The sequence below is a fragment of the Tachyglossus aculeatus genome, chromosome 4 (assembly GCF_015852505.1).
Source record: "Tachyglossus aculeatus isolate mTacAcu1 chromosome 4, mTacAcu1.pri, whole genome shotgun sequence".
NCBI classification, from domain to species: Eukaryota; Metazoa; Chordata; class Mammalia; order Monotremata; family Tachyglossidae; genus Tachyglossus; species Tachyglossus aculeatus.
This window is the reverse complement of record NC_052069.1, coordinates 30,925,208-31,069,386: the sequence shown is the minus strand read 5'-3', so window position 1 is coordinate 31,069,386 and position 144,179 is coordinate 30,925,208. Positions and strand designations below refer to the sequence as shown.

The 144,179-nt window shown below is 42.3% G+C and overlaps 1 protein-coding gene and 2 non-coding genes across 3 annotated transcripts; 2 read left to right on the top strand and 1 right to left on the bottom strand.

Moving 5' to 3' along the window:
- Positions 1 to 28,852: 28,852 nt before the first annotated feature.
- Positions 28,853 to 86,739, bottom strand: PTGFR (prostaglandin F receptor). Its single transcript, XM_038745970.1, has 2 exons — positions 85,904 to 86,739; positions 28,853 to 29,155 (listed from the first exon to the last, which is right to left on the bottom strand). Exons 1-2 carry the CDS (start codon positions 86,699 to 86,701, stop codon positions 28,853 to 28,855), a joined length of 1,101 nt encoding a protein of 366 aa, XP_038601898.1. The 5' UTR covers positions 86,702 to 86,739.
- LOC119927844 lies at positions 69,425 to 69,560 on the top strand. The gene has a single exon (XR_005450812.1). It is a non-coding gene; the product is annotated as a small nucleolar RNA SNORA7 (small nucleolar RNA).
- Positions 86,740 to 134,884: 48,145 nt separating the features above from the next.
- Positions 134,885 to 135,022, top strand: LOC119927438. Its single transcript, XR_005450440.1, has one exon. It is a non-coding gene; the product is annotated as a small nucleolar RNA SNORA7 (small nucleolar RNA).
- Positions 135,023 to 144,179: the final 9,157 nt, after the last annotated feature.

The window sequence follows — 144,179 nt, the reverse complement described above, 5'->3', positions numbered from 1 at the left end:
ATTTCAGATAAGAAAAACTCACCGAATGGATAACTCCAAGGGATATATTTTTATCAGTAGCAGAACTTTGATCTATTTGGCTAAAGAATTCAGCGATCAAATGAGCACCAGAGAATTCATTTTATTTTGGGTTGTTCTAATTTATCAGTTGGTTTTATTTCTTAAGCTTTCAGCCTAAATGTGTGTAGGCACACCTGCTTTGAAGTGTTCCAGATTGATCCGGTCAGATACTGATGGAGAAGATGAGTAAGGTATTGCTCTCCCAGGCTATTCCAGTGACTTTATAAAGAGTGACCTGGGAAGCAGCTTGCTATCTTCGCACCTTCCCAGCCACGACCAAGGGGCAGGGGAATGGCAGTCATTTGGAAACCTTAATGATGGTGATCTCTACTTTAGTCATCCATATGTCCTGAGGCAGGAAAATAAATGCTGCCCCCTCCATAGGTTATAAATTCTGTGGAAAGAGCACAGGCCTTGGAGTCAGGGGACCTGGGTTCTAAACCCAGCAGCACCACTTGACTGCTGTGTGACCTTGGGCAAGTCTTTTAACCTCTCTGTGCCTCAACTGCTTCATCTGTAAAATGAGATTAAAATACTTGTCTCTCCTCCTACTTAGACTGTGAGCCCCGTGTGGGACAAGAACTTTGTCCAAACTGTGTCTGTGAAGTGCTAAACAAATACAATTATTATTATATTCACTGAACTCTTACTGAGTGCAGGGTATTGGCCTAATAGCCTGGGTAAGAGAAGGAAACTATTAGATGATGTCTTAAGTTATATCATAAATCTTTTTATAAATATTTTATAAAGCCATCTCAAAATGTGGTCCAAGAACCTGATTAGCTATGCAAGTCAATCATATTTACTGAGTGCTTACTGTGTGCAGAGCACTGTACTAAACACTTGATGAAGTGATTAGGAAGAGATGAAATAAATGAAAAAAACATAGGTTCTCTACTCGCTAGGTTTCAAACATTCAGGATTCCTCAATCTTCAGGTTAATCAGTCTTTTTTTAATGGTATTTGCTAAGCACTTATCACATGACAGCCACTAGGTAAATACTAGCTTAACAAGATGGATACAGTCCCTGTCCCACGTGAAGTTCACAGTCTTAATCCCCATTCTTACAGATGAGGAAACTGAGGTACATAAAAGTGAAGTGATTTGCCCAAAGTCACACCGCAGAGAGGTTGCAGAGTTAGGAGCAGAACATATGTCCTTCTCACTCCCAAGCCCATGCTCTTTCCACTGGGCAACGCTGCTTCTCATGCCTCTCTAAGCAGTAGTTATTGTATTTCTTAAGTGCCATGCTAAACACTTTGCTAAACTCTGGGATAAATACTAGATAATCAGACCAGATAGAGTCCTAATCCCCCAAACACTAAGAGGGATGAAGACCTTATTCCATGTACAGAAGAGGAAACTGAAATCCAAAGACACTGGGAGTCTTGCCCAGAGTCCTATGCCCACTGTTGGGTAGGGACTGTCTCTATATGTTGCTGACATGTACTTCCCAAGTGCTTAGTACAGTGCTCTGCCCACAGTAAGTGCTCAATAAATACAATTGAATGAATGAATGAATGAAGAAGTAGGGCTAGACCCAGGTCTCCTGACTCCCATCACACTGCCCTTTCCACTAACACTGTGAAGAGAACAATCAGTCATACCAACTCTTCTGAAGGGAGATTAGACCCCACAACCAAAAAGAAAACAACGGAAAAGCCAGAGATTTCAGGCCACTTGTCAAGTGGAAAAATCTGGAAACACTACTGAGATCTCAAAGCATTGCCATCTATATCCCAAGAGCTCCACACTCACCTTAGCCAACAGAGACTGTCCTCCAACACACATTTATGGAGGCTCTTATCAAAAGTAATAAGAAGAAAGAGATTGCAGCTCCAGCAGCTAATAATTAAAGATACAGACCTAAAAGTCCTGGAAGCATTTGCTAAAAGCAACCACAAGTGCTCCTTCCTCTGGTTCGAACCTCTGCTTCAACAGCCTGGAAGAAAAAAGTCAGTTCAGTCCCCAGCCAGGGAACATAATTGCTGCAAATTAGCACCTGCTGTGCCTCAACTGTATTAAAGAGGCCATTTCCCATGTAGGCAATGAAAAAAGTGATTGTGAGCCCCAAGAGGCTTGCCCTTCCATAAAATGACTTCAAAATTCATATTAAATGTAACCCAGAGGCAATATTTTTTTTAAAGAAATGAAATTTGTTCTTATAAGATTTATCAGAACTCAAGCCATTGTAGAAGCTAGATTCTAGGAACAGCCTTTAAAAACTCCTTTTGTCCTGGAGATTCCACTGGGAAAAAGTTAGGTCAGAATAAGAAAACTTGGCTTCCCTGCCTGTTTCCACTGAATTGTTGGAAGAAAATTGATTACTGGGAGACCATCTAAAGGAAGATTCTGGAGAATCCACTGCTGTTTAGTATTAGTTGAGCACAATTTTAGCAAGTTAAGCCAAGCCAGGGTTGAGAAGCAGTGTGGCTCAGTGGAAAGAGACCGGGTTTGGGAGTCAGAAGTCACGGGTTCTAATCCCAGCTTCTCCTCTTGTTTACTGTGTGACTTTGGGCAAGTCACTTAACTTCTCTCAGCCTCAGTTCCCTCATCTGTCAAATGGGGATTAAGACTGTGAGCCCCACATGGGACAACCTGATTACCATGTACTTACCCCAGCGCTTAGAACAGTGCTTGGCACATAGTAAGTGCTTAACAAATGCCATCATTATTATTAAACCAGTTCTTTAAAATTTAAAGTCAAAACAAAGCAATAAAAGTACAGGAAATAAATGACAGCGAAATTCCTGTCACAGTCAATGAAAATAATGATCCATTTTATTGGTAACATAAGTAGACAGTCCTTCAATTGGCCTTAGTAAAGAGAGCCATGTGGGATTTATGTTATGCAACAACTGAACAAATCTTGCCAAATTCTAGCGGAACTAGCAGGACGTGGGAGTCAGAGGACCTGGGTTTTAATCCCCATCTCTGCCATTTGCCTGCTGTGTGAACTTGGGAAAAGCACTTAACTTCAGTTCCCTTATCTACAAAGCAGGTATTCAATACCTGTGCTCTCCACTACATAGAATGTGAACCCCATATGGGACCTGATAATCTTGTGTCTACCCCAGAGCTTGGTACTTTGTAAGCCCTTAACAAATACCACAATTATTATTAAACTGGAGAATTTCCGATGCTATGAATCTAATATTTCCAGCTACCAACATACACGTTCACAATCATCTTATGAATCCTAGGAAATCCTTGGATTGGGGAGGGGCCCACAGCTTGAATTTTTTTCCAAATCAAACAACTACAGCAAGATTAGGGGAAATGGTTAGGGGGAGGCATAAGGCTATATTGATGATTTCACAAGAGACTGATTCATTTTCTGGTCACAGATGATTTGGAAGAGCTCATTAACTCTTACAGATTATTGGCTTGGCCATGCAAAATGAAACTCAATGTTTTCTATTAAAATGTATAGCCACTGTGAAGCATTTTCAAATTCCTCACAATCTAAAGGAAAATTTCTTCTGTTTGACATAGGAAGGAATTCATTATTTTTCTCCACATGTAATAAAGAAGTAACATGAAAAAGGAAACCAAATTCAGAAGTAAAGATTCCCTGCAGCTTGTTAGTTAACAGTCCATCACCAGTCCTGCTAAGCATCCGCAGGGGACAACTCTAATAGCAGTTTGAAATCAATTTTATAGAATCAAGTAGTAGTAGAAATAGCATTTAATAATTACCTCCTGGGGACAAAGCACTATTCTGAGCACTGGGAAAGAACACCTGGTCTCCAAAAACTCACAATCTAAGCATAAGCGGCCAGAGAAGTCTGGAAGTAGCCACTTAGAGAAACAAGAAATAATAAAAATGCAAGAACCCCATGAAAGGATATACAGAATAAATTCAGTCAAGAAAATCGGAAGGGTCCTGAGGCTAGAGTAGTTTGGGGCTCCCTGTGGCTCAAAGTTCAGATGTTGAGACCACAGCCTTCCCAATAATAACTGTGATATTTGTGGTATTTGTTCATCGCTTACTATGTGCCAGACACTGTACTAACTGCTGGGGTGGATACAAGCAAATCAGGTTGGACACAGTCCCTGACCCATGTGGAGCTCACAATCTCAATCCTTATTTTACAGTTGAGGTAACTGAGATACAGAGTAGTGAAGTGACTTGTCCAAGGTCACACAGCAGACCAGTGTTGGGGCTGGGATTAGAATCCACGTCTTCCCGACTCCCGGGCCCATATTCTATCCACTGTGCAACACTGCTTTTCTAGTAATGTCTTCAGTCATGTGAAGACATTAACATGACTTAACTTCTCTGTGCTTCAGTTACCTCATCTGTAAAATGGGGATTAAGACTGTGAGCACCACGTGGGACAACCTCATAATCTTGTATCTACCCAGTGCTTAGAACAGTGCTTGGCACCTAGTAAGTGCTTAACAAATACCATTATTATCGTCTAGACTGTGAGCCCATTGTTGGCTAGGGATTGTCTCTATTTGTTGCCGAATTGTACTTACCAAGTGCTTAGTACAGTGCTCTGCACACAGTAAGTGCTCAATAAATACTATTGAATGAATGAATGAGCACTGCTGCTGCTTCGGTTCCATACTGAACAGCATGGCTCAGTAGAAAGAGCATGGGCTTTGGAGTCAGAGGTCAGGGGTTCAAATCCTGACTCCGCCAATTGCCAGCTGTGTGACTTTGGGCAAGTCACTTAACTTCTCTGGGCCTCAATTACCTCATCTGTAAAATGGGGATTAAGACTGTGAGCCCCCAGTGGGACAACCTGATAACCTTGTAACCTCCCCAGTGCTTAGAACAGTGCTTTGCACATAGTAAGTGCTTAATAAATGCTATCATTATGAGAAGCAGCATGGCTCAGTGGAAAGAGCCCAGGCTTTGGAGTCAGGGGTCATGGGTTCAAATCTCTGCTCCGCCAATTGTCAGCTGTGTGACTTTGGGCAAGTCACTTAACTTGTCTGTGCCTCAGTCACCTCATCTGTAAAATGGGGATTAAGACTGTGAGCCCCCCGTGGGACAACCTGATCACCTTGTAACCTCCCCAGCGCTTAGAACAGTGCTTTGCACATAGTAAGCACTTAATAAATGCCATTATTATTATTATTTTATTATTATCATCACTGATGCAAGGCGAATCAGGGGTCAGGACCCAGGATGACTAGGTTAGGACAGATGGGAAACCCTGTCTAGTCTGTAAGCTCATTGTGGGCAGGGAATGTGTCTGTTTATGCCTATATTGCAATGCTTAGTACAGTGCACTGTAAACAGTAAGTGCTCAGTAAATGTGATTGACTGTCTGACTTACTGATGGAGGACCGGGAGCTACCAGGGATGTCTCAGTGGTTCAATGAAGTGGAAGATTGAAGGATCACTTTTGCCTCTGCTTCTGTCCTTCCCATTCACTGTCCCCATTTCTCTCCTCCAGCTGTCTTCAGAACCCCTTGCAATCAGACTTCCTCCCGCTCCCTTCCTTGGAAATGGCTCTTTTTAAGATCACCAGTGACCTCTCTCTTGACAAATGGCCACTACTCCATCCTAAGTCTCCTAGCCCTCTCTCCTGCCTTTGTGGAATCACCCCATTTTATGGAAACTTTGTCTAATCTTGGCTTCAACGATACTGTCCAATTCTGGTTCTCTTCCTATCTTTCTGACTGCTCCTTCTCAGTCTCTTGCAGGCTCCTCCTCCACTTCTCACCCCCTAACAGAGGAAGTGTCTCAAGGTACAGTTCTGGAGCACTTTCTATTCTCCACCTACACTGACTGCCTTGGGGAACTCATTCGCTCCCGTAGCTTCAAACACCATCTCTACCCTGATGATTCCTCAATCTATCTTTCCAGCCCTGCCATCTCTCCTTCTCTGCAGCCAATCAATCAAGAACACAAGCATATCTATTGAATGTTTACTATTTGCAAAGCACTCTACCAAACTCTTTTATATGTGGTATTTGTTATGCACTTACTATGCAGTCAGTCAATCATAATTATTGAGCACTTATTGTATGCAGAGCACTGTACTAGGTGCTTGGAAAGGTATGATGATGATGATGATGGTATTTGTTAAGTGCTTACTATGTGCTGAGTACTGTTCTAAGTGCTGGGGTAAATACAAGGTTAACAGGTTGTCCAACGTGGCGCTCACAGTCTTCATCCCCATTTTACAGATGAGGTAACTGAGGCCCAGAGAAGTTAAGTGACTTGCCCAAAGTCACACAGCTGACAAATGGTGGAGCTGGGATTTGAACCTATGACCTCTGACTCCCAAGCCCTTGCTCCTTCGACTATAATCATTTTTGACAGTTAAGACTGTGAGCTCCATGTGGGACAGGGACTGTGTCCAACCTGATTAATCAATCAATCAATCAGTCATATTTATTGAGCACTTACTGTGTGCAGAGCACTGTACTAAGCACTTGGGAAGTACAAGTTGGCAACATATAGAGACGGTCCCTACCCAACAGTGGGCTCACAGTCTAGAAGATTAATGTGTATGTACCCAGTACTTAGCACAGTGCTCAGCACATAGTAAACACTAAGCAAGATATTATTAATATTACCATTATTCCTCATTCCCTTTCTTATCCCTCATCTCCAAACCATAGTCTAGGTTGAGTTCTGTGTTGCAGAGGAGCTGCAAGATGCTTTGTCATCCCAGTGGTCCAGGTTGAGCCCCATAGCGCAAAGAGGGGGCTCCTAGCTGCTTCCATCCCACCTTCACTCCCTTGCTCCCCTCATCCACAGCAGCCCCCCACCCCTTCCCATGGCCTAAGCCACTGCTGCTACAGAGCACCTCCTTGGTACACAGGTGCATCTGTGCAGCACCCTCAAACCCCTACTATTCCCAGGGCCTTGTTCCAAACATATCCCAACTCTGAGATGTCATGGGACATCCCCCAGCCCCATCCATGGAGTGCATTCCACAATATCTCCTAGAACCACTGCTGCCACAGGACACCTCCAATCCATTCCCCACTGCAGCTTTTGATTGACCGTAGAACCCCAAGTTTCCCCAGCACCTTGGAATTTGGGGAGTACCCTACCCCTCTTATCTCTGGACCAGGTGAAGAGAGAGAAGAGAAGAGAAGAGAAGAGAAGAGAAGAGAAGAGAAGAGAAGAGAAGAGAAGAGAAGAGAAGAGAAGCAGCATGGCTCAGTGGAAAGAACACGGGCTTTGGAGTCAGGGGTCAGGGGTTTGAATCCCAGCTCTGCCAATTGTCAGCTGTGTGACTTTGGGCAAGTCACTTAACTTCTCTGTGCCTTAGTTCCCTCATCTGAAAAATGGGGATTAAGACTGTGAGCCCCTCCCTTGGGACAACCTGATTGCCTTGTAACCTCCCCAGGGCTTAGAACAGTGCTTTGCACATAGTAAGTGCTTAATAAATGCCATCATTATCATTATTATTATTAAGTGGCTCTGAGATGGTGGATCAGGCCACCAGCTGAAAATCAATGGGAATGTTGGAGGAGGGACCAAAAGTGATGAATGGCTATAATTGGACACCCAGAGGTGCCAACTTCCTGCTCAACTGCCTGTGAGAAGCCACAGAATCTGATTGACAGCACGGGGTCTAACGATTGTTCACCCTGGTGGGATCATCTTTGGAAGGGCCAAGGGGAACTGACTGTGTCAGCAAATGGATGGATGTGGTAAAACCCTACCGGTATTAGTAGCCCACTCTCAGAGCCTGGACCAATGGTCATATGGTGAAACCACCTGGTAAGGAGTAGGAATGAAGGTGGCAGACTTGGAGCAAACTATTGTATCTGTCTTTATGCTATGCCTCTCTGAGTGTGGCAACAAAATGAGATTTTTAGAAAAATAATTCAAGCAGTAGAGTGGAAGTAAGAAGGACTGGAGTGGCGATCCAATCACCCATCATTTCCCACTTTGACTACTGCATTAGCAACCTTGGTGACTTCCCTGAATCCTACCTCTCCCCTCTCCATTCTGTATGTCACTCCACTGCCCAGATTGTTTATTTGGAAAAATCATTAAATTCATGTCTTCCAACTCCTCAAAAACCTCAATAATAACTCAACCACCTCCACATCAAACAGAAGTTCCCTACTATCAGATTTAAAGCAGTTCTCACTCTGTTACCAAACTTCTCTGATCTCTTCTTTCATTTATTCAGTCATATTTATTGAGAGATTACTGTGTGCAAAGCACTGTACTAAGCACTTTGGAGAGTAAAATATAACAAATAGACACATTCCCTGTTCAATGTACTATCATATTTTATACCAATATTAAACTTTTTTTCACAAGAGCAGGAAAAGAAAAATATAGGTTTAAATCTGAATTGTCTTCCCCTGTAGACTGTCAGCTCCTTTGGGGCAGTTTTCACATCTACCAACTTTTTGTAGTGTACTCTCCCAATCTCTTAGTACAGTGCAATAAGAGCTCAATAAATATCATTAATTGATTGATTGATTCCCATGCACTGGTGCAAACAGAGTGAACAGAAAGCGACACAGGATTTTCAGGACTCGACATCCAAAGAGGTGGTCTTTTGAAACCCTGAGAGTGTATGAGATTCCCTAAAGGAATGGGTGTAGAAGGAGAATAAAAGGTCCCAGAACTAAGCCTTGAAGCATCCCCGTAGTTTAAGGAGATAGAGGAAGAGGAGTAAGTGAAAGAGTTCAAGAAGTAGTGGACAGTTATGGTCAGTTAATCAATCAATCAATGATATTTATTGAACACATACTGTGTACAGCACTTTACTAAACACTTGCGGTGCAAGAGGAGAGCCAGGAAATGACAACATCAGTGAACCCAAGGTTTGATATTGTTTTCAGGTAAAGGGGGTCCACAGTTTCAAAGGCAGCTGAGGTCAAAAAGAAAATCGAATAGAGTCCATTGAATAAGGCAAGGAGGAGGCTATTGGTGAATTTGAAAAGAGCTGTTTCAGTGGAATGAAAGGGATGGAAGCCAGATTTCAGGGGGTCTGTATGGTACTCACCCCTCTCAGGATCACACTTGGAGAGTTCCCGGTACTCTACCAGCCTCGACCAAAGGAGGGAGAGTCAGACAGAAGCATATCCATTCCATTTCTAACATGGTCAGTGGCTAAAGAGTGTAAGACAATCTTCCACAAGTCAAAACTCACCTGTGCTGGGCAGCAGCAGCATGGGAGAGAATCAAGGGCTAAGACTCAAGTTTACTGCATGGAAGGAGGACATGGTAAAGCACTTCTGTATTTTTACCAAGAAAACGTTATGAATACACTACCAGAACAATTACAGATAGAAGTGGGCCATTCTGAGAGAGATGTGTCCATGGCATCGCTATGGGTTGAAGATGACTCGACAGCATAAAATAAGACAATATGGGAGTTAGTAGACATGATCCCTGTCTTTAAGAAACTTCTAATCTAGCTGGTGACACGGGCATTAAAATACATTATAGATAGGGAAAGCAATCAAGTTTAAAGATATTGTACATGTGTTGTATCTCAGATTCCTCATCTAATAATAATTGTAATAATTAAGGTATTTGCTGAGTGCTTACTATGTTCTAAACACTGTACTAAGCACTGGGGTGGATACAAACAAGCAAATCAGGTTGGACACAGTCCCTGTCCCACGTGGGACTCACAGTCTCAATCCCCATTTTACAGATGACATAATAGAGGCACAGAGAATGAGGTGGCTTGCCCAAGGTCACACAGCAGACATGTGGGATAGCTGGGATTAGAACCCATGACCTCTGACTCTCAGGCCTGTGCTCTATCCACTCTGCCATACTCACCTGTATAATGAGAATGAAACATTTGTTGTTCTTCCCTCAGTCCAGGAGCAATCAAGCAAAAACTCCTCACTCTCGGCTTCAAGGATTTCCATCACCTTGCCCCACTCTTACCTCACCTCCCTTCTCTCCTTCTCCAGCCCAGCCTGCACCCTCTGCTCCTCTGCCACTAACCTCCTCATTGTACCTCGTTCTCGCCTGTCCTGCCGTCGACCCCTGGCCTGGAATGCCCTCCCTCCACACATCCGCCAAGCTCTCTTCCTCCCTTCAAAGCCCTACTGAGAGCTCACCTCCTCCAGGAGGCCTTCCCAGACTGAGACCCCTTTTTCCTCTGCTCCTCCCCATCCCCCCCCACCTCCTTCCCATCCTCACAGCACCTGTATATATATTTGTACTGATTTATTACTCTATTTTACTTGCACATACTTACTATTTATTTTGTTAATTATGTGCATATAGCTTTAATTCTATTTATTCTGACAATTTTGACACCAGTCTACGTGTTTTGTTTTGTTGTCTGTCTCCCTCTTCTAGATTGGTATCCCATTATCGGGTAGGGACCGTCTCTATATGTTGCCGACTTGTACTTCCCAAGTACTTAGTACAGTACTCTGCACACAGTAAGCGCTCAATAAATACGATTGAATGAATGAATGAATGAATGAATGGATGAATGAATGAATGAATGAATGAGCACAATGCGAGATCGGGACTGTGTTCAACATGATTATCCTGTAACCACACCGGTGCTTAGTGCAGTGCTTGGTAAACGCTTAACAAATGCCACACGTTATTAGTGTTACAAAGTACCTAGTTTATACAAAATAGTGCAGAAGCAGCATGGTGTAGTGAATAGAGCTTGGGCCTGGGAGTTAGGAGGTCCTGGGTTTTAATCCCATCTCTGCTACTTGTCTGCTGTGTGACCTTGGAGAAGTCACTTCACTTCTCTGTGCCTCAGTTACCTCATCTGTAAAATGAGGATTGAGAGTGTGAGTCCCATGTGGGACAGTCACTGTGTCCAACCTGATTAATTTGTATTTACTCCAATGCCTAGAACAGTGCTTGGCACAGAGTAAGCATTTAACAAGTACCATAGTTATTATTATCATCATCATTATTATTCCTTGATTAATCTATTTCCTCATCACATGACACCCAGATCTACATCTCTGCCCCCGCTCTCTCCCCGTCTCTCCAGGCTCGCATCTCCTCCTGCCTTCAGGACATCTCCATCTGGATGTCTGCCCGCCACCTAAAGCTCAACATGTCGAAGACTGAGCTCCTTGTCTTCCCTCCCAAACCTTGTCCTCTCCCTGACTTTCCCATCTCTGTTGACGGCACTACCATCCTTCCCGTCTCACAAGCCCGCAACCTTGGTGTCATCCTCGACTCCGCTCTCTCATTCACCCCTCACATCCAAGCCGTCACCAAAACCTGCCGGTCTCAACTCCGCAACATTGCCAAGATCCGCCCTTTCCTCTCCATCCAAACTGCTACCCTGCTCATTCAAGCTCTCATCCTATCCCGTCTGGACTACTGCACCAGCCTTCTCTCTGATCTCCCATCCTCGTGTCTCTCTCCACTTCAATCCATACTTCATGCTGCTGCCCGGATTATCTTTGTCCAGAAACGCTCTGGGCATATTACTCCCCTCCTCAAAAACCTCCAATGGCTACCAATCAATCTGTGCATCAGGCAGAAACTCCTCACCCTGGGCTTCAAGGCTGTCCATCACCTTGCCCCCTCCTACCTCACCTCCCTTCTCTCCTTCTACTGCCCAGCCCGCACCCTCCGCTCCTCCACTGCTAATCTCCTCACTGTACCTCGTTCTCGCCTGTCCCGCCATCGACCCCCGGCCCACGTCATCCCCCGGGCCTGGAATGCCCTCCCTCTGCCCCTCCGCCAAGCTAGCTCTATTCCTCCCTTCAAGGCCCTGCTGAGAGCTCACCTCCTCCAGGAGGCCTTCCCAGACTGAGCCCCTTCCTTCCTCTCCCCCTCGTCCCCCTCTCCATCCCCCCATCTTACCTCCTTCCCTTCCCCACAGCACCTGTATATATGTATATATGGTTGTACATATTTATTACTCTATTTATTTATTTATTTATTTTATTTGTACATATCTATCCTATTTATTTTATTTTGTTGGTATGTTTGGTTTTGTTCTCTGTCTACCCCTTTTAGACTGTGAGCCCACTGTTGGGTAGGGACTGTCTCTATGTGTTGCCAATTTGTACTTCCCAAGTGCTTAGTACAGTGCTCTGCACATACTAAGCGCTCAATAAATACGATTGATGATGATGATGATGATTTCCCCCACTACTACTACTTAAACACTTCCACAGCCACCTATGTCTTTGAGTCCTTATTCCTTTAAGCACTTGGATTCTCATCCTGCCCCCTCACTCTTTTATTTAACTGAAAATATGCCATCCCCATTTTCTAGATGAGAAAGTTGAGCCACACCACTTATGTACAGTATATCTAAACTCTGTCACTTCCCCTACCTGTATGGAATTTATTTTAATATTTGTCTCACCTGCAATAGTATAAGCTTCTTAATTACAGGGATCACATCTACTAACTCTATTGTAAGCTCCCAATGGCTTATTACGGTGTTCTGCACAGAATAAACATTCAGTAAATACAGTTGATCGATCTATTGATTCAATTCTGGGTTGTTGTTTTAAATCAGCATCTTACATAAATTAATAAGCTTTTCATTTCATTAGATGCCTGTCTCTTCCTCTAGTCTGTTTACTTCTTGTGGGCATGAAACATGTTTACCAACTCTGTTGTATCCCGTTGTTGGGTAGGGATTGTCTCTATCTGTTGACGAATTGTACTTCCCAAGTGCTTAGTACAGTGCTGTGCACACAGTAAGTGCTCAATAACTATGATTGAATGAATGAATGAATGAATATTGTCCTCAACCAAGCCCTTAGGACAGTGCTCTGCACACAGTAAGTGCTCAATAAATACCACTGATGGTAAGCTTATCCCTAGATTGTAAATTCCTTGCAGGCAGGAATTGTGTCTACCAGTCTACTGTACTGTACTTTCCCAAGTGCTTAGTACAATGTTCTGCAAAGGAAAACACTTAATAAATACCACTGATTGATGAATTGAAAATTCTCAAGGGCATTTGTGTTAGGTAGAGACTCATGATTCCTCATTTCTGCTCCTAAACATATGAAGAGGATCAAGAAATTAAAGTGGATGAAGAGGAGAAGGAAGAGGAGAAACCCAAGGTGGACTTGTTGAAGATGAACCTTTTTTTACAGGGTATTTGTTGAGCACTTACCATGTGCCCGTCATTCATTTATTCAATTGTATTTATTGAGCACTTACTGTGTGCAGAGCACTGTACTAAGCGCTTGAAAAGTACAATTCAGCAATAAAGAGAGACAATCCCTGCCCACACTGGACTTACAGGCACTACTGAGCACTGAGGTGGATACAAGCAAATGAGTTGGACACAGTCCCTGTCCCACATGGGGCTCACAGTCTTACTACCTATTTTACAGATGAGATAACAAAGGTACAAAGAAATTAAGTGACTTGCCCAAAATTACAGAGCAAGCAAATTGGCAGAGCAAAGAAGTTAAGTGACTTGCCCAAAGTTACACAGCAAGCAAATTGGCAGAGCAGGGATTAGAACTCAGGTCTTCTTACTCATAGGCCTGTGCTCTTTCTACTAGGCTACAGCATTTTAAAATTTCTCCTTATTTTTTAAATTTCACTTTTTAATGTAATTTAACATTGTGAAACCCTCTCAAATATATGCTGAGATCACTATTTAATGCAAGGAATTTCACTTGCCTACAAGCGCAAGTTGTAAAAGGATTTCAGCAGTTTCGTAAGTATTCAAATGCACATAATGTCCTTCTATTGCTCACTTTGACTATTTGATGACTTAAAGCATATACATCATTTGATACCCTTCAGTTTTCAGACTTTGAAATCCCAATGCTTTGAGTCAACATGCATATCTTTTTACCCATATCACTTCATATATTGAAATATTTAAAATATCAAAAGGTGAACCAAAGCCTTTTTATTTTCAAAGTATTGGAACCACTGAAAGTTGCAAAACTGTTGGGCACCTCTTTCACGATTCATCGTTTTAAAACTTAAGAATATGTAGTTCAATTGGACAGTCTTACTCGTAACGCTCTGTAGTTAACACTAATTTTTTCTTTACTGTTTCTATAGACTTTTCTTGGTTCTGAGAATTTGATTAGTATGTTGTCTGACTTGAATTGCATTTATGAGGCAGAGTAAACCACAATATTCTTTAAATTATATTTGCTTTTGGCAGAAGCTCAAAAATCAAAAAAGAAAAAAATCTTATCACACCAATTATTGTCTAAGCTTAACTGAATGCCCAATACTTTTCAACAATACAAAAGCCCATGTTGACAGTCAATATGAACCCTATGTTTCTTCCTGAAATTTTTCATGTATGTTTCACTGAAATAATGTTTTCAATAATAACACAGGTGACAAAGCTTTTCCTTTTAAATATGTCATTCTAGGATTGTGCCTAAAGATGATCATTTTCAACTAAATGCATTATTTAGGCCAAAACATGCTGCCCATCATATTTTGCTTTTCTACATCATAGATAATGAAGCAATTGTCTTATCTTGTGTCATCGAGTCATTTCCAACATGTAGCAGCATCACGGGCACATCTCTCTCACATCCTGCTCTTCACCTGCAATCATTCTGGTAGTGTAGCCATGGAGTTTTCTTGGTAAAAATATGGAAGAGGTTTACCATTGCCTCCTTCCGTGCAGTAAACTCAAGTTTCTGCCCTCGACTCTCTTCCATGCTGCTGCTGCTCAGCATGGGTGAGTTTTAACTTGTAGCAGATTGACTTCCACTCTCTAGCCACTGGCCAAGCTTAAGAATGGAATAGGTAGTCCTCTGCTTGACTCTCCCTCCCACAGCTGAGACTGATAGAGTCTGAAAACTCTGGAGAGAGGGAATGAAACAATTAGAGTTAAATCATTTAGTAATGATAATGGTATTTGTTAAGCATTTACTATGTGTTGAGCACTGTTCTAAATGCTGGGGTAGATATAAGTTAATGAGGTTGGACACAGTCCCTGTCCCACAGAGGACTCACAGTATAAGTAGGATGGAGAAAAAGTCTCTAAACTGTAAGCTCAGTTCTAAACTGTAAACTCTTCTCTAGACAGTAAGCACATTATAGGTAGGGAAGGTGGCTGCTAATTGTGTTATATAGTACCCCCCCCCCAAGCTCTTAGTACAGTGCTCTGCACACAGTAAGTACTCAATAAATACCATTGATTGATTGAATGATGATGATGATTGAACAGGTATTTCATTTACAGGTGAGGAAACTAAGGCACAGATAAATTAAATGACTTACTCAAGGTGACACAGCAAGAAAGTGCTAGGGTACACTGCTCCCCTAGTACCATTTTGGAATATACAAAAGAAATCATGTTCACTCAGTAAAAATTGTTTGCGTTCTTGCCACATTCGGTGAGAAAAGAAAAACAGAATAGGAGTGTCCTTCAGTTCAAGGATGACACTACTAAAGGTAAAACTGAATCCATTACTGTGAGAGCCCCTGAGAATGTGCTGTACACATTGTCAGTCAGTCAGTTGCATTTATTGAGCACTTACTGTGTGCAAAGCATTGTACTAAGTGCTTGGGAGAGCCCAATATAACAGATATATTCCCTACTATCTGCTAAGCACTATTCTAAACACTGGGGTAGATACAAGGTAATTAGGTTGAACACGCTCCCTGCCCCACGTGGGGCTCACAGTCTTTGTCCCCATTTTACAGATGAAGTAACTGAGGCACAGGGAAGATAAGTGACTTATCTAAAGTCACAGTGAAGACATGTGGAAGAGCGGGATTAGAACCCACGTCCTCTGACTCCCATGTCTGTGCTCTTTCCACTAGGCCATGCTGCTTCCTTCTGTGTTGCCCTTGCACTTAGACCTGTACCTTTTAAGTCCTTGATATGCACCCCTCCCTCAGCACCAGAGCACAGACCTACAGATCTGTTATTCATTTTAATGTCTGTCTTTCCATCTAGACTTTAAGCAACTGGTGGGCATTCATTTGTTCATTCAATTGTATTTATTGAGCACTTACTATGTGCAGAGCACTGTACTAAGTGCTTGGGAAGTACAAGTTGGCAACATATAGAGACAGTCCCTACCCAACAGTGGGCTCAGGGAACTCTGCTATATTCCACTCTCCAAGAGAGCAGGAGAGATAGACATAAAAACATTTACAAATCTAGGATATCAAAATAAATAGTAAACTTTACAATTAAATCATGCTTGTGTACTTGTTCTCCCTCCTCATTAGACTGTGGGGCTAGGTTTGGACCCTTCTAGTCCCTTCTAGACTGTGAGCCAGTTGTTGGGTGGGGACCATCTCTACATGTTGCTGATTTGTACTTCCCAAGTGCTTAGTACAGTGCTCTGCACACCATAAGAGCTCAATAAATTTGATTGAATGAATATGAGGCAGAAATTGTGTCCTATCTGCTTATATTATGCCTACCTCAATGCTTCCCATAGTGCTCGGCACATAGTATGTGGTAGGCCCTTAACGAATACCATGGAATTGATAAATGCTGCTGTAGAAGAATTTAAGTTAACATCTTCCTACCAATGACTATCCCTTCTCAGGGTCACACCTGTACTCTACCAGTCTCGATTACAGGAGGTAGAGTCAGTTAGAGACATATCCATTCCATTCCTAGCATCAGCAGTGGCAAATGAGTGGAAGACTATCTGCTTCAAGTCAAAACTCACCTGTGCTGGGCAGCAGCGGCACCGGGAGAGAATGAAGGGCTAAGACTCAAGTTAACTGCACAGAAGGAGGCAGTGGTAAAATTCTGTATTTTTACCAAGAAAACCCTATGGATACACTATTAGAACAATTGCAGATGGAGGTGGGGCTTTCTGGGAGAGATGTGTCCATGGCGTTGCCATGGGTAGAAGACACCTTGATGGTATAAGACAAGACAAGACCAATGACTGTGGAAGACCACCTGGTTTAGTGGAAAGAGAATGACTGAAGTACAGAGGGATAGGTGAGAGGGGAGTCTGGGGTCAGACCGAGATAAATTTCCCTGCCACTGCCACTGGATAAGCCCTTTTTTAATGTGTAATTCATGCTTTGCCATTAACAGAGCCATTTTCTCTGAAGAAGCAAAAAAGTCACAATCCACAGAGTTTCTGAGTTTCATTCCTAGCTCTAACTAGTCCACTGATAAATATCTCTTAGATAACAGAGGTTCTGAGTTTTATTCTTGGCTCTAACTAGTCCACTGATGGAGAAAAATCTCCCCTATCCCTCCCCATCCCCCCCCACCTTACCTCCGTCCCCTCCCCACAGCACCTGTATATATGTTTGTACAGATTTATTACTCTATTTATTTTACTTGTACATATATACTATTCTATTTATTTTATTTTGTTAATATGTTTTGTTTTGTTGTCTGTCTCCCCCTTCTAGACTGTGAGCCTGCTGTTGGGTAGGGACCATCTCTATATGTTGCCAACTTGTACTTCCCAAGCGCTTAGTACAGTGCTCTGCACACAGTAAGCACTCAATAAATACGATTGAATGAATGAATGAATGAATAAATAATATCCAAGTATTTGGGGCCCAAAAAACATTTTCAGTTGAGAACTCCAGATAATATTCCCATTAAATAGGGAAGCAGCATGGCCTAGGGACATAGCATGGCCTCGTGTAAAGAGCATAGGCTTGGGAGTCAGAGGTCCTGGGTTCAAATCCTGACTTTGCTATTGTCTGGTTTGTGACCTTGGCCAAGTCACTTAAATTTTCTGTGCCTTAGTTGCGTCATCTGTAAAATGGGGACTAAATCCTCCTGCCCCCCAATTTAGACCAAGCCCAATGTTTGACAGGGACTGTGCCCAACCTGATAACCTTGTAACTACCGCAGAGCTTAGAACAGTGCTTATGACGTAGTGAGTCCTTAACAAGAACCATGAGAAGAAAAAAAAGCCAAGCAGAGCCTTAAGCCAGCACTCAAGACCAAAGAGTATTTAGCACCTAAACCTGTATGATTCTTGACTAGAAAAGACCTTTCAATCCCTGCTCATCTCCTCTGTTTTGATTACCCCCTGAGTACAAAATACTGAACTAAGTGTTTGGTAGGAAGTATAGCAGAAACAAAGTACATTGTATCTACAAGGAGTTTACAGTCTTACAATCTAATAATCACCTAATAAGTATCTAATAGTAAACCTAAAGATCGTCGCTCTCTGCACTTCTATGATGATTATGGGGTTTGGCCCCCAGAACAAGGCCTCTCCCTTCTAAAGCTTTTTCTCTTCCTCTCCCACCTGTTGGGGCAAGTGTGTGGCCTAGACCTCGACAACCAGAAACAGTGTGGCTGAGTGGAAAATGCACAGAACCGGGAGTAGGAAGACCTGGGTTCTTATCCCAGCATCACCATTTGCCTGCTGTGTGTCTTTGGGCAAGGAGATTTACATCTCTGTATCTCAATTTCCTCATCTTTAAAACTGGGGTTAAATAACCAATCTCCCTCTCCCTCAGACTGTGAGTGACATATGGGCAGGTACTGAGTTCAATCAGATGACACTGAATCTCATTGTGGGCAGGGAATGTCACTATTGTTGCACTGTACTGTCCCAAGAGCTTAATACAGTGCTCTGCACATAGTAAGCACTTAATAAATACAATTGAATGAATGAATGAAAGAATCTATATCAAATACCACATTTATTACTATTGCCACACCCTTGGGCCAGACCCACCACTGATTAAGTCCCAAAAGGATAGTAAAGCACTTGGAGAATGGATTGTCCTTGTGTCCATGCAACTGAGTAGTCAAATCACAGCTCCTGAAAACCCATCAATCAACCTATGGTGTGAGAAGTCATCACATCTCAGACCCACTGAAAAATAAGGAAATGTGAATACAAGGTGAACCACAGATGTCCTGGGACAAAAGTTGCCCTTAAATACAGGATAAATAGTCCCTCGGACTTTCAAAATCCCCAACCAAGAATAACCTTCTTAAACTGGAAGACAAATAGCCAACTACAATTCCACCATTACCCACTGGTAGGAAGCTCTGTGCAAGGAAACAAACATTTTCTGTCCCCTCCTCACCTTCCAGGGCCCCATTTACAGCTGGACCAGAGACTTTTCTTCAACATTTCTCTGTGGAGAAATGTGTCATCCTGTTGGATTCTATTGCACCACAAGTTTGCTCCCAGATGGAATTCATTTTTTCAAGAATGGGTAATGACATTCTTACCTCCCAAACTAGTAAAATGCTCTGGGAGTCTGAAACTAATTGCTCGATTTTTTTTGAGTGGTTAAAATCCATGAGAGGATTACTGGTAGTGTCTGGGAGGGTTGTCCCCTTTCCAGAAGCTGTGTTGTAACAGAGAGTCAACTACGTTTCCTGAAATCCCTAAAGAACCTTCACTGGAGGAAGGACTGCTTCCAGAGCCAGGAATGAGGAGGGGGAGAGTGTCGTGAGTGGATGACTGAACTCAGGCAGTGGTTGAGTGACTCAACTTGTACTAGAGAAAGACAAGGGGGCTGTTGCCAGCCATTCTGAATAGGCAGCACCTCTAAACTGAGCCATTTGAAAATAAACATGCAGCCTCAGCCAAAAATGTGTTTATGTTTTAGAGGACTGGAACCTCGAATATGCCTATTTCAACAGTAACTTCCAGTATGGGAGGGCTGAATACACAATACAGAAGGTTGTTTTCAGGTTCAGAGATGCTGCTGATGGTGAAAGTGTATTCATGGAGGTTATTTGTCACTGAGAGAGAATTTCTTGCACTCGGTGCCCAGGAAAATATTTTCATGCAACTTTTTCTGGGCCCTTGCTAAATTGGCAATCAATCAGTAGCAATCGTTGAGCACTTATAGAGTGCTAAGCACTATACCAAGTTTTTGGGAGACCAAAGTCCAACGGAAGCAAGTCGCACAAGCCTGGCCTCTGAGGAATGTACAATATAATGGGGGAAACAGACAAAAATTATTTACAGAGAGTGAAAGAAGGAGGTAGGATATAGCAAGAAGCAGTGCAAATTAAAAAGGAGGAAACAGTGGAATAGATATTTGAATGCATAAAGAAACATTCACTCATTCATTCAATTGTATTTACTGAGTGCTTACTGTGTGCCGAGTACAGTATTAAGCGCTTGGGAAGTACAAGTCGGCAACATATAGAGAAGGTCCCTACCCAACAACGGGCTCTTCTGTACATGAATGCTGAGGGTAGGAATAAAGGTAATTACTGCTAAAAGTGGATGTTAGGTTGTGCTGATACAACTGGAATGTTGTGAATTAATCAGGGAAGGCAGCCTGAAATAGGTGGTGTTTAAGAAGCACTTGTAAATGCAGAGAATTGTGGTGTAATGGATTTTGGGCACTAGGAAGTATTTCCTGACTTGGGAACAGTAAATGCGGAGTCAGGCGGAGGGTAGAGAACAAGCTATAGTTGAAAGGGGAGCTTTGGAGGAGCTAGGGAGTAGTAGATGAAGAGATCCAACATGAATGATGGAAAAAGATAATGGTTTGGAGTTTCTGCTCAATGCAGTGGGAGATGGGTTGGGCACTGGTGGCTTGGGAGGGGCGGAAAGCTAGGGGTCAAACAATGCCTCAAGAAGATGATTAGTGCATTCGTGTTCAGTAGGAACTGAGGTGGGGAGAGGCTAGAAACAGGGAAACCAGTGAAAAGGCTGATACAGGAAGTAGCCTAACTAGGAGATGAAAAAAGCTTGGAGCAGGGTGGTAACTGTTAACAAAAGGTTAAGAAGGATATGATATGTCCTACCCATTCTTCATGATCTAACCCTCCAGCAACAGGTGACTGGGATGCAGAGATAAAGCTAGAGAGAGAGCTAAGTCATCCCTCTAGACTAAAAGCTCCTTGTGGCAGGGAATATGTCTAACAGCTCTATTGTGCTCTCACAAGAACTGAGTACAGTATTCTGCACACAGGAAGCACTCAATAATGCCATTGATCGATATAAAGGTGTTCCAAGGCTGGAATTCCCCAGTGCCTGCTAGCAGTTCAGCTCTTGCTGGCAGGAACTCTGGGATGGAGGAGCCAGGTTTCATCTGCTGACATCCCTTCTCTGGGCCAAGAAACTGTGTCCTCCCCCAAAAAACTCAGGGGAACAACCTAGGGGCATTTATTCCAGCCCTCAAAACACTTGAAGTAGTGCTAGAACACAGGCCTAGGAGCCAGAGGACCTGAGTTCTAATCTCAGCTCTTCCACTTGTATAGGGTGTGAACTTGGGCAATTCACTAAACTTTTCTGGGCCTCAGTTGCCTCATCTGCTAATTGGGGATTAAACACCTAGCTTCCCTCTTACTTGGAATGTGAGTGTCATATGGGACAGGGACTGTGTCTTACCCGATTATCTCCTCTATTTCAGGGCTTGATACATAGCAAGCTCTTAAAGAATAACTACACTTACTATTGGTATTGTTGGGGAGTATGGAGGATACATGCTGTGCTGTATCTCTTTCTCTCGTTCTCTGTCTCACTCTTTTAAGTATGAATGAATGCATCTACATGCTCTGTTTAAGTGTGCATGTGTGTTTGTGTTGTGAATGTGTAGTGTAGCAGCACTCTTTGGGTGGTTCCACATACTCTAGAATTTTTTGGTGTGCTTAGTTAATGATGCTACAAAATAGCTTATTAATAATCTGCCACTTCATTACACATATGGATGCACATATAAATGAAAAAGTGATCCATTCCCAAGAGTGAGTTTGACACCAATTCTATGATGTATATTGTGCTGCTCATTTCTACCAATCGGTTTCTTTCTGTTTTTAAAATTTTTGCTGAGCTGGATCTATAAAGAAACAAAGTAACCATCATTTTAGTAAGTCACCGTTAGTAATTATAGTATTAATCAATTACTTACTAGGTGCTAAAATCTGAGGAAGATAAGAGATTATGAGATCAGACAGTCCCCGTCCCACACACGGTTCACAATCTTTCTTTTCCCTGTTTGACAAATGAGGAAACTGAGCCCCAGAGAGGTTAAGTGTCTTGCCGAACAGCATAGAATAGGATAGTAGTGGATCTGGGACTCAAGCCTGATGCTTGGCACATAGTAAGCGCTTAACAAATACCATCATTATTATTATCATTATTATTCTGACACTCAGTCCCATGCTCTTTCCCAATTAAAGAATCTTCAATAATTATTTAAATTTTGCATTTGACATTTCAAATAAATATCACAGCTACTAAGGTAGGTAGACAGAAAAAGTGGCCTAGTTCATATATCTGCTTTTGAAGCTCTCATATTCTTACTACACGAAGCTTCATTTTCTTATTTAGTCCCAGAGGAACAAATTTTCAGAGCTTTTGAAATGGGCAATATTGAGTTCACATCTTTCTCTTTTATTTCTGTCCATTTTGACTCAACTATTTCCTTAATTGCATTGAAGCCTGCCTATTTCAATGATTGATTCATCTCAGATGAAAACCACTAGTACTATATTTTAATTTGGGACCACAAAAGTAAAATAAAAGGCCTCTATAGTACTGAAAAGCCAACAACTGACTAATGAGTTACTTTACTAAAGCGGGAAATCATTTTAGAAACCCAACTGGATTCAACCAAGAGGAAAGTACTAAGATCAGAGAAGGAAATAAAAATTGGAATTGCTGGGGGAAAACCTAAAATTCATCCAAATCCCTTGGAACTGTTCTGAAATAAATTCCTTTTGGTGGAAATATAAATGTCAACGCTATTATGTAGGATTGAGTTACTCCAAGAGAACTTAAAGTGAATTTTGCCTGTCCACATGCCAGTAAAAATAATTTGAAAGAGATTTATTATGTAAAAGACTGAACTGACAATATCTATATTCGTTTCAAAATATCTGAGCCAAGGCCCAGCTGCTGGATTGAATAGGAAACCACAAATATTTGACTCCACGAAGAAGCGGGTGGGATCCGCTCAAATACTTTGATTTTCTTGGTTTGTTTGTTTTCCCCCCTTTCTCCCTGCTGTTTGCCTTGCTTAGACACTGAAATACCCTTTATTTGTAGCGTGATCAACAAAAGTACCAATGATTCATTCCCAATAAATCCCAACCCCCGTGCCCTACTTCTACTTTCCACAATTTCCTTTCATCATCTTCCTCTTTCTCCACAATTCACTTAGCAGCCATTGGAGGCATCAAATCGCTATTTGGCTCTCTCTCACTGGGGAGAGTAAAAGATGGCTCTTTGGCGTGGTCCCCTGATGAGAGTCTGTTTTGCATTACCTCTTCTCTTTTCCTTTTTTACGAAAAAGAATGGGCTCTAAGTTGAAAAAAAAAAAAAAGAACAAATTCACTAGGGGATTTTCTTAAGCCAAACAAGTTGTTTCTTGAAGCAACTAACCCCATACTTTACTGGAGAGGTCATGGCCCCAGGCGATCATCTCTGGACTGTTGAATTCACAGAAAATATGCAGTCCAAATGAAATAGATACTCATGTATTTACTCTTAAGCAAGGAAATACAATCATATTCCTCCTAAGCACAATTCATTCTGTTTCTATATAACCTTGAAAAAATACAGAAATAAATTAATTTCATGTTCCTTTAGCAATTCCAAATGTGAAATAAAAATATGAGTCAATATGGGATCATGGTGTAAGATTGTTTCAACAAAAATAGGAATTAAAGTTATGATCACAAAATGCTACTTTAACAATTTTGTGGAGCTTTTCAGATAACAATAGATAGAAAGACTTCCAGGACGTTTCTGAAGTAAATTTTTTCAGGACTTGTATATACTGACCTGAGACTTCAGTTGGCCATTGCTTAGGAAACGTGTTTCCGTTACATAGCTCTCCTTAAGTTCCAAATGAAGAACTGTTTCTCATAAAATATAGCAGCTGAGAAATGCAGGTTGGTCTTATGAAAGTGCCACTGTGCCTCGAGTCGACATTCTGTTATTTTGACAGTTTCATCAAATTTAACAAAACGATGGACCGAATATAAGATCCATCAGTGTAAACTCCAAAACTTGGTTTACATTCCATTTTAAGGAAACTAAAAGAGAAACAAGGAGAAAGAAATACTTTAAGTCAAATCTGTTTATTACTTAGAAGACAGTCCACTTTAGGCTGGAGTACAGTTTGTGTTTTTAGTTCATGTATCTTTAAACTCCAATACACTGACTTTTTAACATCTTGACTTTCTCCATTTCATTTGAGAGTATTCTTTACAATTTGGCATCTCTACAATAACATTCATGCTCTCTACAGATTCAAGAGATGCTTTTTCAATAACTTCATGTTTAACATTTTATTCTGTATTTGAATTTGTCACAAGGTAGCTAAGCTCTAATTAATTAATTTACCAAAGCACTAAAATTACACTTGTTAGGTACTGGTACATAGGATACAAGTGACAAAATATACATAATAACATTTAATCCTTTATACAATTCAGCGAGTATCACAGAACACAAGATACATTTATTCACATAAATGAAATACTCATCAGTGATGAAGTTTTTCAACAATTTTAATTCCAATGTTTCTTCGAGGTGTGATAAAAGATGATTTTCTCACCAAAATGACCAATGAAGACACAATATAAAACAATATTTACATTCTGCAATATGTAGCAGTTATTTGAATGATGCAGATAATATTGGCTAGATTTCTAGAGTTCATAAAAATTAGTTTAACACAGATCAGACACAAAACAAAAACCTATTTTTCCTTTGACCTTTCAATTTTGAAACTAAGCAAGTATTACCAATTACTGCATTACACAATTCAGCTACAATTTTAAGTGTTTTCCCTTTTCTCTTGGTTATTTCTACAGGTTCTGAGAAATTCAAATTATCTGTGTGCTAAAAAGGTTCCATTTATATTTCCCTAATGTCTTGCTAAAATGTGACCAAAATCTACACACAAACACACACACACACACACACAAAGAAACAAACACAGTTTACTGAAGAATATATTTCTAAAATTGCAATCAAATTTTGACCTTACATACCCTGAAGTCTGTAATTACAAATGAAGAAATCTGTGGGATTACATTGTTTTCTTCTATATTTACATGTACCTGTTCTGCAAACCAAAACAAAGCACTGTTTACAAAATTACTCAGCTAATGGAAAGCAAAATCTTATGTTTCATATCAAGGTACAAGTAATCCAAGCAAAAGTTGATTTGGTGGGTTATTTTGGAATTACCCAAATAATACATTGCAAAACCTGGCTTTGTGTATAGACTTCACCTAGCAGAAGGAACTACTTCAAAATACAGATCTACTTTGGCAACTTGAAGTGGAGACCTGAGGCAATCATTCCAGATCATTCAACCCCTCAAAAGAAACATTATTTATTTTTTAGGTGAAAGTGTCAAATCACATAATCAAAACAGTTAAAGGCATGTGGTCTAAAGCTGAAATCCTTGACAGCAGGAGAAGTTGAATCAGCCTAACTGGAAGTCAGTAGATGCCAACAATCCATGGATAAAGACCTGTTTTACCTTTTCAAAAGTCTTTTGGGGAACATTGGATGAATTTGATTTTTCAGATGATTCAATTTTAGTTGCTTCATATTCCACCATTTGTTTTGGAATCATTACTCTGACCTAAGTTACCTGAATAATTTAATCAATTGTCCTCTTCCTGTTGCCAGTATAGGGAAGGGCTTAGTCACTTAAGGAAACATGCCAAGCTTATTTTTAGACTTTTCAATCGACAAATATTTAAGTAGTGAGGGCAGAGCCCCCCATAGAGGTTATGAAAATAGATGAAAGCATCTTTCTCTATGTACTCCCATACACCATTAAATGCAAACTACTCCTTAAGAATTAGTCAAAGTGCAAATGATGTATCCTATAGGCATTCCTATATCATGCGCTTCTCCCTTAGATATGGGAGAGATACGCATAAGGGAAAACAATGTTTTAATTACCCTCTCTTTCAAATTAAGCAACCCTGATTTGGTGATCTTGTGAAAGAAAGCTTTAGTCTTTCTCCCTCCAAAGCAGAGGCTATATGCAAGTTGCTCCACACTATTTTTGGCTGCATTACAGATATATGTAGCAAAATTCTGAAGCAAAGCCCTAGCTTCTCATTTAGATTTGTTCCCCTAAGGCAGACCAAAACCCTGAGATGATAGTCTGCAACAGTCTTGGCGCTCCTTTTCCTAAATAAACACATTCATCTTCTTACATTCACACAAGAAATTTAAGTTCCACAAGACAGCTGACCATTCTGGTTGTAAAATGTGGTCATTCAGTCCATATAACTCTGTTTTAATACACTGGCTTTGATCCTGAACATTAATTTCCAAACCAGCTGCAGGAATCACTCTTCCTGTGAAACATCTGAAACATCCATCATGATTTTAAGAGCTATATAATTTTATTACTACTGAACTGTGTAATTACATAGTAACTACATACGTCTCCAAACATTATTACACAAAATGCACTAATATTCCCAAGAGCCATGATAATCATACTGTGACTAATGCTCTAGAAGAAATGATATCTTAGAAGAAATGCAAAATAATATATCATTTTGCTATTTTATGGAATTCACTAATGAAAATATCCTGCAATACAAACTGCTTGCCATTCACTTAAATGCTTTTTCAGACCTCTTATTTCTTACTGCTTTCAGAGCCATAATGTTGAATCAGAAATTCTGGTCCAAATCATTGTTCCACTTGACTGTTCTATCCTCAAAGGAACTCTTTCCTTCATAGGAGTCCTTCCCTTCTCTTACCTTCTCAAACCTGCCAAACTCCTTCTTGCCCCACCTTTAAAGCTCTCCAAAAAAAACCAAAACAATTTACTGACTGATCTCCCGCTTTACTCATCATACTACTGGACCATCAGCTATTTTAGCACCAACATATTAATCTGTTTATTTACATATTCATTTGATTTGGTTATTTCATCACTTCACCTAAGCACCTACTCTTTTCCTCTTGGCAAACTGTGTCCACTTGTCTATTCCAAGCTCTTTGAGAACAGGACCATATCTTCTACTTGTATCCTATGTTCCCAAGCATCTAGTACAATGCTCGGTACACAATAGGTGTTCAATAAATACTGATGATGATAATGATGATTATGATGGTGGTGGTGGTAGTGATGGTGGTAATTCTCCTCATTAGGCCATAAACTCCTTGAGGGCAGCGTTCATATCTGCCAACTGTATTGTACTTAGTTCAGTGCTCTGCACAAAGTAAGGACTCAATAAATACCACCGATTGATGATCTGGCATGAGGGAGGACTGGGAATTTAAAGAAGCTGGGATGGGGAGAGGTGGGAATCAGGCAGGAGTCAGGGTGTTGGCAAGTTTACTTCCAGGAAGAGTCTGACAGCAAGTTTACTTCCAGGAAGTGTCTGACACCACTCATAGGGTTGTCTGCCTGTGGCCTGCTCCAACCTCCATCTGCCCCACCCCAGGGCAAAGGTGAGACTCTAATCCAAACCCCACAACAGGAAACTATCCTGGGCCCTAGCGTCTCCAATTTGGGGTTTGATAAATCCATGATTTGCAAGCCCAGGGAAACAGCTGCTAATTTCTAACTGTGTTCACTGGAGGTTCCGTCACATGATTAAACTTTGCCACCCTAAACGACCATTCAGCCCAGAAATGATGCCTTAAACAGCAATTGAGTCACTTGTGCAGAAACATCTAACAGTATTTGAAAGCATAGTTTGGTCACATTTGGTTAAATGGTTAATATATAAATAAGGACTATAAAGTGCTTATACCTAAAAATGATTCACTTCCAAAATGGCTATCTGCTGGCTTTTACTATTTTGTTTTGTTCTGGATATATACACAAATTATTCATGGGAATAAGAATACATTTCTATAAAAATACCCCTATCTGTACAATTTACAAGCCAGGTTAAGTACGTTTTGAACAGAATATGCACTAGGTGTGCATTGTCTAATGATCATTTAAGTTCAGTTCCACAAAAGAGTGAAGAAATAGTTGAGTCAATCCAAAAAATGAAAAATAATAGGTTCTGTTGTATAATTGGGCTCAGTCTACATCTCTATTCTGTGGAATATCTTCTATATTATAGAAGCTTGGTAAAAAATTTTAAGCTATGCTACCTTGACCAAGAAGAGTGGAGGCTTTAGCGACTTCCAATGTAATTCAGACCCACAAAGAATTTTGGTCTACGTTAACTGGATTCACCTTCCTAGAAATCTTCATACTGGGAATTTGTAATTAAGCTTTAGCCATGAAGCTGTTGTTTAGAAAATAGAGTAATTCTTTTTAAATATTTACAAACCAGAAATTATAGCCTCTTTCTCATGTTAAATTATTAAGATTATAAATTCTCTATGTGAAAAGGCATACATTATGGATTTGGAAAATACTAACAGGAAATTGTTGGGATTTAATGCTCTTTAAATGGCTATCTTCACTAGTCAGCTTTATGTCTTCCAACTGCAGCTTAAAAACTGTAAAAGCCTGCTAACATCAGAAGTTGGTATTGGGCTCTTTTAAGCCAACTCATACTAGCAGAAAACACTAATTTTAGTATTTTCTTTAAATGTTCTTTTTTCATTTTCTCTTTTGAAGCAGAAAAAAATGGCTCTTCCCAATGTAATTTACACTTGTCATCAGTACCAGTGCTCTGAGTTGCAAATGTGGTCAATTATAGAAACTATATTTAAAGTTTTCAAATTAAGCCCAGTAATGTAAAGATGAACAGCGGTGTTAATATGAATCGCCAGGCTGGTCTGCTGAAATTTAATCAGTTGCACACCCTCTCCTCAAAGGCTGTTTCATATCAGTACTGCATCATTACATTGGGTTATGAGAGAGGGATTTTGGTGGCTATAGTAAAATTACATCATGTGCATATTTGTAAAGAAATTCCAAAGTGATGAACTAGAACTGAAAAACATCAAGCCTGTCATCTATCTTCTCTTAATAAAACACAAACCAAAATTGGTTATGGTGCTCTCAATATATGGTTTTCATGCCTCTCCTCTCATGATATATTTATTTCATTGACCTGTTAAGCTAGGGGGCTGTTGATTTATTTTGTCGATATGTGGTGATTCAGAAATGGCAGCAACCTTTAAGGAGTTTTTAATGGAGCTGAGCTCCCAAATATGTAAGTTTATGACATGGACCCCGCAGCATCGTCTTGCAATCTTGTAAAGGTTCTTCAACACAGCTTTCCTCAGGAGGATATACACCCAGGGGTCTAAGATCTGATTCCACGTTGCCATTCGGAGAGCAAATAGGATTGTTTCACAGGTTTCCAGCGAACGATTTCCATTGATTCCAATATTGGCCATTGTCACCTGGAAAAGGGAAACAAAATCAGTGGGCTTTGTATTGTAACAGGAATTGGGTCAAAGCATTTTGCAAGACAGAATTTCATATTAAACAAAGTCAATTTGGAGTTCAAAGAAAGCCCTTTTAATATTTCTAACAAAACAACTAAGCATTATTAGGCCTTTCTAAGTTGACCTAAAATGCAGAGGTGGCAGCAACAGTCATTTCAGATTTTTTTGGGGGGGGGAAATTTATCAAATGGAATGGATGGAATAAGTCGTTACTGTTGGACTCTGAGCTATAAGAAGGGAAACATGATACAGGTGAGCTTTGGCTAAACTATATTTGATTGATTACAGGTATGTATGAGCACATTCCACCCAGTTGAAGAGGTTCATTTATGACACACTCCTGAGCCACATTTTCTGATTGGTTTCTGCAGACAGGGTCTAATGCTTGGTATGGTATTTAGTTTCCACCTTTGTATTATTTCCCAGTGCTTAGTACAGTACTCACATTAAGTAAGCACTTAAGAAATACTATTACTACTACTATTACCCAGTGCTTAAAACAGTGCTCCAGTGCTTAGAACAGTGCCCTAGCACTTAGAACAGTGCTTTGCACATAGTAAGTGCTTAATAAATGCCATTATTATTATTATTATTATTTCTATTATTATCCTAATTGATCATTGATCATATGGACCCCGGTTGACTGTTGAAGAGAATCAGCCTGGATAGAGAACAATTTAAGGTGAAATAACCAAAATTGGGGAGGAAGAGAAGGGTAAGGGAAAGATCAAAACTTTCCATCACGGTTTTATGACCAATATTTCTAAGTGGGCTCCCTTGCCCCACACCTGCTTCAATTTCCATCCCAATGGAAATTGACTCCCAATTCTACCTCTCCAGGACTGATCTCTCCCTCTCTCCTTCAATCTCTCCCTCTCTTCCTTAAATCTCTCAATCCCTCCTAACTTCAAGACATCTTTACATGGATGTATGGATCTGTCATATCAGGTACTGATACTATGTTCTCATTTCTTTCATTCACATTCTGGACAAGGGCAAGAACTGATGCACTTTCACCATTTGCTAATCTTTATAATAGTTCCATCTTCATTTCTCACAGTGTTTGCGGTTTTTTATTAAATTTCCTTTTGATGGCGTTAATGCAACATTTTTGAAATCATAATTTTGCTTTCAATATGCTTAATTATGTATATTTTGTGCCTACCCAACATGGGTATATCTAAACTTCACTTTTAAACAATGACACTACTGATGGTGATATTCATTCAGCTTTGGAGTCAGAGGTCATGGGTTCAAATCCCGGCTTTGCCAATTGTCAGCTGTGTAACTTTGGGCAAGTCACATAACTTCTCTGTGCCTCAGTTACCTCATCTGTAAAATATGGATTAAGACTGTGAACCCCACGTGGGACAACCTGATCACCTTGTAACCTCCCCAGCGCTTAGAACAGTGCTTTGCACATAGTAAGTGCTTAATAAATGCTATCATTATTATTATTATATTTATTGAGTGCTGTGTACAATCTTATCATGCACATAAAAGTGGCTTTAGATACTGGTAGTTGGCTAATATATTCATCTGCATTGCACTGCTGGCATTTTAGGGTAGGTCCTCACTGCAATGATGGACTTCAGAATGATTACTTTCTGAGTATTCCTTGGTTTCATATTTGTTCTTGCACCACAACATAAAAAGTTGACCAGGCACAGTTCTTAAATGAGCAAGTTTTGCATTTGATGAGGTACCTTTTTGAGCATTTTGTACAGCAAAATCAAATCTTCTGGAAAAGGCACACAAACACAATTAACACATCCCACATTTACTAGTGAGTTCATCTTTTGCTGTTTATTCCTCTCACGTTGCAGCTGAATTGCACCATGCTGCAGCATAAACAACTGTGCATGCATCATGAATGCAGTGATAAAATAGCAATTCATGTGGTTGCTTTTTAGCCTTTCCCTTGATCAATCATATTTATGGAGTGTTTACTCTGTGCAGAACACAGTACTAAGGACTTGGAAGAGTGCAATATAACAGAGTTGGTAGACATGTTCCCTTCCCACAATCGGCCATTTGTATTAAAGTTATTCTCATTATTCAAAAACTTTTAGTGCCAAGAAGTAAACTGTTGAGGTGCAGAACTGGCCCTGTAGAGATTGGTTTGTCAGAGGAAGTACAGTGGAGTGCCAGAAACAGTCTGTACTTACCAAATATTTACTGTTGTAGCTGCTACCAGTGATTAAGTAAACACACAAAGTGAAAATCTACACCCATTTTGTAGATGAACATGGATTTATCTCTCCATTTATTTATATTTTTGAATGGATAATACTGTTATTACCATATTCCAAACATGGCACTCTTTTTCATGAATAATAATGCAATAAGAGAAGCAGCATGGCTCAGTGGAAAGAGCACGGGCTTGAGATCCAGAGGTCATGAGTCTAATCCTGGCTCCACCACTTGTCAGCTGTGTGACTTTGGGCAAGTCACTTAACTTCTCTGGGCCTCAGTTCCCTCATCTGTAAAATGGGGATTAAGACTGTGAGCCCCATGTGGAACAACCTGATCATCCTGTATCCCCCCCACAGCGCTTAGAACAGTGTGTCGCACAAAGTAAGCACTTAACAAAAGCCATCATATTATTATTATTCAATTGTAAGAAACTAATACAAATAAAGGATTAATTGAGCACCGACATACGATCAGAGCATTATAACAGGTCCCTTCATCCCCTAGAGGCTGGAGAGGCTGATAGGTGAATTTGCCATCTCTGGTACATTCTTTGAACATGAGTCAAAACTCATGAGTCAAAACGTGTGTGTGTGTGTGTGTGCCTGCGCACACATATTAAGCACTCTGGAGAGTGACAAAGTAGTAGAAGACTTGGCACCTGTTCTTATCAATCAATCAATGGTATTTATTGAGTGCTTACTATGTTCAGAAGACTGTACTAAGTACTTAGCACACACGAAGCTTATTCTCCTAGTACCATGTGCCATAAATCCCTGCTGGCTGGCTCAACAATTAACTTATAAGTAATACTACATTGTATACTGTATTATCATGAATTCTAGTTTTTGGTATAATCTTGGGCCCCAATTTAACACTGAGATGAACAATTTTCAGCTAAGAAAGAGGACTAAAAAGGAATGTGAATCATTGAATGTCCATCAGCACGAAACTGAGACATTAAACTGGAAAGGCCAGCAACACTCTGAAAAAATGAAGAGTTGGTGAGATTGGCAGGACAAATGTGGGAGCTGGTTTAAGAGGAATTTCTAGCTGTTCAGCCAGGAAAAGCAGTTGGAAATCCTTTTCCCTGGAGTTACATTGACAATAATTCTACAAACCTTGGTACATTCCTCTCAGGCGTCGCCCGCCCGAACTTGGATGGCACCTTAGAGTTGTATACAGATTCTTGTCACAAAATGTCATTGCGACTTGTTTTATGAAAGCAATGGCACAAACAACTGTGAAGAAAATTACCGGCAGAAGTTGGAACTCTCATGACCTGGGCCACAACCCCTGAGGCTTTTGCTACCTCTGTGGGACAGTAATGAGTAATGAGCACAAGCTATGCAATTTAGGCACTTTAGTACTCTGGTGAAAAACTAAATCCATTTATTTGCCACTGTTAACATCTGCCTTTTGTTGTTCGTGGAGTGAATAAACTCAAGGTGACATACATTCCGGTCTTGATGGGGCAGTCAGGCTTTCAAACTATTTACCCAGTTGCCACCACTTTGGATGAAGGCGCTGCTTGCTGTTCCTACCTAGTAACCAGGGAGTAGTAAATAGGAGCGGGAGAAGGGTGAGGAGCCAAACCTCTGTGCCGCAATGCTTTGATTGGCAGTGCATGCACACATGTGCATGTGTGCAAACATACACACACACCTACCAGATAGAAGGCATCCCAAGAAGAAACACTGACAGCTGCTAATGAATTAACATTCACCTATTCACCCTGGGCATGCAGACTGGCCCAAATGCCAGTCTCATGTACTCTCAGTTCCCTCCATCTGGTCACCCCATGCCTGCCCCTCTCACTAGCAGCTGTCCTTGCCCCTGCACCAATCCCTGTCAGCTCGTTCCCATCCTCTCCTCACGTTATCCCCTCCTTGCATCCCAACCTACAGCCTCAGCCAAGTGCTCCCTCCTGGGAAATCCTGACCTGTTTCTGACCCACTCACTGTTCTTTCTTGCCATCACTGCAACCTGGCTCTCACCAGATGCTGCTGTCTCCCTGCCACTCTTTCTCTAAAGGGGTAGCATATTCTCCCATACCCCAAGACTCACTGGGAGAGAAGGAGGAATTGGCCTTCTTCTTGCACCCCAGTTCCACTTTTGTACAATCCCAACCCCACCATCCCTCTCTTTCCTTTCTGAGAAGCAGCATGGTCTAGTGGATTGAGCAGTGGGAGTCAGAAAGACCTGGGTTCTAATCCCGGCTCATCTCCCCATCACCCTGACTCCCTCCCTCTGCACTACCCCCTTCCCTGCCCCACAGTACTTGTGTATATATGTACATATTTGTTATTCTATTTATTTTATTAATGATGCGTATATATCTACAATTCTATTTATATTGATGCTATTGATGCCTGTCTACTTCTATGTTGTGTTGTCTGTCTCCCCGCCTTCTGGACTGTGAGCCCATTGTTGGGTAGAGATTTTCTCTATTTGTTGCCAAATTGTACTTTCCAAGTGCTTAATACAGTGCTCTGCACACAGTAAATGCTCGATAAATACGACTGAATGAAAGATTGAATGACTTGGCTGCTGTGTAACCTGGGGCAATTCACTTCGTTTCTCTGTGCCTCAGTTACCTCATCTGCCAAATGGAGATTAAGACCGTGAGCCTCATGTGAGACAGGGACTGCGTACAATTCGATTTGCTTTTATTGATCCCAGGGCTTAGTACAGTACCTGGAAAATAGTAAGCATTTAACAAATACCACCATTATTATCACTATTAGTCTAGAATTCGCCCTTCCTCTCCATCCAAAACTGCTACCACCATAATTCGAGCATTCATCATTTCCCACCTTGAATATTGCATCAGCCTCCTTGCTTACCTCCCTGCGTCTTGTCTCTCCCCACTCCTGTCTATACTTCACTCTGCTGCCAGGATAATTTTTCTGCAAAAACGTTCAGTCCATTATTCCCCACGCCTCAAAAACCTCCTTACCAGCTTTAATCAGCTCTCTCAACTCACAGAAACTCCTTACCAGAAGCTTAAGGTACTTAATCTGCACTCTCAGCTCTCTGCCTCCTACTTGACATTGCTGATCTCCTACTACAACCCAACCAGCACACTCTGCTCCTCTAAACTTGTTACCTCAAACTCATATATCTTTCCAATGACACCTTACCCACATCCTCCCTCGGGCCTGGAACCTCCCTCCCACTTCATATCGGACAATTCACCCTCTCCCAATCTTTGAAATCCACCTAAAATCATATCTCTTCCAAGAGACCTTCCCCTTTATTTCCCCTGCCCACCTCCACTCTGCATCAACTATGAACTTCAGCACTTTGAAACTCATTCCAGTTCCACACTACTTATGTAAAAATTCTTAGATTCTACTATGTCCCCTATCTGTAATTTTTTTAATGTCTTTTTCCCCCGTAGACTGGTATTTTTTGAGTTTGTTGAGCGCTTACTATGTTTAAGCCACTGTTCTAAAATGCTGTGATAGGTACAGATTAATCAGACTGAATACAGTGTCTGTCTGATCACAGTCTGAGTAGGAGGGAGAACAGGTTTTGAGTTGAGGAAACTGAAGCACACAGAAGTTGTGACTTGTCCAAGGTTACACAGCAGGCAAGTGACAGAGTAGGGATTCAAACTCTGGCTGCTAGACCCATGCTCTTTCCACAAGGTCATGCTGCTTCCCATTAGACTCTGTACCGTGGCTCGGTGGAAAGAGCCCGGGCTTTGGAGTCAGAGGTCATGGGTTCAAACCCTGGCTCCACCAATTGTCAGCAGTGTGACTTGGGGCAAGTCACTTACCTTCTCTGTGCCTCAGTTACCTCCTCTGTAAAATGGGGATTAAGACTGTGAGCCTCCCGTGGGACAACCTGATCACCTTGTACCCTCTCCAGCGCTTAGAACAGTGCTTCGCACATAGTAAGTACTTAATAAATACCATCATTATTATTAAGCACTTAGTACAGTGCTCTGCACACAGTAAGTGCCCAATAAATATGATTGAATGAATGAATGAATGAAATTAGACCATGATACTGTCTTGTGGGCAGGAATAATGTCTCCTAACTCAACTCTGTTGGACAGTACTTTCCCAAAAACTTAGCATTGCTCTCTGTACACAGTAAGTGCTCAATAAATATCACCGACTGAATGACCAAGAAAAAACAAAACAACACAAGCCAGTGGTAAGACTGGGAAGATCTTGGCAGGAGAGGCCCCTGAGGTTCTGGCCTGTTTCTGGAACTTTCAGTGTATGCCTCAGTCCCAGCGCCAAACCCACTCTGCTATTCCTCCTCCCTCAAACACATCCTCTCTGAGGATAATAATACCTGCCTTTCCCTACTTCAGGGAGATGCTGGGAGAACCAAAGTGGGATAACGGTTTGGGAAGAAATGCAATCAGGTAGAATGGGAGATGGGATAAGATCTTGTCCCACTGACCTGGCAGGAGCGATGGTGGGTGGCAGGGCTGATTTCAGCTGATAAGCAAGAGAAGTAGTCAGCTTGAAGTCCCCTCAGGAGAACCAGCCCCAGGACAGGATGAACTTCTGATTAATGGCAGGAAGTTTTTGTTTGTTTTTATGGCATCTGTTAAGTGCTTACTATGTTCCAGGCACTGCACCAAGTGCTGGTGTAAATACAAGTTAATCAGGTTGGACACAGTCCCTGTCCCACACAGGGCTCACAATCTTATTCCCTATTTTACGGATAAGGTAACTGAGGCACAGAGGTTACTTAGGTGACTTGCAGAATAATAATAATTATGGTACTTGTTAAGTGCTTACCAGGTACCAAGAACTGTTCTAAGTGCTAGTCATGATACAAGTTAATCAGGTTGGACACAATCCCAGTCCCACATGGGGCTCACACTCTTATCCCCATTTTACAGATGCAGAATTAAGGCACAGAGAAGGGAAGTGACTTGCTCAAGGTCACGCAGCAGACATGTGGCAGAGCCGGGATTAGAACCCAGGTCCTTCTGACTCACAGGCCTATGCTCTAGCCACTAGGCCAACCGCTTCCTAAGGAAGTTACCCTGTGTGTCTGGAGTAATGCACAACACATCACCTGATCCTAGAGAGATGGTGCGATTTTCATCTACCTCACAGTGACCGGATATCTGAAGCATGACCTGCAGGTGGGAATGGGACAGCGAATTTACATCCAGAGCCCTAACTGCTTCTTTTTCTTGGAAGGACTAGGGAGGACAGTGTGGAGATGGGACAGCATCACTCAGCAAGCATATGAAGCCTTTTTAAAAATTGGATGGCCTCCACAAGCTGGCCTCTTTCCACCCACTCAGAGTGTTTTCTACTCCCACTATTTTCTATTACTACTACTACTAATAATAATAATAATCATAATATTTATTAAGCATTTACTAAGTGCCAGGAGCTGAACTAAACACTGGGGTAAAGAGAAAAATCAAGGAAAACACAGTCCCTGTCCCATAAGCATCCCGGCTCCACCATTTGTCAGCTGTGTGACTTAGGGCAAGTCCCTTAACTTCTCTGTGCCTCAGTTCCCTCATCTGTAAAATGGGGATTAAGACTGTGAGCCCCACATGGAACAACCTGATCTCCTTGTATCCCCCCAGTGCTTAGAACAGTGCTTTGCACACAGTAAGCACTTAACAAATACCATAATCATCATCTATTATTATTATTATATGCAGCTCACTCAATAGGAGGGAGAACAAGTTTTCTTCCAAGTGTCCCACAAGCAGCTCATTAAATAGGAGGGAGTCTAACTAAGAAGGAGAATAAGTATTGAATTCTTATTTTAAAGATGAGGAAATCAAGGCACAGAGAAGTTAGTGACTTGTCCAAGGTCACACAGCAGGTAAGTAAGGAAGCTGGGATTGCCCAATTTCCTCCAATTCCCAGGTCTGGGCTCTTTCCTCTAAGTCCCAGGGATTCTCTGGATTTGGAAGTTCACTAAATTATCTTTTAGACTAAGCTCGTGCTGAAATAATTAGATGGATAAGTATTCCCTCTCTTTTCTTCCCTACATACATACCACACACACCACATGGTGTAGTGGATAGAACATGGGCCTGGGAATCGGAAGGTCATGGGTTCTAATCCCAGCTCCACCACTTATCTGCTGTGTGACCTTGGGCAAGTCACTTCACTTCTCTGGGCCTTGGTTTCCTCATCTGCAAAATAGGGATTGAACTGTGACAGGGACTGTGTTCAGCCCAATCTGTTAGAGTCTATCTTAGTACAGGGCCTGGCACACAGTAAGCACTTAACAAATGCCATATACCACACACACCACACCAAAACTTTACATCCCATCAGGGCAGAGGGGTTCCAGAGACACAGGGACAACTCAAACATGGTGGGGACGGACTTGGAGGAATAAAGGTCCAATTTTTTCAGGGAGCAGGATTTGGAGCTGAGCCTGAAGAACTTCTCCCTAGTCCTTCCTAGATTTCTGCAGATCTGAGAGCCCTGGAAACCCTCAGATAGTGTGGGAAAAGGGACTAGGGACAAGACAGAGGAAGACTCCCTTTTTCACTTCACAACACTTCTGATCTTTCTCAAACAAACCCTCATCTTTCTCCTGGAAATTGTTCCTCAAACTCTCATCAGTTCAGGCAAATGGAAAGAAAAACCTAGTTTTCTTTCCTCTCCTACATGCAGAAATTTCTGGCATGGTGCAAGAATTACATAAAAAAAGTGAACGTGTCTACCAACTCTATTGTATTGTACTTTCTCAAGTACTTTGTGCAGTGCTCTGCACACAGTAAGCACTCAATAAATACCATTAATTGATTGATTGATTGATTGAAACAAGCTAAAATATCCCGGGGGATAGAAACTCCAGCTTTAATCTTTTTGGGGTACTCTACTGTCCTCTCCCAAGAGCTTAATCAATGGTATCAATCAATCAGCGATATTTGCTGAGCACTTACTATGTGCCAATCACTGTACTAAGCACTTGGGAGAGTATAATATAATTGAGTTGGCAGATATGTTCCCTGCTAATAACAAGTTTACAATCCATTGCTCTGCACACGCTAAGTGCTCAATAAATATCCTTGATTGACTGCTGGTATTTCTGTTCATGTCTTATGCTCACAATAAACACTTCAAGTGTGTGTGTGTGTCTCCATGCTCAGGAGTGTATTGTAAGACTAATTGCCTGCCTGAGGCAAGTGAAGGAAAGAGAAGATTTTTAATTTCAGAGAGCTTGTGACAGGTCCTCTTGGGACTCTTTCTTACTCCTTATGTTCCTTCACTGAAAGGACCCCTCTAAAATGATAATAATTATTATTTTTATTAAAATATTTATTATTGTAATATTGTACAATATTACAATATTGCAATGTATTGTACAATACAATAATAATGGTAATTATTACAATATTTATTATTAACAGTAATAATAACAGTGGGTGTTTATGGTATTTAAGTACTTAGTATGTGCCAGAAACTATACGAAGTCTGGGGTAGACACAAGCTAATAATAATAATAATAATAATGATGATATTTGTTAAGCACATGCTATGTGCCAAGCACTGTTCTAAGCACAGGTGTAGATACAAGGTAATTAGTTGGTCCCAGGTGGGGCTCATAGTCTTAATCCACATTTTACAGATGAGGTTACTGAGGCAGAGAAGATAAATTGCTTGCCCAAGGTCACAGCAGATGAGTGGCAGAGTTAGGATTAGAACCCACGTCCTCTGTCTCCCAAGTCTGTGCTCTTGCCACTAAAACATGCTGTTTCTCAGTTTGGACACAGTCCCTGTCCCACATAGGGCTCACACTCTTAATCCCCACTTTACAGATGAGGTAACTGAGGCACAGAGAAGTTAAATGACTTGTCCAAGGTCATACAACAGACAAGTGGTGGAGCCAGGTCTGGAACCTAGTTCCTTCTGATTCCCAGGCCAGTTCTCTATCCACTAGGACACACTGCTTCTTGCTGCTTCTTTGTTTTGTGCTTACTCTGTGCCAAGCACAATACTAAGTCCAGGGGTAGATATGAAATAATCAAGTTGGATACATTCCCTGCCCCTCATGGGGTACACTGTCTTAGAGGGAGGGAGAACAAGTGGCAAATTCTCACTTTAAAGATGAGGAAACTGAGGTGCAGAGAGTGTAAGTGACTTGGCCAGGGTCACGCAACAGGCAGGTGGAAGAGTGGGGATACGAATTCAGGTCCTCTAACTTCCAGGCCCATGCTCTTTCCACTAGGCTAAGTATGGCATCCCTCATCTGCCTCTTAAAAATGTCTTTTCAAGACTCTGCCAAGCACTTGGGTAAATACAAGATTGGTCCCTGTCCCTAATGGGGTGCACAGTTTAGGAGGTAGGGAGAGCAGTAATCTTACCCATGATTTATAGGTGAGGAAACAGAAACCCAGAGAAGGTAAGCGACTTTCCTAATATACAAGGTAGGATAGAACTGGGATTAGAGTCCATGTCTCCTGACTTCCAGCTCAGGCTCTTTCCATTAGACCACAGTGCCTTTGGTGTGGTTGTGTTGGTTTAGCGGCTTTGTAAATGTCAGAAGAAATCCAGGAACTGAACTCAAGAGGAATTTTGTACCAATCCCAGATCCCAAGAAATCCCAAGGCATGGCCCTTTCCTCTGATCTGGTATATTAATCGAGAAATATTATTAACTATATTCCTAGCTTTGTGGGTGACCATTATTGTGTATGTGTGTTTTTCTGTTCCTCTCTGCCTTCTACTCCTGCCCTTTCCTTTCATCTCTTCTCCACACATGCCTGAGCATTGGCCTGGCTTCCTGGAAAATCTCCTGGTGGGAAAACACAACCATTACCATGTAAGTTTCCTGTGGACATGGAACATGTCACTTATTCCATTCTTCCCAAGCATCCAGTACAGTATGCCACACCAAGTCGACATATAATAAATGCTGCTGCTACGATTGCTACTACAACTACTACTGATCACCACCACTATCACCATTACATTACTATTACTCCTACTACAACTATGTCCTATCACCTCTGGAGTGGGTGAAATGAAAATCAATCAATCAATCAATCAATCGTATTTATTGAGTGCTTACTGTGTGCAGAGCACTTTACTAAGCACTTGGGAAGTACAAGTTGGCAACATATAGAGACAGTCCCTACCCAACAGGGGGCTCACAATCTAGAAGGGGGAGACAGAGAACAAAACCAAACATATTAACAAAATAAAATAAATAGAATAGATATGTACAAGTAAAATAAATAAGCAAACAAACAAATAAATAAATAAATAAATAAATAAATAAATAAATAAACAAATAAATAGAGTAATAAATATGTATGAAAACAATAGGAGAAGTGGAAGGGGGCACTCCGTTTCTGTTAGAAACATTGAAGGGATTTAGAGGAAAAGACTATCCATTCCATTTCAAACAAAAACTTCTTGTCACTGACTTTAAGGCACTCAGTTAGCTCTCCCCCTCCTACCTACCCTCACTGATCTCCCACTATAACCCAGCCCACACACTTTTCTCCTCTAACGGCAATCTACCCCCTGTACCTCAATCTCTACAGTCTCATTGTCAACACTCAGCTCATATCGGGCCTGAAGTGCTCTGCACACAGTAAGCACTCAATAAATATGATTGAATGAATGAGTGAATGAATGAACTCCCTCCCATTAAATCAATCAATGGTACTTATTGAGCACTCTCTCTGTACCGAGTAACGAACTTGGAAAAAGACAATACAACCAAGTGGGTAAACACTGTCCCTGCCCTCAAGAAGCTCCCTTTCTAGATGAGGAGACAGACATTAAAATAAATTTCTGATAGGGGAATGGGAGAGTATAAACTCTCTCCTCACTGTGCCTCATTCTCGCCTGTCGCGCCATTGACCCGTGGCTCACGTTCTACCTCTGGCCTGGAATACTCTCCCTTAATATATCCGCCACACTAGCTCTCTTCTTCCCTTCAAAGCCCTACTGAGAGTTCACCTCCCCCAGACGGAGCCCCCTCTTATCCTCTGCTCCTCCTCCCCTCCCCATCACCCCCACTCCCTCCCTCTGCCCCCGTCCCCCGACTCAAAGCACTTATGCATACTTGCACATATTTACTTTATTTTATTAATGATGTGCATATATCTATAATTCTATTTATTTTTATGGTATTGACACCTGTCTACTTGTTTTGTTTTGCTGCCTGTCTCCCCCTTCTAGCCTGGGAGCCCATTGTTGGGTAGGGACTGTCTCTATATGTTGCCAAATTGTACTTTCCAATCAGTACAGTGCTCTGCACAGAGTAAGCATTCAGTAAATGCAACTGAATTGAATGAATATAAATATATGTAAATAAGGGGTGAGGATGAAGTGAGTGTCAAGTGTTTAAGGGGTACAAACCCGGGGGACAGGCAACATTGAAAGAAGAGCAAGTAGGAGAAATGAGAGCTTAATCAGGGAATATCATATCTGAGAGAACACACACCATTCTCCCCATCTTCAAAACCCTACTAAAAGTATATGTCCTTCAATGATAATAATAATGATGGCTTTTATTAAGCACTTACTATGTGCAAAGCACTGTTCTAAGCACTGGGGAGGTTACAAGGTGATCAGGTTGTCCCACAGGGGGCTCACAGTCTTAATCCCCATTTTACAGATGAGGTAACTGAGGCCCAGAGAAGTTAAGTGACTTGCCCAAAGTCACACAGCTGACAATTGGCAGAGCCAGAATTTGAACCCATGACCTCTGACTCCAAAGCCCGTGCTCTTTCCACTGAGCCACACTGCTTCTCCAAGAAGCCTTCCCTGACTAATCTCTATTTCCCACCTAATTGCCCATTCTTCTATGTTGCCTATGTACTTGGGCTGTACACTTTCAGCACTGTGATAACCCACCCCCATCTCACTGCACTTATGTATTAGAGTATTAGAGGCTTTCCCAGACTAAGCCCCCTTTACCTCAGCTCCCCCTACCTTCTGTATCATCTCCACTCACTCCCCCCAACCCCGCACCCGTGCTTAGGGAAGCACTTTCTCACTGCTCACTTTCTCACTTTCTCACTGCTTAGAGAAGCAGTGTGGCTCAGTGGAAAAGAAAGCGGGCTTTGGAGTCAAAGGTCATGGGTTTAAATCCCGGCTCCACCAATTGTCAGCTGTGTGACTTTGGGCAAGTCACTTCACTTCTCTGGGCCTCAGTTACCTCATCTGTAAAATGGGGATTAAGACTGTGAGCCCCACATGGGGCAACCTGATCACCTTATAACCTCCCCAGCGCTTAGAACAGTGCTTTGCACATAGTAAGCACTTAATAAATGCCATTATTATTATTATTACCCCACAGCACTTCTGTATATATGGATATATCTATAATTCAACTTATTTATATAAATGCCTGTTTACATCCCTTGGTGACCTCATTTGCTCCCACGGCTTCCACTATCATCTCTACACTGATGACACCCAGATCTACATCTCTGCCCCTGCTCTCTCCCCCTCCCTCCAGGCTCGCATCTCCTCCTGCCTTCAGGACATCTCCATCTGGATGTCTGCCCGCCACCTAAAGCTCAACATGTCGAAGACTGAACTCCTTGTCTTCCCTCCCAAACCTTGCCCTCTCCCTGACTTTCCCATCTCTGTTGATGGCACTACCATCCTTCCCATCTCACAAGCTCGCAACCTTGGTGTCATCCTCGACTCCACTCTCTCATTCACCCCTCACATCCAAGCCGTCACCAAAACCTGCCGGTCTCAGCTCCGCAACATTGCCAAGATCCGCCCTTTCCTCTCCATCCATACCGCTCCCCTGCTCGTTCAAGCTCTCATCCTATCCCGTCTGGACTACTGCATCAGCCTTCTCTCTGATCTCCCACCCTCGTGTCTCTCTCCACTTCAATCCACACTTCATGCTGCTGCCCGGATTATCTTTGTCCAGAAATGCTCTGGGCATATCACTCCCCTCCTCAAAAATCTCCAGTGGCTACCAATCAATCTGCGCACCAGGCAGAAACTCCTCACCCTGGGCTTCAAGGCTGTCCATCCCCTCGCCCCCTCCTACCTCACCTCCCTTCTCTCCTTCTCCAGCCCAGCCCGCACCCTCTGCTCCTCCACCGCTAATCTCCTCACCGTACCTCGTTCTCGCCTGTCCCACCATCGACCCCCGGCCCACGTCATCCCCCGGGCCTGGAATGCCCTCCCTCTGCCCATCCGCCAAGCTAGCTCTCTTCCTCCCTTCAAGGCCCTGCTGAGAGCTCACCTCCTCCAGGAGGCCTTCCCAGACTGAGCCCCTTCCTTCCTCTCCCCCTCGTCCCCCTCTCCATCCCCCCATCTTGCCTCCTCCCCTTCCCCACAGCACCTGTATATATGTATATATGCTTGTACATATTTATTACTCTATTTATTTATTTATTTATTTTACTTGTACATATCTATTCTATTTATTTTATTTTGTTAGTATGTTTGGTTTTGTCCTCTCTCTCCCCCTTTTAGACTGTGAGCCCAATGTTGGGTAGGGACTGTCTCTATATGTTGCCACTTTGTACTTCCCAAGCGCTTAGTACAGTGCTCTGCACATAGTAAGTGCTCAATAAATATGATTGATTGATTGATTGATTTTGATGCCTTTCTTCCCCTCTCTAGACTGTAAACCAGTGTGGACAGGGATTGTCTCTCTTTTTTGCTGTATTGTGCTTTCCAAGCACTTAGTACAGTGCTCTGCACATGGTAAGCACTCAAAAAGTACAACTGAATGAATGAATGAAATGAATGAATGTACATATCCTTGTACTCTGATGTTTCTCCTATCAAAAATTGATTTTATTCATTCATTCAATCGTATTTATTGAGCACTTACTGTGTGCAGAGCATTGTACTAAGCACTTGGGAAGCACAGGTCAGCAACATATAGAGACGGTCCCTACCCAACAATGGGCTCACAGTCTAGAAGGGGGAGACAGATAACAAAACAAAACATGTAGACAGGTGTCAATGCCATCAGAATAAATAGAATTATAGCTATATGAACATCATTAATAAAATAGAGCAGTAAATATGCACAAGTAAAATAAATAGAGTAATAAATGGATACAAATATATACAAGTACTGTAAGGGGGGGAAGGAGGTAGGGCCGGGGAGCGATGGGGAAAGGAGGAGGAGAGGAAAAAGGGGGCTCAGTTTGGGAAGGCCTCCTGGAGGAGGTGAGCTCTCAGTGGGGCTTTGAAGGGAGGAAGAGAGTTAGTTTGGCGGATGTGTGGAGGGAGGGCATTCCAGGCCAGGGGGAGGACGTGGGCCAGGAGTTGACAGCGGGACAGGTGAGAATGAGGCACAGTGAGGAGGCTAGCAGCAGAGGAGCGGAGTGTGTGGCTGGGCTGGAGAAGGAGAGAAGGGAGGTGAGGTAGAAGGGGGCGAGGTGATGGACAGCCTTGAAGCCGAGAGTGAGGAGTTTTTGCTTGATTCGTAGGTAGACAGGCAACCACTGGAGATTCTTGAGGAGGGGAGTGACATTCCCAGAGCTTTTCTGTACAAAGATAATCCAGGCGCAGAGTGAAGTATAGATTGAAGCAGGGAGAGACAGGAGGATAACAAATACCATAATTATTATAACAGGGTCTGAATTAAAACTCACCATCTCCCCAACAAGCTCCTCAACTTTCCACTCAAACCTTTTTCTCCTCTTGACTTCCCTATCACTGTAGGCAGTACCACCATCCTCCCTGGCTCACAAGCCCGCAACTTACTACTTATCCTTTATGTTGCCAACTTATACTTCCCAAGTGCTTAGTACAGTGCTCTGCACACAGTAAGCGCTCAATAAATATGCTTGAATGAATGAATGAATGAGGATGTCTGTCTACCCCACTAGACTGTAAGCTGCTTGAGGACAGGAATCACATCTATCAATTCTATTATATTGTACTCTCCCAAGAAATTAGGATAGGACTCTGCACACAGTAACACTTAATGAATGATTAGCACCTGTGAATGATTGATTGATGAAAGAACACTGTGATTCATCCATATATAGCCTTGGGCTGCTGAGCAGCTGTTTAGATGCCAGCTCTTACATCAGCTCCTGGACTGTCAACTCCCTCTAGAATTACCTAAAGGATGATGCCAAGGTTACAGGCTTGTGAGTCAGGAAGGATAGTGGTGCCGTCTACAGTGATGGGAAAGTCTGGGAGAGGAAAGGGTTTGGGTAGGAAGATAAGAAGCTCTGTTTTGGACATGTTAAATTTGAGGTGATGGGAGGACATCCAAGTAGAGATGTCTTGAAGGCCAGAGGAGATGAGAGACTGGAGAGAGGGCGAGAGATCAGGACTGGACATGTAGATTTGGGTGTCATCTGCATAGAAGTGGCAGTTGAAGCCATGGGAGCACATGCATCCACCAAAGGAGTGGGTGTAGATGGAGAACAGAAGGGGATCCAGAACTGAACCTTGAGGACCTCCCACAGTTAGTGGGTGGGTGGCAGAGGAGGAGCCCTTGAAGGAGACTGAGAATGAACAGCCAGAGATATAAGAGGAGAACTGGGAGAGGACAGAGTCAGTGAAGCCAAGGTTGGATAACGTTTCCAGGGGAAGGGGGTGGTCCACAGTGTTGAGAGGTCAAGGAGGATTAGGATGGAGTAGAGGCCGTTGGATTTGGCAAGAAGGAGATCATTGGTGACCTTTGTTAGGGTGGTTTCTGTGGAGTAAAGGGGACAGAAGCCAGATTGGAGTGGGTCAAGGAGAGAACTGGAGGAGATGAATTTGAGGCACTGGGTGTAGACAACTCGCTAGGAGTTTGGAGAGGAATGGTAGGAGGGAGATGGGGCGATACTGGAGGGAGCACAATATTCAACAGATAAAACCTGTCACTTGGATGTTCCAAAAATGCTAAAATATCAACAACTAACACTAATGTAGTTTCATATTCATTCAATTCATTCATTAAATCTTATTTATTAAGTGGTTACTATGTGCAGATAACTGTACTAAGCACTTATAAAGAGTGACAATCCCTGCCCACAATGAGCTCACAGTCTAGAGGGGGCAAGATAGACATCAATACAAAAAAACAGACATCAATACAAACAAATAAAATGATAGATATGGAAATAAATGCCGTGGGGCTGGGAGAGGGGGGAAGAACAACGAGAGCAAGCCAGGGTGGTGTGGAAGGGAGTGGGATATGAGGAAGAGTGGGGATTATTCTGGGAAGGCCTCTTGGAGGAGATGTGCCTTCAATAAGGCTTTGAATAGGGAGAGAGTAATTGTCCCTTGAGGGCAGGAATTGAGGATTTGAGGAGAGAGGGTCTTACAGGCCAGAGGTAGGACATGCATGGGCCAGGGTTCAGCGGTGAGACAGGTGAGATCAAGGCACAGTGAGAAGGTTAGCACCTGAGGAGCCAAGTTTGCAGACTGCCTTATAGAACGGGAGAAGTGAGGTGAGTTAGGAGGGGGCAAGACTTTAAAGCCAATGGTGAGGAGCTTTTGTTTGACACGGAAGTGGATAGCCAACCACTGGAGATTTTTGAGGAGGGGGGTGACATGTCCTGAACATTTCTGTAGAAAGATGATCCGGGCAGCGGAGTGAAGTATGGACTGGAGTGGCGAGGGCCAGCTCTTTCAGGATTATAATCCTTTCAACACTCAGATGGAATTTCTGATACCATTAGGAAATGTGCCTACCAACTCTACTGTATTATACTCTCCCGAGTGCTTAGCACAGTGCTCTGCACATCGTAAGCACTGAGTAAATACCAATGATTGACAGGCTGATTGATTAGTATTTACTAGGATAACGCATGAGAGTACCAAACTCTAAAAACTGAAAATACTTATTTTCTAGGTACACCAATACTTATCCCAGAGCAGGGAAACTGCAAAAGATTGTCATTCATTCATTCAATTCATTCAGTCATATTCATTGAGAGCTTACTGTGTGCAGAGCACTGTACCAAGTGTTTGGAAAGTACAGTTCGGCAACAGAGTCAATCCCTACCGAACAACGGGCTCACAGTCTAGAAGGGAGAGACAGGCAGCAAAACAAAACAAGTAGACAGCTGTCAATACCATCAAAATAGGTAAATAGAATTATAGATATATACACATCATTAATAAAACAGACTAATAAATCTTTACAAATATACACAAGTGCTATGGGGAGGGGAAGGGCGGTAGGGCAGTGGGAGGGAGTGGGGGCAATGGAGAGGGGAGGAGGAGCAGAGGAAAAGGTGGGGGCTCAATCTGGGAAGGCTTCCTAGAGGAGGTGAGCTCTCAGTAGGGCTTTGAATGGGGGAAGAGAGCTAGTTTGGCAGATGTATGTAGGGAGGGCAATCCAGGCCAGAGGTAAGACGTCCACACCTACACCTACATGAACACATCCTACAAAATATATTCCTTTTCCAGTTTGTTTCGGTGACATAAAATTGACCAGTGACTCAGTTAATCAGCACATTCTAGGCATTGCTTGTAAACCTGCAAGCTAGCAGTCAAAGCACAAGTAAGGAAAGGGCCTGGCCATATTAATACTTTTAATTATTTTAAGGAAAACAGCTCAAAAGTCTATTTCATCGATCGTGTTTTTACTCTTCCTAGATTTACCAAAGAAAGATGTGTCAAGGGAACAGGACTCTAGGAAGGAAGACAACTGCACTGTGACATTTAGTATACTAAAAAGAAAATAATGTTTGTAATCATTTGAGGATTAAGAAAAGCAGTTCCAATAACTCCTGGGAATAGTACCTTCCCAACAATCTTTGAAGATAACATGACTATTTGATAACATTTTTCACAGGAAAACTCAAGATCATTTATTGCAGAGAGCACAAAAACCAGAACATGTAAATTTAACATAATGAATGTCACATTCTAGCAAGGTAGAGATTAGAAATTAGAAACAAATGAAATTGAAATACAGAATATACTTTCAAAAGTTCGAACAGGGGTTTTAAATGCTCATGACAAGAATAGTAAAAATTGTGATATTCGTTAAGTGCTTACTATGTGGCAACCACTGTATAAAGCACTGGGGTAGATACAAGATAATCAGGTCCCACATGTTGCTCACAGTCTAAAGCGGGAGGGACAACAGGTATGAATCCCCATTTTACAGATGAGGAAACTGAGACTCAGAGAAGTTAGGTGACTTGACCAAGGTCACACAGCAGGCAAATAGTGAAGCCAAAAATGAAACTCAGGTCTTCTGTCTCCCAGGCACATGCTCTTTCCACTGGGCCACATTATGTCATCTATTAAGGGATACATCAAAATCCAGGAAACAAAACTGGAAGCTCAATCCCAGAACTTGAAAAGTGTCTTTATGACTTACTATAAGGGATCATTGAAAACTGATTTGGGGACAGGGACTGTGTCCATTCTGATTATCTTTTAGTGCTTAGCACATATTTCCATCATCTTTATCATCATCAGCAAAATCAATATTCTATGTCAAGTTGAGGGGTTTTTAAATTCATTTACATCTCAACTTCAGCCTTAACTTCATAACTGTAAAATGTATCCAGCCCTCAGAAAGGCACTGGGTCCTCTTCTATCAGGGATGGCAAGGAACCCCTATCACATTTCCACTCTATCTGGGAGCAGGTTGTGGAGGGGAAATGAAAAAGAAGGAGAATGGAGCTGAGAAAAAAGTTGGGGTCATGGATGGCAGCAGGGCATAGCAATGATGGAGAGCAGGAGGAAGAAAGAGACCAGAGGCTCCTTAATGCAGCAGAAGAGAGAGGGAGGGAGAGAGGTTCAGGACCAACAAAAGGAGGCTGGGATAGACTGGGAATTTCCTCCCCACCCAGGGTGAGTGGGGATCAGGAATAGTAATCCAAATAATAAGGATGTGGTATTTGCTAAGGGCTTTCTGTGTGTTAAGCACTGTACTAACTGGTGGGGTAGAAACAATCAGATCAGGGTCAACTAAGGATTGGTGATTTTTGAGCTGGGATGGTAATCAGGTGAAATCCTTGCTGATGATCTGATAAAGAGCAGTTAAAGGCAGATCCTGAATGATTTTCTTCATGGTTTAAATGAAGTTTCCCAATCTTACAACCAGAGGATGGTGCCGGAGAAGAGGGAGGCAGGACTTTCTGCTGGGGTTGACTACCACCAGCAGGGTTAGGGGGACAGAGTCTGTCTGGAAATGTGTGGAGTGCAGGAGCAGGGAGCAGACCAGGGCATGTGCACAAACTGAAGTGGTTCCATCCCAGTCCCTTGGGGCAGCCGGGACCATTCCTCTCCATACGTCCTGGCCCCTCGGAGCAGTCGGAAGCATCCCTTTCTGTACATCCTGGCCTCTCGGAACAGTCGAGGACATTCCTCTCCATACGTCTCGGCCCCGGGGTTACCACCTCTCCAGAACTCAGAGGAAGCAGAGAGGAATGCCCCTGGAAGACCTGTGTAGATGAAGAGGGGCATGTGTGGCTTCCTCTGCCAGAAACGGGGGACATGAGCAAACCAAATTGGAAGGGAAGATGCCCACCCAGGGCATTTCTTCATCTACGACCTCACTTCACTTCTCTCCTTCTACAAGCTATCTCGCAAACTTCGCTTCTCTGTTGCTAACGTTTTCCCTGTGCCTCGATCTTGCCTGTCTTATCACCAACCCCTGGACTACATCCTGCCTCTGGCCTGGAACGCCCTCGTGAACATCCATGGGGGAAGGTTTGGGAGTCAGTGAAAGAGAGGCAAGGTGGGGCAGACTAAGCCCCTCTTTTCCTCAGTGCTTCTTCCCTTCCATGTCACCATGTCTTGCTCTCTTTGCCCTTCCCCCGTCACCCCACCCCAAAGCACTTATGTATATATGCATATATCTATGATTCTATGTATTTATATTGATGCCGGTTTACTTGTGTTGATGTCTGTCTTCCCCTATCTAGACTGTGAGCCCATTGTGGGCAGGGATTGTCTCTCTGTTGCTGGACTGTGTTTTCCAAGTACTTACTACAGTGCTCTGTACACAGTAAGCACTCAATAAATATGATTGATTGAGTGAATGAATGAATAAGGAAGCTCCAAGGCAATCAATCAAGAATATTTATTGAGAACTTACAGTGTGCAAAGCACTGAACTAAACAGAGCAGACAGGGGAGCCTTTTAGACTGTGAGCCCACTGTTGGGTAGGGACTGTCTCTATATGTTGCCAACTTGTACTTCCCAAGCACTTAGTACAGTGCTCTGCACACAGTAAGCACTCAATAAATACGATTGATTGATTGATTGATTGATTTGGCTGCCGTGTGACCTTGAGCAAATCACTTAATCTCTCGGTGCCTCAGTTATCTCATCTGTAAAATGGGGATTATGATTGTGAGCCCCATGTGGGACAGAGATTGGGTCCAACCTGATTAGCCTGTCGCTACCCCAGAGTTCAGAACAGTGCTGGATACATAGTAAGTGCTTATCAAATACCATCGTTATCATTATTAGGAGGAAGCCACTCTGGGCTAAAGTGAAAGTAATTGGGGGAGCCACCAACAAAAGTCCTAGATGAGGAGCCCTTTTAGATCAATACCCCTTTATGTTGCCACTGTCAAGCAGCACAGATCCTAGACAGGGGTGTTCCTGGCCTCTAAAGCTCAGGGCCAGACATTTCTTGAGGATCTGTACACTTTGCCCCACCAGAGTCATGACCATTGCTGCCATTCCCAGAAAGTCTCTGTCCGTCACCTGTTGTCATCAGGAAATAATTATTTATTATTCCTCATCCCACTTCCCCCACAGCTCCACCCTAATGATTCCCCACTTCCCAATAGAGTAGGACAGGAAGGAGGGAACTAGCCAAGACAAGTTTCTGAAATGGCTGGACTGCAGAGCTGGGGCCCAGAAGTGCAGCCCTGAGCAGCAGCAACAGCTCATCCTGGGAGTCAGAAGGTCATGGGTTCTAATCTTGCCCTGCAACTTGTCTGCATTGTGACTTTGGGTAAGTCACTTCACTTCTCTGTGCTTCAGTTACTTCATCTGTAAAATGGGAATAGAGACTGTGAACCGCCCATGGGACAGGGACTGTGGCCAACCTGATTTGCTTGTATCCACTCCGGGACTTAGCACAGTGTCTGGCACATAGTAAGCACTTAACAAGTACCACAATAATAATAATAATGATAATAATCTAGCATGGTCCCCAGCCCAAAGCTTATGCCTCACCAGTCCCCGCATTGGCTGAGTTACTGGAACTGGTGGGTCTGGAGCTGGAAGGATTGATGAGGTATAGCAGTGACACGATTCTTAATTGAATTTACATGATGTGTTCTTGCTGGCATTTTCAGTCCATTAATCACTTTTTTCCCAAAAGAGCCCTAAAGTGTTGTCAGCCATTGCCGTCCCCACCATCAAAGTCCTTTTCAAAAACTACCACTTCCTCTAGGAACAATTATATTTGATAAAATCCACCTTCCTCAACTTATTTTGCTTACTTCTGTTATTCTGTTTTTGGTTGGGGTGGTAATTTATTAAGTACTATGTGCCAGACAATGTGCTAAGCACTGGGGTAGATACAAACAAATCAGATTGGATACAGTCCATGTCCCACATGGAGCTCACAGTCTTAATCCCCATTTTACAGATGAAGTAACCGAGGAACAGAGAAGTGAAGTGACTTGCCCAAAGTCACACAGCAGACAAGTGGCAGAGCTGGGATTCAGAACACAGGTCCTCTGACTCTTAGGCCTGGGTTCTTTCCACTAGGCCATGCTGCTTCCCAGTTGTGTCTGTTTTCTCTTTCATTCTCATTGCATGTGTATGGACTTGTCTCTTTCATTGGACTGTAGGCTTCCAGTCGGCAGGGTCTGTATCTTCAGTCAATAAAGAGTACGTATTGAGCCTCTACTCTACGTGCTGTACTTAGGAGAGTACACGTAAGTGTATACTCTTAAGCATCTAGTGCAGTAACTGCATCAAATAGTACTCCAGTGACTCCTTAAGATGATAATGGTAATAGAGGAAATACAGCCACCACATTTACATGGAGGAAACATATCTTCGAAGGTAAGTTTTGGGAAGAATAGTTGATGGAATCCTGAATGTGCACAGAGACAATCTTACAGTTGGACTATGCAGTGCAGATAAGAGTACCCTGCTTAGCACAGGCCTGGCTAAATGCTGTTAAGCCTAAAAAATGCATCAGAACTCAAAAACACAGGGCTGAAATACACTGAGTTTGCGCAGAGCAATCACTGAACAAGAAGGTGCAGGGTCAGAAGGCCATTAGATGAAAACCCATATTTTAATTAGCATTTAAAGTAGAACTGGGCAGGGCTCCCAGGGACAGTGATCCAGTATAGGCAGAAGCAATGGCAGGGAGAGGAAATAAAGCCCCAGAGACAGGATGAGAGTCACAGATGCAGAGATAAGTTTATTCCCTGAAAGAGATTTCCAGGGGAAGAAACAAGGAAGAGTATCACCGCCTATGCTTTCCCCAGCTGTTCAAGCATGTGCAACTCCAAATGCCCAGTGAAAAGCAGCATGACCTAATGGAAAGAGCATGGATCCAGGAGTCAGAGGTCCTGGCTTCTAATCCTGGCTCCATCACTTACTTGCTCTGTGACCTGTGAAAATAATAATAAATATAATGTCATTTGTTAAGTGCTTACTATGTGCAAAGCACTGTTCTAAGCTCTGGGGGGATACAAGGTGATCAGGTTGTCCCACATGGGGCTCACAGTCTTACTCCCCATTTTACAGATGAGGTACCTGAGGCTCAGAGAAGTTGAGAGACTTACCCCAGATCACACAGCAGACATGTGGTGGAGCCTGGATTAGAACCCATGACCTCTGATTCCCAAGCCCGGGCTCTTTCCACTGAACCACACTGCCAATACTTAACTACTCTGTGCCTCATTTCCCACACCTGCAAAATGGAGAGTCACTACCTGTTCTTCCTGCTTAGGAACCTGATTATCTTCTATCTACCCTAGGCTTAGTACACTGCTTCACACATAGTAAGTGCTTAACAAATACCACAATTACCAATTATCATTATACCACTGATCCTTCTGTTGTACCACCCTTTCAGGGGCAGCCTAACACAGGAAATTTAAGGGGTGTGGCACTGGACTCTAGGCTAGTGGGGGACCTCAGCCAGCTTGTCTCTTTGATTCACTTCATTCAACCTTTTGCAGGTTTCTCCTCCCCCTCCCATCCCCTTACTGTACGGGTTTCTCAAGGTTCAGTTCTTGGTCCTCTTCTGTTCTCGATCTACATTCACTCCCTTGGTGACCTTATTTGCTCCCACAGCTTCAACTATCATCTCTACGCTGATGATACCCAAATCTACATCTCTGCCCCTGTTCTCTCTCCCTCCCTCCAGGCTCGCATCTCCTCCTACCTTCAGGACATCGCCATCTGGATGTCTGCCCGCCACCTAAAACTCAACATGTCCAAGACTGAACTCCTTGTCTTCCCTCCCAAACCCTGCCCTATCCCTGACTTTCCCATCTCTGTTGACGGCACTACCATCCTTCCCATCTCATAAGCCCGCAACCTTGGTCTCATCCTCGACTCCGCTCTCTCGTTCACCCCTCACATCCAAGCCGTCACCAAAACCTGCCGGTCTCAGCTCCGCAACATTGCCAAGATCCGCCCTTCCCTCTCCATCCAAACCGCTACCCTGCTCGTTCAAGCTCTCATCCTATCCCATCTGGACTACTGTATCAGCCTCCTCTCCGATCTCCCATCCTCGTGTCTTTCCCCACTTCAATCCATACTTCATGCCGCTGCCCGGATTGTCTTTGTCCAGAAACACTCTGGGCATGTTACTCCCCTCCTCAAAAATCTCCAGTGGCTACTAATCAACCTACGCATCAGGCAGAAACTCCTCACCCTGGGCTTCAAGGCTGTCCATCACCTCGCCCCCTCCTACCTCACCTCCCTTCTCTCCATCTACAGCCCAGCCCGCACCCGCCACTCCTCTGCCACTAATCTCCTCACTGTGCTTCATTCTCGCCTGTCCCGCCATCGACCCCCGGCCCACATCATCCCCCTGGCCTGGAATGCCCTCCCTCTGCCCATCCGCCAAGCTAGCTCTCTTCCTCCCTTCAAGGCCCTACTGAGAGTTCACCTCCTCCAGGAGGCCTTCCCAGACCGAGCCCCCTCCTTCCTCTCTCCCTCCACCCCCTCTCCATCCCCCTGCCTTACCTCCTTCCCTTCCCCACAGCAGCTGTATATATGTATATATGTTTGTACGTATTTATTACTCTATTTATTTTACTTGTACATATTTATTCTATTCATTTTATTCTGTTAATATGTTTTGTTTTGTTCTCTGTCTCCCCCTTCTAGACTGTGAGCCCACTGTTGGGTAGGGACCACCTCTATATGTTGCCAACTTGTACTTCCCAAGTGCTTAATACAGTGCTCTGCACACAGTAAGTGCTCAGTAAATACGATTGAATGAATGAATGAATCGTATTTATTGAGCACTTACTGTGTGCAAAGCAATGTACTAAGCCCTTGGGAGAATTACAGTTATGTCCACACGTGCTGTGGGGCTGTGGGGATGAATAATGACTCTCTCTGTGTCTCTGATGCTTCAGTTGTTTTAGGTGCATTACGAAGATGGCATCTAAAAAGACCTGCCCTTGGAAATCACAGCATAGGCTCAGTGTCAGCAGAGTCTGCATCTCCTCCATCCAATGCTCCCACCCCAATCCCGCTGACATTATGTATGCATGGTGGCCATTTAAAATTTCTCCTCTTTATGAAGGAATGGGCTATTGATGGAGCAGGTGGGGCCGGAAGACCACTGTACTTCCCAAGCACTTAGTACAGTGCTCTGCACACAGTAAGCGCTCAATAAATATGATTGATTGATTGATTGACCTGCTCAGAGCTCAGCTCCAGTTGTCAGCTCTCCCACCGCTACTACCAACTCCTCGCATCCTCTCAGCTGAGCGCCACCTCAGAGATGGGACATTCCTCTTTGGGAAGGCTGCTGTCTGCACCAGTCCTGGCATGGCTGTCTCTGAAAATGGATATGACCCTAACAACTGAATGGCTCAGCTGTGGTTGAGGTAATGATGAGATGGGTGGCTTGAGAGAGAGAGAGAGAGAGAGAGAGAGAGAGAGAAAGGGAGAGAGAAGTTGGCAAGCCCAGAGCCAGCAAACAATATGGCTCCACCTCAAGACCTGATAAAATCAGGAAAGGGAAATTCTTGGTTGGGTGGGGATTGGGGGCAAAAATGGCAGCCTTAGCTTTGTGCTAAAGGGGAATCCCTGTGAGTGCAGAAGTAGCATAACCTAGTGGAAAGGCACGGGCTACAGAGTCAGTGAACCTAGATTCGAATTCCACATACCTGCTGTGTGAACTTGGGGAAGTCATTTCACTTATCTGTGCCTCATTTTCTTCATCTGTAAAATGGGGCCTAAATATCTGTTCTTCCTCCCACCTAGACTGTTAGCCCAATGTGGGCAGAGACTATGTCTGGCCTCATTATTTTGCATCTACCCCAGTGTTTACTACACTGCTTGGCACGTAGTATGAGCTGATCAAATGCCACAATCGTTATTGCTTCTGTTCCATCTCCATGTCCAGGATTGGAGCAAAAATGGCAGAGGGTGAGAAGTGTAGGAGATATGATTTGGCTGCCAGGATGGAGACTTTCTGATACCCCCCCCCCCCCCACCTCTCTCTCACATTCCTAAACCTCTGTACCATGGCTTACCCTATCTCTTCCCATAGTGCCAAGACCTGGTGTTGTAGCAAAAAGCTGGGGACCGTAGATCAGAATAGGAAGGAAAATCCATCTTTCTCCAATATTTGAACCAGAGCCATTTCTGAGCCACAGCCCCAAGCTTTGCTGAAGAAATCCATCCCACAGGGGCTGCAGTGTTAGAGGCCCTGAGAACAGAGGTGATGTGCAGATGACCAAGCCAAATCCAAGTGCTAGATAACTCAAGGGCCACTCACGACTCATGAAATGGTCTTACGGCCAGGAAATTCATATGGACTTCAAAACAATTTATGGAAAATAACCACCAGCTCAATTTGTGTTATGAGATAGTGCCACAGAAATTATCTGTTACAAAAAATATGTCAGAAACCAGAGAGAAGAATCAAAACCAAAGCAAAGAAGGAGTTTTTCTCCTCTCTGCCTGAAAAGAGAATTGCACTCATCACTATTTTCCAATTTGTCATTTACTGCTGAGACATTTCAATCTTCTGCCTATTGAATAATGAAAACTATCAAGGTTTGTTAATGTACAATTTAATATTTATGGCCACAAAACCGCCATTTCAAAATATAGTGAGAAAGGCAGCTGGCATTCCCAATGATGGGTGGAGCTTCAAAGAAGCACTTTTAAGTTGATGTGACATTTTGCTTCAGCTTTTTCAACTTGAAACACTGGCAGAATCACTTGAGAAGATCAAGTTTTCCATCCTTAATTTTATCATGATGATAGAGTTTCATCTATTCAAAGAGCACCAAAACAGTTCCTGAAAGTTATTTTTTTATTCTTAGAAACTTAAAAGCCTAGAGATCTCCAGGACTCTCTATTGATTGATGTTTTACAAGATGAGCCACACTGCATCTAAAAATTTGGACAATGCAAATAATGATGGCATTTTATTAAGCGCTTACTATGTGCAAAGCACTGTTCCAAGCACTGGGGAGGTTACAAGGTGATCAGGTTGCCCTACGTGGGGCTCACAGTCTTAATGCCCATTTTACAGATGAGGTAACTGAGGCACAGAGAAGTTAAGTGACTTGCCCAAAGTCACACAGCTGACAATTGGTGGAGCCGGGATATTTGAACCCATGACCTCTGACTCCAAAGCCCGTGCTCTTTCCACTGAGCCATGCTGCTTCTCAATAGGACATCATAAAATCCAACTACAAGCATGCCATCCAAATGTTTTCAAACACATTATATGCTTAAATACATTTTTTTTTTTACTGATCAACAGGGAGCCAAGAGAATAGATTTATTTAGAAGTATTTTGCCTGCATGCTCGTGACTGGTCAAAGACCCCAGTCATGCAAAGATACTAGATCCATCTCTTTGCCTTTCTCTAGGAATCTACATAGCATCCACTGGTTAGATTTATGTATAGTAAAGGACATGGAATAAGTCGGCACATCCCACTGGGCAACTTTATCCTTGCTTCCTCCCAGGGTTAGTGCCTATGAGAATACATTTCTCATCATCCCCAGCTTGCTTTTCAAGCTTCCACCCCCCATCCACCTTCTTAGACCCTCAAATTGAGCAATGAGGAAAAGAGAGACTGCCCTCTAGACTGCAAGCTTGCTGTGGGCTGGGGATGTGCCTGTTTATTTTTATATCATACTCTCCCAAGTGTTTAGTACAGTGCTCTGCACCCAGTAAGTGTGCAATAAATACAATTGACTGACTGATTGACTGAGAGAAATGTCGGGGCTGATGGGAGAAATTAGTCCATTCAAGGTTAGCAGAAGGGGCTAAGAGACAAATGCATTTTAAATCCCCTCCAACATCAGAATATTTGTCTGCTGACAGTATTTCTTTTGAATCTACTCATAGTTTATTCTGAAAGGGCTCTGACCATGCCTGACCATCTGTTGGAGCTTTTTGAAGGGATAGAGGGAACTTGAGGACATTTTCAAAAGTGACTGTCCTGTGTCAGATGGATAATAGACCAAAAAAATGAGTGTGGCTTTATGGAAAGAGCACGGTCTTGAGAGTTGGAGAACTTGGGTTCTAATCCTGACTCTGCAGCATGCCTGCTGTGTGACTTTGGGCAAATCACTTCACTTCCCTGTGCCTCAGTTTCTTCATCTGTAAAGTGGGGATTAAGGCCGTGAGCCCCATGTGGGACATGGACTGGGTCCAACCTGATTATCTCACACCTAGCTCAGCATGTAGAACAATGCCTGGTTCATAAAAAGCACTTAACTAGTACCATTAAAAAAAAAAATAAGGTCTGGGATAAATGTTCACTTCTCTGGCCAGAGAAGTGTAAACAGTAGAGAAGCAGCGTGGTTTAGGGGAAAGAGCACGGGCTTGGGAGTCAGTGGTCATGGGTTCTAATCCAGGCTCCACTACCTATCAGCTGTATGACTTTGGGCAAGTCACTTAACTTCTCTGTGCCTCAGTTACCTCACCTGTAAAATGGAGATTAAGACTGTGAGCCCCATATGGGGCAACCGTATATATACACCAGAGCTTAGAACAGTGCTTGGCACATAGTAAGCGCTTAACAAACACCATCATCATCATTATTATTATTATTAAATAGTGGCAGTCCCTGGGATCAGAGTTAAGACTAGTTTTAACATTTTCATAAATGTTTTGGAGGACAGAGTGCAAAGGGAAATGCCTGCATTTGTAAACTCTGGATAGTGAAATGTAGGGCTGATAGGGATAAACTGCAGAAACAGCTCATAAAACTAAGTGAGTGAGCAAAAAATGAAGCAGATGAGCTTCGGTATAAATAAGTGTTAAAGCAGTGCCCTTAGGGGGAAATAGCTCAGACTTCAAGTACATGATGATGGGCTCTGAGCAAGCAGTTATGACTCAGGAAAGGGATCCTGGAGTCATTGTTCACTTTTCCCTCAAATCATTGGCTCAGTTTGCCGCTGCAGTTTCAAAAAAAAAAAAAAAGCCAACAGAAATCTGGACACCCTCAGTCAGACAGGCTACAGAAAACAAAATATAAAGCATAGCTTTGCCATTATGTAAAAGCGATTCATGTGCACCTGGAATATGGCATGCAGAACTGGACACAATATTTTTGGAAGGACATAAAAGCACTGGAAAAGATACAACAAAAGATAATTAAAACGACTAAGAAAATGGAACAGCATTCATCTAAGAGTGAGATAAAAAAGATTGGGAATCTAAAATCTAACAATGCCAGGGGTGAAGGGTCCTAACTGCCATCGATGAAATTATGAAGTAGGCAAGGTGAAGACTGAATTGTCACTGACCCAATCCCACAGCACTGAAGAGTGAAGGTGCGTTGTTCAAGCCAAGCCAAAGCAAAACATTTCTTCACATTGGGGTCAGTGAATCATAAATTCGTTACAGAGAGAAAACATCATTAGTTTTGAGAAGGGTTTGGATAAATCCTGAGTGAGAAGTCCAAAATGGCATTTTAAGGAAGAGAAACAAAGAATCTAGAAAGCAATCAATCAGTCGTGTTTATTTAGTGCTTTTGTGTGCAAAGCAATGTACTACATGCCTGGTAGAGTACAATACACCAAAGTTGGTAAAAACGTTCCCTGCCTGGAAAGGTGATGATGTAACCTCCTTGAATGTAAAAAGCATGTTCATTCATTCTTTCATTAATTCACTCATATTTATTGAGCGCTTATTGGGTGCAGAGCACTGTACTAAGCTCTTGGAAAGTATAATGCAGCAATAAAGAGAGACAATCCCTGCCCACAATGGGTTCACAGTCTAGAGGGGGGTTCCCGATTCCCTGCTACTTGCAGGCACAGTCAGAAATGGCCCTATCCAGTTTACTTATCAGGCTGGAATGAAATGAAAACTCAGTGAGGAGCAGAGACAATGATGAGGGGAATTTGGGAGGGGGGATTTATCTGAAAGACCTGAGATTCAGTTTTGCTCACATTTAAAAGCTGCTTAAGCAAGACCCTTCTCAAAAGCTACAAAACCCATGCTCTTTGCAACATTTTAAAAACTTGCCACATCATATATTGCCCCATACAAGAGTTCAGGAGAAGTCACTTGTATACTGTGTACTTCATCAACAATGGAATTGAGTTCTTCCTGTGTGTAATGCAACAGAGTTGGCAGGCACATTCCCTGTCCACAATAAGCTTACAATTTAAACATATGACATGTAGTTAATTCAGGCATTTTTACTTTTCAATCCTCCACTCAGGATACTGTTGCTATGGAATGCCTGAAGCTTACTGAGTACCTTACTAATAATCCCCTTCAAGCCCACTTCAGAGCATGTATACTGAAGCATTCAATGTTATAAAAAATAACAACTTCCTGTTGGAACACACTGAATGTGCATAAATGTTTTTGCATGTCTGCTGATCCTATGATACTCTCATAAATATTTAGAATAGTTCTCCATGCACAATGTAGTCAATAAATAATACTGATTGATCACATGACTCAAAAAAGCCATAAATGAATCCATGAATGAAACACACAACAGGGTATAAAAGTAGCCAGGATTTGAATGCCAAGAAATACAATCACCACACTGCTTCCGGAAGCATTTTTGGGAACCACTGGCAGGCAAAGAATTTAGGCTGGTTCAGTCACTGATCTGATTTTGTCATTTATTATGGTCTTATCCCTATTTCCCGCAATGCCCCCAGTCTCCATCCTGCTCTCTTGACACCCACAGAGGTCATTCTCTTTGGTCTTCTTTCCACCTCTCATTCACCCAGACAAAACCAATTTGACATATGCATTGCAGTCCTTTAGATGGTGTTTACAAACATACTGCTGAGAGGATTTTTCTACTTTTATGAAAGGAACTGAGATTAGACTTTCAAAACAGAGCCGTGGGTAAAACATGAAAGTTATTTATAGTTAAAATGACATGGTGAGCCAAAATGATTACACTTTTGAAAGAAAAGAGTTGCAGGCTATTGCTCAAGTAATTAAAATTAATCTCCCCTTTCCTGCAAAATTCAATCATAATGAAATTTATAAAATCAGAATGTCCCTGTCTAATTTTTTGTGCAAAACTCTCAAATTACTAAAATCAGTATTCTTGAAAGTTTTTTCTATTTTCTGAAAATAACAACAATGATAATGATTGTATTTGTTAAGTGCTTACTACGTGCCAAGCACTGTTCTAAACACTGGGGTAGATACAAGGTTATCAGGTTGTCCCATGTGGGGCTCACAGTCTTAAGTCCCATTTTACAGATGAGGTTACTGAGGCACAGAGAAGTTAAGTGACTTGCCCAAAGTCACACAGCTGACAAGCGGCAGAGCCGGGATTAGAACCCACAACCTCTGACTCCCAAGCCAGTGCTCTTTCCACTATAAGCCAAGCTGCTTCCCACAGCCTCGCTGCTTCTATCAATTTCAAAATAATTTTTTTCTGTAAAAAGCTCAATATCACAGAAAATAAAAATAATGCTACATTATTTACGAATCGGAATAGTAAATAAACGACTTTCTGTAATATTTATGGCTGCATTGCAACTAAAGCTGTATATTTCAAATTGCTCTTCTGTGGTTAAAGTTTCTTAAAACCACTTGTGCGATATTGTAAATAGTAAAGTAGTATTTGACTGGTTAATAGTCACGTTCCGGCAAATATTTTAGCAAAGCGGAGAATTCTGACACAGCTGAACAGGTTTTTAGAGGAAGATTGCTATGTGGAACTGAAGATCAGGAAAGCTGTTGTTTGTGTTAGCTTGCAAACAAAATCTGCGTCCACTTCGGAGCCTGCCTTCTTGAACTGTCTGTCCTAAAGCGGTTTAAAATCCTGTGGAGTCTTCAGAGTGTTGGACAGCAAGCATCGTAGACAAGAGGAGATTCAAAACAGGGAACAACACTCAAAGACCCAAGGCGTACCAGGACCCATCCTTCCCAGCAGTATTCTCAGATGAGATCGCCTCCCTCCTCTCAAGTGCTACTCTGGCCACCTGTGCTTCTGACCCCATTCCCTCTCATCTTATGAAATCTCTCTCCGCGTCCCTCCGCCCATCCTTAACATCCATCTTCAACTGCTCACTTTCCACTCGTTCCTTCCCCTCTGCCTTCAAACTTGCCCACATCTCCCCCAACCTAAAAATCCCTCTCTTGACCCCACCTCCCCTTCTAGTTATCATCCTATCTGCCTCCTACCATTCCTTTCCAAACTCCTTGAACGAGTCGTCTACACCTGCTGCCTCGAATTCCTCAACGCCAACTCTCTCCTCGACCCACTCCAATCTGGCTTCCGTCCCCTACATTCCACGGAAACTGCCCTCCCAAAGGTCACCAATGATCGCCTGCTTGCCAAATCCAATGGCTCCTACTCTATCCTAATCCTCGTCTTCCTCTCAGCTGCCTTCGATACTGTGGACCACCCTCTTCTCCTCAACATGCTATCCAACCTTGGCTTCACAAACTCTGTCCTCTCCTGGTTTTCCTCTTATCTCTCCAGCCATTCATTCTCAGTCTCTTTGGCGGGCTCCTCCTCCCCTTCCCATCCCCTTACTGTAGGGGTTCCTCAAGGGTCAGTTCTTGGTCCCCTTCTGTTCTCTACCTACACTCACTCTCTTGGTGAACTCATTCACTCCCACGGCTTCAACTATCATCTCTACACTGATGACACCCAAATCTACATCTCTGCTCCTGCTCTCTCTCCCTCCCTTCAGGCTCGTGTCTCCTCCTGCCTTCAAGACATCTGCATCTGGATGTCGGCCCACCATCTAAAACTCAATATGTCCAAGACTGAACTCCTTATCTTCCCTCCCAAACCCTGCCCTCTCCCTGACTTTCCCATCACTGTAGATGGCACTACCATTCTTCCCATCTCACCAGCCCACGACCTTGGTGTCATCTTCGACTCTGCTCTCTCGTTCACCCCTCACATCCAATCCATCACCAAAACCTGCCGCTCTCACCTCCACAACATCGCCAAGATCTGCTCTTTCCTCTCCATCCAAACCGCTACCCTGCTCATTCAATCTCTCATACTATCCCGACTGGATTACTGCATCAGCCTGCATCTGATCTCCCATCCTCCTGTCTCTCCCCACTTCAATTTATACTTCACGCTGCTGCCCGGATCATCTTTGTGCATAAATGCTCTGGCCATGTTACTCCCCTCTTCAAAAATCTCCAGTGGCTACCAGTCAACCTATGCATCAGGCAAAAACTCCTCACTCTCAGCTTCAAGGCTCTCCATCTCCTTGCCCCCTCCTACCTCACCTCCCTTCTTTCCTTCTCCAGCCCAGCCTGCACCCTCCGCTCCTCTGCCGCTAACCTCCTCACTGGGCCTTGTTCTCGCCTATCCCGCTGTTGACCTCTGGCCCATGTCCTCCCCCTGGCCTGGAATGCCCTCCCTCCTCACATCCGCCAATCTAGCTCTCTTCCTCCCTTCAAAGCACTACTGAGGACTCACCTCCTCCAGGAGGCCTTCCCAGACTGAGCACCCTCCTTCCTCTCCCCCTCCCCATCCCCCCCGCCCTACCTCCTTCCCCTCCCCACAGCACCTGTATATGTGTTTGTACAGATTTATTACTCTATTCATTTTACTTGTACATATTTACTATTCTATTTTGTTAATATGTTTTGTTATGTTGTCTGTCTCCCCCTTCTAGACTGTGAGCCCACTGTTGGGTAGGGACAATCTCTATATGTTGCCAACTTGTACTTCCCAAGCACTTAGTACAGTGCTCTGCACACAGTAAGTGCTCAATAAATACGATTGAATGAATGAATGAATGAATGACAAAGGAGAGGCTTTGGGAGACAAGGGAAGTAGCACTAATGGGTGGACCGGACCAAGACTGAGTCTGGTTTCTAAACCCAGCTGTGTCACGTGCTTATGGTCTGACCTTGGCCATTTCGCTTAAACTTCCCTGTGCCTCAGCTTCCCCATCTGTAAAATGAGGATTAAATATCTGTTCTGTCCTTCTGTAGGAAACATGACCAAAGAGCTCTGGTCACCCTTTTCTCTCTCATCATCAGTGGTACTTATAGAGTGCTGTGTATGGATAGAACACTGTACTAAGCACTCCCTCCCTTCCCTCTTTCCCTTTCCCTCCATTTGCAGTGGATTTGCCATGCAGGGTAGAGGAGTGGCAAAGGTGGATCATCACTGCAAAGCAGGGCAGCAGATTTCCAAAGCTGTCTCTTCACTTGACTAGGGTGACCTGATGTCCCAAGAGAAAACCAGGACTTCAAATTCCCATCTTCCTTACTAACAGCTGTAGAAATGGCACATTCCTAAGGTGTTGGAACTTCACTTTTACTTATTTTTTCCTTTACCAAAAAATCTGACAACTGGCAGCAGAAACTGCCATCTGGAGAAGGAGGAGGGTGCTCTCTGGTCCATGAGCCAACAGTCCAGAAACTTGGGAACATGGGTTGTCAGCATCTCCCAGAGAAGTGAGCTTAGCATTCTGTACCAGGAGAGAAAGGTGTTGTTTCAGGTGTGTGCATTTTCATCTGTGTGTGTGTGTGTGTGTGTGTGTGTGTGTGTGTGTGTGTGTGTGTATACGCAAAAGGACTTAGTGAGTGATCACGGATCCCGTGGTGCAGAGAAAAGAGAATTAGACAAAGAATTTCTGTTTGATGTGCAGGTGGATGGAAAACCACTGGAGGTTCTTGAGGAGTGAGGATAAATGGATTGAACATTATTTCATATATTATATAAAGATGATCAGGGCAGAAAAATGAGGGACTGGACTGGAGTGGGGAGTGACAAAGGCAGGGAGGTCAGTGATGCAGTAGTAAAGTTGTGGGGGGGATGAGAAAGACTGGGAGGACAGGGTTTAGGTAAGAAGATGAGGTATTCTGTTTTGGACATGTTAGGTTTGAGTCATCAATGGCACATCCAAGTGGAGATGCCCTGAAGGCAAGAGGAAATGTGAGACTTCAGAGAAGGGGAGAGGTAGATTTGGGAATCATCATATAAATGGTAGTTGAAACCATGGGAGTAAATGAGTTTTCCAAGGGAGTGAGTGTAGATGGAGACTAGCAGGGGACCAAGGACTGAGCCTTACAGGACTCTCACAGTTAAGGAGTGGGAGGAAGAGAAGAAGTCTGCAAAAGAAACTGAGAAGGAATGGCCAGAGTGATAGGAGAACCAGGAGTTGATAGTGTCAGTGAAGCCAAGGTTAGATATGTTTTAAAGACTATAGTGTGGTCCACAATGTTGAAGGCAGCTGAGAAGACGAGGAGACTTGTGATGGATTACAGGTCATTGCAAGAAGGGGGTCACTGGTAACCTTAGAGGGCAGTTTCTGTAAAGAGGATGGAAGCCAGATCAGATAGGGTCCGTGAGAGAACCTGAGGTAGCAGGTGTAGACAGTTGGATCCAGGAATTTGGAGAGGAATTGTAAAAGGACATGAGGTGATAACTGGAGGGAGTCTTGACTTCAAAGCAGGGTTTTTATGAAAGGAGATAATTTAACATATTTTAAAGTAATGGTGAAGGAGTCATCAGAAAGTGAACAGTTTAAACGGTGGCAGTCGGGGATGGAAGAAGGGAGAGGGCAAGTGTTTAGAAAAGGTGTGAATGGATGAGGTCAAAGGCACAGATGGATAGGGTGGATTCTGAGAGGGGGCAGGCAATCTGCTCTTGAGATACTGCTGAGAAAGATGGGAAAGTCAAAGTAGGGAGGAGGATGGAGGGATTGGAGAGGATCAGGGGAGACTTTAGGGAGATCATGTTTGAGAGTTTCAATTTCATCTATAAAGTACATGGCCAGGTCATTTGGAGAAAGAAATAGGAGGGGTGTGGGACCAGGATTTTGAGGAGAGAAGTAAACATTTGAAACAACTGAAAAGGGCAATGGTCAGCAGGAGTCAACAAATATGGAGAGGACAGAGTTAAAGCATGTGAAGATGAATTTCAGATGGTTGAGATCATCCCTGTGTAGGGATATCCTCCAGCAATGCTGATCTAGGGCTGTAGATTAGTGACCCAAGATCAGCGGAGGGACAGGGAAGCAAAGGAGTTGAGTTCAATGGAGAGGGTGGTGCGGAGAGTGCTGACTTGTGCAGCAGGAAAAGATAGTTTGGGTATGGATATCAAAAGGGGTATGAGAAATTTAGATAGTTGGAGGGGTTCAAAAGATTGAAAATCTCTGTGGGGGAACAAGATTTGTGGGGACAGGGTGTGTGGGAGAGAATACAGGTGCAAATGTTGTGGTCCACTAGAGGAATTTCAGAGTCCTTGAGGGTGGAGATTGAACAGTGATTAGAGATGAGATCATGCGTGTGTCCCAGTTGGTGAGTGGGTAAGGTTGGGTGGAGCAGGGACAGTATAATAAAAATAAAATATACGGTCCCTGCCCCCAAAGCTTTCTATTAACTAAAACTTCCATGAAGCTTCTTTAATATCCATATTACTAATATTTTTAATTAAAAATTTAAGCTAAATAAATTTGTTCTGTGCTTAATAAATTCTGCTTGATGAAAAAGCTATTGCAAAAGCATCCTTTATTAAGATGTGTGCTTTCATTTAATATTTTCCCTTGTTATGTATTTATTCATCAGTTATAAACTGATCAAATTATATTTGATCTGAGATTTTAATGCTTCACCAATATTTCCCAGGATTTTGAAAGTTTTGCTAGATCAAACACAGGGACAGTCTAGGGCAAAGGAGTCCTAAACTGGTAAGCAGCTGTGATTTATGTGTGAATTTACTTTTGGCCCAAACAGTCCCAGAGCTGGATTTATGAGGCCTTCAAAGCACAAGAAAATTGAATTCATTATTCCTGTTGGTATATGATTACTACTACTACTCTTTCTTCAATCCCTTTAAACTGCATTAAGAATAATAAACTCACCACAAAAAAAAAACATTATTTTTAAATTAAAATATTATCCTAAGAACTAAACCATTATTTTACACTTCTTAATTGTTGTCTACACCAACTGTTTCCACTTCCTCTCCTCCAGTTCTCTCCCTGATCCTTTCCCATCTGGTTTTTGTCACCTTCACTACATAGACACTGCCCTCTCTAAGGTGTTCAGTGGAAAGAGCACGGGCTTTGGAGTCAGAGGTCATGGGTTCAAATCCCGGCTCCACCAACTGTCAACTGTGTGACTTTGGGCAAGTCATTTAACTTTTCTGTGCCTCAATTACCTCATCTGTAAAATGCGGATTAAGACTGTGAGCACCCCATGGGACAACCTGATCCCCTTGTAACCTCCCCAGTGCTTAGAACAGTGCTTTGCACATAGTAAGAACTTAATAAATGTCATCATCAGCGTTATCATTAAGATAACCAATGACCTACTTCTCTCCAAATCTGTCAGGCTCTACTCCGATCTAATCCTCCTCGACATCTCAGCTGCCTTCAACACTTTGGACCACCCCCTTTTCCTGGAAACTTTATCCCACCTTGGCTTCGCTGATTCTATCCCCCCCTGGTTTTCCTCCTATCTCTCAGACTGCTCCTTCTAAGTCTCTTTAGCAGTCTTCTCCTCTGCCTCCCACCCTCTGATAATGGCGGTCCTTCAAGGTTCAGTTCTGGGAGCCCTTCTATTTACCATCTACACCCACTCCTCTGAAGAACTCATTTGCTCCCACAGTTTCAACTATCATTTCTTTGCGGATGATTCCCAAATCCCTGACCTCTCACCTTCTCTTCAGTCTCTCATTTCCTCCTGCCTTCAGGACATCTCTACCTTGATGTCCTGCTGACAACTCAAACTAACGTGTCCAAAACAGACCTGCTTATCTTCCCACCCAAACCCTGTCCTCTCCCTGTATTTGCCATCACTGTAGAAAATAGCACTATCCTTCTTATTCATTCATTCATTCAGTCATATTTATTGAGCACTTACTGCGTGCAGAGCACTGTACTAAGCGCTTGGGAAGTACAAGTTCCTATCACACAAGCATGTAACCTTGGCATTTTCCTAGATTTCCCAGATTTTCCTTCATCTCTCTCATAGAACCCACATATTCCATCTGAATATGGTCTACCTTTACAACATCACTTGTCTGCCCTTTCCTCTCCATCCAAACTATTACGTTGATCCAAGTACTTCTCCCACCCCACCTTGATTACTGCATCTGCCTTCTCGCTGACCTTCCAGTCTCCTACCTTTCCCCACTCTACACTTCACTCTGCTGCCAGAATCATTTTTCTAAAAAAAGTTTAGCCCATGTTTCCCCATTCTTCAAGAACATCCAATGGTTGCCCATCCACCTCCACATCAAACAGGAACTCTTTCCTTTTGGCTTTAAAGCACTTAATCATTTTGCCCATTCTATCTTACTTGGCTAATTTTCTTCAGCAATATAGCATATTCGCTTTGCTTCACTAATTCCAACGTACTCATGTACCTTAATCTCATCTATTCACCACCTACCTCTCCCACCTCTGGTCTCCCACCCCCTTCATATATGACACATCACTATCCTGTCCACCTTTAAAGCTATATTAAAATCATATCTACTCCAAGAGGTCTTCCCTGGCTATGTCCACATATCCTCTACTCCTGCTCCTTTCTGCATCATCCTTGCACTTGGATTTGTTCCCTTTATTCACCCCACCCTAAGCCCCACAACACTTACGTGCATATCCATAATTCATTTTAATATTTATCTTCCCTGCTAGCTGTAAGCTCCTTGTGAGCAGAGAACATCCTGTGTCATACTGTATTTTCCCAAGCCCTTAATACAGTGCTCTGCACACTGTAAGCCCTCCATAAATATGATTGATCAGTTGATTTCTCGTATCTTTTCCTGCTATTGTCCTGCTACAACCTAATCCACACACTTCACTCCTCTAATGCCGACCTTCTCACTGTACTGCAATATCATCTATCTCACCACCAACCTCTTAGCCACGTCCTGCCTCTGGCCTGGAACACCCTCCCTCCTCATATTTGAAAGACAATTACTCTCCCTGGCTTCTCAGATTACTGAAGGCACATCTCCTTCGAGAGGCCTTCCCTAAATCCTCATTTCCTCTATCCCCCTCCATTCCATGTCACCCTTGCACTTGCATTTACATCCTTTATTCACCCATTCCTCACTCCCACAGCACTTACATACAGATACAGAATTAATTTATTTATATTAAAGTCTGTCTCCTCCTCTAGCTTGTTATGGGTAAGAAACGTGTCTACCAACTCTGTTATATTGTACTTTCCCAAGCACTTAGAACAGTGCTCTGCACTCGGTAAGTGTTCAGTACCTACCATTGATTGATTGATTGATTGATCTCATCATCCACTTTCAGTATTTAAGCCGGAGGTGGGCAGGGATTGTCTCTCTTTTTTGCTGAATTGTACTTTCCAAGCGCTTAGTACAGTGTTCTGCACAGAGTAAGTGCTCAATAAATATGATTGAATGAATGAACCTCTTTTTTCCTTTGCTGTAGATTTGTTTATTTTTATCTGGGATTTTTACGTATTCTTTCACACTTAAATATTGTATACTTGTTGACTGATAGTCATTGCCTCACTTTTTGGATAAAAAACTCCAAAAGGATATGGGCATGACTACTACTTACATCCCCCTCTCAGGGTCATGCCTGGAGAGTTTCCAGTACTCTACCAGTCTTGGCTATGGGAGGGAGAGTCGAGCAGAGGCCTACCATTCCATTCCAGTTTGGCCAGTGGCTAGTGAGTGGAAGACCATCTGCTACAGGTCAAAACTCACCCGTGCTGGGCAACAGTGGCATGGGAGAGAGTCGAGGACAGAGACTAGAGTTGACTGAGCCAAAGGGGGCAATGGTAATCCACTTAACATATTTTTACAAAGTAAACTCTATGGACACACTACCAGAACAATAGCAGATGGAGAGCGGGGAATTTTAGGAGATACGTGTCCGTCAGGTTGTTATGGGTCAGAGACAACTCAACAGCATAAGACAAAACAAAGCTACTTATATGGTCTTTCTCCATACCACTAATACAATGATCTGCCCCCGGCAGATAAGAAGGGAGATGAGTAAATCTTAAAGGAAAAATGTCTGTTTTGGTAATTCACTGGTTTTGTGTAGAGCCATAGAACCTCTAGACTGTAAGCTTACTGTGGGCAGGGAATGTGTCCGTTTATTGTTACATTGTACTCTCCCAAGTGCTTAGTACAGTGGTCTGCACACAGTAAATGCTCAATAATTATGACTGAATGAATGAACCACTTCCAAAGATCATTAAGTAGGCAACACGTCCACCAGGTCTGTTGTAATGTATTCTCTGAAGCACTTAGTACTGTGCCCTGCACAATAAATACCACTGATTGATTGATTGTATAAAATGTTCTCCCTCTTCCCAGTTGACAGGTTTAAATTGGACGGGGCCAAGAAAAACACATAGGCAATTAGTGGAAGAGCATTAACCTATAAGGAAAGTAATTTTTAGGATCCAGAGCTCCCATGAATGAGAAACTATACTGAGCTCCAGTATCCTTCTTCTAAGGAAGAGAACTTTGAGCAATCTTGTTTCAAACCAAGAAGAAACACTGCAATCCCTCATCAAAACCACAAAGCTACAGAGTCCAAACCAAATAATATGGAAATTGTGGTTTTTTTGCCTTCAGTCTCAACTCTGTAATTCTCTTGGAAGCTGATAATATTCTGGCTTGATTTTGTTTTAAGTCTCCAGGTTAGAAATGAATCATCTGATACAATGGCCATCCCTCCCGCCTTACCTTCTTCCCCTCCCCACAGCACTTGTATATATGTTTATATGTTTGTATGTATTTATTACTCTATTTATTTATTTTACTTGTACATATTTATTCTATTTATTTTATTTTGTTAATATGTTTTGGTTTGTTGTCTGTCTCCCCCTTCTAGACTGTGAGCCCACTGTTGGGTAGGGACCGTCTCTATATGTTTATTGAGTAAACACTCAATAAATTAATTCATTCATTCATTCAATCGTATTTATTGAGCACTTACTGTGTGCGGAATGCTGTACTAAGCACTTGGGAAGTACAAGTTGGCAACCTATATAAACAGTCCCTACCCAACAGTGGGCTCACAGTCTAGAAGGGGGAGACAGAGAACAAAACAAAACATATTAACAAAATAAAATAAATAGAATAAATATGTACAAACAAAATAGAGTAATACATACAAACATATATACATATATACATATATACAGGAGCTGTGGGGAGGGGAAGGAGGTAAGGTGGGGGGGATGGGGAGGGGGAGGAGGGGGAGAGGAAGGAGAGGGCTCAGTCTGGGAAGGCCTCCTGGAGGAGGTGAACTCTCAGTAGGGCCTTGAAGGGAGGAAGAGAGCTAGCTAGGCAGATGTGCAGAGGGAGGGCATTCCAGGCCCGGGGGATGATATGGGCCAGGGATCGATGGCGGGACAGGTGAGAATGAGGCACGGTGAGGAGATTAGTGGCAGAGGAGCAGAAGGTGTGGGCTGGGCTGGAGCAAGAGAGAAGGGAGGTGAGGTAGGAGGGGGCGAGGTGATGGACAGCCTTGAAGCCGAGGGTGAGGAGTTTCTGCCTGATGTGTAGGTTGATTGGTAGCCACTGGAGATTAAATACGATTGAATGAATGAATGAATGAATGAAACAAGTTCTTGAGATAAATATTTTGAGGTAACTGAGGCACAGAGAAGTTAAGTGACTTGCCCAAAGTCACACAGCTGACAAGCAGTTGAGCTGGGATTTGAACCTAAGACCTCTGACTCCCAAGCCTGTGCTCTTTCCACTGAGCCACACTGCTTCTCTCATCATCATTATTAATATTAAGTAATCTTTGCCATCATATATTTTACTACTTTAGGAAACATCACACCCATTCCCTTTGGGAACTAATTCACTCCCTTGGGTTCAACTACCATCTCTATGCAGATGTCTATTTCTCCAGACACAGCCTCTCTCTTCCTCTACAGTTTTGTATTTCCTCCTGTCTTCAGGACATTACTGTATGTATGTATATATGTTTGTATGTATTTATTACTCTATTTATTTATTTATTATATTTGTACATATTTATTCTATCTAATTTGTTTTGTTAATATGTTTTGTTTTGTTCTCTGTCTCCCCCTTCTAGCCTGTGAGCCCACTGTTGGGCAGGGACTGTCTCTATGTGTTGCCAACTTGTACTTCCCAAGCGCTTAGTACAGTGCTCTGCACACAGTAAGTGCTCAATAACTACGATTGAATGAATGAATGAATATATTTATTACATATTTATCCCCCCGCCTTACCTCCTTCCCCTCCCCACAGCACCTGTATATATGTGCATATGTTTATATGTATTTATTACTCTATTTATTGATTTATTTTATTTGTACATATTTATTCTATTTGTTTTGTTAATATGTTTTGTTTTGTTCTTTGTCTCCCCCTTCTAGACTGTGAGCCCACTGTTGGGTAGGGACCATCCCTATGTGTTGCCAATTTGTACTTCCCAAGCATTTAGTACAGTGCTCTGCACACAGTAAGCGCTCAATAAATAAGATTGAATGAATCAAAAGGGCAAAGCATTAGGAAATTTCCCTATGGTAGAACTTTATCTCCAGATGATGAATGTATTATAGTTGAAGAACTGAATTAAATATGATATTGTAATTTAGGTAATCAAAGAAGATTATTACTTTTAGTAGTAGCATCATTATATTTGTTATCCACCTACTATATGTAATGCACTGTTCAAATTACTGGGGCAGATATAAGTTACTCATTTTGGACACAGTTGATGTCCCACATGGTGTCCATATTCTAAATAGGAGGGATTTCACCCAGAAAAAGTAGTCATATGTCTAAAGCTACTGGGACACTAGATTTCTTGTTTATTTCATGTTCTAAATGTGTTTTCTCAAAATAGGTCCTTGCCCATTTTATCTGAACTGATTACTTGAATCAAATACAAGTTTTTCAATATGCTTCACTAAAATGTGATACACAGTAATCATATACACATACACATATACATGACTAACATCACCTAAACTAAATTTACATTTGAAAGAAAAAGCAAGGGAATGATCAGATGCAAAACAGCATAAACCAACTCTAGAAAATGGTCTGAAAACATAAAGGTGGCCAGATTTGAGAACTAGATTTAAATAAATGCATAGAAGTAATGAAAATGATGAGATACTGCAAGGGGCTAATTGTTGTTTGAGGATAATTTTTCAGGGGAAAAGCTCTTCATAAGTCAAAATCTACCACTGACACACTGATCAGAAGTTGCTCTTTCAGCATCCAGTCCCACCATCTAAATGTCCTCCTGCTTTAGACATGGGTAGCAGGTGGCAGGGAGGCCTCAGAGGGAGCAATGAGGTTCCTTTGGATGCTTCCACTGCCACTGCTCTGGTGTCTGAGCTTGGATAATAATAACAATTACAGCATTTGTTAAGCGCTTACTATGTTCCAAGCACTGTTCCAAGCGCTGGGGTAAGTACAAGGTAATCAGGTTGTCCCACGTGGGGCTCATGGTCTTAATCACCATTTTACAGATGAGATAACTGAGGCACAGAGAAGTTAAGTGGCTTGCCCAAGGTCACACAGCAGACAGGTGGTGCAGCCGGGATTAGAACCCACGTCCTCTGACCCCCAAGCCCGTGCCCTTTCCTTTAAGCCTCACTCCTACCCAGCAGGTGACACATTTTTAGCCACACTGAAAACTCCTATTCATCAATCAATCGATCAAATGTATCTACTGAGCACTTACTCTATGCAGAGCACTGTTCTAAGCACATGGGAGAGTACAAAGGTATTAGTAGACACAATCACTTCTCTCCAGGAGCCGCTATTTTAGCTTGCTATTTTAGCGTGCTATTTTAGCTTACTGAGCCCCTTCCTTCCTCTCCTCCTCGTCCCCCTCTCCATCCTCCCCATCTTACCTCCTTCCCTTCCCCACAGCACCTGTAGATATGTATATATGTTTGTACATATTACTCTATTTTTTTATTTTATTTTATTTGTGCATATCTATTCTATTTATTTTATTTTGTTAGTATGTTTGGTTTTGTTCTCTGTCTCCCCCTTTTAGACTGTGAGCCCACTGTTGGGTAGGGACTGTCTCTATATGTTGCCAACTTGTACTTCCCAAGCGCTTAGTACAGTGCTCTGCACACAGTAAGCGCTCAATAAATATGATTAACTGACTGACTGACTTGCAATCTATTTGTGAAGAAAAGGGTCAGTTTGGGCAGCCAACTCAACCCAGTTTCCACTGGGCTTCCAGTTGCCACTGGCTACTGCCCATTGTTGCTATGGTGACAGAAACATGGTGCTTCAGCTCAGGAAGAAATAAATACTGGATCGAAGAGGCACTGAGAGTGGTGGACCAGAGGCTCTAGCCATAGTGGAGGAGATGCTTCCTTACTTCCTGTTATCCTCATTCCCCCTTTTTCTTCACCTCTTTTCCACTCTTTCTACTTCCCTCTCTCCCATTCCCTCTGTTCATTATCATCATCAATAGCATTTATCAAACATCTGTGTATAGACTCTGGTCCTAAGCACTGTGTTAACGTAAAATCTAATGGCAGAGACGGGAAAATAGAAAATGCCAAATACCCATGCTGTGCACACATTAAGCACTCAATAAATACTATTGAATGAATTGAATGAAGAGTAAGCAGGGTGGCCTGGTGGGAAAAGTAGGGCCTTAAATATCAGAGGACATGGGTTCTAATTCTGGCTCTGCCACACGCCTGCTGTGTGACCTTGGACAAGTAACTTAACTTCTCTGTACCTCAGTTTCTTCAACTGTAAAATGGGGATTTTTTAAAAATGGCATTCATTAAGTACTTATTTTGTGCCCGGCATTATAAGCACTCAGGTAGATACACAAACTAATCAATTTGGACACAGTTCATGGCCCAGATGGGGCTCACAGTCTTAATCTCCATTTTACAGATGAGGTAATTGAGGCACAGAAAAATTAGGTGCAGAAGGAATGAAAGTTTCTCTAGACAGAAAGCTACTGACTTTTCATTTTAAGCACAGGGATGAATGTAGAGGACATGGCTCTAAGGGGGAATGGCTTACAGGTGTCCTCTCCTGGTATTTCAAGGAAGGGAAACCCATCTAAGGACAAGAGGGGCACAGCTTAACTTCCTGGACTAGGTGCAGTGTGAGTAGCACTTGCTCAATAAATTATCTTTCAGGTAGGGCTTCTTGGAGGCAGCTTAGGACTCTTGAAGGGTAGGGGTAGGGAAAGACATGCAATGGTTCTATTTCTACAGCTCTGAAAAAGCAAAAGTTGGAAAAGGTGTGACATGATAAAAAAAGGGGCACCTAACTTTGAAAGCAAAGCAATTTGAACAAAAACAAATGAACTGGAGTTCATGAGAGAGAGAAAAAAAAAGGTGATAAAATATGAAGTAGAATGAGCTAAAAGTAAAAAAAAATGCACCCGAAAGTTCCACTAGAAGACAAATGATATGCTTGTGGAGCTGAGATGATGAAATAAAGAAGAGTGAGTGTTTGAAAATGGAGAACTATTATACTTTAGTTAGTTCTGAAAACTTATGATCTGTATAAAATTATATGAGTAAATGAGGGAAAAAATTCTGTTATTTGGTAATTAATTGATTCTCTGTACAGTCACAGAGCCATTTCCAAATAAAAATCATACTAAATGGTGGGAATCCCTTCCACATGCTTGAGATCCTTTCCACTACTAAGGAAAAATGATCCGTGGAACTGGTGAGCCCAGCTGGGTTTTGTGCACATCCAACATCTTGAACTAGTCTTCCATTCTTCAATTTTAAAAAAAAAGAAAGAAAAGTAAACACATTTTGGAAGCACATTGCCCCTTAATTTTTAAACCCATGTGTATTTTGAGGGAAACGTAATCCACATGTTCCTGATTCATTTACACTTAAATCATTCAAATGTTGTTTTGTAAGAGTCATTTTAATGTCCAAGCTTTGGACCTTTTTATATAATGCTTTCTCCTTAAAAACAGGAAGTTGAATTTTGCCAGGAGTTAAAGAACTTAAAATCCCAATGAGTTCCCGCTCACTGAGATCTCCGAACCCATGAATTTTTTGTGGTTCTTCACCGGGCAACCTCCCTAACTCATTTTGCAACTAGGTCTGAGCCAAAATGGAATTTCCTGGGTGAAATAACACTTTGGGCTTGTAAAATACCACTCCAAAAGCCTCCATGGCACATCACATGATAACAAGAATGTGTAACTTGCCTTTCTCCTTGTAATAGATATTAAAAATTTCTGGAAGACTTTTGGCTTGTTTTGTAACACTACCCTTTCGTGGTCCAAATTTAAGAGTAATTAATTAATTCTTGCCTGGTAGCCTTTCTGATCAGTTCCAAATCAATGCTACGAACTTGAAAAATCTTTACCAAATGACTTTCACCAACTCCTTCCAAGCTGGCCATTAGACTAGAGGTAATGTGTCTGGCATCATTGAGCTTTAGTTGCCTAGAAACAGGAAAAGCACTCTGCCCAGATTGTAGCAGAGCTAATGAAGAGGGAACCATCCATGGAATGTTCCTTGCTTCCATCTCTTCCAAATTGGGAGCTTCAAACAAAAGCCTACCAGTTGGCCTGAACTGACTAGAATCAATCAATCGTATTTATTGAGCGCTTACTGTGTGCAGAGACCAGAAGAAGGTAATGTATGGTTGAAAAATAAAAAAGGACACTGACTTCATTTATTTCAGTACTTGTGAATTACTTTACTCCAGCGTGGCTCAGTGGAAAGAGCACGGGCTTTGGAGTCAGAGGTCAGGGGTTCAAATCCTGGCTCTGCCAATTGTCAGCTGTGTGATTTGGGGCAAGTCACTTAACTTCTCTGTGCTTCAGTGACCTCATCTGTAAAATGGGGATTAAGACTGTGAGCCCCACGTGGGACCATCTGATCACGTTGTAACCTGCCCAGCGCTTAGAACAGTGCTTTGCACATAGTAAGCGCTTAATAAATGTCATTATTATTATTTATCTTCCCTTACAATGGAAGGTACAAAAAATATTGGACAGGTATATTTTGTGTATTTACTTCCCAGGCTAGTCGAAGGAGCTAGGTAAGGAGAACAATATTTACTTATCACACATTAATCAATGTGCTCTAAATTCAATCCAATCGATCATATTTATTAAGCACTTAATATGTGCCAAACAAGTATAAACAATAGAAGCAGCATGGCCTAGTAATTAGAGCACAGGCCAGGAAGTCAGAAGGACCTGGGTTCTAATCTCAGCTCTGCCACTTGTCTGCCATGTGGCCTTGGACAAGTCACTTCACTTCCTTGTGCCTCAGTTCCCCCATTTGTAAAATATGGATTAAGACTGTGAGCCCCATGAGGGACAAGGACTGTGTCCAACCCAATTTGCTTGTATCCACTCTAGCGTGTATCCACTCTAGCGTGTAGCACAGTGTCTGACACACATAGTAAGCTCTTAACAAAAACCACAATTATTACTATTAATGTTGCAAAGGAAAAACAAATGGCTCCAATTGTGTGCAACAATTCCTGACCTCTATTTCACTGATAATGGAAAAGTCAAGATAAGTTATGCGTTATGTGAGAGATATTGTCGAGTAAATTATTCAGTTTCTGAACCTGAACCCATGTCTCTGATTCCCAAGCCCGTGATCTAGCCACTAGGCCATGCTGCACTAGACTATAAGTTTTCTGAGGACAGGAATCATGTCTACCAAACCTATTGCATTGTAGTCTCCCAAGTTCTTTGTACAGTGTTCTTCTGCACATGGTAAGTGCTCAATAAATATCACTGATTGATTTCTCTTGGTACTGCTGTAGCTCATTTTTTCTCTAATGATGATAATGATGATGACATTTATTAAGCGCTTACTACGTGCAAAGCACTGTTCTAAGCACTGCTGAAGGGGGAGAGAGGCACAAGCATTTTGTCTAGAACTCTCTCAGAAATTTAGGGAACATTTTCCCAAAAATGAGTGCCTGTTTGGATTAGGCATGACTCAGGGTCAGAAGAAATGGTTGTACATATCTGCTCATACACAAAATGTGAGACAGGGGTGAAAATTAATACAGAGTTTTGTAATAACCAAACCTCCATGTGATAGGATAATTGGGTAGTAGGAGGAGGAGTAGCTTTTAGTGCATACAGCAAGTATACAGTATAAACTCATCTGCTTCTCCCTTCTTGTATTTTATTTTAGGGTCTCCCCAACCAGACTGTGAACTTCTTGAGGGTAGGGATTATGTCTACTGATTCTATGTGACCCTCCCAAGCACTTAGGATGCTGCTCTGCACGGAGTAAGCACTCAATAATTACTATTGAATGATTGACTGGTAAGATATATATTAAATACAGTACTGTTAATACTCAAGGCTGCAGAGACTTAAATTCTCACAACCCAAATAAAGAACAGATGATGGATGTAAACTTAATTGTTAAATTCAGAATCCTATTTCCCTCTGTTTGTTTACAACTCACTGTCAATTTATCAACAATAATCAATCATATTTTTAATGTCTGTCTCTCCCACTAGACTGTAAGCTCACTGTGGGCAGGGAATGTGTCTGTTTGTTGTTGCACTGTACTCGCCCAAGCCCCTAGTACAGTGCTTTGCACACAATAAACGCTCGATAAATATAATTGAATGAAGGTCAAAGAGGTATAAAAGTGAGTCAATTACAAACTATATGGCAAGCCACAAGGCCTAGTGGAAAGAACCTGGGGCTAGGAGTTGGAGGACCTGGATTCTACTCCCAACTCCACCACTTGTCCGCCGTGTGACCTTGGGCAAGTCACTTGACTCATCTGTTGCCTTAACTCTTTCGTGAAATGTGGATTAAGACTGTGGACAGAAACTGTGTCCAACCTGATTTGTTTGTTCCACCCCAGCGCTTAGCACAGTGCCTGGCTCACTGATCTACATTTAATTGCTTTGGGGCTGAGAAAGGGGTGAATAAAGGGTGTAAATACAAGTGCAAGGGTGATGCAAAAGGGAGAGGGAGAAGAAAGGAGGGCTTAGTCAGGGAAGGCTTTGAAAGTGGAGAGAGTGATTAACTGTCAGATATGAAGAGGGTGGGTATTCCAGGCCAGAGGCAGGATGTGAGAGAGAGTCCTGCAGTGAAATAGACGAGACTGAGGCACAGTGAGCAGGCTGGTAGTAGAGGAGTGAAGTATGTGGACAGGGCTGTAGTAGGAAAGCAGCTAGGTAAGGTAGGAGGGGGCAAGGTGATTGAGTGCTTTAAAGCAAGCGTCTCTGACTGAGGAGGAGGTTCTTGAGGAGTGGGGAAACATGGCCTGACCGTTTCTGTTGAAAAATGATCCAGGCAGCAGAATGAAATATGGATTGGAGTAGGGACAGCCAGGAGGCTGAGAGGTCAGCAAGGAGGCTGATACAGTAATCAAGGCAGGATATAAACCATTTCACAAAATATACTTGTTTTCTATGTTAAATGGAGGGAAAGCTTAATTAGTAAATGTTATTTTCCTAGGAGTCAAAAAAAACCCACGTAAAGTTCTGCCTTTACTAAAGTAATCATAACTCATGTTATGTCATCATATTGATTGACAGCACATTAAGAAGAACAATCCAGGCTTAAAGATGAAGGTTAAATTCAACCCTTCCAAATTATCAATATGTGTTTCCAGCCAAAATTTATATTGCTCCCATTATGTCTGGCCCTCTGCAATCTTCACTTGCCAGCTTCCAAATACCAAATCTGATGCACATTTATTATCCTCAGGTTCAAGCCTCTCAATATGAAAAGATCCACTTAAGCCACTACCCTGTTCTTCATGTTCTTCCACTTAGAGCACAAATTAACCATAAATATACTAAGTTTATCAGAGGCAGTCTTGGTTTCCTACAAAACAGCCTCAGGCCCTAAAAGGTTCTACTGAATTATACCTTTGCAGATCTTCCTGAGTCGACGGATTTCCAATCACTTAACCAATGGTATTTATTGAGCGCTTACTGTGTGCAGAGTACTGGGAGGGTATAATATAATAGACATGTTCCCTGCCTACACTGAGCTTACAGCCTGGGGTTTTTCCAACCTAAAGAATATGCATGAGTTACCTCTGAGCCTTAGTTTCCAAAGAAAAGCCCAAATCTACATTCTGGAAAGTCATGTCTAATTGACAGTCGTGTTTCTTCACTTTTTGCCAGTCAAGAGATTGTCTACATTCCCACAGGGGGCCGGGAATGGAACTTATAAATGACTGTGGTGAACAGTTACAGTGAAAAAATATAAATTTTGGTTGAAGTGACACAATAATGAGTATCAAATTTTAAAGAAAATGAATAAAAGTAAATAAGTACATATCGAGATTAAGCATATTGTTCAATTGTAAACTCCTTGTGGGCAGGGATCACGTCCATTTACTTTTATTATAATAATTATAGTATTTATTAAGCACTTACTATGTGCCAAGCACTGTTCTAAGCACTGGGGATGACAAGAGTTGAGGTCGGACACAGTCCCTGTCTCACATGGAGCTCAAATTCTTATCCCCATTTTACAGATGAGTTAACCAACACACAGAGAAATTAAGTGATTTGTTCAAGTTTACACAACAGACATGGGGCAGAGCGAGAATTAGAATCCAGGTCCTTCTGATTCCCAGGCCATGCTCTATCCACTAAGCCTTAAAAAACTGTACTCTTCCAGGTGGTTAATACCATGCTCTAACAAAGTAATTGCCTAATAAGTAATATTGATCAAAATCATTCAAAAGTACTTATTTTTCAATCATAGTAGGGGCATTTGTAAAAATGAATTCAATGTTTGTTTTTGTAGGAAAGTGAATTACCTTGGAAAAATGAGAACCAGTATTATAATTACTAAACTGTAGTACTCAGAAAGGGGTGAGGCCTTCCCCAACTGAGCCCTCTCCTTCCTCTTCCCTCCTCCCCCTCCCCATCCACCCCGCCTTACCTCCTTCCCTTCCCCACAGCACCTGTATATATATATATATATATATATGTTTGTACGTATTTATTACTCTATTTATTTATTTTATTTGTACATATTTATTCTATTTATTTTATTTTGTTAATATGTCTTGTTCTGTTGTCTCCCCCTTCTAGACTTTGAGCCCGCTGTTGGGTAGGGACCGTCTCTATATGTTGCCAACTTGTACTTCCCAAGCGCTTAGTACAGTGCTCTGCACACAGTAAGCGCTCAATAAATACGATTGAATGAATGAATGAATAAAGGACAGTGGGGTTAGTTTAATGATGACATATGACAAGTTAAGAATGGTGGACCTATCTTTACACTCCATCTAGATGATTTCATATGATCACTTTATAAAAGAAAGTACTCGTTATAAACTGAATAATTTTAATAAGACAAAATGAGAATATTTTAGAAATAACTCTGTTTGATAGAAACCATGTTTTTAAACTTCTTTGAGAAAATAATGGGCTGTAGATTTAAAAATTCAAACGGAATTAAATTCCCAACAACTTATTTTGTGGCAATCTTAATTTTGTCCTCTAATCACTACCTAAGCCTTTATGGGTGGAGAAAATGAATTTAGTTTACTGGGATCAAAAAAATATTTTTTTTTCATTTGACAGATAGAAAAGATCCTGTATGAGTTACATAAAGGTTTCTGAGAAGTACAAAAATCATCACCTATTTTAGACTTCCTTTTTTCTCTTAGATGTACATCTATATATTCATTTGGTACAGAGGCTTTAGTCTTTCACTCATTTCACTCAACAGATTAATTGAGCATCTACTGAGAACAAAAGCATACATCACCATAATCAACATAAATACATACAGATTGAATATGAACATACAGAGTCATAGAATTCTAGCTATATGGGAAAATACTTTTCTGAGCATTTTACATATCATATTTTTAAAACTTTTTGACACCATAATGAATGTATGGTGCACCTTGGAGTGATTAGGCCAATTAGGAGTCAGAATGAGGCAGCCAACTGATTTTTCACTCCACGTTCCCATCCCAGTGGGTAGGGGGAAAGGGCCCATGTTTTGGCCGTATGTGGTCCAAACCAGAATTCCCAGGAGCATTCATAGCTGGGATCACTAGGACCCAGGAATAATCATGACAGTCCTGAGAACTTGGGGAGACCCAGTTGCTTCTGAATCTGCCTTCCCTGGGTGAGCAGACAAGAGGGGTGGGGTGGGGAAAATGGGTGGGAAGGGGGTGCAGGGAAATCTAAATTACAGTTCTGTGGATCCAGGGAAGTACCAGCAGGACCTCCCTGGGGTCTGCTACCTATGAGTCCAGATTCACCGCTCCCTCTCCCAAGTGATTCAGAGCAAACCACACCACACCCAAAATCACAGCCAACCATTCATCAGCTCCCCCCATCTGCCTCTCTGCGCAGCCAGCAGTGATGGCTCAATAGTTAACCCATGTTTAACACCCAGGAATCTAGGAAACAAACTAGCAATCATTTGGATTGGAAATCTCATTAGTTTTTCAGTATTTCCAAGGCCTTGGGTGCTGGGATGAAGTTAGAAGTCAAAATATGCTTGGCGAGCCCAACCAAATCCCCACTAGCCAAGCTCATTCCACATCACCACTGTACTCTTTAGTCCAAAATTGGCCTGGACAGTCAACTTTCCACAAGGGAATTCAGGACTGCTAGCCACCAGAAGCCAAACCAGAGTGCTCTGGCAGAGCACAGTGAGAACTTGCACATTAAACAGCAATAACCAGAGTAAAGCATACCAATATATCAATAATTCATTTTTAAATAGAAACTCAACCATTGGAAATATTACATCGAAACAGAACAATTAACTATTTATACATGAATTTATCCTTCAGGAAGCAGTAAGTCAAATGCTGAAACTGATGTAGTTAAAAGATATCATTTAAATTCTGCTATTTCTGTTTAATTGAAAAAAAATTCAAATCTAAGCAAGAGGGAAACATTAAACCCATTATTACACTCAAAATACCTCATGGAGCCTGGGGTTTTTTTATGAAACTCCTGATTTTCATAAACTTAAAAGAGTTAAATTGAGTTCCTAATTTGGGAATCTAAATCTCTGACTGCCCAAGCAGGGAGAAATTAACAGTTGAGGCAGTTTCCTATATTCAGGCCCAAAAACAACAAAAAAGGAAACTGCCTATAAAGCAAATGCAGATTTTGGCCAGATTACTATTCAGATTGTCTTTGCACTTAAATCAACATAAACAGCCATTCTAAACTACTGTCTGGTAAATATAATCAATGTTTATAACTAATTGGAATAATTCAAATGATTGTTCATTTCACTCTCCATGTATAAATGCAACCATCATTCCCATAAATTGTTGGCAGCCACATTAGTTACATTATTTGTATAAATATCCAGTTTAAAGTAATTTTAGTTTGTTACAAGACAGAATTATTCCCTCCTAATATGAACATCTCAACTAAGCATTTACCTCAAAAAAAATCAATTCCAAAAAATTGCCAAGTGAAATATGTCCCCCATAAAACCTCCCCAGATTTGAGTGGAAAATAAAGATTTGCTGAATCGCCTGATACCTTACTATATTACTAACGGCTCTTACATTTTATGAATATTGGGTGCCAACTCAAACTGAATTTTGAAATAGTTTAATTTAAGCATTCCTTAAAGAATAGAAAATGTTATTCTCTAACCTACTATGAGATCAAGAGGGATGTTTTCTTCTGGACTCTGTGGCCCGGTGAAAATTCCTTGAAATTAGGACAGTTCCCTTGTGGGTATCGATATACTTTGTATTAGATCCCAATGCCCACAGTGATGCTAAGTCAGAAAAGATGGCTTCAACACACCTAGAACTAGCCACAGCCCTCTCTCTGAGGTAAGACCGGTTAAGAGGGAAGGGATCTCTGTTGACCTTAATGGCCAGTGGAGAGAGAGACATTTGCCCAGGAGTGGAGAGCCCCAATGCCTCCACAGGCTTGGGGGTAGAGAAATACCCCACATGGGGTTCTGTGCTCTCATGGGGAATTCTTGTGGTACTGTTCAGCAGTTACTCCAGGAATACAGCCATCAACAATATGGTGTTATTTGGAGAGATCAAGTGAGGCCCTTCGACCCCTGGTCGGAATCCTAATCTCAGACAAGCACATCCAGAAACTCCAACACAGAAGTTTGGATGAGACCCAGGATTCCCTTCCAACCTCTGCAGATTTTAATTATTATTTTATTTTATTTTTTTGAGCCGAAGGAGGCTATTTTTGGTTGGACATAGAAAACAAAGCATACATCAGGGTGCTATTTCTGGAGAAGTCCCTCAAATCCTTCCCCAAGGTCACAAAACAATCAATCAATCATACTGATTGATATATGCAGAGCACTGTACTAAATGCTTGGGAGAGTATGGTACAAAAGAGTTGGTAGATTTTCCCTTGATCCCTTATGCCCTGCCCCAGCTCAGAAAATGGAGCCTGCCTGGCCCTAGAAGATTGAGTCAGAGAAAGGTCTCAATCAGTCAATTAATCAAGCATATTTATTGGGCACTTACATGTGCAGAGCACTTTTAATAATAATGATGATGGTATTTGCTAAGTGCTTACTATGTGCCAGGCACTTTACTAAGCACCGTACTAAATACCTGGAAGAATACAAAAGAGTTGGTAGACATGATCCCTTCCCTCATAAAGCCAACAGTCTAGAGGGGGACGACAGACATTAATTTAAATAAATACATTGCAGATATAATATTAATAATAATGGCATTTATTAAGCGCTTGTGTGCAAAGCACTGTTCTAAGCGCTGGGGAGGTTACAAGGTGATCAGATTGTACCACGGGGGGCTCACAGTCTTCATCCCCATTTTACAGATGAGGTAACTGAGGCCCAGAGAAGTGAAGTGACTTGCCCAAAGTCACACAGCTGACAAGTGGCGGAGCCTGGATTTGAACCCATGACCTCTGACTCCAAAGACCGTTCTCTTTCCACTGAGCCACGCTGCTTGAGAGAGCAGTGAATGAAGGGTGCAAATCTTATGCAAGGGTGACAGAAAGGAAAGGGAGTGCAGGATTAAGAAATGAGAATCTGATGAACACCCAATATACTTTGGCTGCAATAACACTTGCGGGGTAAGATGGACCATGTACCCTGAAACTAGCTTATAACATAAGGTTTCTGAATTTCAATTCAGCCATTGATCTGCATCACCAATTCCCGTCAGAAAATACATTCAAGGATATTCACTGCACCAAGTCACCAATAAAGCACAGAGGCCTGGCTCAAGGTCTAGGGGCTCCAGTTTTCTTATTCTCCAGTCTTTTCACTCAGTGAGTCAACATTAATAAGGATACTAACTCATCCCTAGGGTTCCTGGGAATGATAAAGTTATTTGAATAGTAAAGCGTAAATGAATACTAAATTAAACCAAATGAAAGTACCCCTTGCTTCAAGCTAATCCAAACTGAGCTATTCAACTGCACCTAAAATTGTTCTCACCAAGACATAGGCCAGCTTTTCCCCCGTAAACATATCTCTACTTTTACTATCCAGACAATTCAGCACATAGTTTTTTGTATACAAATTATGATATTTGCCTCAATTCTTAGTTTAGGTTTGCCTAAGGAGGCTTAGCAATACCATTTTACAACTGATCAATTGAACTCGACTGCTGTCAATACCCTGAAATCATATTATGTAATCTTCAACTAAGTCATGTTTGAGTCTGCCTCTTCCTTCCCTAGCTCAAACATGGTCCTTTCACACTGTAATCAATAGGTTTGTTTGTTTTCTGGGTGTTTTTTTTGTCTTTGCAAGGAAAACCATATTCACCAGCTCAAAAGCAAGCTATCACTTTGTTATGGTTTTAGGATTACATTGTGAACTGGAAATATTATGGTTAGAAATGTTTTGCAACCAAGTTACTTTAATTCAACAGACAAGCAACAATAACTGCAAGACATGAGTGGTTTGAATCCCATACCAAGGAGTGGGGTGCTAAAATAACACATTCCAGGAAGTTAGTAGAATACTGAGACGGAACTGTGTTTCTCCTCAGAACTTAAAAGATTGAAAAAACAAATACAAAAAACAAGTCAACAAACAAAAATATAAAATATGAAGTGGACAAGCTGAAGAAACAGAACCAGTAAAAATATAGGTTCTTACCAGAAATGGGCTCCAGCAAATGCAGGAGACACACATTATGGCCAAGAGCTGAATGATCATTTCAAAATGATGAGACCTGCCTTGTCGGTGCTGTTGACCTTTAAATTTTACTCTTAAAAGTGTAATTCCAGTGATGGCATTGCATAAAAAGGAAATACCCAGGGCTAGCAACCCAAGAAAAGAAAAAAGCAGAAGAAAAAATCTGTCTTCCCAGTCTTGGATGTGCTCTGTTTTGTAGAAGCACCAGGTCCTTGATGCTTGAATTGCATAGGCTCGAAACCTAACTATTGGCAGCAACGCAACAAAAACAGCAAAAAGACACACTCCGGTCAACATCATTTTCACATGCTTGGATGTCATTTTTGTAGAGTGGAATATCGGTTTGGTGACCCCAATGCACCGTTCGACCGCCATCACACTGCCCAGGAAGAGAGGGCACAGTCCGAAAAACACCATGCACATGCCAAAAACACTGCAAAGAACGTTAAATTGGTTAAAGCGGATCCAGTCTTTATCGGAGGCATAGACAAAAACCGCTATGGCTCCATTGATGAGGTGGCCAAACAGATCTGTGATAACTAAGCCACTAGCAAACAGCAAAAAAGATGCCTTTGACTTCTGTCTAAATCTTTGATATGCCTTCATGAGAATTACTATGGCGAGGCTGTTTGACAGGATTCCCACTGTCATGAAGATTACTGAAAAAAATACTGAAAGCCTCTTTTCTGTTTGGCAGGTTGTGTTTGAAAGGATCCCGATTGCCGGCAACAGTGGGGGCCTGGAATTGTTCATGGACATTGTGGTGGAGGTGAGCTGTTCACTCAAGACATCTCCGACTCAAGACAGTTCAGAAGTCCGGTATTCAAAAGGCATCTGCAATGGTACAATAAACCCAAGTTATGAAAAATCTCATCATTGCTCATCTGACATTTAAAACAGAAGCTCTGTGGTAGAAATGTCATTTTTTTTACCTAACATGAGCAGCATTGTGTAATATTGTAGAGCAACACGCATGAGAATATATTTTTATGTTTATTTTCCAGCCAGTCTAACAAAAATTAGACTGGTGATTAAACTGCATGGAGGATAAACAAATTTACGTTCTCCTGGTATTCCGGCTGAGAAAAGTTTCCCCACACACAATAGTAAAGCTAGTGCATTTCTGAGAGAGAATTGTCACATTAGTCGCAAATCAGAAACACACAGTGCAGAATCAAGATGCCCCACTCCTTTCCCACTCTCTTTCAAAAGCAGAGTCTAGTAGTTGCTTCCCAACTTTTTTCTGATTTTTCATATCTAAGATTGTTGAATGATCCTCTTCCTATTTCGTTTTTTTTTCTTTCTGGGAAATTCCCCTCAGTTTAGAAATCAGAACTGTACAGAGGTTCATGTCGAAACAAAAAAAAAAAAAATCAGCACGTTGGGTTATCCTGCTGCCCAAGATTTAAGGTTGCCACTGGCCCCCAGAAACAATGTCTGGACAAGGACCCAAAAGTCCACTGCAGATTTGAAATTACATAGATAAGGAAAGGTACGGCCAGGGAGGCGATTTTGACCCTAATGTGGTAATAATAATAATAATCATCATCAACATCATCATCAGTCATATTTATTGAGCGCTTACTGTGTGCAGAGCACTGTACTAAGCGCTTGGGAATTACAAATTGGCAACATATAGAGACAGTCCCTACTCAACAGTGGGCTCACAGTCTAGAAGGGGGAATAATAATAATAATAATAGCATTTGTTAAGGGTTTATTATGTGCCAAGCACCGTTCTAAGCACTGGGGGCATACAAGGTAATCAAGTTGTCCCGCATGGGACTCACAGTCTTAATCCCCATTTTACAGATGAGGTCACTGAGGCCCAAAGAAGCGAAGTGGCCTGCCCAAAGTCACACAGCTGACAAGCGGCAGAGCCGGGATTAGAACCCACGACCTCTGACTCCCAAGCCCAGGCTCTTTCCACTGAGCCACGCTGCTTCTCTAGTGTTGTCTACAGCTGTTGCAGAGGTCGGTGGAGGGGGAGCATTGACTCTTTGGTGCAGTCATGTCTGGCTGACATGTGGAGTCTCCCCAAAAAATGGGTTTCGCCTTAAGTAGGCTTATTTAGGTCCTTGCTGGAAATAGAGAAACTCACCCACCCACACCCAGGCTGACACCCAATTGCACCCCTCTTGCACCCCAGGGCTCCTTAAGGTGGTCACTTTCCCCTGGGCTCCTCTGGCAACCCAAACCTCCAACTTTGAGAACTTTTCCAGAGGCTTGCAGGGGAAAGTGGGTTGGGTAGGGACTGTCTCTATATGTTGCCAATTTGTACTTCCCAAGCGCTTAGTACAGTGCTCTGCACATAGTAAGTGCTCAATAAATACGATTGATGATGATGATGATGATTAGGAGGGGATGGACCCAGGGGAGAGGGGTCCACTGCATGGGGATCTAGAGGAGAGGAGGGCAAGCTAGGAGTGGGGGTTCCCTCGGTCCCCCAAAAGTGGGGTGCTGGGGACCCCGGGGCAGAATGCGGGGGCACTCGGGGGCGGCTACAACGTCATTCATTCATTCACTCAAACGTATTTATTGAGCGCTTACTGTGTGCAGAGCACTGTACTAAGCGCTTGGGAAGTACAAATCGGTAACATATTTAAGATGGTCCCCACCCAACAACGGGCTCACAGTCTAGAAGGGGGAGACAGACAAAAAAACAACAACAAAACAAGTAGACAGGTGTCAATACTCCAGCGCTTAGAACAGTGCTTTGCACATCGTAAACGCTTAACAAATACCATCATTATTATTAATACCGTCGGAATAAACAGAATTATAGCCATATAGACATCATTAATAAATACACAGAGTAAGAAATAGGTACAAATATACACACGTGCCGTGGGGAGGGAGTGGGGGCGATGGGGAAGCAGTGTGGCTCCGTGGAAAAGAGCCCGGGCTTTGGAGTCGGAGACCATGGGTTCAAATCCCGACTCGGCCAATTGTCAGCGGGGTGACTTTGGGCAAGCCACTTCACTTCTCTGCGCCTCAGTGACCTCATCTGCAAAATGGGAATTAAGACCGTGAGCCCCCCCCCCCCCCCGCCGTGGGACAACCCGATCACCTTGTAACCTCCCCAGTGCTTAGAACAGTGCTTTGCACATAGTAAGCGCTTAATAAACGACATTATCATTATTATGGGGAGGGGGGGCTCAGTCTGGGAAGGCCTCCTGGAGGGGGTGAGCTCTCAGTAGGGCTTTGAAGGGAGCTAGCTTAGCCTGTTCCGGCCGGAGGGGGCTGGGGGCTTGGGGTGGGGGGATCCCTGGCGGAGGGCATCCTCCCCACCGCCCCCTTTTGCCCCCCGAGGCCCGGGTCGGCGGGCACTTTGGGGCCGAAGGACCGGCAGCCGGATTTCCTCGGGAAGGAGGCGGGAGAGAAAGTTTGAGTTCAATAGGAGGTGGGGAGGGGGCTCTACCTGAGTGGCCCAAGTTGCCCATGCGGGGCTAGGGGCTCCCGCCCTGCAGGCCCAACACATGCTCTCCGGCCGGGGCCGCCGAGGCCGCTGTGCAAGCCCCCTCCTCCTTTTCTTCTCCTCCTCCTCCTCCTCCTCTTCCTCCTCCCATCCCCGCAGGCAGCCCCCCAGCTCCGCCCTCCCTCCCCCTGCGCCCCCCAGATTTATCAAAGGGGGGGGGGCGAGTCCAGCGCTTAGAACAGTGCTTTGCACATAGCAAGCGCTTAATAAATGCTATTATTCCAAGTCCCCTCCTCCCTCTCCCCTTTCCCCCCCTGCGAGACCCCCACTGGGCCGGAGAGAGGCTGAACCCTCACCTTCCCAGGCCGCTGAAAAGGGGTCCCCTTCAAAAAAAAGACCCCTCCTCACCCAGCTCCGGTGCCCCACATGGACCGTCCGATCTTGTAGCTCTTAAACCTGCTCTCCGAGGCTTTTTACTTCTCAGCAGCAGATGGGGAAAAGCAAACCGAAATGGGTGTATTTAAGAGTGTGGCCCTTTTTTTTTTTTTTCTTTTTCGAGGGAGGGAGAAAAGAGTTTTTTCTTCCCATCTACCCAGGGTGAATTCCTCTAACAGTGCCCCTGAGTGGAAACAAATCGGAATTTTTTTATGATTATTATCATTATTATTCTCCTACTAGGTACCTCGCACTACACCCTGCTTTGATAATTGTGATATTTGTTAAGCGCTTACTGTGTTCCAGGCCCGGTACTAAGTGCTGGGGTGGATATAAGCAAATGATGATGATGGTATTTGTTAAGCGCTTACTATGTGCTTTGCTGGGGTAGATACAGGATTATCTGGTTATCCCACGTTAGGCTCGCAGTCTTAATCCCCATTTTACAGATGAGGTAACTGAGGCACAGAAAAGTCAACTGGCTTGCTGACAAGTGGCGGAGTGGGATTCGAACCCATGACCTGTGACTCCCAAGCCCGTGCTCCTTCCACTGAGCCACGCTGCTTCTCTGTGTCCAAACCAGGTTGGACACAGTTCCTGTCCCACGTGAGTTCCACGTGGGGCTCAGTCTCAACCCCCATTTCACAGATGAGGTAACCGAGGCCCAGAGAAGTGATGTGACTTCCCCAAGGCCACAGAGCAGACATGTGTCAGAGCTGGGATTGGAACCCATTTTCATTCATTCATTCAATCGTATTTATTGAGCTCTTACTGTGTGCACAGCACTGTACTAAGCGCTTGGAAAGTACAATTCGGCAACAGATAGAGACAATCCCGACCTTCAGACTCCCAGGCTTTATCCACGGAGCCATGATGCTTCATGGAGGTACAAGATCAACAGGTCAGACAAAGTCCTTGTCCCACAAACTATTTGCAGTCCTTTGGGAGGGAGAGTATGTGTGGTGTATGTTAATTTCCATCAATCAACCTATTAATCAATGGTATTTATTGAGCATTTATTGTTTGCAGAGCTCTGTATTAAGGGCTTGGGTGAGGACAATCCAAAAGAGTTGGTAGACCAGTTCCCTGCCCACAAGAAATTTACAGTCTAGAGAGGGAGGCAGACATTCAAATAAATTAAGGATATGTGCATAAATGCTGAAAGGCTGATGATGGGGTGAATATCAAGTGCTTAATGGGAACAGATCAAAGTGCAGAAACAAAAAAGGAGGGAGAGAGTGTTGAAGAAATGGGGCTTAGCTTGGGAAGGCCTCTTCGAGATTTTTTTTTAAATGTTCTTTGTTAAGTGCTTACTATGTGCCAGTCACTGAACCAAGCCCTAGGGTAGATATACACTAACAAGGTCAGACCTGGTCCCACATTGGGGCTCACAGTGTTTATCTCCATTTGATAGAGGAGGTAACTGAGGCACAGAGAAGTGAAGTCACATAGCAGATAAGTAGCAGAGTCAGGATTAGAACCCAGATCCTCAGACGGGCTCATTCTCTTTCCACTAGACAATGTTGCTGCTCTTTGAAGGCTTTGAAAGAGGGGAGAGTAGTAGTCTACCATATATGAAAGGGGAGGATCACGTGGTAGGCATGAACTAGGGGTCTGCAGAGAGGTAGGAGAGATTGAGGTATAGTGAGTAGGTTGGTTTTAGAGGAGTGAAGTGTACAGGCTGGCTTGTAATAGGAAATCAGTGAGGTAGGATGGGAGGACTTTATGTATGATGCAGAGGTGGATGGGCAAGCCTTGGAAGTTGTTAAGGAATGGGGACATGTGAACTGAACATTTTTTAGAAAAACGAACCAGGCAGCAGAGTGAAGTACGGACTGGATTGGAGAGAGATAGGAGGCAGTGAGGTCCATAAGGAGCCTGATGCAGTAGTCAAGGCGGGATAGGATAAGTACTTGGATCAGCATGGTAGTCGTTTGGATGAAGAGGAAAGGGTGGATTTTAGAGATACTGTGAAGGTAGAACTGACTGGATTTGGTGAGAGATTGGATAAGTATGTTGAATGAGAGAGATGAGTTTAATCAATCAATCATATTTATTGAGCTCTAACTGCATACAGGGCAATGTTCCAAGCACTTGGGAGAATGTAAGACAATATAATAGACACATTCCTTGCCCACAACACGCTTTCAGTCTGCCAAAGGTACAGGCTTGTGAGGTCGGAGGTTAGTGGGGGGGCAGGATCACTGTAAGGGAAATTTATCCTTGACTGGAACTCTTCACCTCAAAGGAAACTATAGCTAGATTTTTGGGATAGTTAAAGAGAAGTGATACTAGCTATATGTGGTTGGAGAAACTGCCAAGTGTTTTTACTTTTGTCTTAATTTGGGAAGGACTGAACTCAGCACCTTTTTTGGACATCAAAAAATTAACAAATGAACAAGTTAACAACAGACACATTCCCTGCCCATGACGAGCTTACAGTCTAGGGAGTCTAGGGTACAATAGAGCAACATAACAGAGTTGGTAGACACATTCCTGGCCCACAACAAGTGTACAGTCTAGAGGGGGAAACATATCTACCATTGATTTTAATGTATATCTCTCAGTCAATCCTATTTATTGAGGATTTACTGTGTGCTGTTTGCCAAGACCTCTAAAGCAGGTCTGTTGTCTATGGCAGGTCTACTTTGCTGCCCCATAGTGTGATTCACAAAGCATTGAAAGCAGATTTTTCTCACTTCCCTTTGTCCATGAAATGCTGCCACCACTTTACCACTACATGGAAGAGGATTACCACATGGAAATAAAATCCTTCTCTGGTATAATCTGAGAGGTGACCTATAAATTCCTGGAATATAAAAAGCAATAAAATACTAAAGTAGCATGAAGTAGTATCTACTCACCTTTAAAATGGCTGCGATTTGTTCCCTGTAATGGAAACTGAGGTGAAAAATCAAACAACATAAATTTTATAGCCCAAAATAAATTTAGTGCTACAATGTTATCCACCTTTCAAAATCAGATCTGATTTAAACCAGTCATTTAAAAGGAATTTTTAGAGTCTTTTTCCTACTCTGGCAACTTTTGAAGGATATACAAATATCATACCAAGATAAAGTGTTTCAAATTTTGAAACTGCTTCTAGTAGCACTGGTAGTTATTGAGTGGCCTTTGGGTGCGAGGAAATGTACTCAAGATTTTTCTTCCCTAAACTAAATTCGTTAGTTACCCAGAAGCTTCTGCAAAAGACTGCAAGCACATTTCTGTTTTGCCTCAGCTGGACATCTCATTTCTTTACACAGGAAACTGCTGAATTCACTCAACTGCCAAAAGTTGTGGAAAACCAATTTCCACCAACTTCTAGTGAATCTGTTGGGAGAATAAACCAACTAACTGGCCACAGGAGCAAAAAGGAAAATTGCAAACCAGGACATTTTACTGGCATTAATATAATCTAGTTTCCTCAGAACCACACAAAAGCAGAGAGAAAGAGAGAACAATGTGCGAATCAGAAGAGGTAAGCAAAAGAAAATAAAACACTTTGGTAGAAAAGTAACAAATCCACATGAGCCTGCCCCAGTGGTAGCAGCACATGCTGCTCTTTCTGGGCAGGGAGGAATTCAAAGCTGAAATTTCATATAATTCAAATACCGCTTTGGAAAGGAGATTTGAAGGTTCCACTCACTTGTTCATTTTACAGCTGGATCAAATGGAAACTTAAAGAAAGGGAGTCAGTGCAACTGAATACAGACTATGGAATATGTGTTCTTGGTAGCAAACGCCACCTTAATTGGATCCAGATGTTTTCTTTCCTGGAAGAGAAATGTTCACTTACGAGAGACAGGTGGTGAGGTGCGGAAAAATTTCAATGAAGGGAAATGCAGTAATTCTGAGGCCTCGACAAGGTCTAACAAAGATCAGTGGAGGCTGCATTTTTAATAGTGAACAACCCAAATATCTAAACAGATAGCAATCCTTTCCTTCATGAAGTAGCAGAAATATTCTAATAATTACATTAATTGTTGTATTTGTTAAGCACTTACTATGTGCCAAGCTCTGGAGTGGATACAAGCAAATCAGGTTGGACACAGTCCCTGTCCCGTGTATGACTCACAGTCTCGATTCCCATTTTACAGTTGAGGTCATTGAGGCACAGAGAAATGAAGTGACTGGCCCAAGGTCACACACCGGACAACTGGCAGAGTTGGTATTAGGTCCCATGATCTTCTGATTCCTAGGCCTGTGCTCTATCCACTACTCCACTCTGCTTCTCTACAAGTAGCTAGAACTGCAAACCCAAAGATACTCCAGAGAGTGTAGAATGAACTGTTCTTATTCACTCAGTGTTCTCAAGCTTTCATGCACAGTTATCTTATCCCACTTTGCCGCTTTGACTACTACATTAGCCTCCTCGCTGACCTCCCTGCTGCCTCGCATCTCTTCCCACTCCAGTCCACACTTCACTCTATTCCCCGGATCATTTTTCTAAGAAAAAAAAAAAAGTTCAGTTCCCCCTCTATACTGTAAGCTTGTTGTGGATTGGAAACACGTTTACCAACTCTGTTGCATTGTACTCTCCCAAGCGCTTAATGAAGTGCTCTGCAAACAATAAGCATTTAATGAATATGATTAATTAACTGATTGGTCCATGCCCCCTCTTGCCACAAGAATCTCTAATGTTGCTTAGCCACCTCTGCATCAAACAGAAATACGATTGAATGAATGAATAGGCTTTAAAGTACTCCATCAGCTCTACCCCTCCACCTTAACTCACTGATTTCCTACCACAATCTGGCTTGTACATTTGATTCCTCTAAAGCCAACCTACTCATTGTACCTCAATCTCATCTATCTTGCTACCAAGCCCTCGCCATGCCTCTCTGTCCTTCATCTATCATACTCACTCTGTCACCAAATCCTGTCGGTTCTTCCTTCACAGGATCTCTAGAACAAGCTTCTTCTTTTCCACCCATACTGCCACCACCTGATCCAAGCACTTGCACTATCCCAACTTGACTGCTGCATTATCCTCGTCACTGACCTCCCTGCCTCCAGCCTCTCCACTCCCTAATGATATCTAACTCTTGCCCCCCAGATCATTTTTCTAAAACATCATTTTGTGCACTTCTTTCCACTACCCAAAAAAACACAAAACCAACTGTGGTTATCCATTTCACTCTGCATCAAGGAGAAAGTCCTGGCCATCTGCTTTAAAGCACTCAATTTGCTCTCACTTATTCTCCTGCCTCTCCCACCCAAACACAGCCTGAAAGTAGGTCAGTCAGTTGTATTTATTGAGTGCTTTGTGTGTGCAGAGCACCGTATTAAATGTTTGGGACAGACTAATACCCAGCCCTCAATGAGTTTACAGTCTAGAGAAAAAATGAAAGATTTGCTCCTCTCAAGCCGAACTACTTACTATTTCTCATTCTCTTCCCTTTTATGGTTGAACTCTTGCTTACACCTTCCCTCCTACCTCCTCCTACTTCCTTCACACCTGGCATACCATTGCTCCCGCCCATCTTTAAAACCCTCTGCAATAACAACTCTCCCAGGAGGCTTTTCCTGATTAATCTCCTAATCTCCCCACTTTATTTCCCTCACGTCAACTTTTTTATTCCAACACCTAAACTCTTGGGAAACTCATCGCACCTCCTCCATCATATTTATATTCTTGTATTTATACTTTATAGCTTCAACCTACCCATTATGTATTTTAGTGTCTGTCTTTCCTACTAGTTTGAAAACTCCCTGAGGGCAGGGATAATGTCTATGGTCTCTAAGGTTTAGAGATTGTGTTTAGTATAGTGCTCTGCACAGAATAATAATAATAATAATTAGTATGGTATTTCTTCAGTGCTTACTATGTGACAAACATTGTGCTAAGGGCTGGGGGAGATACAAGAGTTTCAGGTTGAACAAGGTCCCTTTACCACATGGGGCAAATAATCTAAGGGAGAGGGGCAACAGGAATTTAATCCACATTTTACATATAAGGAAACAGGCACAGAGAAGTTAAGTGACTTCCCATGTTTACACAGTAAGCAAGTGGCATTATTGGTTGACTGCTTGAAGACATCACTGATGATGAAGTTTCACCTGTTGGGGAGGTGGGGGTGACTCTTTTCAGTGTGGTCCCATTAAAACCATAACTAGGGTCATCCACTCCAGAACTGAGTAGCAACAGTGATTACTTGGAGAAACCATGTGAATTTGATCTTACTTGATATCCCAATTCCATGGTTACTATTATCACAATGCTGCACTATGGATTATCCAGATTCTTCCTGAATTTGTTGTTGTTTTGTGCCCAGTTAACTTCTCAAGAGCATCTAATTCCAAAAAACTTACCATCTGTTGTGAGAAAATGCTTTTCCTTATGCTTGTTTTTTATTCAATTCTATCGTATTTATTGAGCGCTTACTGTGTGCCGAACACTGTAGTAAGCACTTGTTATGAATCTATCATCTTTAGTATTTATTGTGTGCCTCCTTATCCCATGTTTATAGATTTTATGAACAAGCCCATATTTGTCCTGTTCAATATTTGTCCTTCATGATTTGGTCAACTTTGACGTTCTGTCCAGTCTTTCCTTCCTTCCTTCCTTCCTGTCTTTCTCTATTTCTTCCTTTATTTCTTTCTTCCTGTCCATCTTTCTTTCTTTCTTTTTCTTTCTTTCTTTCTGTCTGTCTTTCTTCCTCTCCATCTTTCTTTCTGTCTGTCTGTCTTTCTTCCTGTCCATCTTTCTTTCTTTCTTTCTTCCTGTCTTTCTTTCTTTCTTTCTTTCCTTCTTTCCCTCTTTCCTTCTGTCTTTCTTCCTGTCTTTCTTTCTTTCTGTCCTGCCTTTCTTTCTTTCCTTCTTTCTTCCTGTCTGTCTGTCTTTCTTACTTTCTATCTTTCTTTCTTCCTGTCTGTCTTTCTCCCTGTCTGTCTCTCTCTCTTTCTTCCTTCCTTTCTTTCATTCTTTGTTTCTGTCTTCCTTCCTTCCTTTCTTTCTTCTCCTTTGTTTACAAGAGATGTCATCTTCAGTATTTATTGAACCCCAACTGTTAGCAGAGCACTACACTAAGCACTGGGAAAAAGTACAAGGATGATCATTCAATCAGTCACTTGTATTATTTGAGATTTAAGCTCTTTGCAAGCAGGGAACATGTCTACCAGGTTGTATTTTACTTTCCCAAACATTTAGAACAGGGCTCTGTACACAGTAAGTACTCAATAAACACCGCTGTGATTCACTGACTTACCATGTGCCGAAGTCTGTATTAGGTACTTGGGAGAATAAAAACAGACCCATTCCTAGCCCTGAGGGGACTCACAATTTAAGATTAAGTGGAGAGAACATGTGACAGCCACATAGGGAAAGCTCAAAATGAATAAAGGCAGCAGACGAGGTAAGAAAAGAAGACAGCAGTAAATAGAATAAGTGCTGCAGAACATTTCAGCTAAAGGAGCAATTTTCTGGCTTCTCCCTGGCCCAAGGTCCCACAGGCATATCCTTCTCAACATTTTAAAGGTTTGAAAAGTGTGTTGTTGCTGCCACTGCTGTGTTCACCTATCACACTACAGTGAGATGGATCGGGGCCCCCTAGATGACACAGAAGATGGACACATCTCTCATCAGTCTCCAGGCCTCAGCATTCAAGTTTATTTTTCAATATATCATTATTCTTGTTTCTTTTCTATGTACCTCCTTGCAATTCCTCAATAGGCATCCCTCTCAACGCAATAACTTCCTACTACAACCCAGTTGACACACTTTGCTCCTCTAATGACAATCTATTCACTGTACCTTGCTCTCATCTATCTCCCTGCCCATCCCTGGCCCATATCTCTTTCTGGCCTGGAACTCCCTTTCATTTCATATCTGACCTTCATGTTAAAGTATTTCATATTACAGTTCTCAATCACCTAGCCCCCTCCTACCTTACCTCACTGCTCTCCTACTATAAGCCAGCCTGCACACTTTGCTCCTCTAATGTCATCCTACTCACTATACCTCGATCTCATCTATCTCACCACTGACCTCTTACCTACATCTTGCCTGTATCCTGGCATGCCCTCCCGTGGCAATCACTCTCTTCACCTTCAAAGCCTTTTTGAAGGCACATCTTCTCCAAAAGACCTTCCCTGAATAAGCACTCGTCTTCTCTTCTCCCACTCCCTGGAACTTGGAGTTGTTCCCTTAATTCACCACCTCCCTCAGCCCCATAGCATTTATGTACATTTCTGTAATGTATTTATTTCTATTAATGTCATCCTCCCCCTCTAAACTGTAAGCTCATTTTGGTCAGAAAATATGTCTACCAGCTCTGTTGCATTACACCCTCCCAAACACTTAGTAGAGTGCTCTGCACAGAGTAAGCACTCAATAAATGATTAATTGATTGATACCAATGAGTAGAGTGCTCTGCACAGAGTAAGCACTCAATAAATGATTAATTGATTGAGACCAATGTTCACTCTCCTCACCTTCAAAGCCTTATTAAAATTCTGTCTCCTCCAAGAGGGCTTCCCCAACCAAGCCCTTATTTCCTCTCCTCTGTCTCTCTTCTGAGTCACCCTTGCACTTGGCTTCATATCCTTTATTCACTCTCAGCCCCACAACACATGTTCATATCAGTAATTCATTATAATGAATTATATGAATCTCCCTGTCTAGACTGTAAGTTTCTTGTGAGCAGGGAACATCTCTCTCAAATCTGTTATATTACATTCCTCCAAGTGTTAATTACAGTGCTCTGTACACAGTAAGTGCTCCATAAATACCTTTGATTGATCATACTCTGAAAAACCTGTCATACTATGATTTGCCCAAATACGAAAGGGCAAACCAAGTGAAACTCCCGTGTTAAATTTCCTGCACTCCTACCTGTTACCATCAGAATTTGACATTGATAGACTTCCTGTTTGGAGCCCTCTAGGTTGTTGATCCGAAGTGACTTGGAAGTGGCTATTTTCAAATTACTTAACTGACAATATTTAGTGCAACCTCCTGTCTCCCCTTCTCTCTCTTCTTCAGTCAATACTTCACTCTGGATCACTTTTCTGAAAAGCCTTTCAGTCCACATCTCCCTACTCCTCAAAAACTTCCAGTAGCTCCCCAACCACCTTCACATCAAACAGGAACTCCTTAGCATAGGCTTTAAGGCACTCAATCAACTCTCCCCCTCCCACCTTACCTTGCTGATCTCCTACTACAACCCAGCCTGTACTCTTCACTCCTCTAAAGCCAATTTATTCACTGTACCCTATCTCATTGCCAACCCCTTCATATCTGACATACCACAACTCTCCTCCAAAGTTTCCTCCTTGACTAAGTCCTCATTGCCTCTATTCACTCTTGCACTCTGACTTTTACCCTTTAAACACGTGATATAAACCCCACAGCACTGTGTTACATATCCATTTCCCCTATGTGTAATTTATTTGAATGTCTGTCTCCCCTTCTAATAATAGTAATAATGATGGCATTTACTAAGCTCTTACTATGTGCAAAGCACTGTTCTAAACACTGGGGAGATTACAAAGTCAACAGGTTGTCCCACGGGGGGCTCACAGTCTTAATCCCCATTTTACAGATGAGGTAACTGAGGCCCAGAGAAGTTAAGTGACTTGCCCGAAGTCACACAGCTGACAACTGGCGGAGCCAGGATTCAAACTCATGAACTCTGACTCCAAAGCCCATGCTCTTTCCACTAAACCACGCTGCTTCCCCCACTCTAGAGTGTAAGTTGCTTGTGGACAGGAATTGTGCACACTGATTCTGTTGTCAAGTACTTTCCCAAGCACCTAGTATAATGCTCGAGACACAGTAAGTACTCAAATATAATATTAATAATAATGATGGTATTCATTAAGCACTCACTATGTGCAAAACACTGTTCTAAGCACTGGGATTGACACAAGGTAATCAGGTTGTCCCACGTGGGGCTCACAGTCTTAATCCCCATTTTACAGATGAGGTAACTGAGGCACAGAAAAGTCAAGTGGTTTGCCCAAAGTCACACAGCAGACAACTGACAGAGCTCGACGATGACAATTTCTGGCCTCATAGTAAAGTAAATCATGTCAAATCAAAATTCATGTCTCCTCTGGGAAGGCTCCCCTGAGTAAACTCTCATCTCCCACCCATTTCCCTTCCCTTATGTGTTACCTGTGTACTTAAGGCAGGACCCCCTAAGCACTTTGATCCCTGCTTCAACCCAGAGCATCAATCAATTAATCAATAGTATTTATTGGGTGCTTACTGTGCCATTGATTGAAAACACTTCTTGACACTCAGTCAGTTCTCCTAGATCAGTCGGGCTGTGTTCTTGCAAGACCTCAGGTTAAGTAAACCTTCTGTTGTTGTACTTACCTGTTTCAGCACAGCACACACATTTCACAAGCAGTTTCTTTGATAATGTAGCTAATTAAGCCCAAATAGGCTACCACTGATGTTTAGGCTATGAGGTTCCTGTGGATAGGAATGGTCTCTGATTTGAAAATCTTGTAGCTCTTCAGAATTTAATGCAATGTTTTGCACAAAATATGAGTGTCACAAATACAGCCATTATAGTGGAATTTTGCCAAGTATGGGAAATTGTTCAGGCATAAAACACCAATATTTTTTTATGGTATTTGTTTAGTGCTTGCTATGCACCAGGCACTGTTCTAAGATACACTGTAGATACACGATAATCAGGTTGGACACAGTCCCTATCTCACATGGGGCTCACAGTCTTAATCCCCATTTTACAGATAAGGTAACTGAGGCACATAGAAGTGAAGTGACTTGCCCAAGGTCACCCAGGAGACAAGTGGTAAAGCTGGGATTAGAACCCAGGTCTTTCTCACTCCCAGGCCTATGCACCATCCACTAGTCCATGCTGCTTCTCAGATATATATATATGTATATATATATATATATATATATATATATATATATATATATATATACATATATATATATATATCTCTGAGAAGAATTGAAAAACTGGAAAATGTTCAAAGGTTCCCTCTATAATCTCACAGGTGAATGTCACCATGTTCCTTCATGCATCTTGTGGCCACTATTGCTTCGCACATAGTAAGCCCTTAACAAATGTCGTTATTATCATTATTTAGAGACAGAACTCCAGGCTGGTGGGCTGTCTGGTTTGATCAAGTAATATCGCTACTTAAGTTCTTATTTTTTTATAAAACTAAGTTTCTTCAATTGTTTTCTTGGTGAAGAGAAATTTGCTTAACAAAGTGAGCAAATGACTTAATTTTCAAGCATTTGCCAAAAGAATCTAGCCGCCACACCAGGGTGGTAATAACAAAAATGCCTAGGCTGTAATTCCAAATCAATTCTGAGGGAAGTTCTTCATCCCTTTTGCTGGTAGTTTGAGATCTCACACAGTGCTACGCTTCATTTCTCTTTTGCCAAAGCTGTGATCCACCAATAGCAAGATAAAACTAATATTTTCTATCTCGTTGGATGTAAATAAAAATAGTTCAATAAAATGCACATGTGGATGTTTTAATGGTTGCAAGTAGTTTTAGGTGAAAAATGCTTGCAATAATCAAAATATTTGAGAATCAATTTATTTTCGCCAAAAAGACTGTTCTTTTTATCTACTTCTAATCCTAAAAATGATTTCATTGACTTTTAAGATTAAATGAAACTATAACTATTTTTCAGCAATATAGGCATGCATAGATGAACTTTACTGTCAGCGAAATCTCCAAGTATGAAGGGCAAGTCTACCGCATTATGGCATAATCATTTTCAATATTTCTTCTGATTTCCCTAAACCTTCCTATGCCTCTTTGTTCATTTTAGTTTCTTTTCATTTCTTTTTCTATTTATTCTCTCTTTCTTATTCCTTCTAGTGACTCATCTATCCCACTTATCTCCTCTTCCCCTTTGTTCTTTTGAGCATTCTTGTTACTTGGGTAGGTTCATGGCAATGAGCATTAATTGCTATTTACAAAACAAAACAAAGACTCTCCTAAGGCAGAAGAAAAAAAAAACCCAGCAGCTACATCTAATTTAGTTTTGCAGCTGGTTAAATATTTGGACTTTTGCTGCTATGTAAAAGCATCCCAAAGTAGACCCTCAAATGTCAGGGTAACAATCCTTATTAATGCCCAAGTGTTTCACCAACGAGGACTGGATTAAAGAAGCAGCATGGCTTAGTGGAAAGAGCTTGGTCTGGGGAGTCAGAGGTCATGGGTTCTAATCCCAGCTCCACCACTTATCAGCTGTGTGACTTTAGGCAGGCTGCTTAACTTCTCTGTGCCTCAGTTACCTCATCTGTAAAATGGGGATTAAGACTGTGAGTCCCACATAGGACAACTCGATAACCTTGTCTCTATCTCAGCACTGAGAACAGTGCTTGGCACACAGTAAGCACTTAACAAATACCATTATTATTATTATTATTATAGGATCTGGAACCTGGAACAATGAGGGACCGTTCCAGAGGAGAGAGAGAAGTATTCTGAGAAGCAAAAAATCACTTATTTTTCCCTTCTCCTTCCAGACTCTAGAGCAAAACTGTAAGCCAACTGACACTGGGCCAATTACAGTAGAATTTGGCTTGAAGTTAGGTCAGAGAGCAATGGTATGGCAGAAGTAACGGAATTTCCCACAACCCTCTCCAACACAATCCACATCATCACAATACCTTAATGGTCCAGTGACAACCCTTGGAGCAGTGCCTGGATAATTCACTTCATCACCCTAATATTAATCTGACCTCATCCACAAATTCTGCAGAAGAAAGGAGGCCTACCCACCTAGGGAGAGAGAGAAAAATCAAACTCACAAATAAATATGATCGATATTTGACACGAACGTAGATTAACTGCACAGATGTTAACACGTACATATATTTGTCTATGTATGTACATAGGGCTCTCCTATGAAACAACACCTTATCATGGCAGGAGAGTTTCCGTACACAAGTGAAGCTTAGAGCTATGATATTGAGAAATATTATCTCTTCAGGGTTACCCATAATGGAAAGGTCTAAACCGAAGTGACAGACAAAGTTGATTCACCTGTGCTGGGCAGCAGAGACAAGGGAAAGAGTCAAAGGTGGATGATAAAGCAATCAAAACATTGATCAAAGACAACAGCAGGGGCTTGAATTTTTTACTATGCAGAAGAAAGCAATGGCAAACCACTTCCATATTTTTTACCAAGAAAACTCTATGGATAATCCATGGATAATCTATGGATAATCCATAGAGTTGCTATGAATTGGAAACAACTAGATGGCAATTTAAGAAGAAACAGAGAAATCCAATTTCAACTACTTGCACTGGCCCTGCGGTAAAATGGACAAAATCTTACTTTCCAAAAATCAGTTGCAATTGATTTAAAATGTTGGCCCCTTACTTTTCCAGATCATGGGTGTAGAAATTAAATTAGTGGTACTGTGTTGCCTTGATTCTTCTGGTGTTCCTTAGAAATGGAAAAAAATTGTTCCCCTTTTTGAGTGCCACTTAACTGACAGTAAGGAACATCAGAGATTTTAAAAGTGCCAATCAGAGCTAGTTTCTGCTCCATTAACCAGACATTATGAGGTATGTCTTAGAACACTGGGTCCCTGGAAAATGAAAACTTTGCTTTTTTCACTCAGTGGGGCGTTTGCTCTTTTACACTTTGATAGATCTGGGTTTCTGATGAAGTGATCTTGCTGAAATAATGACTCACCCCTGTCCAAAGGTCCCAGATGATGCTTTTAGTGGTGAGTGCTATACAGAGAATAGTGAGCATGGGGTAGAATAGGATAATAACCGCCAGGTGATTTAATGAGACCAGTTTGATTTACCAAAATTAAAATGATCTCAGGCAGTGGGAAGCAGTGTGATGAGTGGAAAGAGCACAGTCCTGGAAATCAGAGGACCTGGGTTCTAATCCCAGCTCCATTACTTGTTTGCCATGTGACTTTGGGCAAGTCACTTAACTTCTCTGTTCCTCAGTTTCCTCATCTGTGTGGAACAGAGACTGACTGTGTCCCACCTGATCATCTGGAATGTACCACAGCACTTAGTGCAATGCCTGGCACATAGTAAGCACTTTACAAGTGCCAAAAACAACAAAACAAAGATTGAGCAAATATCACCCTGGTCCTATTAAATTTCCTTAGGTGATTATTATACCACTTTTCAGAAGGGAACAGACTGCTCAATCCTCCACTACCTTAAGATGTAAGTAAATTCAGCTCATTGGAGTTATGCGAAGCAAAAGTGTTGTCAATCACCTTTCCATTCTATTTTACTACTTCCAGTTTACTACAGCTCTGTCCCATGCAAGTCAGAGCATCCAACCTAATGCCAGATTTGTCTATTTTGTGTTGTATTTTGTCCATTTTATCTATTTGTTTGTGTTGTGCTTAAATGTTTTATCACTCCTGATATGTCTGTCTCCAATCCCTTCTCCCCACTTAAACCTTTAGGTAATGAGCCCCTGAGGGTCAGGAACCATGTTTGATTGTCATCTATGTATGATCTCCGAAGTGTAATTCAGGGCTCTGCACATGGTAACTGCATAAGTACAGCGCCTGGCATACAGCAGTTGCTTAGAAATACAATAAATAAATACTTCGACTATTGCAGTCACTGAAAAACAGAAAAATTGGATTATTAAATGAGAGTTGACTAAATGTCCATTCAAATTTCCTTTCCTAAGCTTTGCTCAAACATTTCATATGTCATCAGTTTGTATCTTGAAAATAGAAGCGCACTTCCTAAATATAGTTTGCCCACCAAGGAAAATGAATATATGATCTGTAGAGCAAAAACAGTATGGCTTAATGGAAAGAGCATGAATTTGGGAGTTAGAGGAACCTGACTCTGCCAATTGCCTGTTATGTGCTGTGTGCTTGTCTGCTGTCTTTTAGACTGTGAGCCCACTGTTGGGTAGGGACTGTCTCTATGTGTTGCCAATTTGTACTTCCCAAGCGCTTAGTACAGTGTTCTGCACATAGTAAGCGCTCAATAAATACGATTGATTGATTTATTGATTGCTGTATGACCTTTGGAAAGTCACTTAACTTCTCGTGCATCAGTTTCTTTATCTGTAAAATGGGGATTGAATACCTATCCTCCCTCCCACAAAGACTCTGAGCCTCTTATTGGATGGCCTGTATCTAAACTGATTAACTTGTATCTACCCTACCATTTAGAAAAGTACTTGACACATAATAAGTGCTTAGCACGTATTATAGTTATTAATCATTATGACTATAAAATCCACTTAAAGTTGTGTGAGAAGCAACGTTTCCTAGTGGTAAGAGCAAAGGACTGGGAGTCAGGGGACCTGACTTCTAATCCAGCTCTACCACTTGCCTACTGTGTGATTTTGGGTGAGTCACTTGACCTCTCTATGCCTTAGTTTCCTCATCTGTAAATGAGGATGAAATAACTCAATAATAATAATGTTAGTATTTGTTAAGCGCTTACTACGTGCCAAGCACTGTTCTAAGTGCTGGGGTAGAAACAAGGTAATCAGGTTGTCCCACTTGGGGCTCACAGTCTTAAATCCCCATTTTATAGATGAGGGAACTGAAGCACAGAGAAGTTAAGCGACTTGCCCAAAGTCACACAGCTGACAATTGGCAGAGCCAGGATTAGAACCCATGACCTCTGACTTCCAAGCCCATGTTCTTTCCACTGAGCCAAGCTGCTTCTATTTCCACTGTAGACTGTGAGTCCCATGTGAGACAGGGACTGTGTCTGATCTGAGTATACTGTATCTATCACAGTTCTTGGCACATAGAAATTGTTTAACAGATTACTCCAGTCATTGTCATTACTATTATCCAAACCTTTGTTTACACAAAATCATCAGATTTCATAACATATCAAGTGGTCCCAGAAAAAAAGTTTTCACTTTGTTTAACATTCCACTCACTGTGGTATTTGTTAATCACTTACTGTGTGCCACACACTGGGCTAACTACTGAAGTACATTCAGATCAGAAACAGACACACCTGCCCCACCTGGAGCTCATAATCTATAGCAGGTAGTTAATCCTCATTTTACAGATGAGGAAAGTGAGGCCCAGAGCAGTTAAGTGGCTTGCCCAGGGTATATTTTTGTACATATTTATTACTCTATTTATTTATTTATTTATTTTACTTGTACATATCTATTCTATTTATTTTATTTTGTTAGTATGTTTGGTTTTGTTCTCTGTCTCCCCCTTTTAGACTGTGAGCCCACTGTTGGGTAGGGACTGTATATGTTGCCAATTTGTACTTCCCAAGCGCTTAGTACAGTGCTCTGCACATAGTAAGCACTCAATAAATACGATTGATGATGATGATGATGATGATTTGCCAAGGTTGCCACCAGATGAGTGTCAGAGCTGGGACTAGAACTCGGATCTCCTTACTTTCAGTCTACTATTAAGTAATGTTTATCCAACAGTGGGAAACTACTTGGATAGAGGACATCATAGCATAAGAAGAAATGACATAAGAAAAATACACCATGAGTCCTACAGTGGAACTTTTCCTTTAGGTGGGGTTTTGTGAAAACATGATCCCAAAATTTTAGAACTGGATGCACTTAGAGCTAGCACAGCCAACTGTGGTACTAGATTTATAAACAGGCATTCACCCACAACCAGAACACTTTTTTGTCAAGGGTTAAATGAACAAAGTTGATGTCATTCATATTTTAACTTTGGTATTTCATTAAGGTGAGGCAGCAGGATGGCAAAAATGAGGTGGCCTGATCATTTATTTATTTATTTATTAAACTATATTTACACAGCTGCTCTGTACTCTACCAACAAGTGGAGTAATGGATTGGTGGTAACAACAGCAAAGAAATTTTATATATGACCCTGACAAAGGGACAAGATAAGTCCATTAGGAAACAATAGTGGACTGTCACCAAACATGTTTTCAAAAGAGAAAATGAGAGGTAGCCTGGGTGAATTCCTGATTATTCTATATCTACCCTGGAACTTGGTGCATATTCCTTAACAAATCATCAGTAATAATAGTAGTAGTAGCAGTAGTAGAAGTAGTATTCCTGAGTTGCCTGAAATGATCCAGAAATATCTACAGCCACAAGTGCCCATTTCATGGGTAGTGATGGAGGCAGACTCTTCTAGAGCTGCCTAAGCTGTCTTCCCAATTTTCCTCATCCCAAATTTCCAACCAGGGATGAAAATGAAAAATTGGTGTCTCTGTCTACAGCCCCAGTATGGAAGAAAGAGGATGGCAGAATTGAATCAGCTGGGGTTAGCAAACAAGTTGGATTTAAGGATAAAATTAGGCATGGATTTAGTCTGTGCAGCTTCTCATGAATACTAATTGACACTAATGATCCATTGTCAAGGTTCTCTGTCAGCTTTGCACTAGTGATTTTTCATAATCTTACCAGTCCCCAGGCATACTCGTAGAAAGCAGTGGAACACATGAAAATAGATCACATTAGAGGTCAAAGCACTCAATAAAGAGCAATCTGGGGACAGAGGAATTGGACATGAGGTGGAAGAAGAAACCAAGGTTGAAATATATATTGAAATAACATCACAACTTTGTCAGTACCTGGAAAACATTCTAACAATGATAGCAATAATACTGATAATAATAATGTATGTATTAAGCATTTACTCTATGCCAATCACTGTACTAAATGCTGGGGTAGATACAAGATAATAAGGTGGGACACCATCCCTGTCCCTCATGGCCTCAAAGTCTGAGATAGAATACAAATCATTATCATAAAAATAAGAACTGCTGATTTTAATCACCAACTGTGATTAGGTTAACAGGTCCTTGGTAACCAGAGGAACCCAAAACAGATAACAGTGTAGAATAAAATTCTGGTTGGGCTGTTGGTCAGTCAATTGTATTTATTGAGTGTTTACTGTGTGAAAAGCCCTGTACTAAGCATTTGGGAGAATACGATAGACACATTCCCTGCCCACAATAAGTTTACAGCCTCATTCATTCATTCATTCATTCAATAGTATTTATTGATAATAATAATAATAATGGCATTCATTAAGTGCTTACTATGTGCAAAGCACTGTTCTAAGCACTGGGGAGGTTACAAGGTGATCAGGTTGTCCCACAGGGGGCCTCAAAGTCTTAATCCCGATTTTACAGATGAGGTAACTGAGGCACAGAGAGGTTACGTGACATGCCCAAAGTCACACAGCTGACAGTTTGCAGAGCTGGGATTTGAACCCATGACATCTAACACCAAAGCTCAGGCTCTTTCCAGTGAGCCATGCTGCTTCTGAGTGCTTACTGTGTGCAAAGCACACATTAATCATGCCAGCAAGAGTGTTGAACTTGCCACATCATCCAAAATACTTCCCATCTATATAAGAGATTCCCAAGGTGCTCTAGGGAGTGTCATATGTGGAACTTGCCAGCTGTGTGACTTTGGGCAAGTCACTTCACTTCTCTGGGCCTCAGTTCCCTCATCTGGAAAATGGGGATGAAGACTGTGAGCCCCATGTGGGACAAACTGATCACTTTGTAACCTCCCCAGCGCTTAGAACAGTGCTTGGCACATAGTAAGTGCTTAATAAATGCCATCATTATTATTATTATTAAAACCGGTAGACCTCAGAGTCAAGTTCAGCACTACAACCCACAAAAAACCCCATCATGGCTGTACCATTGTATCCACCTCTTCACTGGTCTCTCCGCTGCTAGATTTTCCCCCTTTCAATCTATATTACGCCCTGCTGCATGGATCATGTTCCTCAAGTGCTGCTGCTCTACTCACAGATCTCTACTCCTCAGAACCGTCCCCCGGCTCCCCATGGCCCTTTGCATTAAGAACAATATCCGGACACTTGGCTTGCAGAGTCTTCACCAACACATCTCACCTGAACTGCTCTCTTCACCTGCTATCCCTCCTTCCTCTCCCACTCCTCCACCTCTCCATCCCCCCAGCCTTACCTCCTTCCTTTCCCCACAGCACCTGTATATATGTATACATTTGTACTTATTTATTACTCTATTTATTTTACCTGTACATATCCTATTTATTTTATTTTGTTAATATGTTTTGTTTTGTTCTCTGTCTCCCCCTTCTAGACTGTGAGCCCACTGTTGGGTAGGGGCCGTCTCTGTATGTTGCCAACTTGTACCTCCCAAGTGCTTAGTACAGTGCTCTGCACCCAGTAAACGCTCAATAAATACGATTGATTGATTGATTGACTGATCCACTCTTTAGTTCCTCCCAAGCCACCTAACTGTACCTGATGCTCAACAATTCCACCCCCACCCCCTCACTCAGGCTGCTGTCCAGTCTTGAAACTCCCTCCATCCCTCAATCAGACATGCCACAGTCCTTTTGTTATTCAAATCCCTCTGAAAGCCAACTGTTTGAGCATGCCTTCCCTGATTAATTCCCAGCATCCCAAACCATATAAAATCCTTTTTGGCACTTCTGAATTTATTTATACCCATCCTCAGCATTTATGTACGTCCATTTATTCAATTCAATAGGTTTATTCAGTTTAATTGATTCACTGCATAAATTCTCAATTCAATAGAGAAGCAGCGTGACCTAGTGGATAGAGCTCGGGCCTGGGAGCCAGAAGGACCTGTGTTCTAATCCTGTATCTGCCACTTGCCTGCTGTGTGAAGTTGGACGAGTCATTTCATTTCTCTGTGCCTCACTTACCTCATCCGTAAAATGGGGATTAAGACTGTGAGCCCAGTGTGGGACAGGGACGGTGACTAACCTGATTAATTTATATCTATCCCAGTGATAAGTACAGGGTCTGGCACAAGCTAAGTGCTTAACAAATATCATTTTTAAAGAATTGTACATTCAACTATGCATTTTGATTATTGTTCACAAGTACTTTTATGTCTTCCCCCATTAGAATGTAAGCTCCTTGTGGATAGGAAACATATTGAACTTTCCAATTACTTAATATAATGCACTACCCTTAATTGACTGTTAATATTATTATTACTAATATTAATAATAATAATAATGGTATTTATTAAGTGCTTAGCTATATGCCAGGCACTAAGTGTTGGGATGGATATAAGCAAATCGGGTTGGACACAGTCCCTGTCCCATGTGGGGTTTACAGTGTCAATCCCCATTTTACAGTTGAAGTAACTGAGGCCCAGAGAAGTGAAGTGACTTGCCCGAGGTCACACAGCAGACAAGTGGTGGAGCCGGGATTATAACCCATGACCTTCTGATTCCTAGGCCCATGCTCTATCCGCTACACCATGCTTCTTCTCTAGTTGTCATAGTACTTGTCATAAAAACAACATGATGTCCACGAGGAGACAATTTGGGGAAGCAGAATGATCCAGTGGAAAGAACATGGCCCTGGGAGGTAAAGGACCTGAGTTCAAATCCCAGCTCTACCAGTTGCCTGCTGTGTGACCTTAGGCAGGTCACTTGAAGTTTATGTGCCTCAATATCCTCATCTGTAAAATGGGGATAAAATACCTGTGCTTGCTCCTACTGGGACTGTGAGACTTATGTGGGCTCACAGTCCATATCTGCCCACTCTTCATAAACCTTCAATTGTTGCCCATTTGCCTCCTCATCAAATAGAAATCCCTTACCACAGGTTTAAGATGTTCAATTAGTTCTCTCCCTCCTACATAACACTGTTAATCCCCTACTACAATCCAGCGCGCACACCCCACTCTTCTCCCCTCCGTTTTGTCTATTTGTTACCAAACCCTTGACCGTGCTCTACCTTGGGCCTGGAACTCCCTCCCTCTTCATTCCCTGTGTCTTTATTCCCTGTGTCCATCCCCATTTGCTTGTATCCACCCCACTGTTTAGTACAGCATCTGGTACATGCCTTTGTCTTATGCTGTCGAGTCATCTCCGACCCACAGTGATGCCATGGACATATCTCTCCCAGAATGCCCCACCTTCATCTGCAATTGTTCTGGTATATGTCTATAGAGTTTTCTTGGTAAAAATATGGAAATGGTTTACCATTGCCTCCTTCTGCACAGTAAACCTGAGTCTCCACCTTCGACTCTAAATACCACAATTATTATTAATTATTAAAACCTTTCTAAAATCATATCTCCTCCAAGAGGCCTTCCCAGACTAAGCCCTATATTCACCCAATCTGCCCTCCCCTCTGCATCAATTATGAACTTGACCATGTAGCCCTTAAACACTTTGATATTCATCCCCATTCCCCCAGTACTTATGCAAAGATTCTTATATTCTACTATTTACCCGATCCATAATTTACTTTAAATGTCCATCTCCCCATATAGACTGTAAGGTCCTTGCGGGCAGTGATTGTGATTACCAACTCTGTGATTTGCTTGTATCCACCCTGGCACTTAGTACAGGGCCTGGCACATAGTAATCCCTTAACAAATTCCATTTTGCAATGCTCTACACACAGTAAGCACACAATAAGTATCACTGATTAATTGATTGATTGATATGGGACAGGGGCTGTGTCCAATCCAATTATTTTATATCTACCCTAGCACTGAGGCTCAATACTAGATCTATACTAAGTGCTTAATAAATACCACAATGATTGTTATTATACCTCAATAATTTGCTGGAGTTCTTTGAAGGGGTAAAAGCATGTGCTGATAAGAGTAAACCAGTGGACATAAACATTAGTTTTTCAAAGGACCTTGGATTAGGTTCCAAACCATTTGAAACAATCTCCCAGGTTCAAATGAGACATTGATAACTGCGCTTTAGATGGGACCCTGGAGAAAGCTAAAGCCAACTATCAGTTAAAAGTCAAGGTCGTACTTTAACAGTTGATGAATGAGGATGCCAAGTGGGATAAACACAAAAACTTTTGTTGAAGTCCAGCTAGATTGCATCTGTTCTTAATCCCATATTTTTCTTATCTGTCACTATCACAGTCAAGGACAAGTCCAGCAAAGTTTAGGCCCAGGGCTTGACTGTTTTGCAAGGCCCTTACATAACCCAAGTTGCAGATATTGTATACACCTGAGTGTAGTAGGATTGTATCACTGCACCACAACATGCCTCTGCAACCAGATGGTAACCCCTTCTTCCTTCAAACCCTCCCAGATCACAGCTCACCCCTCCTGACAAAATATAAACCACAATCTCATCTCTTCCAAACTTCCGGGTACAGTAGTAATGAGTAGCCTGGGCATAAGGGGCTATTTGGGGCACTCCAAGTCACAGCAGTGGCAATGGCAGCAGTGGCCCATGCCCCTGTGGTGGCTTTGGCAGCAGCAATAGCAGAAGCAACACGGCAGGGGTGGAAAATTGCAGTGCTGGAAGGTCGAGGTGAGGAATGGGAAGTGAAGATGGGAGTTGGCAGGGGTGGAGGAAGAATACACGGCAAAAATACTACCTGGGGCAGTGATTTTGTGGGACTTTCTTAATAGCAGTAATGTAATGGCATGGCAACAGGGTTTCTACATCCCTGTGGACCTTCTTATGCCTGAAACCCAGAGTTTAAGCCCTGTGAGCTACTGCAATAATCCAGCACTCATCCCAGAGGGAGACTAAATTGATCTGGCTTCATTTGCTCTTCACAAAGCATTATTTGTTGTTTTCTAACACTTTCTGCTCTGCTGACCGATTGTAAATTGTTAGTTTGATGATGTCTTAGTATCTTCCCAAGTATGGGTGGTAAGACGATTGCTCTGTAGTTTCAGGATCTTCCATTGCCCCCTTGGTAAAGATGGACACCACACAAAGCTATTTCCAGCCTTCAAATACGTCTCCTGTCTTTCATGCATTCTCCAAAATAATAGACAGTGACTGTGTCCTTCAGATCCCCAAATAACTCACTGTTGATAAGATAGTATATATTCATTTATGCAGGTCTGGTCAAAAAGATTGATGCGTGAAAGAAAATCCCTTGCAAACGGTACAGAAACAAAGAATGTTCTGCACCGGCAGTTTTAAAGTGAACAGCCCCTCAAATGCACTTGTTGACACCATGAGATTAATTCAATAAAGTAGCCTGGAATGAACCCATTTTAAATGATAAAAGATAAGTATAAGTAATGAATCAGTTCTTCCCAGTTCACAAGCTGTTCCTGGGAAACAAGTCAAGCATTTTGGGAAGTTTTATAATCCCCACAGCATGCTGACATACACCCATCACCTCTGGCCATCCGCAGCAGAAGGGACTTCCCACCACTTCTACTTCTTCCAAGACATGAAGGTGCCATATTGTGAAGTAGTCCTTCAGCGCACTGAATCTTTAAAAGAGAACAATTTGGAATGCAACCAGATAAAAATTTACAAACACACCCCCTGGCCCGAAAGTAAAGATGATAAATGATACCATATACTGAAAACTAAGAACTAAATGGAGTTAGTCTTAGAACAATGCCCTGCACTCAGTAGGGACTTCAGAAATGTCATTGCCACATATGAATTCCCAAGAAAATAACTATTTGCCTGCACACCACACAGCAGTTGTAGAAACCGCAGGGAACTTGAGAGTGGTCCTGTTTCTGAAAACAAAGGCAACCGCTTTTCTGGAATTGGACCCAACATGGGATGCTCCTCCAGATTCCCCAATCCTGGGGTGGAACAAATGGCATTTAAGGCTGTGTGCAAAGTAGATCACAAAACCAAAAGCTTGTAGAGCTGCAGGGTAACTAGAGTAGTCTACTGACAGCCACCGGGACTTTAGCCAGGTGAATGACTAGACTATCTAGGAAAGTACGGTTTATATTTTCTATAAATTTCTCCAGTATTAAAGGATATTCCCCAACTCCCCTTACACATTCTAACAATTTAACATCATTCATTCATTCAATCATATTTATTGAGTGTTTACTGTGTGCAGAGCACTGTACTGAGCACTTGCAAAGTACAATACAGCAATAGAGACAAGCCCTGACCACAGTGGGCTTACAGTCTAGAGGGGGGGAGACAGAAGGCAAAACAAAAAAGTTCTTTCTTAAATTCCTTTGAAATCTCTCCTGCTTTACAATTCTAAATTCAGAAAGCTGCCACAGCTGTCATCACTAAGCAATCCAGAGAATAGTGATGGCAGCCACAAGAATAGGGAGAAGTTGATCTATCAGTTACAAGAACAAATTCAACAACAAGAACAAATACAATACAATACAATACAATACAAGAACAAATTCAATGTTCTTTGTATGTATCTCCTACCCATTTTATGAGATGAGTTGCACTGCATAGTATTTTTAATGGTATTTGTTAAGTTGTTATTATATACCAGAAACTGTACTAAGTGCTGAGGTGGACATAAGTTAGTCAGGTTAGACAAAGTCCATGTCCCACGTGGAGTGCACAGTCTTAATCCCCATTTTACAGATGAAGAAACTGAGGCACAGAGAAGCTCAGCGACTTGCCCAGTTGTTTTCCCCTTCAACCCTTTCCACTCATTTAAAATTAAAAATAATTGAGTTTCCAAAGTGAGGGAAACAATGGTGAATAACAAAATGTTCTTGAAATTAAACTTTCATCTTCAAACTAAACTAACCCAGAGGCCCAAACAATAGAAGAAAATCTATCACTTGAACTAAGGTTTACAAATAAAAAAAGGCAGCCAAGGACATTGGTTCATAATCAGAAAGTCTCATGGTCCCAGGATTTTCTTGGAAGGAGTGATGGTGGTTAGGTAAAAAGTAGAGCAAGCCAGAGGAAAAGAGAACTTTCTCCCAGACTGCTTCCCCTTGTCCCTGCCATACTTCCCACTCTGTGCCCTGGTTCCTCTCCCTGTTGCCCCTCACATACACTCTCCAAAATCTTCTTGTCCTCTCTGGACAGCTCCATTGGGGTTCCTGTTCTCAGTGTTTCCTCATCCGCAGTCAATCTCAACCCTTCTAGCTCTAACAACGTCGACCTCCTACCTCTTTATTATTATTATTATTATTATTATGGCATTAATTAAGCGCTTATTATGTGTAAAGCACTGTTCTAAGCACTGGGGATGTCACAAGGTGATCAGGTTGTCCCACGTGGGGCTCACAGTCTCAATCCCCATTTTACAGATGAGGCAACTGAGGCACAGAGAAGTTAAGTGACCTGCCCAAAGTCACACACCTCTCCTGGCTACTCCCAGTTCACATAGCAGCGGTGGCTTACCCCCACCCTTGCCATAGCCTCTAACAAGTGGCCAATCCTAATATTATTAGAAAATTATTAGCGAAACACTTTCAAAACTGTCAAAGTGTATCATTCAGTTTTCTAAAGGATAGATTAATTTCTACAGTTTCCATATAAAGGCTGCCCTTTATTCAGATTTTTTTAAAAAAGAGCCCAAACTTGAATTCTCCCAAGAGCAGAATTATATTTAGTTAAGTAAGACTTCCCTCACCCTTATAAACTCCTATACACACACACTTACATTGAAAGACAGTAGGGAGCGACAACCACACAGATGAATAGGTGGAGATGGAAGGCTAAAGCAGCGTGGCTCGGTGGTAAGAATACGGGGTTGGGAGTCTGAGGTCATGGGTTCGAATCCTGCCTCTGCCACTTGTCTGCTGTGTGACTTTGGGCAAGTCACTTAACTTCTCTGTGCCTCAGTTACCTCATCTGGAAAATAGGGAGTAAGACTGTGAGCCCCATGTGGGACATCCTAATCACCTTGTATCCCCCCCCCCCACCCCAGTACTTAGAACATTGCTTTTGAGACTGTGAGCCCACTGTTGGGTAGGGACTGTCTCTATATGTTGCCAATTTGTACTTCCCAAGCACTTAGTACAGTGCTCTGCACATAGTAAGCGCTCAATAAATACGATTGATGATGATGATGATGATGATTGCTTTGCACATAGTAAGCACTAGACTGTGAGCCCATTGTTAGGTAGGGACCATCTCTATATGTTGTCAACTTGTACTTCCCAAGCACTTAGTACAGTGCTCTGCACACAGTAAGCACTCAATAAATATGATTGAATGAATGGATGAATTGCTTTTGAGCACAGACCTAGGTTCTAATCCCAACTCTAGGCCTCAGTTTCCACATCTGTAAAAATGGGAAAATAATTCCTGTTCTCTTTCCTGCTTAGACTGTGAGACCCATGTGGGGCAAGACTGTGTCCAGCCTGCTTAACCTATATCTACCCCAGCACTTAGGAAAGTGACTGACACATAGTAAGCACTTAACAAATGCAATGATTATGATAATAATAATAATAATAAACACTTGCACTAATACAATTTTCTCCGAACCAATAGGAATTACTTCATTAACAAAAATAAACAGTTTATTTAAGGATCAAACTATTATATTTTGATCACTTTCATTTCAGGGTTGACAGTTTTCACTGATCTCTGCAATCTCTGCCACAATGTGTAAAGAAGTCTTCATTGCTTGACAAGAACATCCAACAGACATAAACTAACCAGATTGACTCCCATAATGAGCTTGCTTTGGCAATTATGTCACATGTCATAACTATAACATGTTAAGATGTCTTTGAAGGAAATGAATTCTTTAATTCGATTTCAACTACATGAATGAGTAGAACAATGTTTTTTTTTTTCTGGTTCATTTTTCAATCACTTCTCTTGATTTTTCTACCTTCTAAAAAAAGCTATCATGACTTGTCACTCAACGGCTATTTGTGCTTGTTAATCAGAAGGTTTTGGAAGGGATTTGGGAGAAAAATTGGTAAGGAGGTGGATGAACAAATACCCCCAGCCCACGTCATCCCCTGGGCCTGGAATGCCCTCCCTCTGCCCATCCACCGAGCTAACTCTCTTCCTCCCTTCAAGGCCCTTCTGAGAGCTCACCTCCTCCAGGAGGCCTTCCCAGACTGAGCCCCTTCCTTCCTCTCCCCCTCGTCCCCCTCTTCATCCCCCCATCGTAGCTCCTTCCCTTCCCCACAGCACCGGTATATATGTATATATGTTTGTACATATTTATTACTCTATTTATTTATTTATTTTACTTCTACATATCTATTCTATTTATTTTATTTTGTTAGTATGTTTGGTTTTGTTCTCTGTCTCCCCCTTTTAGACTGTGAGCCCACTGTTGGGTAGGGACTGTCTCTATATGTTGCCAACTTGTACTTCCCAAGCGCTTAGTACAGTGCTCTGCACACAGTAAGCGCTCAATAAATACAATTGATTGATTGATTGATTAAGAAAAAAGAAAGAGAAAAAGAAAATGAGGATATTTTCCTCCTCATTATGATAGAATTCCCAGGGGGTTGACATTATGGGCTATACTAATGCCAGATCACAGGGTCCAGATGTTCTGCACTGGGTGGGATGTCTTCTGACCATCTTATCATGACCCACTTTCAGCTGGGATGGTAAGAAGAGACCCTATGACCATAATGTTGACCAGGCAACAGCAGAGAAGTGGGGGGAGTGGATAGAGATATCTTCAGGAATAACATCATCCAATCAATCAATGGTATTTGTTGAGCATGTGCTGTGTGCTATGCTATGCACAGTACTAAGCACTCGGGAGAGAACAATTCAATACAATAAATCCCTGCCCTCGGAATTTTCCAGGCTAGATGGGGAGGCAGACATTAAAATAAATTACAGATGTCAGTCAGTGTTGGGTAGGGACTGTCTCTATATGTTGCCAACTTGTACTTCCCAAGCGCTTAGTACAGTGCTCTGCACACGGTAAGCGCTCAATAAATACGATTGATTTATTGATTGAGTGCTTATTATATGCAGAGCACTGTACTTACTGGAATGCCCTACTTCTTCATAGCTGACAGATTATCACTCTCCTCAACTTCAAAGCTTATTAAAAGCTAATCTCTTCTAAGAGGCCTTCTCTAAGACCTCATTTCCTCCTTTCACACTTCCTTCTGTGTCACTCTGCCCCACAGGCCCATAATAGCATGGCCTAGTGGAAAGAGCAGGGGCCTAGAGTCAAAGGACCTGGGTTCTAATCCTGACTCAACCGCTTGCCTGCTGTGACCTTGCACAAGTCACTTCACTTCTCTGTGCCTCAGTTCCCTCATTTGAAAAATGGAGTTACAATACCTGTGTTTCCTCCTACTTAGAATGTGAGCCCCGTGTGGGAGTTGATTATGTTGCATCTACCCCAGAGCTTAGTACAGTGTTTAGCACATAGTAGACGATTAACAAATTCTACAGTTATTATTACTACTATTATTATTATTGCATAGCGATAATTTATGAATTTATGTTAACATCTGTCTCCCCCACTAGACTGTATGCTTGCTGCGGGCGGGAAATGGGTCTCCCAACTCGGTTATACTGTGCTCTCTTAAGCACTTAGTACAGTGCTCTGCACACTGTAAACACTCAACGAATACACCTGTTTGATTGATTGATTGATCGTGTGGGGGCATTGAAGAAGGTGCTTTAACTGAATCTGCATGTATTTGTATGTCTGTTTGTCCATTCTGGTTTTTTTCATCTCTTTCCATTCTGGACATCATAGATAAATTAAAGATATTATATAGCTGTATGGTCGTAGATTCCAAATAAGTTTCTAGATACGCACTTCTAATTTTACTCTAATGTTGTAATGCTGCATGATGGCATTCAAGGTTGCCAGTCAGCTGGCTTCCTCAGAGCTAGCCATTCTCCTCTCCTGCTGTACCCCAGGATATCCTGGGAACCCCGGATCACCAGCAGTTTGGAGTGACCTAGGGAGTATTCCTTCATTCTGCAAGTTCCCTCGAGAAATCTGGGTAATTGCCAAATTAGGGAGCCCATAGAAGGCTAGGATAGGTGTCTGCAAGATTCCCTGAGGAATCATGCCTGTTACTTGCTCTGGTCCCTGATCGGTAAATAGCTATATCCTCATACTCTGCAGCTTCCCTTATCTTTAATTTATTTTAATATCTGTGTCCCCCACTTTCAATCACACAGTGTCAATTATTGAGTGCTTACTGTGTGTAGAGTACTACAGAAGCTCTTGGGAGAGTGCAATAGAACAGATGTGGTAGACAAGTTCCCCAACAAGCTTTCAGTCTAGAGGGGGAGACAGTCATTAATCTAAATAAATTGCAGGTATTCACATAAGTGCCATAGGGCTGAGAGTGGGTGAATATCAAGTGTTTAAAGGGCATAGATAATAATAAAAATGACGGCATTTGTTAAGTGCTTACTATGTGCCAAGCACTGTTCTAAGCGCAGGGGGCAGGGGGGAGATACAAGGTAATCAGGTTGTCCCACATGGGGCCCACAGTCTTAATCCCCATTTTACAGATGAAGGAACTGAGTCCGAGAGAAGTTAGGCGACTTGCCCAAAGTCACACAGCTGACAAGTGGCAGAGCCGGGATTAGAACCCATGACCTCTGACTCCCAAGCCCATTACCTTTTCACTGAGCCATGCTGCTTCTCTTAAGTACATAAATGATGCAGAAGGGAGAGGGTGTGGGGGAAAAGGAGGTTTCATCGGGGAAAGCCTAGATTGTAAATTCCTTGAACACAGGAATCAATCAATTAATGGTATTTACTGAGTGCTGACTGTGTGCAGAGCATTCATTCATTCAATCGTATTTATTGAGCACTTACTATGTGCAGAGCTAACTGTACTAAGCACTTGGAAAGAACAATTCAGTATTGAAGAGAGATAATCTCTGCCCACACAGGGCTTACAGTCTAGAAGGGGGAAGACAGACATCAAAACAAGTAAACAGGCATTAATATAAATAAATAAAATTACAGATACATACACCTCAAAACAAGTATACAGGCATCATTACAAATAAATAGAATTATACATATATACATAAGTGCTGTGGAGTGGGAAGAGGGAGGGAAGAGCAAAGGGAGTTCATTCATTCATTCATTCATATTTATTGAGCGCTTACTGTGTGCAATCAATCAATCAATCAATCGTATTTATTGAGCGCTTACTATGTGCAGAGCACTGTACTAAGCACTTGGGAAGTACAAATTGGCAACACATAGAGACAGTCCCTACCCAACAGTGGGCTCACAGTCTAAAAGGGGGAGACAGAGAACAGAACCAAACATACCAACAAAATAAGATAAATAGGATAGAAATGTACAAGTAAAATAAATAAATAAATGAATAAATAGAGTAATAAATATGTACAACCATATATACATATATACAGGTGCTGTGGGGAAGGGAAGGAGGTAAGATGGGGGGATGGAGAGGGGGACGAGGGGGGAGAGGAAGGAAGGGGCTCAGTCTGGGAAGGCCTCCTGGAGGAGGTGAGCTCTCAGCAGGGCCTTGAAGGGAGGAAGAGAGCTAGCTTGGCGGAGGGGCAGAGGGAGGGCATTCCAGGCCCGGGGGATGATGTGGGCCGGGGGTCGACGGCGGGACAGGCGAGAACGAGGTACAGTGAGGAGATTAGCGGTGGAGGAGCGGAGGTTGCGGGCTGGGCAGTAGAAGGAGAGAAGGGAGGTGAGGTAGGAGGGGGCGAGGTGATGGACAGCCTTGAAGCCCAGGGTGAGGAGTTTCTGCCTGATGTGCAGATTGATTGGTAGCCACTGGAGATTTTTGAGGAGGGGAGTAATATGCCCAGAGCGTTTCTGGACAAAGATAATCCGGGCAGCAGCATGAGGTATGGATTGAAGTGGAGAGAGACACGAGGATGGGAGATCAGAGAGAAGGCTGGTGCAGTAGTCCAGACGGGATAGGATGAGAGCTTGAATGAGCAGGGTAGCAGTTTGGATGGAGAGGAAAGGGCGGATCTTGGCAATGTTGCGGAGCTGAGACTGGCAGGTTTTGGTGACGGCTTGGATGTGAGGGGTGAACGAGAGGGCGGAGTCGAGGATGACACCAAGGTTGTGGGCTTGTGAGACGGGAAGGATGGTAGTGCCGTCAACAGAGATGGGAAAGTCAGGGAGAGGGCAAGGTTTGGGAGGGAAGACAAGGAGCTCAGTCTTCGACATGTTGAGCTTTAGGTGGCGGGCGGACATCCAGATGGAGATGTCCTGAAGGCAGGAGGAGATACGAGCCTGGAGGGAGGGGGAGAGAGCAGGGGCAGAGATGTAGATCTGGGTGTCATCAGCGTAGAGATGATAGTTGAAGCCGTGGGAGCGAATGAGGTCACCAAGGGAGTGAGTGTAGATCGAGAACAGAAGGGGACCAAGCACTGAACCTTGGGGAACCCCCACAGTAAGAGGATGGGAGGGGGAGGAGGAGCCTGCAAAAGAGACTGAGAAAGAACGACCGGAGAGATAAGAGGAGAACCAGGAGAGGACGGAGTCTGTGAAGCCAAGGTCAGATAGCGTGTTGAGGAGAAGGGGGTGGTCCACAGTGTCAAAGGCAGCTGAGAGGTCGAGGAAGATTAGGACAGAATATGAGCCATTGGATTTGGCAAGCAGGAGGTCATTGGTGACCTTTGAGAGGGCAGTTTCCGTGGAATAAAGGGGACGGAAGCCAGACTGGAGGGGGTCGAGGAGAGAGTTGTTGTTGAGGAATTCTAGGCAGCACGTGTAGACAACTCGTTCAAGGAGTTTGGAAAGGAATGGTAGGAGGGATATGGGACGATAACTAGAAGGTGAGGTGGGGTCAAGAGAGGGTTTTTTTAGGATGGGAGAGACATGGGCATGTTTGAAGGCAGAGGGGAAGGAACCAGTGGAGAGTGAGCGGTTGAAGATGGAAGTTAAGGAGGGGAGAAGGGATGGAGCGAGAGATTTCATAAGATGAGAGGGAATGGGGTCAGAAGCACAGGTGGCCGGAGTAGCACTTGAGAGGAGGGAGGAGAGTTCCTCTGAGGATACCGCTGGGAAGGATGGGAGAGTAGCAGAGAGTGTTGAGAGCCGGGGGGATGGAGAAAGGGGGGAAGAGACTTTGGGGTGGTCGGACCTGATGGATTTAATTTTGTTAATGAAGTAGGAGGCCAGATCGTTGGGGGTGAGGGAAGGAGGAGGGGGAGGAACCGGGGGCCTGAGAAGGGAGTTGAATGTACGGAAGAGCTGGCGGGGGTGATGGGCATGGGTGTCAATAAGGGAGGAGAAATAGTTTTGTCTGGCAGAAGAGAGGGTTGAGTTAAGGCAGGAAAGGATAAACTTGAAGTGAACGAGGTTGGCATGGTGTTTAGACTTTCGCCAGCAGCGTTCGGCAGCTCGAGCATAAGAGCGAAGGAGGCGGACAGTGACAGTGATCCAGGGCTGTGGGTTAGTGGTGCAAGAGCGGCGAAGGGAAAGGGGAGCGAGTGAGTGTAGCTGAGTAGAAAGGGTAGAGTTGAGAGCAGTAATCTGATCATCAAGACTGAGTAGAGAGGAGAGGGCGGCAAGGTGGGGTGTGAGGCGCTCAGAAAGATGGGTGGGGTCCAGAGAGCGGAGATCTCTGTGAGGGAGTAATACGGATTTACAGGGGAAAGGAGTGTGAGTGAGGAGGCAGGTGAGAAGATTATGATCAGAGAGAGGGATCACAGAGTTGGTGAGGGTGGACACAGTGCAGCGGTAGGAGATGATGAGGTCGAGGGAGAGCACTGTACTAAGTGCTTGGGAAGTACAAGTTGGCAATGAATAGAGACGGTCCCTACCCAACAGCGGGCTCACAGTCTAGAAGGGGGGAGACAGACAACAAAACATATTAACAAAATAAAATAAATAGAATAAATATGTACAATTAAAATAGAGTAATAAATATGTACAAACATATATACATATATGCATATATGCAGGTGCTGTGGGGAGGGGAAGGAGGTAAGGCGGGGGGGATGGGGAAGGGGAGGAGGAGGAGAGGAAGGAGGGGGCTCAGTCTGGGAAGGCCTCCCAGTTGAGGTGATAATAATAATAATAATAATGGCATTTATTAAGTTCTTACTATGTACAAAGCACTGTTCTAAGCGCTGGGGAGGTTACAAGGTGAACAGGTTGTCCCACGTGGGGCTCACAGTCTTAATCCCCATTTTACAGATGAGGTAACTGAGGCCCAGAGAAGTGAAGTGACTTGCCCAAAGTCACACAGCTGACAATTGGCGGAGCCGGAATTTGAACCCGTGACCTCTGACTCCAAAGCCCGTGCTCTTTCCACTGAGCCACGCTGCTGTGATGTGGATGGGAGGGGAGCTGAGGAAAAGGCGGGCTTAAGTCTGGGGAGGCCTCTTGGAGGAAGTGAGCCTTCAGTAGGGCTTTGAAGTGGGGAAGAGTGATCTTTTGGCGGATTTGAGGAGGGAGGGCATTCTGGGCCAGAGGTAGGACGTGGGCCAGGGGTCAATGGAAGGACAGGCGAGATCGAGGCACGAGGCACGGTGAGAAGGTTAGCGCCATAAGAGGGGAGTGTGCAGGCTGGGCCGTAGGAGAGAAGGGAGCGGCTCTGAGATGGTTGAGGTGGTCCTAGTGCCTGGATTCCCCCCAGAAGCACTCCGTGGCATGAGAGGTCTGATGATGCTCCTTTCCAGAGAAGACTGTACTAAGCACTTGGGAAAGTACAATACAACGGAGTTGGCAGACACAAACCCTCCCCAGAATCAATCAATCAATCAATCGTATTTATTGAGCGCTTACTATGTGCAGAGCACTGTACTAAGCGCTTGGGAAGTACAAATTGGCAACACATAGAGACAGTCCCTATCCAACAGTGGGCTCACAGTCTAAAAGGGGGAGACAGAGAACAAAACCAAACATACCAACAAAATAAAATAAATAGGATAGAAATGTGCAAGTAAAATAAATAGAGTAATAAATATGTACAACCATATATACATATATACAGGTGCTGTGGGGAAGGGAAGGAGGTAAGATGGGGGGATGGAGAGGGGGACGAGGGGGAGAGGAGGGAAGGGGCTCAGTCTGGGAAGGCCTCCTGGAGGAGGTGAGCTCTCAGCAGGGCCTTGAAGGGAGGAAGAGAGCTAGCTTGGCGGAGGGGCAGAGGGAGGGCATTCCAGGCCCGGGGGATGACGTGGGCCGGGGGTCGATGGCGGGACAGGCGAGAGCGAGGTACAGTGAGGAGTTTAGTGGTGGAGGAGTGGAGGTTGCGGGCTGGGCTGTAGAAGGAGAGAAGGGAGGTGAGGTAGGAGGGGGCAAGGTGATGGACAGCCTTGAAGCCCAGGGTGAGGAGTTTCTGCCTGATGCGCAGATTGATTGGTAGCCATTGGAGGAGAAGCAGCGTGACCTAACGGAAATAGCACGGTCCATGGAGGCAGATCAATCAATCAATCAATCAATCGTATTTATTGAGTGCTTACTGTGTGCAGAGCACTGTACTAAGCGCTTGGGAAGTACAAGTTGGCAACATATAGAGACAGTCCCTACCCAACAGTGGGCTCACAGTCTAGAAGGTGGGCTCACAGTCTCTGACCTGGGTTCTAATCCCAGCTCTGCCACTTGTCTTCCGTGTGACCTTGGGCAAGTTTCTCAACTTCTCTGCACCTCAGTTACCCCATCTGTAAAATGGGGATAAGACTGTGATTCCTAGGTGGAACAAGGACTGTCTCCAATCTGATTACCTCATATTCACCCCTGCATTTAGTACAGGGCTTGGCACATAGTAAGCACTTGGAAGCAGCATGGCTCCGTGGAAAGAGCCCGGGCTTGGGAGTCAGAGGTCATGGGTTCGAATCCCGGCTCCACCACATGTCTGCTGTGTGACCTTGGGCAAGTCACTTAACTTCTCACAGTCTCAGTTACCTCATCTGTAAAATGAGGATGAAGACTGTGAGCCCTTTGTGGGACAACCTGATCACCTTGTATCCCCCCGAGCATTTAGAACAGTGCTTTGCACATAGTAAGCACTTAACAAATGCTATCATCATCATCAACAACAAATACCATTAGAAAAAAAGGAGAATCGGCTATTGTATTATACTCTCTGAAGCATTTAGTGTAATACTCTGCCCACAGTAAGCACTCAATAAATACCACTGATTAATTGATTAGAGGAGATGTGTAGAGAAGCGGTGTGGCTCAGTGGAAAGAGCCTGGGCTTGGGAGATAGAGGTCATGAGTTCTAATCCTGGCTCCGCCGCTTGTCAGCTGTGTGACTTTAAGCAAGTCATGTAACTTCTCTGTGCCTCAATTACCTCAAGACTATGAGCCCCAGGTGGGACAACTTGATCACCTTGCATCCCCCCCCCCCCAGCACTTAGAACAGTGCTTCACAGATAGTAAGCACTTAACAAATGCCATTAAAAAAAGTGAATAAATAGAAAGGGTACAAGCACCACCGAAATACAACCAGAATCCTTATCCTTCCTTGGTTTTAATAATTAGAATAATAATGATGGCATTTGTTAAACACTTACTATGTGCAAAGCACTGTTCTAAGTGCTCGGGGGGATACAAAGTGATCATGTTGTCCCACGTGGGGCTCACGGTCTTAATCCCCATTTTGCAGATGAGGTAACTGAGGCTCAGAGAAGTTAATTGACTTGCCCAAGGTCACACAGCAGACATGTGGCAGAGCCAGGATTAGAACTCATGACCTCTGACGCCCAAGCCCGTGCTCTTTCCACTGAGCCATGCTGTTTTACGGACTTTCCAGAAAAACTATAGTTTCTGGAAAGGAGGAAAAACCAAATCAGATCTATTTACAAACCCTCCTGTCACACCACTCTATTGAGAAAGCAATACAAATTCTGTGCCTCTCTTTTATTAAGTGGCCTTGGGGAATGGAAAGGAATTTCATGGAACAGAATGTGATGAAATGGCTCTTAGTCTTTTAAATGTCTGCCAACTCTAGTAATGGCTTTAAAGTCTCTCTACCCAAAATGGGATCATCACTACTTGTTTAAATACTTTCGCACTCAGAACTTCAGTGTTTCTTATTTTATCCAATAGTTCATGACTGGAACGTAGCCATATCGGGAATACAGCATCCAGGGCAAACTTGACAGCATTTTTGGAGAGTTCTGAGCTCTTTTCTAGGAGATCTTGGGAAGTATTTTAGGGCCGATCCAGCGGCAATAAATGCAATGCCTAGAAACCATTAAATGAGGGCGGTTTTTCAGATTCTCAGACTCACTCCTCACCAATTCCAAGACTGTGCTCATAGAACATTATGCACTATGGAAACTCTCACTCCTTCTTCGGTAAGGACTGCCAGTCAGCTCTGCAAGCTCCATCAAAGCATTGCTTACAGAAGTTAGTCAAGCTAGCCATTTTTGCAGGGAGGTTCCGATGTGAGGGTCAGATAAAAAAGATACACTGATCTTTCACAGCATTTCACTCCACTGGATTTCAAAAGCTTTCCGATTGAAGTGGAAGGAAATTTTTTAATATCTCACATTCAGTACTAAAGAGCGTTCATGAAAGAAAAACTAGCTTTCCCATTTCCCCCATGACACTTCTCACTAGGCCCAGCTTCAGATCTTTGGTCTCTCTGTGGTAGGAAAAAAATGCAGCCAATTGACTAGGGTGGACACCTGGCTGCTGAGACTGCAGACAACCAGAGGCGTGTGATGTTGCCTGACATGTCAGACCCACCATGTAATGTCCATTAGAGTCTAGAATTTTTCTCTGGGTGGTCGTTGTCCCCTGTCACTTCCCACTCATCCCCCACCTTGCTCCAGAGCTACAGTAGCATTTAACGAGTGTCTACTATTTTTAGAGCACTGTACTCACCCTTGGGAGAGTATGATAGAATTAGTGCTCTTCTGCTCTCAAGGAGCTCACAATCTAGTGTGCGAAGCAAACACTAAAAGTAGAAATCCAGAGTTGCAAATCTTTCTAATTTCAACCACCATCATCCTGCTGCCCCTTGACTGTGTTCACTGGGCTCACTTGCTGCCTCTCCTGATTTCCTTCTACTTAGAAATATGAATTAGAACTATGAATTATTTGGGGGGCAAAAATAGTAAGTTAAATATTTTTAAATGGTGATGCTACCATCTTCTTCTCCATTAGACTTTGAGCCCCATGAGTAGCAAAGACTTTGTCCAAAGCCTGTCTTGCTTTCACTTGTAATAATGGAGTGAAGGGCTGGATGATAGCTAATCCTTAAGTTAATAAATAACTTATTTATTTTCTTCATATACTAGGGTCTCTAAAGTCTAAGAAATGTGGTACACTTGCAATGGATGCATAGTTTCCAAGGAGATCTGATGAAGGTGAACATCAATAGATAATTATAATAATGGCATTTATTAAGTGCTTATTATGTGCAAAGCACTGTCCTAAGTGCTGAGGTAGATACAAGGTCATCAGGTTATCCCACATGGGGCTCACAGTCTCAACCCCCATTTTACAGATGAGGTAACTGAGGCACAGAGAAGTAAAGTGACTTGCCCAAAATCACACAGCTGACAAGTGGCGGAGCCGGGATTTGAACACATGACCTCCGACTCCAAAGCCCGTGCTCTTTCCACTGAGCCATGCTGCTTCCCCTGATTTAAAGTAGAACAACTATCCAAGAGCCATTTTCCTAATTTATCATTCTAGATATTTTTATTTAGAAAGAACATAGCAAGAACTGCATAAAATAACACTATTTTTCCACAATGTAATAAAAAAGGTACTTTACCCACATGTATTTTTTTAATAATGCTCTGCTCTGCAGCTTAAAGACATTTTCAAGACTAAATATACAGTACCTCTTGGAATGGAGAAATTTAGCACATAAACTTTTTTTTGTTTTAGAGCCCAAGATAATATAAGAGGTTTCTCCTTCTAACTTAAAACCCTAAAGGACATATTTTATTGTGGATCACAGAGTTTTCATGTGCATTTACCATTACCTTTAAAGAGAGTTTAGCAGCTAAAACCCATAGGCACTACCCTAGAAATTTACACCAAATGTCACACTATCACTGAACTGCAGTTTATGAGGCCTTCTATCATTGTTCTACATGGCAAATGAACAAAATTAGGGAAAAAAATTATAATGTAAAAATAACAGTGTTGAGGATGACAGTGAGAAATAACTAAAACTAAAAATTATTTTTGGAACAGAAATAGTAAATTGTTTTGTCAAAATCACAGTGGTTAACAAGCATATTCCTCCTAAATCAAGTCTTTGTTCCTTTCCAATTTGAAGATTTATATTTGATAAATCCATTTTTTACAAGCTTGCCTTCCCAGGAAGCTCATTACATTGCTGCTAGTCTAGCCCTCACTCTGCCTCTAGGAAGATATCTGAAATCAACTATCCCCGTCATTTTCCTTTAAAAAAGTATTTCTCTGCTACCATGTAACAAATCAAAATTATTTCTTCAGCATCACTACTCGCTATATAGCATCATCACTTGAAGGTTCTGAAAACTTCTTGAAAATGATTTACAGACTCAAGAAAGCTGTGACTTGGGGGGGAAGAGAATGTTCTTCATAGCATTTGATATTGTTTCAGTAAATATCACATGCTTGTTCTAGCAGAGTGGCAAATAAATAGATAGATGAGCAATGACAGCAAGAGAGATGAGCGGTAACGAAAGAGAAGTGCCAGACAGATAGATGGATGGGCAATAGATGAGTGAGAGACAGATGTAGTTTTTATAACATCTGTGGGATATATTCTACTTCCTTATTCCAAATTTCACTTCAAAAATTGAGACGCATCAAGGTTAAATTACTCAACAGATCCATAATTCATATTCCCTCTAAATTGAGTTATTGGCATTGGTTCAAAATTTTTGTTAACCAATTATGGTTATGAATTCCTGATTATTTAGTAGTAAAGAATATTGATGGTCTACCATAAATTGTGTATGTATCTATAATTCTATCTATTTTGATGCTATTGATGCCTGTCTACTTGTTTTGTTTTGTTGTTTGTCTCCCCCCTTCTAGACTGTGAGCCCATTGTTGGGTAGGGATTGTCTCTATCTGCTGCCTAATTGTACTTTCCAAGTGCTTAGTACAGTGCTCTGCACACAGTAAGTGCTCAGAAAATACTATTAATGCATGAATGAATGAATACTAAGTGCAGTGAACAGAATCAAGCACTTGGAAAACTATAACAGTACCAAAGACATGTTCCCTGCCCACAAGGAGTTTCCCATATAATCTAGTATGTGAAAAGGTGTAACAGTCAATTCAATATAACCAACTTGAAAATTATTTTATAAATTAGAAACTTGGGCTGCCAATTTAATTTTGTTTAGAAACCAAAGATCAGTGCTGCAAGATTAACTAGTGGATGTCTCAGTGTAAAGCTCAATAAGGAAATCAAAATCTTCTCAAAAATTTATATTTTAAAGTCACTTGAAAAATCATGCTACTTTTATTTATTCTGTCTAGTGACTAATGGGGATCAAGGGGCAGTTTTCAAAACAATTGAGAAATGTTTTTAAAGTGCTTGACACCTTAATTAAGTGGAAAAAATGAGAACTGAAAAAGATGAATTGGGTCATTTAGTTAACCTTGCTACCAGTTCAGGCAACAGTTTTTATGATTAAGCTCATTAGAAAAACCTCCTTGTGCTTTCATTAGGTTCCAGAAAGCTGTAAAACTAAAACTCCCTGAAATTCTACCTTTTATCAACTTCTGGAAAGAAAATGATAATGGACTGTAAGCTCATTGTAAGCCAGGAACATGTCTACCAATTCTGTTGTAGTGTACTCTCCCATGTGCTTAGAACAGTGTTTTGCACACAGTTAAGTGATCAATAAATACCACTGATTGATTACCTTCTTCCCTGTTCATGCTCTTTGCTTCTCCTCCAGCTCCCCAGCAGCAGATGAAGGGCCATTATCCTTGCCTGTAAAACAGTCAGGTGCTGAGAAAAACAGGTGGGGTTGATTTATTTTCATTTTAATGGTATTTGTTAAGCACTTACTATGTGCCAGGCTCTATACTAAGCACTAGGGTGGATACAAGATAATCAGGTTGGAGACAGTACATGTTCCACATAATAATAATTGTGGTACTTGCTAAGTGCCTATTATATTCCAGGCACTGTACTAAGCTCTGGGGTGGATACAAGCAAATCAGGTTGGAAACAGTCCCTGTCCCATGTGGGGTTCACAAGTCTCAATCCCCATTTTAAAGATGAGTTAATTAAGGTCCAGTTAAGTGAAGTGACTTGCCCAAAGTCACACAACAGACAAAAGGCAGAGCCAGGATTAGAATCTATAACCTTCTGATTCTCAGGCTCCTGGTCTATCCACAATGCCATGCTGCTTCTCCACATAATAATAATAATGATGGCATTCATTAAGCGCTTACTATATGCAAAGCACTGTTCTAAGCACTGGGGAGGTCACAAGGTGATCAGGTTGTCCCACGGGGGGCTCACAGTCCTAATCCCCATTTTACAGATGAGGTAACTGAGGCACAGAGAAGTTAAGTGACTTGCCAAAGTCACACAGCTGACAATTGGCAGAGCTGGGATTTGAACCCATGACCTCTGACTCCAAAGCCCATGCTTTTTTCCATTGAGCCATGCTGCTTCTCATGTGATCCACATGGCCATCACAGTGATACAGGATCAATTTGTCCTCAGAGGCAGCTACAGTTATGGCTGCACTGACACAAGAGTAGTAGAAGTAGTAGTAATAATAATAATAGTAATTATGCTATTTGTTAAGCCCTTACTACGTGCTAAGCACTGTTCTAAGTGCTGGGGTAGATTCAAGGTAGTCAGGTTGGACACAGCCCCTGTCCCACAGTCTTAATCTCCATTTTACAGATGAGGACACAGAGAAGTGAAGTGATTTACTCAAGGTCACACAGCAGACATGTGACAGAGTTGGGATGAGAACCACGTTCCTTGATTCCCAGGCCCATGTTCTTTCCACTTAGACCATGCTGCTTCCCTAGTAGTGGCGGTAGTAGTTCTTATTATTAAGTACTTATTAAGTACTTAGTACTTAGAGAAGTAGCATGGCTCAGTGGAAAGAGCATGGGCTTTGGAGTCAGAGGTCATGGGTTCAAATCCCAGCTCTGCCAACTGTCAGCTATGTGACTTTGGGCAAGTCACTTAACTTCTCTGTGCCTCAGTTACCTCATCTGAAAAATGAGGATTAAGACTGTGAGCCCCCTGTGGGACAACATGATCACTTTGTAACCTCCCCAGTGCTTAGAACAGTGCTTTGCACAGAGTAAGCACTTAATAAATGCCATTATTATTATTATCATTATATTCTCTGGGCCTCTGTTACCTCATCTGTAAAATGGGGATTAAGACTGTGAGCCCCACGTGAGACAACCTGATCACCTTGTATCCTCCCCAGTGCTTAAAACAGTGCTTTGGACATAGTAAGCACTTAACAAATGCCATCATTATTATTATTGTTATTAAGAATTCTGCATATAGTAAGTGCTCAATAAATACTATTACTATTGCTACTGTTTTCTGAGCTCTGTACTAAGCATTGGGAAAGAATTGACAGGTGGAAATTAGGTATGGTCCCTATCACTTAATGATGGCATTTATTAAGCGCTTACTATGTGCAAAGCACTGTTCTAAGGTTACAAGGTGATCAGGTTGTCCCACGGGGGCTCACAGTCTTAATCCCCATTTTACAGATGAGGCAACTGAGGCACAGAGAAGTTAAGTGACTTGCCCAAAGTCACACAGCTGACAATTGGCAGAGCCGGGATTTGAACCCATGAACTCTGACTCCAAAGCCCGTGCTCTTTCCACTGAGCCATGCTGCTTATCACTTGGAGGCAGGGGACTCAATCTAAAAACAAAAAGGGAGAGAGGGGATAAACAACTGACACATAAGAAGAGATGAAGCAAAACACCAAGACAGCATATGACAAAAAACCAAAAACCAGTAGGGAACTGTGGAAAGAGGAGCTTGGGAAGAGGAGCAGAATTTCAGGTTCCTCATGGATCAGAGACCAGTCACAACCAAGGCCACAGTGACGGCTGCAATAGCAGCAGCCTCCCGGCGGTTTTGAAAAGGAGGCTGTGGTTGCTTTTCACTATCCCACTGAGGTAGAGTGAGGCAGGCCTGGAGAGGAAAGATTTCCTTGAACCTACTTACTGCCCCATGATAAATGGCAAAAATGTTTCATTGCCTGGCCTGATTATATCTTATATAACCCCAGCGCTTTAGTACTGTTCTTGGAACACGGTGAGCACTTAACAGGTTCCACAATTACTGTTGTTCATTCTCCTGTTGAGAGTTTCAAAATTTTAAATACAAACTATGATGTTAAATTTCATTTTAACTGTTGGCTTTACCTCTTTGTATCTATCATTCCCACTTTAGATTGTGAGCCCCTGTAGGGCGTGGTCTAAGTCACCATTTATGTATAGACTTTTGTTCAGTTGTACACCAAAATATTTACTTATTTGTAAATACTTTCATATTTGCCTGCCCTATTGGACTCCTATTGGACTCCTCGTGAGCCGAAAATATGTTATTTGTTTGATATTTTCCAAACTTTTTGTTCAGTACATTACATCCAGGGGGAACTCAATAAAAATCAATACTGCTACTACTACTACTTCTACTATTGCTACTGCTACTCCTTCTTCTTAACTTCATCCATGATTCCTTTCCAGTGCTTGCAAGGTCAAGTGCTCTTCAAGCAAATGGTATTCACCCCCACAGAACTTATTTATGTACCCATAATTTAATTTAATGTCTATCTCCACCTCTATAATGTAAGCACCTATTGTCAGGGAACGTGTCTATGAACTCTGTTATATTTTATTCTCTCAAGTGCTTAGTGCAGCACTCTACACACAGTAAGTGCTCAATAAATACAAATGATTGATTACTGATTTAAATACCAAGTATATTGTATATATATTGTGTGGTATATATGCACACTATATACACACCATATACATACCATATACCATTTACATATGCATATACAAATATATCAATGATATTTGTTAAGTGTGTACTACATGCCAGGAACTGTACTAAGCACTGAAGTGGATACAAAATAATTTAGTTGGACGCAGTCTACATCCCACATGGAGCTCACAGTCTTAATTCCCATTTTACAGATAAGGTAACTGAGGCAAAGAGAAGTGAAGTGACTCTCCCAAGGTCACACATCAAGCAGGTAGCTTCTGTGTCATCACAGTGCCACATCATAATGTTTGTGATGGTGATCCTCAGTATCATTTCACAACTGGAAAAAAGTGGACAAAAATCTCCAGGGGTGGAATTGAAGGGGCTGAGTTACAGGGAAAAGAACATGTTTATCTTATCAGGAGGTTTTAAATTAATTCTCCCAAATGCTAAGTCCCTGCAATGCATTCAGTGAGGTATTTTGGTTCTCTATTAGAATGACCTCAGACGAACATTATGAAGCGTTAATATCTTAAATTGTTTAAACTGCTTGGATGAAGCACACGAGATACTCGGACATCATTATTATTTTCCTCACAAAAGAAAAATGTCTACTGAAAATATGCAACAATTTTTCCCAAGTGGTCAATTTTTATTGAGAGAAGTCTAAAGGCTAATGTTTTTTCCGATGCCAAGACTAGAACATTGCCATTTCTTTGAACATAAGAACATAATAAATATCATTCTTGGTTGAGATCAGTGATCCATCCAGCCCAGTATTCAGTCTCAGACAGTGGCAATAAGCCACTTAGAGGACCAGTGTAATGCTGACTTCCTTAATATCCACCTCAATGCTTAGGGATGTACCATCAATGTCCTTCACTTGTCACTTTGAATCTCTAACTGTCCCTCCTAGAAAGGCTTTGTGGACTTCTTGTTCGTTATCTTTTCCAAACTCTTCTGGAACCTATTGCTATTTTCAGATTGTACAACGAATTCTAGATTCTTGTCCCTACTAAAAAAAAAAAAGCCAATATTCTGCTCTGAAAAATGGGAAAATCATTAATTTCAACTGACACTAAATGAATTAATTGAATCATGGCAACTCTAATATCTGTCCTCCACCCTAATTGGGTGGGGGGGAGGCAAGATACACTTTAGAAAAAAAATTCCTATAGTATTTATTGAGCCGATTACTATGAGCAAAAAACTGGGTAGATAGATAATATAGAAGCAGCATGGCCTAGTTTGTCTGTTTGTTTACTTGATGGTACTCTTTCAGCACTGACTATGTGCGGTACTGATAATCAGTAATAAAGGAACTAATAGCCAAGAAATACGCCAAAGATTAATGTTAGGAAGACTTGCTATGAAGATCCTGGAAAAAGTCATGAAATGTGCTGATGTAACAATTACCACAAAAATATAAATTGTCAACTTTATGGTTTTCCAGTGACAATGTATTGATCAGAAAGCTAGACAGTGGAAAAACAGGACAGAAAGAACTTCGATTCTTCCGAAATGTGGTGTTGGAAAAGGCTTTTGCAATTATCATGGACTACCTGAAATTCAAACAAATGTAATTTGGAGCAAATTAAACCAAAGTAGTCCTTGGAAGGCCAAATGACTCAACTTAGATTAGCATATTTTGGACACATAATCAGGAAGACTAATTCTCTGAAGAAGACACTAATGCTGGGATAATTCCAGGGAAAACATTGAAGAGGCAGACCAGCAGCTAGATAGATAGAGACCTTAAGAACAATAACGGAAAAAACGTTAGAAAGGTTGTGGATTATGGCAGAGGACAGGACATTCTGGAGAAAAAATATCCATGAAATAGTTATGAATCGGAAACAACTCTAAGGCACTTAATGATAATAATAATGTGTCAAATACTGCTCTAAGAACTGGGGTAAGTACAAGTTAATTAGGTCAGACACAGTCCCTATTCCACATGGGATCACAGTCTTAAGTGGGAGGGAGAACAGGTATTGAATTCCCAATTTACAGTTGAGGAAACGGAGGTACAGAGAAGTTAAGTGACTTACCCAAGGTCACCCAGCTAGCAATTGGCAGAACAATTGGCTGAGTGGGATTAGAACCCAGTCCTCTGACTCTCAGGCTCATACTCTTTCCACTTGGCCATGCTGCTTCCCTGGCTTAATGGGAACAAAGGGCTGGGAGTCAGGTGTCCTGGGTTCTAATCCCTGCTTTACCATTTACTTGATGTATTATAATAATAATAATAATAATAATAATAATGGCATTTGTTAAGTGCCTATTATGTGCCAAGCACTGTTCTAAGAGCTGGGGAGATACAAGGTAATTAAGTTGTCTCACATGGGTCTCACAGTCTTAATCCCCATTTTCCAGATGAGGGAACTGAGGCCCAGAGAAGTTAAGTGACTTGCCCAAAGTCACACAGCTGACAAGTGGTGGATCCAGATTAGAACCCATGACATCTGATTCCCAAGCCCGTGCTCTTTCCTCTGAGCCACGCTGCTTCTCCTAGAATAAGTCATTTAACGTTTCTGTGTCTCAGTTTCATCATCTGTAAAATGGGTTCCTGTTCTCCCTCGCACTTAGGCTATGAGCTGCAGGTGGGACAGGGACTATGCATGGCCTGATTATTTTATATCTACCCCAGCATTCCCCTCTCAGGATTGCACCTGGAGAGTTTCCAGTCCCCTACCAGACTCTGCTATGGAAGGGAGAGTCAAGCAGAGACATACCCATTCCATTCCTAGCTTGGGCTGTGGCTAGCTAGTGGAAGGCAATTTGCTACAAGTCAAAACTCACCTGGGCTAGGCAGCAGCAGCTTGGGAGAGAGTTGAAGGTGGAGACTCACGTTTACTGCGCGGAAGGAGGCAATGGTAAACCAATTTCATACTTTTACCAAGAAAACTCTATGGATACACTACCAGCATGATTTCAGATGGAGGAGGGGCATTCTTGGATATGTATCCATGGTACCAGTATGGAGAGACAACCACACAGCATAAGACAAGACCCCAGCATTAAGCACGGTGTTTGGAAATAATAAGTATTTGACAAATACCACAATTATTATCTTTGCTTATTCAATTGAATATTCCATTATTTATGTAGATTATTCTATTTGTAAATATTTTAGTTTTGCTTATGCTACCTGGCAAGCTCCTTGAGGATGGAGAATGTGCCATTTCTTTTTGTTATGCCTTCCATTCATTCATTCACTTAATCAATCTTATTTATTGAGCGCTTACTTTGTGCCAAGCACAGTACTGAGCGCTTGGAAAGTACAATTTGGCAACAGATAGAGATATCACTACCCAACAATGCACTCACTTTCTAGAAGGGGGGGACAGACAACAAAACCAACCCTTAGTAAATGCATATCTCAAAATCCATTTGCTCCACCTCTGCCTCCCACCCCATCCCTTTGCACATTATCAAAACACTTGCCCCCTCCCTTTTTCCTTCCCTATCCATGTCTCTCCCCACTTCAATCCATACTTCACACTGCTGCCTGGATCATCTTTGTCCAGAAACACTCTGGGCATGTTATTCCCCTCCTCAAAAACCTCCAGTGGCTGCCTGTCAACCTACGCATCAGGCAAAAACTCCTCACCCTCGGCTTCAAGGCTGTCCATCACCTCGCCCCCTCCTACCTCACCTCCCTTCTCTCCTTCTACAGCCCAGCCTCATTCTTGCCTGTCCCACCGTCAATCCCCTGCCTACGTCCTCCCCCTGGCCTAGAATGCCCTCCCTCCCCACATCCACCAAGCTAGCTCTCTTCCTCCCTTCACGGCCCTGCTGAGAGCTCACCTCCTCCAGGAGGCCTTCCCAGACTGACCTCCCTCCTTCCTCTCCCCCTCCCCCCCATCCCTCCTGCCTTACCTCCTTCCCCTCCCCACAGCACCTGTATATATGTATATATGTTTTTACACATTTATTACTCTATTTTATTTGTACATATTTATTCTATTTATTTTATTTTGTTAATATGTTTTGTTTTGTTGTCTGTCTCCCCTTTCTAGACTGTGAGCCCACTGTTGGGTAGGGACCATGTCTATATGTTGCCAACTTGTACTTCCCAAGCACTTAGTACAGTGCTCTGCACACAGTAAGCGCTCAATAAATATGATTGATTGAATGAATGAATCTTCAACTGTTTAGTCACCAGTGGCTTCTTCTCCACTGCTATCAAACATGTTCATGTTTCTCCTATCCTAAAAAAACCTCTTCTTTGACCCTATGGCTCCCTCCACTTATTGCCCCATCTCCCTCCTACCATTCCTCTGCAAATTCCTTGAGTTGTCTACACCCACTGTCTAAAATTGCTCTCCTCCAATTCTCTCCTTGATGCCCTCCAATCTGGTTTCCATTCCCTTCACTCCACAGAAACCACCCTCTCTAAGGTAGCAAATGATCTCCTTGTTGCCAAATCCATTGGCCTCTACTACAACCTAATCCTCCTCAACCTTTCATCTGGAAACACTATCCAACCTCAGTTTTACTGACACTGTCCTCTCCTCATTCTCCCCCTATCTCTCTATCTCTCTGCCCACTCATCCACTGCCTTTCTCATGTCCCTCCTCTGCCTCCCATCTTCTAACTGGGGATGTTCTTCAAGCTTCACTTCTGGGTCCCCTTCTATTCACCATCTACACAATTTCCCTTGGGGAATTCATTCACTCCCATGACTTAATAAAAATAATAATAATAATAATAATGGCATTTATTAAGTGCTTACTATGTGCAAAGCACTGTTCTAAGCACTGGGGAGGTTACAAGGTGATCAGGTTGTCCCACAGGGAGCTCACAGTCAATCCCCATTTTACAGATGAGGTAACTGAGGCATGGAGAAGTTAAGTGACTTGACCACAGTCACACAGCTGACAACTGGCAGAGCCAGGATTTGAACCCATGACCACTGACTCCAAAGCCCGTGATCCTTCCACTGAGCCATGCTGCTTCTCTAAACTACCACCTTTAAGTGGGTAATTGTCAAATCTACATCTACAGCCCTGATCTCTCTCCTTCTCAGCAGTCTCACATTTTCTCCTGCCTTCAAGACATCACTACTTGGATTCCTGCCATCACCTCAAGGTTAACCTGTCCAAAACAGAACTCCTTATCTTCCCACCCAAACCCTGTCTTCCCTGTGATTTTCCTGCTACTGTAGAGAGCACCGACATCCTTCCTGTGCCACAAACCCAAACCCTGGGCATTATCCTTGACTTCTCCTTCTGTTGCTCTCATTTAACCCACTTATTCATTCATTCAATCATATTTATTGAATACTTACTGTGTGCAGAGCACTGTACTAAGCGCTTGAGAAGTACAAGTTGGCAACGTATAGAGATGGTCCCTACTCAACAACGGGCTCACATATTCAATCTATCACTAAATTCTGTCATTTCAACCTTCACATCACTAAAATTTGCCCTTTCCACTCCCTCCAAACTGCTACCATGTTAACCAAGCACTTATCCTATCCCACCTTGATTGCTGATACAGTCTCCCTGCTGACCTCCCTGACTCCTGTCTCTCCCTTCTCCAGTCCATACTTCACTCTGCTGTCCAAATCATTTTCTATAAAAATGTTCAGTCCATGTTTCCCTGCTCCTCAAGAACCTCCAGTGGTTGCCCATTGACCTCTGCATCAAACAGAAACTCCTTACCATGGGCTTTAAAGCACTCAATCACCTTCCCCCAACCTAGCTCACGTGCTACGCTCTTACTATAGCTCAGCCCACACACTTCCCTCCTCTAGTGCCAATCTACTCACTGTACCTCGATCTCATCTATCTCATCACCGAACTCTCACCTACAACATGCCTCTGGCCTGGAACATCCTTCCTTTTCATATACAACAGCCAGTTACTGTGCCCACATTCAAAGCCTTTTTGAAGCGACATCACCTCCAAGAGATCTTCCCTGACTAGGCCCTCATTTTCTCTATTCCTTCTTCCTTCTGCATCACTCTGACTTGCTTCCTTTATTCACCAGCCCCTTTTCCCCAACCCCATAGCACTTCTGTACATATCCTTAATTTATTTATTTATATTAATGTCTGCCTCTTCTTCTAGACTGTAAGCTCATTGTGGGCAGGGAATGTGCCAGTTACATTGTAATGTTGTACTCTCCCAAGCACTTAGTACAGTGCTCTGCACACAATAAATTCTCAGTAAATATAACTGATTGCATTGCACACTGAGTTGGAGCTCAATAAATACTACTGCTACTACTGTGCTATTATTAGTACCTTACTACTGCTGTACTACTACTATTACTACTACTGATAATAATAATAACAATAATGATGGTATTTGTTAAGTGCTTACTATGTGCAAAGCACTGTTCTAAGCACTGGGGGGATACAAGACGATCAGGTTGTCCGATGTGGGGCTCACAGTCTTAATCCCCATTTTACAGATGAGGGAACTGAGGCACAGAGAAGTGAAGTGACTTGTCCAAAGTCACACAGCTGACAATTGGTGGAGCTGGGATTTGAACTCATGACCTCTGACTCCAAAGCCCATGCTCTTTCCACTTAGCCACGCTGCTTCTCCAAAGTAATACTATTACTACTTTGCATTCCTACCAAAAAAAAAAAAAATGCAGCCTTTCATGTGAGTATATACATGTGGGATTTTGTGGGAGCAGAGGAAGGAGTTGGAGAGTGTGTTGGTTTTCATCTTTATTTTTAATGGTATTTGTTGAGTGCTTACTATGTTCCAGGCACTGAAGTAGATACAGGGTAACCAGGTTAGACAGAGTCCATGTCCCATCTGGATCTCTCAGTCTTAATCCCCATTTTATAGATGAGGTAACTGAGGCACAGAGAAGTTAAGTGACTTGTCCAAGGTCACGCAGCAGACAAGTGGTAGAGCTAGCCAGTATTAAAACCCAGGTCCTCTTATTCCCATGCCCATGCACTTTCCAATAGGATGTGCTGCTTGTCTAGACCACATTGCTTCTCTAACTGACAATTCTGTCATCTTCTTAGGCATTAAGCACTCTGGGAAAATAAGACTAACATTCAATTTAGTGAGTGCTGAAAAAATACCAGAACTTTCAGTAAAAGGTTTTTCTCATCTCAATCAGGAATAATGGTTTGGATTCTGTTATTTTCCCTCTTCGCCTCTAAGTAATTTGTTCTTGTGTTGTCATGAGAAATAGTTTTTGATATATATATATATATATATATATATATATATATACAAAATTTGGGATTTGTCACTCCAAATTTTGTTCTTAAGGATGAAAGAGGTAGAAGATGTCCTCACTGGAAATTTGAATGACACTCTGAATCTTTTACAGTGCTCTGCACATAGTAAGCGCTCAATAAATACGATTGATTGATTGATCTTTGCCCATTTTTTATGTGGATCAATATCAGCTTGTATCCTTTATTCAAAAATGAATCCATAATTAGTAGTACTTGGTCAGTTGGGAAAGTTCTCTTTCCACAGGAAAAAAACGTTATTTTTTTAATTAAAGAACAATTAATTAAATTGTTTCATATCTTGACCTAGTGGAAAAAACCTGATCCTGGGATTCTGAAGACCTGTGTTCTAATCCCTGCTCTGCCATTTGCTTGCCATGTGACCTTTGGCAAGTCACTTAACTTCTCTGAGCTTCACTTTTCTTCATCTGTAAAATGAGGACTCAGAAATTGGTCTCTCCCCCTCTTAGTCTGGGAGCCTCATGTGGGCTAGGGACTGTTTCCAACCTGATTACTTTGTTATCTCCCCCAGCACAGAGCTTAACAAGTATTATTCCCATTACTATCATCTGTTTGCAACAATAGCTAAGTAAGATCATTTTAATAGTGAACTACTGTGTCTGCAATATTCTAGTACATTAAAACAGTCTCATTCAATTACAATGGGATCCTACCTGATAGTGAATAAATGGGTTATTGTAAATGAGGAATTCCAAATGCCCACCCTGGCACTTTCTGCTGGTGACAATTCTGAGGAAATTAAAAAACATGATTGGTCAGCCATGCTGGCTTCTAGACAACTGGTAAACCAGCCCAGATCACTGGTGAGGATCAGCTAGATGCTGATAAGGGAACTGGAGGAATTTGGGAGGATTTGCAAAAGAGAAAAAGAATGGAGGAAGTTGTGGCATTTCCACTCAGCCACCCTCCCCCAACCTCCCTCCAACCTCCAAACTCACAGAGGCCCACACAAAAACCCCTTTTGTCCAGGTCTTTGGAACACACAGGAGAGCTGAAAAGGCAGCAGTAATTTGGCTCCTACAATACAAAACAGCAGGGGAAGGGAGGCAAGTTAGCTTAAGATTTTCTTTCCTAGGGGGCACAAAAAAATAGACAATTTGATTTCTGTGAAGTCTTTTGAGAGCAGGTGAATTGCTAGATGAAAAAACATAACTTCATCTGATCTCCTAAATTGATTTTAACACCTTGGAAGGAGATGGAGGGGGAAATAGGAGAAAACATTCCATTAACAGAAAGGGTGTATGTTTTTCAAAGAAAGCTTTAGTCAGCAAAATCAATGGGAGGGGCAGGGAAGGAGGTTGGAATTCATTTAAAGAATAAAAGTGAGAAAATGGGAATGCTGGGATGCCATTCATCGGTCTCTTCAGAGATTTAAGAGATGCTGATGTGGAGGTGCTTTAGGAGTCAAGGAAAGCAGCAGCAATGGATAGCTGGTCAAGTTCTTTCTTGTCTCCATTCTGGTCCTAATCACTCTTCATCTCCAAGTTTTCTAATCTCTGGAGGCAGGAAAGATGGTGAGGTGAATGCAGAAATAGTAAAAAGAAATGGTAAAATTATGGGGAGGAGGAGGCAGGAGAGTGTAAGGGGATGGGGAAAAGAAAGGAATGATCTCAGGGGATTAAAAATGATCTTTGTTGGGAAACCCAACCACCTGTAGATGGGAGGACAGAGAACGGAAGAAAGGATGAAAAGAAGGATGGAAGGAAGAATAGAAGGATGGAGTAAGGAAGGAAAGAAGAAAGAGAGGGAAGGATGGAGGGGGAAGGGAAGAAGTGGGGGAGGAAGAGAGGGAGAAAGGGAGGGAGAGGGAGGAAGGGAAGGAAAGAAGGAGAGAGGGAGGAAGGAGGGAGAAAGAAGGGAAAAGGGAGGGAGGGAGGAGAAAGAAAAGAGGGGCAGGGAAGGAGGGAGAACAATCTCTCAAAGTTTCTTTCACTGTTCAGGAAACCAAACAATGGTATGCAGAGCACTGCACTAAGTGCTTGAATTCCAGACTGTAAGATCCTTGTGGACAGGGAACATGCCTACTGATTCTGTTATACTGCACTCTCCAAAGTGTTTGGAACAGTGCTCTGCACAAATTAAGTGCTCAATAAATAGGATTGATTGATTGATTGATTGATTGAATGGCAGAGTACAATACCAGCTGAGTTGATAGACATAATCCTGCCTTTTAGGAGTTCAGAGCAGTAGGCAGGATGCAGAGAAGACAATTCCTACCAGTGGAATTCAATTATGACAGTAATTTAAAGGACGTTCCAAATAAACCATTCTGCATACCTCTTGTTACTTGAATTCAAACATTTTCCAATTCTAGCAGCTCAATGACAAGCTATCTCTCTCTCATGCATACACACACACCTCATATTTTACTTTAACCTGGACACATAAAAATAAAACATAATCCAAAGAGAATTACCACATTAAATTTGCGTTTTAAGGTTGGACAAACATGACCACACTTTGGGTAAATCTCTAAAGGCACTTTTCAAATGTTTTTGGTCTCACCAAACCCAAAGCACTTTCTGCCAAGTACTGTTCCCTTCCATTTGTAATGTCATTTGGATTCTAAATGAAATGAAATCCATATGTTCTTGATTTATTTACACACAAATCATCAAACTCTAGTTTTGTAGGAATATTTGATGTCCATGAAGGCATTTTTTTAAGCTTCACAAGCTCGTATAATAGGCTTTTTAAAGTGTTTTTTTTTCCCAGAAATGAAAGGACAGCCGCCCTCTTTTTCCCTTTGTCTTGGCCCAAATAAACTTCAAACACTAAATGCTAGTGTTAGATTTTGTTTTCAACTACAATTTCTGATACTCATAGGGCTACACCCAATCTTGAGAAGTCATATAACTACCCATGCTTTCGTCATTTTATCATTCCATAATTCCTTTCCTCTGTGCATCTGTCCTCTACCCCCATAAATTACATGTTAGATGCACTTTATAAAATTGAATAATTTTCAAATTTAGGTCCTTTAGCCTCTCTGCTATCTCTGCATGGAGGATATGTTGCCCACTTAATGAGTTTTAAGCACACAAAACCACTATATATATTTAAATATACACTCTACTCATAGCACTTTGTCTCGGTAACACAATATGTAACACAAAGAAAGCTGTTTTAGAGCTTTGTTTTCAACAGGCTCCCTTGGATTCCATTTAATTAACAACCATTATGAGTATCAGCCCTGAAAACATGCATGAGGTTTGATTTAACAATATGAACAATTAACATTTTCCAACAGACCCCTGTGTTGCATTTCTTCCTAAACTTTCCAGAAAAGCCAAGCAGGCTCTCTCACAGTGACTATTTTACAGAATTCTTCTAGTCTTCACCACTTAATACCTCCATCAATTTATATTGATATTTGGGTTCCAGGAAACTGAAACTGAATTACTGTTTTAACTCAAATAGGCTTTTAAAAAACAGAAGCCCAAATATCCCTAGGTGAACATAACCTCCGCAGATTTCTGGTATGTAGTCTGCCACTTAATATCAGACCATTTATCGGGTGGCAGCTGATTCCCAGGATGCTTTGGTGAGATGATAAATTACCTCAGCTTAAAGCTTTCTACTTCACAAGCTAATTCAAATTCCCCCAAATGTGTTGATGCTTATTCCATTATACAGAGTGTGGGATCTTGCAATTCTCCCTTCTAACTCCATGTTCATGTATGGATAATAATAATAATAATAATGATAGCATTTACTAAGCGCTTACTATGTGCAAAGCACTGTTCTAAGTGCTGGGGGAGGTTACAAGGTGATGAGGTTGTCCCACTGGGGGCTCACAGTCTTAATCCCCATTTTACAGATGAGGTAACTGAGGCCCAGAGAAGTTAGGTGACTTGCCCAAAGTGGCGGAGCTGGAATTTGAACCCACGACCTCTGACTCTAAAGCCTGTGCTCTTTCCACTGAGCCACGCTGCTTCTCTAATGCGTAAACATCTCCTTGTGAGGAAAACATTGCTAGCCAACATGCTTAAATTTCTATGTAGCAGTTTGCAAATCAGGACTTCATGAGTAATTCTGCCTTCTTGAAGGGGAATGAGGTTGGGAACATTGGATGGTAGTATTACAGCTATTCACAGTGCTCAAAAATGAATTGATAGCCTCGAATTTCTCATACATACATAACACCTTTTGATTCTGAAAGTCTCCCGAGAGAATCTTCATAAAACCAATTTTATAGCCCAAAGCTAGATTGTGAGCATAAAAGAAACTCAGCCCTAAGAAAAGATCACTATGCTCAAGGCACTGCTTTTGCATTCTGAACCTACATTTACCCTGGTTCTAAAAAGGCTAATGTAGTTTCCTCTGACAACTTATATTGCTGGGGTCAGTTACAAAGACAAGTTCTGTCCCTCTCTCTCTTGGCCAGTTCAAACTAGTTTTTTCTGCCCGGTCTCTGGAATAAACCAGCTGGGCCTGTTAGGAGACAAATGAGCTGACAGTTAGGGCTCCTCAAACATTCCTTCCTTTCTTTTCGTGTATCTGCAAAATGTTTGGTTACCACTCAGGGTGTCACTTCTAGTAAATAGAATTGGGTGGACTGGGCTTCTCTTCTTTTTCTTCTCTTTTTTCTACAGAGTGGTTTCCTCTCAGGCCTCCTTTTAAAATGCTAATAAGGTAAGGCCTGTGTGGCAGTTTTCTCCCCCTTTTACCATCACAGGGAGAATAAATACAATAGCTGGGTGGGTTAGGAA

Coding starts and splice junctions, on each gene's coding strand:
- PTGFR (XM_038745970.1), bottom strand. CDS start 86,701: ATGTCCATGAACAATTCCAGGCCCCCACTGTTGCCGGCAATCGGGATC. Junction 29,156..85,903: donor TTTGCTGGAGCCCATTTCTG/GTAAGAACCTAT, acceptor TCCCTTTTCCAG/GTGACAATGGCCAATATTGG.